The sequence below is a fragment of the Triplophysa dalaica genome, chromosome 2 (genome assembly GCF_015846415.1).
Source record: "Triplophysa dalaica isolate WHDGS20190420 chromosome 2, ASM1584641v1, whole genome shotgun sequence".
Classification (NCBI taxonomy): Eukaryota; Metazoa; Chordata; class Actinopteri; order Cypriniformes; family Nemacheilidae; genus Triplophysa; species Triplophysa dalaica.
The window spans coordinates 27,728,575-27,849,378 of NC_079543.1; the positions used below are offsets into that span (position 1 = coordinate 27,728,575).

The 120,804-nt window shown below is 39.0% G+C and overlaps 14 protein-coding genes across 22 annotated transcripts; 7 read left to right on the forward strand and 7 right to left on the reverse strand.

Moving 5' to 3' along the window:
- Nucleotides 1-8,208: 8,208 nt before the first annotated feature.
- On the reverse strand, nucleotides 8,209-11,674 carry rpl24 (ribosomal protein L24). Its single transcript, XM_056733925.1, has 6 exons — nucleotides 11,602-11,674; nucleotides 11,400-11,475; nucleotides 11,032-11,142; nucleotides 10,807-10,943; nucleotides 10,115-10,178; nucleotides 8,209-8,340 (listed from the first exon to the last, which is right to left on the reverse strand). Exons 1-6 carry the CDS (start codon nucleotides 11,604-11,606, stop codon nucleotides 8,260-8,262), a joined length of 474 nt encoding a protein of 157 aa, XP_056589903.1. The 5' UTR covers nucleotides 11,607-11,674; the 3' UTR covers nucleotides 8,209-8,259.
- A 112-nt stretch (nucleotides 11,675-11,786) lies between these two features.
- cep97 (centrosomal protein 97) lies at nucleotides 11,787-17,794 on the forward strand. Its single transcript, XM_056733913.1, has 11 exons — nucleotides 11,787-11,888; nucleotides 12,170-12,315; nucleotides 12,396-12,554; nucleotides 12,640-12,741; nucleotides 13,128-13,241; nucleotides 13,377-13,543; nucleotides 13,697-13,861; nucleotides 13,929-14,074; nucleotides 14,149-14,704; nucleotides 14,958-15,033; nucleotides 16,945-17,794. The coding sequence occupies exons 1-11, from the start codon at nucleotides 11,828-11,830 to the stop codon at nucleotides 17,338-17,340; spliced, it is 2,088 nt and encodes a 695-aa protein (XP_056589891.1). The 5' UTR covers nucleotides 11,787-11,827; the 3' UTR covers nucleotides 17,341-17,794.
- A 654-nt stretch (nucleotides 17,795-18,448) lies between these two features.
- Nucleotides 18,449-22,918, forward strand: nfkbiz (nuclear factor of kappa light polypeptide gene enhancer in B-cells inhibitor, zeta). Its single transcript, XM_056729492.1, has 12 exons — nucleotides 18,449-18,678; nucleotides 18,804-18,883; nucleotides 19,194-19,227; nucleotides 19,316-19,392; nucleotides 19,482-19,843; nucleotides 19,953-20,058; nucleotides 20,172-20,318; nucleotides 21,153-21,216; nucleotides 21,353-21,522; nucleotides 21,600-21,710; nucleotides 21,796-21,963; nucleotides 22,072-22,918. Exons 1-12 carry the CDS (start codon nucleotides 18,492-18,494, stop codon nucleotides 22,114-22,116), a joined length of 1,551 nt encoding a protein of 516 aa, XP_056585470.1. The 5' UTR covers nucleotides 18,449-18,491; the 3' UTR covers nucleotides 22,117-22,918.
- Nucleotides 22,919-26,257: 3,339 nt separating this feature from the next.
- Nucleotides 26,258-31,908, forward strand: eed (embryonic ectoderm development). Its single transcript, XM_056739702.1, has 12 exons — nucleotides 26,258-26,415; nucleotides 26,740-26,892; nucleotides 27,200-27,292; nucleotides 27,397-27,462; nucleotides 27,558-27,683; nucleotides 28,730-28,811; nucleotides 28,886-28,977; nucleotides 29,107-29,240; nucleotides 29,310-29,415; nucleotides 31,234-31,392; nucleotides 31,495-31,568; nucleotides 31,656-31,908. Exons 1-12 carry the CDS (start codon nucleotides 26,308-26,310, stop codon nucleotides 31,780-31,782), a joined length of 1,320 nt encoding a protein of 439 aa, XP_056595680.1. The 5' UTR covers nucleotides 26,258-26,307; the 3' UTR covers nucleotides 31,783-31,908.
- A 711-nt stretch (nucleotides 31,909-32,619) lies between these two features.
- hikeshi (heat shock protein nuclear import factor hikeshi) lies at nucleotides 32,620-35,242 on the forward strand. Its single transcript, XM_056732017.1, has 5 exons — nucleotides 32,620-32,739; nucleotides 32,916-33,153; nucleotides 33,234-33,385; nucleotides 34,781-34,899; nucleotides 34,988-35,242. The coding sequence occupies exons 1-5, from the start codon at nucleotides 32,710-32,712 to the stop codon at nucleotides 35,040-35,042; spliced, it is 594 nt and encodes a 197-aa protein (XP_056587995.1). The 5' UTR covers nucleotides 32,620-32,709; the 3' UTR covers nucleotides 35,043-35,242.
- Nucleotides 35,243-35,796: 554 nt separating this feature from the next.
- On the forward strand, nucleotides 35,797-41,443 carry LOC130410462 (coiled-coil domain-containing protein 81-like). The gene is made up of 12 exons (XM_056735154.1): nucleotides 35,797-35,959; nucleotides 36,041-36,102; nucleotides 37,448-37,571; nucleotides 37,957-38,213; nucleotides 38,283-38,433; nucleotides 38,518-38,593; nucleotides 39,809-39,914; nucleotides 40,018-40,167; nucleotides 40,256-40,357; nucleotides 40,427-40,629; nucleotides 40,719-40,847; nucleotides 40,926-41,443. Exons 1-12 carry the CDS (start codon nucleotides 35,902-35,904, stop codon nucleotides 41,062-41,064), a joined length of 1,557 nt encoding a protein of 518 aa, XP_056591132.1. The 5' UTR covers nucleotides 35,797-35,901; the 3' UTR covers nucleotides 41,065-41,443.
- Nucleotides 41,444-48,187: 6,744 nt separating this feature from the next.
- LOC130408575 (serine protease 23-like) lies at nucleotides 48,188-51,649 on the forward strand. Its single transcript, XM_056732140.1, has 2 exons — nucleotides 48,188-48,333; nucleotides 50,064-51,649. Exons 1-2 carry the CDS (start codon nucleotides 48,293-48,295, stop codon nucleotides 51,184-51,186), a joined length of 1,164 nt encoding a protein of 387 aa, XP_056588118.1. The 5' UTR covers nucleotides 48,188-48,292; the 3' UTR covers nucleotides 51,187-51,649.
- A 572-nt stretch (nucleotides 51,650-52,221) lies between these two features.
- On the reverse strand, nucleotides 52,222-58,346 carry tmem39a (transmembrane protein 39A). The gene is made up of 9 exons (XM_056732138.1): nucleotides 58,127-58,346; nucleotides 57,369-57,558; nucleotides 56,967-57,189; nucleotides 56,771-56,854; nucleotides 55,174-55,328; nucleotides 54,559-54,886; nucleotides 54,295-54,482; nucleotides 54,002-54,122; nucleotides 52,222-52,962 (listed from the first exon to the last, which is right to left on the reverse strand). Exons 2-9 carry the CDS (start codon nucleotides 57,482-57,484, stop codon nucleotides 52,723-52,725), a joined length of 1,455 nt encoding a protein of 484 aa, XP_056588116.1. The 5' UTR covers nucleotides 57,485-57,558; nucleotides 58,127-58,346; the 3' UTR covers nucleotides 52,222-52,722.
- A 1,914-nt stretch (nucleotides 58,347-60,260) lies between these two features.
- On the reverse strand, nucleotides 60,261-65,917 carry ildr1a (immunoglobulin-like domain containing receptor 1a). 2 transcript variants are annotated; one of them, XM_056730682.1, is made up of 8 exons: nucleotides 65,650-65,917; nucleotides 64,931-65,101; nucleotides 64,700-64,849; nucleotides 63,129-63,248; nucleotides 62,883-63,029; nucleotides 62,135-62,263; nucleotides 61,353-62,017; nucleotides 60,261-60,869 (listed from the first exon to the last, which is right to left on the reverse strand). In XM_056730682.1, the coding sequence occupies exons 1-8, from the start codon at nucleotides 65,696-65,698 to the stop codon at nucleotides 60,831-60,833; spliced, it is 1,470 nt and encodes a 489-aa protein (XP_056586660.1). In that variant the 5' UTR covers nucleotides 65,699-65,917; the 3' UTR covers nucleotides 60,261-60,830. The 2 variants fall into 2 exon arrangements, with proteins under 2 accessions (XP_056586660.1, XP_056586653.1); XM_056730675.1 differs by having other exon boundaries at nucleotides 61,347-62,017.
- A 369-nt stretch (nucleotides 65,918-66,286) lies between these two features.
- Nucleotides 66,287-79,882, reverse strand: LOC130411551 (immunoglobulin-like domain-containing receptor 2). 6 transcript variants are annotated; one of them, XM_056736258.1, is made up of 12 exons: nucleotides 79,789-79,882; nucleotides 79,485-79,686; nucleotides 77,864-78,196; nucleotides 75,468-75,587; nucleotides 73,281-73,337; nucleotides 72,189-72,335; nucleotides 71,948-72,103; nucleotides 71,727-71,852; nucleotides 71,363-71,570; nucleotides 70,612-71,227; nucleotides 69,920-70,023; nucleotides 68,369-68,703 (listed from the first exon to the last, which is right to left on the reverse strand). In XM_056736258.1, the coding sequence occupies exons 2-11, from the start codon at nucleotides 79,684-79,686 to the stop codon at nucleotides 69,931-69,933; spliced, it is 2,058 nt and encodes a 685-aa protein (XP_056592236.1). In that variant the 5' UTR covers nucleotides 79,789-79,882; the 3' UTR covers nucleotides 68,369-68,703; nucleotides 69,920-69,930. The 6 variants fall into 6 exon arrangements, with proteins under 6 accessions (XP_056592245.1, XP_056592236.1, XP_056592253.1 ...); XM_056736267.1 differs by lacking the exons at nucleotides 68,369-68,703; nucleotides 69,920-70,023 and adding an exon at nucleotides 66,287-67,645 and having other exon boundaries at nucleotides 79,485-79,843; XM_056736275.1 differs by lacking the exon at nucleotides 69,920-70,023 and having other exon boundaries at nucleotides 68,369-68,806; nucleotides 79,485-79,844.
- Nucleotides 79,883-81,791: 1,909 nt separating this feature from the next.
- gpa33a (glycoprotein A33 (transmembrane), paralog a) lies at nucleotides 81,792-85,797 on the reverse strand. The gene is made up of 7 exons (XM_056733676.1): nucleotides 85,438-85,797; nucleotides 84,446-84,609; nucleotides 84,050-84,275; nucleotides 83,694-83,858; nucleotides 83,494-83,610; nucleotides 83,280-83,406; nucleotides 81,792-82,978 (listed from the first exon to the last, which is right to left on the reverse strand). Exons 1-7 carry the CDS (start codon nucleotides 85,484-85,486, stop codon nucleotides 82,516-82,518), a joined length of 1,311 nt encoding a protein of 436 aa, XP_056589654.1. The 5' UTR covers nucleotides 85,487-85,797; the 3' UTR covers nucleotides 81,792-82,515.
- Nucleotides 85,798-92,841: 7,044 nt separating this feature from the next.
- Nucleotides 92,842-96,802, forward strand: LOC130410404 (GTPase IMAP family member 4-like). 2 transcript variants are annotated; one of them, XM_056735069.1, is made up of 3 exons: nucleotides 92,842-92,896; nucleotides 94,005-95,021; nucleotides 95,963-96,802. In XM_056735069.1, the coding sequence occupies exons 1-3, from the start codon at nucleotides 92,878-92,880 to the stop codon at nucleotides 96,565-96,567; spliced, it is 1,641 nt and encodes a 546-aa protein (XP_056591047.1). In that variant the 5' UTR covers nucleotides 92,842-92,877; the 3' UTR covers nucleotides 96,568-96,802. The 2 variants fall into 2 exon arrangements, with proteins under 2 accessions (XP_056591047.1, XP_056591038.1); XM_056735060.1 differs by lacking the exon at nucleotides 92,842-92,896 and having other exon boundaries at nucleotides 93,598-95,021.
- An 863-nt stretch (nucleotides 96,803-97,665) lies between these two features.
- On the reverse strand, nucleotides 97,666-105,677 carry LOC130409863 (GTPase IMAP family member 9-like). 2 transcript variants are annotated; one of them, XM_056734072.1, is made up of 3 exons: nucleotides 105,543-105,677; nucleotides 100,585-100,641; nucleotides 97,666-100,333 (listed from the first exon to the last, which is right to left on the reverse strand). In XM_056734072.1, exons 1-3 carry the CDS (start codon nucleotides 105,589-105,591, stop codon nucleotides 99,462-99,464), a joined length of 978 nt encoding a protein of 325 aa, XP_056590050.1. In that variant the 5' UTR covers nucleotides 105,592-105,677; the 3' UTR covers nucleotides 97,666-99,461. The 2 variants fall into 2 exon arrangements, with proteins under 2 accessions (XP_056590050.1, XP_056590051.1); XM_056734073.1 differs by lacking the exon at nucleotides 105,543-105,677 and adding an exon at nucleotides 102,858-102,977.
- Nucleotides 105,678-110,156: 4,479 nt separating this feature from the next.
- On the reverse strand, nucleotides 110,157-118,355 carry LOC130407434 (sialic acid-binding Ig-like lectin 11). The gene is made up of 12 exons (XM_056730257.1): nucleotides 118,304-118,355; nucleotides 117,746-118,090; nucleotides 117,423-117,665; nucleotides 117,094-117,345; nucleotides 116,806-117,014; nucleotides 116,657-116,711; nucleotides 111,765-112,016; nucleotides 111,422-111,685; nucleotides 111,253-111,337; nucleotides 111,130-111,175; nucleotides 110,421-110,644; nucleotides 110,157-110,211 (listed from the first exon to the last, which is right to left on the reverse strand). Exons 1-12 carry the CDS (start codon nucleotides 118,353-118,355, stop codon nucleotides 110,157-110,159), a joined length of 2,082 nt encoding a protein of 693 aa, XP_056586235.1.
- Between the last annotated feature and the right edge of the window lie 2,449 nt (nucleotides 118,356-120,804).

A 120,804-nucleotide genomic window follows, 5' to 3' on the forward strand; every position in this document is an offset into this window, starting at 1 on the left:
GATGGAAAGATGGAAGGAAGGAAAGAAAGATGGAAGGAAGGAAGGAATGAAAGATGGAAGGAAGGAAGGAAGGAAGAAAGGAATGAAAGATGGATGGAAAGAAAGAAAGAAAGAAAGACTTGTTGTTCAGGAGGAAGTGAATACTCCGACAGCAAATAATGATCATCCCAAAACAAACTCAACAAATGAAATCCCCTTCTACTGATCCTGAATCAGCTCTGAAGTGAAGTGGGTGAAAAGTATCTAATACTAAAATGTAATTAAATGCAGTGAAAAATGTCAAATACAGGTAAAACAACAGAATACGGAAAATTATTGTAGCCTATTTTTACTTTTGTGATTTATCCCTCACTTCATTTTTTTTCTAGTGCCTTCTGAATAAGAACTCTTTAGTGTTATAAGTTGGAGATGAGACTAACTTGCGATTAATATGCAAGAAAAATAACCAACACATTACCTCTGATGGCACCAGTGACCAGTCATTTAGCTCTGAAATTACCCTTAATGTGTTAATGAGTATTAATAACAGGCTGTTTAAATGCGTGATGAATGATTAACATTAAACGCTTTCTCTTTAACCATATTAGACATTTTAGATGAGTGCTTGACCGTTCACCAATTTTATCAGAAAATTCATTTTTGACTCCAATATTCTTCAAAGTTATATTTGTGGGGCTTTTATCTCTTTAATGATATAGATTAGAGAGAGGCATTGGGAGGAGACAGGGGAGCAGGGCCGGCAAAGGACCGCTGATAACGGGAATCGAACCCGGGTCACCGTGAACGCATAAGTGCCATAATACTACAGGGGGGGAAACAATCAAACCCCCTACGGTCGAATTGAACACCTTGGAGTCAAACCCTCATCACCCAAGCCCATCAATGACTTAAACACAGAGTTTCAGTCATTTTACAACATGAAAAAAATTCTCCTATATATCTTTAATATTTGTTTGGATTGCGATTACTGTAATCGATAAACCTGTTTATTAGAAGAGAGCGTCCCAATACTTTCGTCCATATAGTGCACCTTCTGTCTGCACAAAGAAATGCTTTTGAAACAGCTTAAACAGTTATAACTGGTTCTTCTGTTCTTTTAACGGTTACATAATAAACACACCGGAGCCGCGCTGATAGAGGAGCATTGGTACGGGTGATTCTGATTAAAGTGAAACATCAAAGAGAATGAATGCAAGATGTTGGGACGGTATCCGCCCCGGGCTTCATGAAGCATCTCTCATTTACCTTTTGATGTTCGCCACAGAGGCTCATGTCGACTCACAGAGTCGTGAAGAGATCCACGCGTGATCCAATCTGAGTCTGGACGTTGTTCTATCGCCTCAGTTTGTGACATCGAGACCTGAAACTCGAACGATTTGTGAGAATTCTGGAGAAATATTCGAGATGCGTGAGCCTTGAAAAATGTTTTAGCAGGTTTGACCACCTAAACTTCACACCACTTCCACATTCAGCATCTTGGGCTGAAGATTCCCTTAAATGTGAATGAGTCACCGATGCTCTCTCCACACGTTGAACATCACCAATCTGTCACAAGCCACTCATGCAGATCTACATTATAAGTCGCAGACATAAAGCAACGTTACGGATCTGTGATGGTTATGGTGAGCACAGAAGTCATTATTTGTTTGGTGAGAGAGCCGGAGGCGCAGCTACAAAAGGTCTGTTAAAAATGAGACTGTGGCTTTCTGGCCCATTTGCCTGAGGGAGAAGTTCTGCCCGTGGTCTTCCATTACTCTGGCATCTCTCTCCTCTCCGGAGGGATCGCTCCAGACTCACGGCCGTTCATCATCGCCCTACATGTAAGGAATCTCTTCCTGCAGGGTCAACGTGTTTTGTCGGGTACCGTTATGTTGGAGATTCTGGGAAGCTTTCGATTATTATATGTCTTTGACTGTGTGCTGGATTTAGCAGATCTACAGAGAGCGGAAGGCTTGTATTGATGCACAGTTTTAGCTTAACGACTTTCAGTTTCGTCCTAAAAATATTTCCAAATTGTATTATTTAGGGGTTCAGTCTCAGAACAAATCTGAGGTCATCTGGTACAAAACATAACGTGGATTTATTTACACTTGGGAAATTTTTATGAAAGATTTTTAAATTCATATTTATTCATGCTGAGAGTTCAGATTTGTTTTTATCTAAGCATGTTATTATCGATGTTACTTAATTATGATAAGACTTGTACCTAATGTTTCTTTTGATCTCCATTTCAGATTTTTTTCAATATTATATATAAATATAATGATGTGTATTTGTCGATATTAGTAAATGCATGAACTAACATGAACTATGATCAACTAAATTTATCTTTTTTTGCATTTGTTAACTTTTTTTAAGTAAGTAAGTTAAGTTAATATTTTTTTTCCAGTGTGTAAGGCTAAAGACAGAAATGCAATATCATAAACATAATATATGTTCAGAGTAGGGCTTGCATAGACTAGTTGAGAAGTCGAGTGGTCGACTACTTTAACCACTAGTCGGTGCTGTAGAAGACAATCGACTACTCGCCATTAACCAGAAATTAATTCATTGCCTTGTTTTTGTCGACTACTTTGATTATTGCAAAGACGCAAATATCGCAAAGAATTAATCACATTTTTTAAAACTGCAATACTAATTTCTTGCTAGAATTGCAATCAAAAGTTATTGAAAGAGAATGTACAACTATTAAAATTCAAAGACGCTCTTAGCTGCATAAAAAGACGCTGGCATTTAAAAAAAAGCGTTTTTTTGAAAACACGGTTTACTCCGTAGGATTATAATGTAAAACAGACGCTATCAGTATAAGTCAAGTGTGAACGCGGCCTTAAAATGAGCTATTTCTATCTACACACACAGCTGGTTTACATGTAAATTTGATTCACTGGACCTTTAAAAATCTTGATTTGATTAAAGAAATTTATACAACCTTATGTAATGTGTTAGCATAAGATTCAGTGTTTTTCTAGTATTGTTCAGCAAGCGTTCTAATATCAGGAGTTTGCCTTCCGTTTCGTTGGCTTCACTACATAAAGTGTAAAAGTTGAGTGTGAAATCCATCACAAACACCCACAAACCCAAACTTGCCCACCTCCGTCAGACACCTACGAAAACTGTGAGAAGCTGTCACTGTAAATCGCAGGTACAGTACAGTACACATCCACGATGAGTGTTATCAACTCAAAACAATGGAAGAGAAAGTAATCAAACCGAAAGGTTCCACGTCTGCTGGTTTAGATGCTCACATTTACATCCCAGATTGTGTGCATGATGATTTGCATATAAACGAGAGAGAAGTCGAAAACCGGTGCTTGCACAGTTCTGTGTCCAAATCTTTACAATCCCTCTAACCAGATCTAACAAGTTTGTGTTTAACAAATCTTTAACCAGTCCTTTCTTTTTTAACACACAGACAGTTTCAGATGGATGATATGACCTTTACCCTTCACACCCGATGCGGATGAACTCTTTCCCCCGGCTCCTGATCTTTCTCTCAGCGTGCATTTAAACCCACGAGAGAAACTGAGAGGTTCCCTCCTTTCTCCCTCCACGTGGCCCGGGGCTGGAGGGTGTCTCTGGGTTGCTGAAAATCTGCAAAATGTCAAGGGTTGACGTCTAAATTGGTACAGAGGTCCAATTCTGCAAGGGCTGGGAAATGTAGCGGAGAAAATGACATTTGAGGCACAAACTAGGAGGCAGTCAGCTGTGCCGACAGCATTCATGAGCTAATGGCCACCTGTCTTCTCGTCGAGAGATGGAGAGAGATAGAGAGAGAGAGAGAGAGAGAGAGAGAAAGAGAGAGAGAAAGAGAGAGAGAAAGAGAGAGAGAGAGAGAGAGAGAGACAGAGACAGAGACAGAGACAGAGACAGAGACAGAGAGAGAGAGAGAGAGAGATAGAGAGAGAGAGAGAGAGAGAGAGAGATGGAGAGAGATAGAGAGAGAGAGAGAGAGAGAGAGAGAGAGAGAGAGAAAGAGAGAGATGGAGAGAAAGAGAGAGAGAGAGAGAGAGAGAGAGAGAGAGAGAGAGAGAGAGAGAGAGAGAGAGATGGAGAGAGATAGAGAGAGAGAGAGAGAGAGATAGAGAGAGAGAGAGAGAGAGAGAGAGAGAGAGAGAGAGAGAGAGAGAGAGAGAGAGAGAGAGATGGAGAGAGATAGAGAGAGAGAGAGAGAGAGAGAGAGAGAGAGAGAGAGAGAGAGAGAGAGAGAGAGAAAGAGAGAGAGATGGAGAGAGATAGAGAGAGAGAGAGAGAGAGAGAGAGAGAGAGGGAGGCCGACCAATCACAACAGCCTGAGGAGCGGAACTCATTGATATGGTATGGGTGGGACATCTTTACACACTCTAAGCGGAGAACCAATCACGACAGACCTGGTCAGATTTACCAATCAGAGCGTTTCGGAAGGTGGCAATTTGAAGAAACCGGAAGAAAGAAGCCGTTTCGTGAGAAGAGAGACAGCGGTTGTCGATGGACTTGAAATATGTGAAATATAAAGTTAATAAACACCCAAAAAACACAATCAAAGCTTATAACACAGGGAAAAAACGGGGCATTTAAAATCTTTTGGGAAACGAAAGCATTTCAGAAATTCTTTGATATGTTCAGTTGAGACGTAGAAGTAAACGTTGTTGAAACAAGCCGAAAAAGAAAAAAGCTTTAATAACTAGAAATGTGTCTGTAGTTACATTCCATGTTCATCCTTATGTTCTGTGGTTCAACATCAGGTTTGTGAAACATGCACGTTTACTGTGGAAACATCTACATTGATGGTGCAACACTGACCACCAGTGTTCATTTGATGTATTACAGACATGTCACCTAAAGAGAAACCTTAAAGGAATAGTTCACCCAAATATAATAATCATGTCATCCCACATATCCAATATAATTTATTTCATCAAACAATCATTGATATTAATTTGCTGTCATGTTATTTTATATGGAGCTCAACATTGCAAAGCTCCACATGCGTTCATCAATAAATGCACATAAATGTCTTCTGTGAAGACATTTTAGAAAACAAGAATTTTAAGAATTTTTGAAAAAGACAGATCTTACCTTTTAAACAACGTTTTTGTTGTAATCTAATGTAATCGGATTTAGTTGTTTTATACAGTTGTGACTCAAATAAAACCACGTCGTGTTTATTCTCCATTTCCTTTGTAAAGCCCACATCACCTGGGGTCATTTGTAAAAGTAAATGCTGTACATTTCTATTTATATTGTAGTATATATTTTGTACATAAAGTAATATTTTAAATTGTACCTAAATGAATGATTTTAGCAACTGTTACTCTCTGCTCTACTCCTAATTGACAAAGACAATTACATTAAAGTCAATTGTTTTAACAACACCAACCCTGCCCAGTCAACAATTTGATTTCACAGTGATATCCTCATATATTAATCTGAAAGCTCATGGTGACGTCACAATGTAACCGCCCAGCAAACTCAATATGTGATCTTACTATTGTACTGTGAGCTTAGACGTATTTGGCTGGTTTGTCATTTTAAGTCTCCATTAGATTGATCAGTGTTTGCTTCAGATGGGCTCTTAACTTACACACAAATACATCAAGAATCAGTGTTTGTATCTCCATAATTAAATGTAAAGAATGAATGAATGAGTTTTATGATGTCACCCAATATGCATTACAGCACAAAGCTTTCATTTGTCACCCTTGTTGAGTTTAATATGCTGATTCTTGATGTCGGTGTGTTTCTCAACAATCTCTTTAAAACTTTATGGCATATAATGGTTTCCGTCAGACATCTCACCGCTCGCCTCAAACAATATAATGATGTAAAATGATAATCAGACTAAAAATACAACATGAGATCAGCTAAGTGACTCACTATCACCAGTTAACCAGCATTCTCAGGTCGGACTCACTTGAAGTTCTTTGCTATTACAATTGTGATTCATGAAGCAACAATGACCGCAGGCGAAGTAAAGCTAGCATTGAAAAGTTAAGGGCGAAGAGTCCAGCTAAAGCAAACACCCATTATGGTGACTCAAATAAAGTCACATTGAAGTCACATATTACTCACAGTCCCAGTTTGAGAACGGTGTGACATCACTGTGATCATTGCATGACCTCACGAGTTGACTGGGCGGCCACTTAGTGCATGATGTCTTAAAGATGCCAAAACTTAATGCACTCTCTATTAGCGCTTCCAACTCTTTCAGAGCGATAATCAATTGTTAAAGAAAGTGCTGCTTAAACCAATTGTACAATTAGTTTTTTTAGGTGAGAACTTAATCCGTTTAAGGCCAAAGAACTATATTCAATGGATCTCAATACCCTTAAAATGTAAGATATTACTAAGGTTCCATTGGAATTAGTCAGTTTTCACGCGGCTATGTATTTAGAATATACTTACTAATATGAATATATTAATTAGTATTAATATACTATACTTTTACTGAAGAAAATTTTCAGGTTCTCCCTCACATACAGCCATGTGAAAAAAGTAAGGACAGCCTAGAATTCAGTTCCTTGTAAATCCACTTTTAGCAGCAGTAACTTGAAGTAATTGTTTAATTACATTTTGTGAGGAATTTCGGTTGTGCTTTATTAAGCTTTCACCATTTTAACCATTGCTTGTCTAAGTTATGTGCTGATGTGTTTCCTGCTCGGCAATGAATTCATGCTGGACTAAAAGTGTAGTCCATAGTAAACTGCTTACATTAATAATAGGGCAATTCCAGCGTTATGGATGTGACAAAATCGCTCAGAGAATGAATTTTTTCTGAACATGTTTACCCATTCTGTTTATATTTTACCAGACCCTTGTTGATGGAGTCTAAACATAAAAAATGTCAGTCTATAAACTAATTTTCTATTTAAAAAAAGGGAAATAAACAAGAGGTATGGATGTGAGAAAAAGGACACATTTTTGGGAGACGACAAACTGTGGGATTTCTGTAAAATAAAATGCACAATTCTGAAGCAATAATGCCCAATGAATGGAGAAGGGATGCCGCTTTATAGAACGCTTTTCATGTTTACTTTTATGAGGACTATGTACAGTAATGTTATGGATGTGCCAATCCTGAAAATGGCACTTAGCTGACTAGAAAAAATCATGTACTGATCTCTCATAGGTATTATACCAAATTTTACTATCTGTGCTGTTACCATAGTAAAAACTGTTGGTAAAAACCTTATTTTTTCGTGGTAAGGTAGACATTTTCACAGAATTGTCCAATTCTAATTCCAAGCAAAGCTTTCCGTTTTCCGGTTATCAATATTTAGGTTAATGAGAGGACTTGAGAGGTTTGTCATTTGCAAGTAATGATGATTTATTGTGACAGGGGGGAATATTGGAGGTATGGGCGATTTGTCAGGGGTTTCAGCACTTTATATTGATGCTGTCAGGAGTGATGAGATGTTTGACCGTCTCGGTGATGAATGGCCGTAGGTCAATGACCTTAAACTGGATTTGGACATGTTATTCAAGAGTGTTGAGACTGGAAAAAATAAAGCTGATTGTCAGTCATATTTCTAAAAATCAAGGTCCAGTGTTGTCTACGGCCTTTCTTTTAATAAAAAGTCCCCCAGTAATCATGAGTCTCCATATTTTTTTGCATAATATTATATAAATGAACAATACTTGAGTCTATTTTATCTGTCAAAATACTTTAAATTTAGGTCAATAAAACAGCTTGTATATATATCAAATAATTCTGATACCATCACTATGATGGATAATACTTTCCATCACACCATACGATGCAATTAATAAATATGCAGCGCTTTGCAGACCGATCGGCAACATTAACCACTTGCAGTCGCAGGAGTTGAAAAAGGAGCAGTCAAATCGGACACCTGAAAAAAGTGAAAACACCTGCAGCTGGCCCTAGTGACGTTTGCCTCGTTTTTCCTTTTCAAAGTGCGAATTAGATAGTGGATTTGTCTACTTAACATTTTAATTAAAAAGTAGCAACCATAAACATGTAACATTGCGTATGTTATGTGTTGCTTAACACTGTGTGCCTAAAAACCATGCTAATCAAAAGGCATATATTATTAAATTACCTACGGAGTTGAATCATTATTCGTTTCATTTTTATTTTACCAAACCCAAAATAACATATGGTTATACGAATACGAGTTTAGCAGTTTTAAAAACATGAATTAAGTATTAGTTGAACAAAGCTAGCTGTTCATTTCATACACAAAAGGAACAATGTTTCATGGACACGTGTAGGTTGACTGTTAAACCTTTATTAATAAAGAAAACTGCAGAACATTATCCTCAACGCTTTCCCCCAACACGTGGAGCGTTGACCTTCATGGTCTTGGCGATTTTCTGTTTTGGTGCAGCCTTAGCAGGACCCTGAAACAACCACAGACATATTTGAGAAAAGCAGTATAAATATATGCAGAAAATAATACATATTTTGTTTGTGTAAGATTATTATTTAAAGAAAAAAATTGTCTATAAGGTTGTAATCAGACAGTTATATATAAGGGTGCTCCGATTGATCGGTCGCTGATCGTTATTGGCCGATAATCGCTCCAAATAGCTTGAGCGGATCTCTAAAACAGCCAATCAATGAGCAAATGACAAAACATGTAGACCGTAGGCGTGTTCAACTGGCGAGTGGTGCAGACCGAGCCACGTAGGTGGTCAAGACAGTTCAGCGCAGTTACTCACTCAGCTGTCGGTTGCACTCTGAAGTAAACTGACACGTATATACTGCAGATAAATTCTGTTTACCAGCGTGATAACGGCATTCTACTATCGAATTAACCCATCACCAAAAAAACATTTACTAAAACTATACACCGTGTGTACGAAACCGAACTCAACTTTGTGTTCATGACGGATCTAAACGACCATCATGTGTTTTAATCTGTAAGTGAGGTGCTAGAGAACAGCAGTGAAAGTCTTTCCGTCTCAAATTTGACACTAGGCTAACGCTAGCTCCTCTCAGGAGCCCTTCGTTATTATGTGTTGCCAGATCTTCATAGATTAAAATAGCAAACAAAGTCAAAGCCAAAACAAACCTTAAAAACACAATTACTTCATATGTTACAAGAGCCAAAAATCGCAACGCACAACTGACCATTTTAAAGTGTCAAGCTTTATAATCCAAGACCAAACGACAAACGTAGAAGTGCTTCAAAAATAAATCAACATGGCAACCCTGGAAAAAAGCGGTCTCTAATAAAACACAGCGCATCTGTCAGAGAAACTTCAGTGTAATAGTTATTTTTCGGAGATTTGCTTGTCAGACTGTTTCTATGGTTACTAGTGTGTCAATCATCGCAAATGCAGACACATGGAACTATCATTGTTTGACATATCAGTTAGTTTTACCCTTCATTTAAATGAATCATGTCATGAATCGAACATAAGCAGACGTTAAGTACGTGTTGTGTCTGTGTGTTTATGACAGACATTGCAAAAGAAAGAAGTTAACACAGAAACCACTTAATCATTGGATAGGATTGATTTTTGTTTATTAAGTGTGGTTTATGTCATGTGCACGTCAGAGAAGAAAAGGTTACCTGTTTCTTTAAACACAATTTACACCCAAATTAAGGTGCCATGTGCAAGATGGATTTGGTGTTCCGACCTTTTGTCATTGTGTCCGTTGCTATTGATTATTATGTGCGAGAGAGAGAGACGGTCTTCGACTTCTTTTGGCATTGCACAGATCGATCAGCATATGACATTACCCACTTTTCTCCGAGAGCGTTTTGTTATGAAGGCATTACTGCTTATGACTGCTTCGGCAGCGCCTGCACATCATATTCCTATCGGCCTACCCAACACCGAATGAACCTACACCCTGTTTGGAGACAGCGAGAGTGCACAGGCCCTCTGCGCACTCTTTCACAAGACATAACCGTGGCACCAAACGTACGTCCTCGCGTGATATCAAATTGCGATCGGTTTGTGAGCTCGACCAAGTTAGTGAGTACCGATCGAGTCATTAGATTAGATTATCGGCAGATTCCGATCTGTGGCCGATCAATCTGAGCATCCCTAGAATACACATTGCATTAAATCTAAAACAAACGATAATATCCATGTCATATCACCCCTGTAAAAAGAAAGTGCAACACAAAATTGACGATGATAATTCTTGTGTGTATCATACCTTAGAGCTCTGAGTGGAAACCTTCTTGGTCACTTGTTTGGCTTTTTTAGCCTCCTTAGCAGCCCTGAAAAAAAAACATCAAATGAATAACATAAGAAAAAGAACAAAAAAGCAGCTATTTTTTCTGGCATAGATAGAAAAACAATACAAGCACAATTCACATTAACTTAATGCACTTTAAGAGTAAAATCTTATTTTAAGAGCTGCTCTCAAGTTTTTCGAAGCAGTTCTACGAAGTTAAAGTGTGATGCGTAGTCAAACAGCACTTTGAGCACTTTGCAGATCCCCATTGCTTCCGGTCTGTCTCTACTGTCCTCAAAAAATAAACTCTATAATCATTAAATGTATATACACCCGAAACATGACGTAATCAGGTTTTTGCCAGCAGTTCTCTAGGACACCTGATTGTCCTGATATTTAAAAATATATATACATCTCCCATATTTCACTAGTCTGGTGAAACGCTTAAAGCACCCCACCAGAATCCCTAAATGTTTGGATCAGTGCATGACACAGTTCATCTTCTCAATCCACCTAACAGAGATGCTCTTTGATTTATTAATCATCATAAACACTCATGATCGTTTTAATATTACTACAACTAACTGCCCACCCTTCCTAAGGAAAGTGTAATCCAAGACTTTTCACAATTGACAGGCTCTGTGAATGAATACGGGTAGAAGGATGGATACCTGATGGCCTGCTCTCTCTGGGCTTTACGCACTTCAGGTTTCTGGTTCCTTTTGGCCAGGATCTCAGCCAGTGACGCTCCAGTGATGGCTCTCTGAAACTTCACAGCACGACGCGTGCGCTTCTTTGACACCTCTTCCTGTTAAAACAAATGACAGTATATTGTGTTGAGCATCGCCAGCATTAAGTTTAATAACAGTTGAAGCATTGCGATGCGAGAAACTCACAGACTGGCCCTTCTTGTGTTTGCGTCTGTAGAGAACAGTCCAGCTGATCTGCCGAGGATTTCTCTTTGACAGGAACGCAGACTCGCATTTGGCGTTCAGGAACTGGAAAACCTGCAGAACAAACTCATTTATACCCTTGAAAGACACGTGGACACGAAGCTTCGTGAATCACATCTCCACGGGTTTATCGCACAATGTACATTAAAGCCACAGATGTTAGCCGGGTGCTAAGCTAACTAACGTTGTACCGACATAGGAACGCTAGATATACATGTTTCGTTATGCCAAAAGATGAACGCTATATATACATGTGACTAACATCAAACGTGTAATGTTAAAATCAGCTTAATAAGAGCGTGTTAGTTCACCTTTCCGTCGATCCTGGCGTACCGCCGGCCGTGGCCGGGATATATTTTATATCCACTGAAACTGCACAACTCGACCCTGCGCAGTACAAATGACATCCATTAATGACACACGACATTTACTAAAAACATATTTACACGCTTAAAAGCGAATTAAACAACATTTGATTGAAGATGTTTGTGGATTAAGACAGAAACAACTCACTTCATGGCGGCGACACAGCTAGGGAAGAGGAAGGAGGATTGTGGGTAAGCTAGTTATAAAGGATTTCGTTGAATGAAAGTCAAATGTTTTTTACATTTCCATATATATTTGAAATCTAAATATGAACAGATAGCTTGAAAAAATATATAAAACTGTTTTAATTGCCTAATTAATTTGTCCAATCAAATTGACGATCGGTTGCTTGGCGGTGACACAAGCGGGAAGTATGGCGGCCACAGAGGGAGCGATGATCGTTGATCCCGCTCTTCAAATGTCAAATTACGAAGGTATGACAAACATTACAGACTTATAAGTAATATCGATTAAATAAAAATAAAACACTGCTTTTAATGGCTTACGGAGAGACGTCATGATTTCATGGTATATGCAGATTGAAGAGAAATGCTGTGTACGTAACAAACGCCAGTCTGGTTTTGTCATAACGTGTGCATGCGTCTAAAAACTGCTGTTTATCGTTTATTAATAATACCAAAACTAATCATAAGACTGGGTTTGTTTGAGATTTATTACAGATCGTCAGTGTTTATGTTTAATTGTTGTTATCAAGGTCCTGGAGTACTGGACCTTTCGAACCAGGGTCTTCACAAACTGGATTCAACGTTTCTCTGTCCAGCGGGGACACAAACTCTCATTCTGGACCAGAATCACATCATTAAACTGGAACACCTGGAGAGAAACGAAGATCTTCAGCAGGTGTGTTTATCTGCATTCAGATGAGATGGATGTTGATGTCTGTTCTGTCAAAGTCTGAAAAAACATCTGTCTGTTAACAGCTGTCTGTGGCCTGCAACCGTTTAGTGCGTATGATGGGCGTATCAAAGCTTACACACTTACAAGTGCTGAACCTGCCGAACAACAGCATCGGATATATTGAGGGCTTGAAGGACCTGGTTCATTTGGAATGGCTCAATCTCGCTGGAAACAATATAAAGGTGATTTTCTTGTTGCATTGTCATTTGGCAATAAATCAGATTTCACTTGCTCTTATTGGAGATGTGTGTGTGTGTGAGAGTTCAGGTCATCGAGCAGTTGAGCGGCTGTGTTTCTCTTCAACATCTCGATCTGTCAGACAACAATATTTCTCAAACTGGAGACCTCACAAAGCTTTCGACTTTGAAGGTATTGGACATTTTACTCATCCGCACATTTATTATATGTTACGTAATTAACATCCAGCCAGTTGTTGTCGCAAAATATATCCTGTCAGGATGAACAGGACCAGGTTGTATCCCACTAAAGTTTTTTTTTGTGTTGATAATTGTCTGGATGTTTATTATCCCAGTTTTTACACCAATACTCACCACATGATTGTGACAAACCTAGAACGAGTTAACATAAGTATTACTGATAACAACAGAATGTTATCAGTTTAAGCGGTTGTTTTAAGGAGAAAACAAACCTGGTGATGTCTCGTTGTTCAAGGATTTCTAACAGACATAATTATCTTTTATGAAGGACGTACGGCAAATTTGAACTGCTGTTGAAGTTTCTCTCATACGTTGTAGACACTTCTCCTGCATGGAAATATGATCACGACTCTGCGAACCGTTCCTGCTCATCTCCCGTCGAGTCTTACGGTCCTGTCTCTGGTTGAGAATGAGATTAGAGATCTCGCTGAGGTGAAAGACAACAGACACTTTCATACAACTTATCTCTGGGAATTCCAGCGTAAACCTTATTTAACTTGTTTTTTTTGCTCCACTATAATGTATTGCGCGTCATTTGTCGTGATCATTTGTTTCTTTGAATTCCAGATGTCATATTTAGCACCTCTACACAGCCTCGAGCAGCTGTCAGTCATGAGTAACCCTTGTGTGATGGCCACCCCGTCTGTGCCCGGCTGTGATTATCGGCCATACGTGGTGAGCTGGTGTCTGAATTTAAAGGTGCTGGATGGATATGTAGTGTCACAAAAAGAGGGGTAAGTGTGTCTGATCCTGAGAGTTTGGTTGAACAAACATATCAATCCCTTTTCATTAAAAACCTGTGCAGGACCAAGTCCAGTGTCCACTGTTGTGCATTTTCTAAAAGAAAGCGCTCGCTATTCTGATGGCAACATTTTCAAATTTTTCAGACTAAAAGCTGAATGGCTCTACAGTCAGGGGAAAGGTCGAATGTTTCGCCCTGGGCAGCACGCCCAGCTGGTTCAGTATCTGGCCTCCACATGTCCGCTGACGGCCACAGCTGCGCTACAATCTGCAGAGGACGCTAAACTTGAAAGAATTCTCAGCAAACAAAGGTAGCCACCAAAACGAGTGTGATTTAAAATGAGCTTGTGTCAGTGTGTAATGTGTTTTTGTCTGCAGACAGCATCAGCGACAGTTGCAACAAACATGGCGCTGCGCTTCCCCGAGCCCGTCTCGACCCACACATCTAGACGTGCAGCGGCAGAGGCATGTACACAAGACTGCAAACGCAGATGAGGTGGCTGATGATGTCATTGCTCAAGCAGGTAAGATCACTGATCAATGTTTTGAGTCTCAATGTGTTTTTTCTCCATAGTAAATCTCTCTGCGATGCTTGTAGATGCGGACGCAGGAATTCAGGTGAACATGTGGGTCGGTGCTGCGCATTCACCTGCGATCGCTGTCGCTCGCCCCCTGCCAGCAGCTGCAGAGGCTTTGGTTCTGCAGGACGTGTCAGAAGAGGAGAAGTTTCATGGCAATCCGCTCTCTTCTGAGTCTGCCTTTTTGCTCTTTAACGCTTCGGTTCAGCCTCCTTCAGCTCCTGACAGCGGCGAGGACGAGTTTGATGATTCTTTGGCTCCGGCCGTGGCGGTTCAGTCCCGCCCGTGTGAGACGGAATCTGGGAAAATGGTCGATACCTCAATCGCCAATCATTCAGATCGCCTCTCACATGCCAATATCCAACCTGACATTAACGGCGACGACATGTGTGAGAACCATACGCAGGAAGATGTGGATTTCAGCGGAAAACAGAAGGCGGCGGCAGTGAAGATTCAGTCGTGGTGGAGGGGAAACTGGACGCGCCACAATCACCCACATGCCAAAGAAGTGCGCGGCGAGATCCGCCTGCGCAGAATGCAGGACTACATCATCCATCTGAATGGAGAACTGGAGAGGTACAAACCTAGCCCTCTCACACACAACAGAAAAGATGGTTTCTAATAATCACCAAAGAGTGATTTCTGATTCTGCTACTTTTTCATCAAGTCCCAATTATAATATGACTCTATGTTTGATGTGAGCAACAAAAGGCTGTGCTGTTTCTGGAATAACTCATACCCACAGTGAGCAGCCATAAGTCATGATCTGGTTTTCGTTTGCGGTTATGTAAGTGGTTGAAATGGCTAACATAAGAAGTTTTGTTTGCAGACTGCGCAGACAACATGAAGAAGAACGACTGCAGAGACTTGTGCAAGAAGAAGCTGTTAAGTTCCTGTGGAAGCAGGTCAGATTTCAGATCTCTATAAGGGATTTGTTCTACATACGGCCTTTAGCAGTGACTGCTAACTTTTGCTTTAGTGGAACGCTCTATCCACACCTGTAGATGGCAGCACAACTCAAGTATTTATTATATATTTAGAGAATTTGTTAGGGTTTAACTTCAGGGCCTTGGGCTTCTCCAAACATCTCCTGCTTACATATAATATATATGGTTTGTATTATCTATTAAATGATGATCTTTCAGTTTAATCACAGAAAAATGAACTATGATTATATTACTAGACCCAACCAGAATATCTAGATTTCTGTCATGAATTACTCACCCTGAAGTCAGTCCCAATACGCATACTGTGACAGTACGTACTGAATTTAAAAATCTATTAGTCATTAAAACAGTACATTCTCTAAAGTGTGAGTGGGAGTAGGTGAAAAAAAACAGTAGGCGGATGGTCTACTACTTTCACAGAGATTCTTGAGTGTGAATCGGATGGACACTTATCTATCCCATGATGCCACTGAAGCCGCTTTAAGGCGGATGGCTGTTTTCAATGTAATTGCCAATAAATTATTTTCTCGTGACTAAATTAGGTTTTCACCAACGCTCACGTATAGGTTGTTGTTAATACGTCATAGGTCAAAGAGCATACGGGTCACATGAACATAAAACATGCCAGACGCAGTATGTCGGAAATGTGTTCATTCTACACCAACTCATATAGTATAGTATATAGAATGTACGTTTTTAATAGTTGATCGGTAGGTACTTATTCAAATTCAGTACGTAATGTCACAGTATGCCATTTTGGACAATCATGTTTTTTAACCAGTATGCACTTTGACGTATTAACAACAACCTATATGTGAGCAATTATAGAAACACAATTTAGTCACGTACAAATTCAATTATTGGCACTGGCATTAAAACCGGTCATCCGCCTTAAAGTTTTTTAAATTTGATATATTTCTAAATTTGACCGTTGCTCATCTCCCGTGGCATCATGGGATAGAGAATTGTCCATCCGATCCACACTCACGAATCTCCGCGGATACAGTAGACCATACGGTATTTCCCCCCTTCTGTTTTTTGCATACTAAGGTTTCAGACATACTATTCATGACTCGTACTCACTTTCGCCTACTACAGTATATTGTATGGAAGTATACGATTTCGGACGCGGCGTGGGTAATCTTCAGAACACAAATAAAGACGAACTCCCCCCCCGTAGAGTGAGATGAAACTTTCATTTAAAGCTCAGAATCTCAGTTACTGTACGTTGGGTGTCTATGGGCGGGAGACAGAAAGCTCCAGGAGATCGTCAAAACGATCTTAACATGCGTTCCAAAGATACACAGCTTTTCAAACGACTTGAAGCAGAATTTTCCTTTTTGGCCGAGTCATATAGAGGGTAAGCATGTATCGTCACTTTCCCACGTGAACACCACTGGAACACGCCCAATTGAGTGGCAAAATGAATGGTCACAATATCACAAAACGCAATTCCGCGCCACATTTGAGTGTCCAAGAACATCTGATTCCTTTGTAAGTCGTAAGGATATCTGTCGAGTCCAGCTGCGTGTGTTTTAGTCCCGGGTTTCTTTGTTTCTCCCATTGAAAGCAGTGTTTTACCACTCAAGGGAGCGTTTCCCGGGGCGTGTTCATGTGGGAAAGTGACGTCAATACATACCCTCTATAGAATAGGACAATTAGATGGAAAGAAATGACAAAAAGATAAGAAAACAAGAACTTAAATACTATACAAATGTACGTCGGTACTCTCGAGTCAGAAATTAGCCATCTTTTAAAAAATAAACACAAGTTGCTGTAAAGAAATTCAGATCCTACAATCTATCATGACTCACCTTGAGCATTGAGTTTGTTCTTTATTTTCACGAGTGTTACGTGTTTATCCATCAGCTCCAGGTCGTGCTGGAATGGCAAGCGACAGTCAACCAGCAGCTCAGCGTCGTGCAGAATTCTGCATTGCATCCCAGCGCTGCTCCTGAGAACTCCATCTCTGAGTCTGGGTTTCATTCGCCTGGTGAACGACAGGGGGCGCCGGAGAACAGCCTGAGCAGCACGGCAGGCTCTCCTGAGACAGTACGATCTCTCGTTCCTGTGACACCACCTGCTGGAGACAGTCTGTTGGAAGAGTATCTGTCATCCGTACAGAGACAGGAGGATGAAGAAGAGGCTAAAGGAGCGGTCGACAGGCCTTCTTCACCATGTGACCTCTCTCCTATCACACATAAAGAGCTCTTTTTCTTACCTGGCGTGGACAGACTCGAGGTAGCTGAGAGTCACCAGTCTTAACCTGTTCCAGAGCTTGGACCTTAACTTCTTTAGCCTTGTTTAATGTAACGTTTGCCGGGAGAGGTCATCACATGAACCTTTCTTTTCTTCAGCAGTGAATTAAATGAACACTTATGTTTACAGTCTTTCAAGTACACAGAATCTAGCCAGAGTGCCACTGTCTTCCAGCGCATTGCAAGTAGACATATTTCTTTATATAGATGTCGACTTCTCAGTCCAAAACACACAACCAAAAGTAGCCTTGAACTATAGAAGGCCGTGTAGATAAGCGTGAATTAATTTAATATCAAAGGAATGAGAATTTATTTGATGTAGTTAACCCAATGAGAGTAAAATATCCTTTACTGTAAATATTCAGTGTTAATTTATTTCACATTTTTATTCATTTGTTTTTCTATGTCAGACATTTTAAAAATGCCCTTTTCATAAATAAAGGTTAACTGTATTTAACCAATGACGGATTTTCCATAAGCATTTTATTTGATTCTGCTCACACTGGACAAACCGTTGATTTATTTCAACAATATATTTAAACTGACAATTCACCCAAAAGTCCAATTCTGTAATCATTTATTCATCCTCGTGTCACATAAAACCTGTTGGAGTTTCTTTCTTCGGCAGAACATCAAACGATATTTTGAGGAACGTTGATAACAAAACAACACTGAACCCCTTGACTTCCATTGTATGAACCCAAAACCGCCGAGACATTTCTCAAAATATCTTCTTTTGCGCTTCACTGATGAAAAAAGTCACATGACAACACATGATGACATTATTCACCCAAAAATAAAAGAATGCCATCTTAACTAAGTGTCATTCACTTCAAAGACGATAAGTAAAGTTTTAATGAAACGGAACATAATAGGCAGTGTAATGTACAACAGAGAAATGACTCTTGAAGAGTTAAAGTCGTCTTTTCTACTTTGACACAATCAGTTTTCATTCCCTTATCAAATAACACAGTTTTAATCCGAAAAATGTGCATTTTGTCCGTACAGTGATGCTGAATAATTCATGTTAATAATGATCGATGGACTGTAATGTAAATTTCGAGTGACGTCACGAGCGTATAAAGCAGCAGTGAGTGTTGCGTCGCGTCATTCAGATCAAGAGTTCACTCACTGAGTCTCGCGCTACAGCAGGGAAACATGATCATTGACGGTGTTTGTGAGGATTTTTATGGTTTCCTGGACCGGGACACTGACGTCTTGACGAGTCCGATTAATTTGGGTTCATTTTATAACTGCACGTCACCCACCGAACCGAATCTGACCGCTGGCTCTCCGATCTCTGGTTCGGACCAGAGCTGGAACAGCCCGCAGAACTGCGTCAATGGTACGAGAAACTCTTGAATAGTTACATGATTTATCTGAGCAGTTGTTTCAATATTGTTTAATGTTAGGGATAAATCATTTTATAGATTTTAGCGGATTATTAAAATAATGCATTTTTCTCTGTAGTGAAAGCAAGTCGATATCAAGGTGTGCGCGTGAAGAACACAGTAAAAGAACTCATCATGCAGAAACGTCACGACGTTCAGGTTAATTTAACATTATATTATACAATAATATTTTATATATACATTATATTATATTATCAAATAACGAATATGATAAACCACTCATTTTAAGTCAAACCACATAGGTTTAAAATCTGCGCAATTGTTTTGAAGAGGTTATTTAAAAAATATCATGTTTATTATTATGTTATCGTGTTTTTTATTGTGTTAGTTAGCTGTTTTTTTGCGTTATGGCAAAACAAACCAACTGCAGATCGATTAAATTGGAAGGCGCAATAAAAATAAATTTTTTTTTTTTTATTTAATAAACTCTTAATTTGCTTCTTCTCAGACTCAACAATATCACATGGAAACTGAATTCCCAGGTAAGTAAAATAAACTTGGCTGAATTTAACAAGTTATAACAGTTACAGGAAGTTGTTCGGAAAAAAAACAGGTTTTATTTCCTTGTAGCTGTGAGCCATAAGAGAAGTGCAGAGAATCTTTCTCACTATCCCGAGAAAAGACTCGCACCTGCAGACAGAAACATGGTATTACCTCACATTTATCACGCTATAATGTTTTTATCTAGCAAACGTCGTCATTTGAATCACTTTCTCATTTATCTGGTCTTTCCTAGTCTCCGTGCTCTCAAAGTGGGGAGATCTTTTATGAGTGGGAGATGTTGGACGATATCAGCGATGACTGGTCTAAAGAGCGCCTCTCCATTGAGTCGGTCGTAGTCAAAGGATGCCCGACACCGCATCAGTCACTTTATGCTGATGTAGAAACCCCCACTTACACGGCTTGCCATCTCCTACCACCAACGGAGAACGTGTATCCTCCCTCCATTCAAATCCAGAGCTCTCCGATGGCTCCCGGGCTCAGTATGACCAGCGCTCCGCCGGTTTCTTTTTTCGAATGGCAGATTCAACAGGAGGATGAGAAACTGGCAGGCTTGAGCCACGTGGAGCTGACCTCTAGAGATGAGGACGGAGACACGTGAGTACATTTTAACACAGATGTTTAGTGGATCGTTCATGAAATGGACTAAAGTGGTTAAAGACGGAGTAAAATAGTGACACGGATGGGTTTGCGGGTTGCTTTAAAGGTTCTTGCACATCGCAGTGGCGCAGGGCAGGAGAGCTTTGGCGTTTGTTCTCGCTAGAAAAATGGCCGCCATTAACATGCTGGACATGAAAGAACACAACAAGCAGGTAGAGCAAGAAACAAATCTCATGATGCAATCGTGTGAAACAGCGCCCTTGTGACACAGATATGAACACGCCCGGTTATTAAGAAAGACTAATTCCATTATTTCTCCTCCCAGAGCGCCTTTCAGGTGAGTGTCGCGGCAAACCAGCATCTGATTGCACAAGACCTGCTTTCACTGGGAGCTGAAATCGACACGCTGGACTACTGGGGCCGAACCCCATTACACGTGTGTGCTGAGAAGGGTCACACCTTAACCCTACAGGTGACACGTCATATTTACTCAATTCCTCTTATCTGACTTCTAGTTTTTGTTTATCAAAACATGTGTGTCATCTTAGCATAGTTACCTGAAATGATCACATTGCTAGGATCAGGATATCCTTGGAAAATTCCAAAACCTTCATAAACGACAATAAAATGGAGTCAAACAGAAACAAAACATTTGCCTGCATTTATTAGTCACGCTCTCCCTCTTATCTTCATCTCAACATGGAGTTGCGTGTTTGTTTAAGCAGACACCCACTCTAACTTCCTTATTACATTCTTGACTACAGCATTTCCTGAAAACAACAGCATACAAAGCAGGTAAAAAAATTCCCTGTCCTGCCGGTTTGGGCGCTCAACACAAGCCCTTTGATAAGACAAGCCTACGTTTCCATCGGTTGTTCGTAGATCGTGGCACGCACACTCTGTAGTAGTTATTAACCCTGTGAACTCTGTGTGCTTTTATCAGTCGTTCAACATTCTTGTTGACAGTGAAAGTCATGGAATGTTTATATTTTTTGTCGAAGTCATGGAATATCTGGCATTATTTAACACAATTTTGCGCATTATGGTTATCTTCAGCGCCGTTTTATTCCCTTCCCACTTGTCACCTGACAATCACTTGAGTCAAATGCAGTCACCTGTATCTCTTAACTAAGGCAAAATGCAGGAAAATGTACATTGGATTTGTTTTGGCTACACAACGACCACTTCAAAGACTGGGTTTTTATTCATTATAGGCCATGAAAGTTCAACTTGTTAGTCAATGGAAGTCAGGGAATTTGACATTTGGTTTTGAGTGGAAATCCTGACACTCTTTGTCTTCCCTCAGGCCATCCAGAAATCCATGCAGATCAACGGGAGACACCTCAACATGGAGGCCGTGAATTATGATGGTCAGTTCAAAATTTTATAATTCATGCCTTTGACAGACGTCATTACTATCTCCATTATCAAGATGTTTAAATGGAATCCATATTCTGAGTGTTGCTAGGACACACAACGATAAGTGTTTCATTTGCATGTTTGTAGGACTTGCGCCCCTCCATGTAGCAATTCTATCCCACAATGCAGTGGTGCAGGAGCTGGCTTGTCACAGGACGCCCCCCTCAGGTCACACTGTCGCTCTGCTGCAGAGGAGGAAACTACTGGGCGAATGTATAAACACACTGTTGCTCATGGGCGCTTCTATCGAAGCCAAGGTGATCATTGTTTCGTTGGAGCTTATGTGAAATGGCGTGTTATGTGCAGGACTGTAACTCGTGTCGCTTTCAAACAGGATCGCAAAAGCGGCCGCACCGCTCTGCACATGGCGGCCGAGGAGGCAAACATTGAACTTCTGAGGCTTTTTCTGGACCAGCCCAACTACTGCTCTGTCATAAACACAAAGGTAAGCAGCCGTATGGAGTCACAGGTGTCGTTGATGTGCTGTTCTTTCAGCGTCTGACCGTCGCCTGTTGTGACTTCGTTTACAGGCCTTTAACGGGAACACGGCACTTCATGTGGTCAGCGCGGTGCAGGGTCGCCAAGCTCAGCTGGATGCTGTTCGACTGCTGCTGAGACGTGGAGCCGATCCCGGCACTAAGAACCTTGAGAACGAGCAAGCGGCCCAACTCGTGCCCGAGGGTCCTATGGGAGACCAGGTACAAAAGCACTATGTGTTACTAACTATCTGCTATATGTATTTATGTGAGAGATAAAGAAACGGATTTCACGGAAAGTGACCCGTGTTTCTATTTATCCTTCTGCAGGTGCGTCGGACCCTGAAAGGGAAAATAGCCTTTTCTCGTCCGTGAGCACGGTCTTCCGAGGCTTCCTTCTAGAAACGCTGTCAGTTAGGCAGTCCGGTTTGTACAGATTCATTTGTCGCTATCAGGCAGATGTCGGTTGTTTCTGTGAAACAGCTTCATCATTGTTCACTACTGTGTAGTAGACGGTACAAGAATGTGAATGCAACACTTCAGAGAATCGGTCTTGACATTATGATAGAAAGATTTAAAGCGCGAGAAACAGCAAATGTGCGCTCACTTTGATTGGATGTTTAATCCAGATTCAGGTCTCAGAGTGAAGTGTGAATGTTCTGCAGCGACTCTGAATGTTGCATTTGATGTGTAAAGGTTTGTAAACGGTTTCTTGACTAGCCATGTTACTCTAGCTTTAGTAGTAGTAGGGTTAATATTTTGGGGAAATTGGTACGTGGTGATGGATGGTAACAAAACGGTAACAAACCACTTTGAGATTTTAATCTGTGAAACCTGTTGAGCAGGAATGTGTCTGCAAGTCACGTCTGTTCATGCTGTGTTCCTTTTCTTCTACTGCTAACAACAGATCTGAAAACTGATTCCCAACCTTTTTAAAGTGTTAGCATGAGTTTTGGAAAATCCCAGTGTGAGATTGTGTTATGATATTACTGATGTACTTATGTTTTTTGGGAAATGGGTAAAAGTTGTAATCTGTATATATTAAGTGCTAGAACATTGTTCATTGGGAAGTTTTTGGGTTGTTGGGAAGTTTTTCTCTTTATTGAATTAATTTGTTTGTCTGCATATTTGAACTGTAAAATGTAATCCAAAAGTAAATAAAGATGATCTTTTCTTGGATGGTTTCCTTGCCTCAGTTGATTCAAATCCCTGATAGCACACTTACATCTGGCAGACGTCTATTTGATGTCTGCATTTTATTTGCAAGACATCTGGCAGATGCTGTTTCCTCACCTGCCCTACACCTCCGACACGTCTTTGGTCAGATGTTAAATAGACCTCTAGAAGATGTGTATTTAGAATGGATATACAACAGCTCTTTCTAAGATGTTTTTACACCGCAGATGTTTTCCAGATCTTTAGCAGACCTGTGCTATCTGGCCATTTAAGAGGCACGTGTTAATCTGAAAACAAGTACGACTCTTAAAGAGATCACAAGAGTTCAGTTGCAACTGAAGTCAGAAGAGTTCTAATTTGAGTATGGCAGATTACTAGCCGACAAAGGGTACAATACAGCTACCCAATAGAGTAACCAAAAAGTCCAAATGTATTTTATATATTCATAATCTTTGTTTACACCAGGTTTTCCATGTATGTGGCATGAAAACGTGACATGAGAGTGTAATACTATGTGTCTCTTGTGTGTAAGTTGACCTGGTTTTTTTTCAAGATGAAAGCACAATTAATATCTGCTTATGTAACCTATATGGAGGATTTCCTTGTGCTATTCTGAGACGGATAAAACTTTCCGGAGTTTCTAGTCAAACGACCATCGGATTTTACTTCTGCAATTCTCTTTTATTTTGGTTTTGTCTGTAATCGTGAGGTTCGTAGGGTCTTGTGTCATTTTAAACATGAATTGGGATGTGAATTTGACCATATCTTTTGTCAAACGTAAGCACAATATTCTCACAGTTTGGAGAACATGAAGTTCCATTGACTAATGACTCAAGTCTTGCCTCATTCACAGAAAACAACAATTACATTTCATGTTGATAAATACAATGTGTGTTTGTGCTAAGTTATGTTTTGTAAGCAAAAAACCGTGTACAATATGTCTATAAAATATAATATAGAGGTTGTGCAGATTTAAAATCATATCCATCAATGCTCAGAAGCTAAGTTTCAACAACAGCTTCTTTAACATTAAGCTTCTTTATTTTGATTTTATTATGTATGAGTAATGTGTGTCTAAACTGCACAGCTGCCTTAAAAACTAGATAATATTCATGTGGTTGTTGTTGTGAGATTTTCAGGTTACCGCTCACCCTGGACAATTTAATACTGAGTTTCCTGTTACTTTAACTGTTGATTAACAAACACTGTGCTAATAATCAACTTATTTAACAGAATCAAATAAATAAGTAACTTCTAGTCTGTTCTGACAGGACAATAAAACATGGGAACCGTTTGAAAACACAAAAAAAGCTGAATTCCTTATCATTTTAATTAAGTAATGAATAAAACATTTTTAATTCACATTTATTTGTATGGCACGTGGTATCAAAGCCGCTTTGTTTTCACATTTCAAAACTGAGACAATAACTTTGGAAACAACAATGAAATTTATAAATCATATTGAGTAATATAGATGATAAAGATGACTGAATAGATAAACTGGGAAACTATTCCGTAATTTAGGAGCCAAATGTGAGAATGCTCGACCTTCTTTTGAGAAGTTTGAGATCCACAGACAAATGTCACTGATTCAGACTCAACTTTATGCTTTTAAAAGTTGGTAGTTTGGGGTCACAGTTTATGTTTAGTTGAAAATTCGTCAAAGTGAATATGTAAATAATAAGAGTCCACATCTAAACTCGTGTGCACTACTTCCTGTCTGCATTCCCAACACTAAAGTGTCAGAGAACCCAACTAGTGTTCTGCTTATATGTTGTTTGTCTAGAATAAAGCCTACATTGAGCATGAATTAATCGTTCGTTCAGTCTCAGCTCTCTTCTCAAGTGATTTCATACTGCTCAGTCATGTGGGAAAACAATTTTAAGAATGAAGTATGAAGGACCGGCTGAGCACACTGCCTTCAGACGTTCAGCATTCACTTCCGGTTTTATTTTGATACAGTGCATGAATAGACACATATTAAACTATTTTAATCTCACGTGGAACTTTGTGTGCGCTGGAATCTCCACTGGAGAGGACGAGCGAGTGACGTCACAGAACGATCGAAACTCGTGCAATTGAAAGAGGATTTACTGGCATTCCTGTAAAATTACAGTCTAGTGTCTACTGAAGTGTACGCTTGTGACGTAATCATATGGAATGTCGTTCTTACATGGACGCCAGCGTCGTTTTAGTGTAGCCGTCACAAATATATCAAAATTGATCAATTGAAAAATTGTTAAAATGTTTGTTTTTTTCGGACGACAAACAGAAATCTTATATTTAGGTGGTAAAAAACCTGAAGCAAGTCATGTGACCGTGTTTGATAAGGTGAGCTATTAAAAAAGAATAGACGTGCATTACGTGTGCATCAAAACATGTGAACGAAATTGTGTGAAATGTCTCCCTCTAGTGTTGCTCGGTGTTATAGCAGCAGTTAGCGTAGAGTTTTGCTGAGTTTGCTAAAAACGAAGGTCGGAGCTTCTGCAGATGGGCAGGTCAGCCGCAAGTTGGCTGTACAACCTCACGAGAATTTTGATTGGTTAATTTAAAGGGTAACTTCATCCAAAAATAAGAATTCTGTCATCATTTAATACTCACCCTCAGACTGTTCCAAGCATGTATAAATGTCTTTGTCCTCCCGAACACAGAGGAAGATATTTGGATGATTGTCAAATCTTACACCCTCCCCCATTGCCTCACATAGTATGTATTTCCTCTACTATGGCCGTAAAAGGTAGGTGAGATCTGACATTCTTCCAAATTTCTTCCTGTGGGTTCAGCAAAACAATTAAATGTATACAGATTTGGAAAAACTCGAAGGTGAGTAAATGATGAGAGAATTCTTGGGTGAAATATTCTTTTAAAATTACATTTTAATAGTGTTTTAATTACTTTCTCTAATCTCCTGCCACTACTCTCATAACTGCATTAACTCATCTACTGCACTGTAACTTTCATAACTGCATTAACTCATCTACTTCACTGTAACCTTAATAACTGCATTAACTCATCTACTGCACTGTAACTTTAATAACTGCACTAACTCACCTACTGCACTGTAACTCATCTATTGCATTATTGCATCTATCGCATAACAAACTGCATCTACTCATCTATTGCACTATAACTTCAATAACTGCATTAACTCATCTACTGCACTGTGACTGTATATCTGCATCTACTCATGTATTGCACCGTACCTTTAATAACCACATTAACTCATCTACTGCACTGTAACTTTAATAACTGCACTGCCAAAACATACTTTCGGCATAAGCTCCTCCCACTCGCTGTTGGTGGCGTAAACTCCTCCCACCTGCAGTTCTGCAGCCGGGTGTCGTGAGAAGCGCACGGTTTGCTTTCCGGCAGTGTGGCACACAGAGGAAGATGATGTCAGAATCTCATGCCGAGGCGGGAAACGAGATGCCGAATAATAAAAAACTGAAATTAAGCAGCGATGAAAATAGCAACCCGGATCTGTCTGGAGACGAAAACGTATGGTGACTTCGGGCGGAATGTGTTTAATATGTGTGTGTTTGCGTGGGTGCACGTGAATGAAGTTTTTCTTTGTCTTTTGGCGCATGTTTTTCTTTTTAAGATTGAAACAGATGTACTCTGGTAGATGGTTATAACTGTGATTGAACCGGCGTTTAATCATATTTCTGTTGGTAGAGATGGATTGATTTCCTGTCAGTTATTTCATATAATACATAATAATGCTGTAACGTCTGCAAGTGGATATAAGCGTTCGGCGTGACGTCATCACGAAACGTTTGCGTTCGGCCCGTGTGAACATGAATTATTGTATGCGTTTTTCAGGATGATGCTGTTAGCGTTGAGAGTGGCACCAATACTGACCGCCCGGATACCCCAACCAACACTGCTAATGCACCGGGCAGAAAGAGCTGGGGCAAGGGCAAGTGGAAGTCCAAGAAATGCAAATATTCCTTTAAATGTGTCAACAGTCTAAAGGTAAGCCGTGTCCGAAAGTTGTGTAGCCCAAAGTCGGTCCTGGGGGGCCGCCGTTGTCCTGCAGAATTTAGCTTCAACCCTCATTTCCACCCTTGAATATAATACACAGTATTTAGTTCAATTACATCAGAAGTAACTGCAATTATATTACAGAAAAATGAGGGCAATCCATTACTTTACTTTTTCAAGGGAAATGTAACTGAATTACAGAAACTAAGTAACTAGTTGCACCCAGGACTGACTTTGGGCACCCCTGATGGTACCTGTAAACAAAACGCGTGATAGTGACGTACAGTGTGACCCGCAGGAGGATCACGGTCAGCCTTTATTTGGCGTTCAGTTCAACTGGCACAGCAAGGAAGGCGATCCGCTTGTATTTGCAACCATCGGCAGCAACAGAGTGAGTCGTGACTCGTGAGAGGTCGGACAATCTGTTTAGTGTAAAGTGAATCTGGATGGCAGCAGAACACGTTCGTGTCTGATGGTTTTGTCTTGTTCTCACAGGTCACTTTATACGAGTGTCATTCTCAAGGAGAGGTTCGTCTCCTGCAGTCATACGTAGACGCAGACGTATCCTTTTCAGACACACGTTGCTGGCACTCGCATGATCCGTGGAACTTGTGAAGTAGCTCTTGTGTTATTCCCTTAATTATTGTGGTCCCTAGGCAGATGAGAATTTCTACACTTGTGCATGGACCTTTGACACGAGCACCAGTCACCCGCTGCTGGCCGTGGCCGGTTCCCGCGGCATCATCCGCATCATCAATCACATCACCATGCAGTGTATCAAAGTAAGTCATTGCCGTCATGATCTTCTTCACGTTGATGCTTTTGATAGACACTTTTGTCCAGAAAGCGTTCTGGCTGTACACTGATGTCACACAGCAAAATCGCCAGAGTTAAAAAGGTCAAATTATCACTTACGGTGTGTATATATACACTGTGAGAGTTCATCAAAAGGAGCCAGTCTTTGGTGGTTTTTGAGGCTTTGATTATGTTATTTGGGTGTTTAACAATGGATGTTCATGTTTCTAATTTAAATAAATGCTTTATATTTCACATATTTCAAAGTCTATTGTTCTGCTAGTGCATGTGCAAACTTCAATCTTTGTTAGAGATCGCAATTTTTTCCTACTATGGTGAGGGAAATGACACTGGACAGAATGGCGTCAGACCGGTTATATTAATTAACACTAATGACAGAAGCGTTAATTTTGGATTATAGTTGGATAATAAAACAAGCAGATTGACCAGGAGACATTTGCAATCAGGACTTCAAAGGACGTTTTATAGAAGTGTTTCAGAGGTATGCACACACACAATATCAGTGTATCACACAGAGCAGCATTCACACTCGATGTTAAAGTCATGGAAGCTGTTATTTGATCATTGGTTATCTTATAATGTGTGTAACTGAATTCTTATAACCAGGTGTAGGACTGTGATTAAAGTGAAAGTAGTTTAGCGCGTAGCTCAGTCAAATGTTTCCTCACCTTTTTTTGGCGTATTCCATTGGGCGGAGGCTATTTAAAGCACTCAGAATAGTGACATCACGTACCCTAGAAGTAGATGGTGAAGTCAGATTCCAGCCGTTCTCTGTTGTCCTTGAAAAGGAACTGAACTTTGAGCTTTATCATTTTGCAGGTATTGTTTATGCTCTAACAGCAACATTACACACTTAACTAAAGTTTGAGAAATGGGATCTTTTTTTGGCAACTTTTTTTAAAACTGGCGATTTTACTGTGCAGTAAAGGATTTTGCTCCAGATGTTAATCTACATGAAGAGCATTGAATTTGTGCAATCATGTGTCCGTTGTTGTTATTATCCTACTTGCAGCATTACGTCGGCCATGGTAACGCGATCAATGAACTCAAGTTTCATCCGAGGGATCCAAACCTTCTGCTGTCAGTTAGTAAAGGTATAATTCTTCTTATACGTTACACGTTTTCTTTTTTGGTGCTTGTTATGACATCTTCCGTTTAATTTTGTCAGATCACGCTCTGCGCCTGTGGAATGTCCAGACAGATACTCTGGTGGCTATTTTTGGGGGAGTTGAGGGTCACCGTGATGAGGTCTTGAGTGCTGTGAGTTCCCTGAAGAAGCATTGAAACTTTGATATTCAGTGGCCGTCGAATTCAGTGTCACAAATACAGTTCATGACATCAGGAAACACTAGACGATGCTGTTATTACATTCTTCTTTTGTATTTGTAGGATTTTGATCTACTTGGTGAGAAGATCATGTCATGTGGCATGGATCACTCACTGAAGCTGTGGAGGATCAGCTCTGAGCGGATGCTGAAAGCAATACGTGGTTCTTATGAGTATAACCCCAGCAAAACCAACAGGTGAGCCTGGATAACCGGCGACCTCCGCACCACCGTGAACAAATCATGAAGTGTTTTGTGTTTTTTCAGGCCTTTTGTGTCACAAAAGATTCACTTCCCAGACTTTTCCACAAGAGATATCCACAGAAACTATGTGGATTGTGTCCGCTGGCTCGGAGATTTGATTCTCTCAAAGGTAATCTCACTTGCGTTGCAAAAGCAAAGCGCTGTATCATCACTGTCCTTCATCAGATGTCAAAATTTAGTTTTTCAGAAAATGGAAGAAAATTTTGAAAGGGTTTTAAATACTTCGGCTTTGTCCAAATACTCACAGTTGCAGTCTTTCCCTTCGACCACTTGACTACTCACAATGATGTATTTCCTGTAATTGACCCAAGTGTTCTGGTGGGCGTGAAGATCCCAAGTAAGCGTTTAGTATTTCTAACCCGACAGTACACCTACAAAATGTGCAACAGTTTACATTTTACTATGAAATTATAGGATATGTCTAATTTTAAAGTCAAGTCAGATTTCGTAGTCGCTTAATTTGTATTATATCGTATCAGCTATTCAAAAAAAAGAAAAAGAAATGCACATGCTAGCCGAATATGGTATAAATAAATATCTATATCCTTTAAAAGTTGTATAACTTGCACTGGAAAGTTTTCTGTAACATCTTGCGAGATCCTGGCAAAAGGTCTCAAGATTTAAATCCAGAACGTGATGCATGATGGGATACACATGGCCTTGAATACCGCTCCAAAGCGGTATAGTTTGCATAGAGGATTCTGCACTTTTTACATGTTTAAGACAAGGGACAAAATGCGCCCTTACTTCCTGTCTCGTGCACATGCTCTTAAGTGGATACACAAGTGTCGCATGAAGTGGATACCAAGACCACAAGTGGGCGTATTTGAACAAAGCTCTAGCCTAGACTAATAACAATGACTTATGGCAAAAAATAAAAATCAAGAAGTATGGAGAAACAAGGTTTCGGAAGGACGGCAGCATTTGCACAACACAAGTTTAGTCCTGAATGTCTATAATTTCTACTAAAACATTTCTAAATTGACATAAATGTGACCCTGCCTGTGAAATCCAGACCAAAGTCTCATTATCCAATGATGTGAGAATCAGGGTTTAATTTCAAGCATGATTTCAGTCTTTGACATTGCATTACTCCAATATCTTTATAGAGATATTTTCACAATAAGTCACCTAAAAATGACTTTTCGGGGTTTTTTTACAGACTGGCTCACACATGATCTAGACTCCTATTTTTAATATATGGTTTGAATAAAGTGTCTGTGCCAACACAAATGTGTCCAGTCACGCTTGTCTAAAACCACAGTAGATACTGAATTACCTATCGAGTGTTAAAAAGTATGTTCTTCACCCCAGACCTGTGCCTGTGGACCCACTGCATTGCACATTTTAAATGTCTCCCTTAACTTCCACTTTTACTTCAGTTCATGGATCTCTCCCTTAATGAGTTGAGTCATGTGTGTTAAAAAACAGACATGAGTTGTGTCCCAAATGACATACTATGCACTTAAAATTTGCACTCAACCATCTAGTTTGGTATTCAATTTGGGATGATACTAAGACCATTTCTCAATATGCGTTCTTCAGCGTTCTCTACGTCATCAATTACCGTCCGGTTCCAATGCTCAACAACAGAGAACGCATGAAAGTACCCGGATGTGTTCTCGATATCAATGATTCATCGCGTACGGAATCTGCTTGAAGTCACTGCGTCCATCCAAGTTTGTTCTTCCAAGGCTGCATCGCAAGGCCTACAATTTTAGAATGAGTGTGTAGTTTAAGTGGATATCATATAGAACGTTATTTGGGACTCAGCTTTCCAGACAGGTGTGTTGTTGAGACACGTTGGAAATTAACTCTGCAGGATGACGGCCCTCCAGGACCGACTTTGGGCATTTTTTGTGTTCATATTTTCACCTAAGAAACTCATTATTAGCAATATATTTTAACAACTTTTCTCTTTGTATAGTCGTGTGAAAATGCGATCGTGTGTTGGAAGCCTGGAAAAATGGAGGATGACATCGACCACATCAAACCTAATGAGTCCAATGTGACCATTCTCGGCCGCTTTGATTACAGCCAGTGTGACATTTGGTACATGCGCTTCTCTATGGACTTCTGGCAAAAGGTATGAAGAAAGACTTGATTTAAAGATCACCTCATGTTGAAACAAGTGTGTGTTTATAGTTGTGTTGTGAGTTGTAGCTATAATCTGAGTGTGTTTTCACAGATGCTGGCTCTGGGAAATCAGGTTGGGAAGCTGTATGTTTGGGACCTGGAAGTGGAGGATCCTCATAAAGCCAAGTAGGTTATGTGTATCCAGAACTAGATTTAACGGTCAGGTGTGTTGAGCATTGTTTTAATGTTCCCGTCTGTTGTTTTCTACGTTAGATGTACTACGCTCACTCTTCCCAAATGCACGTCAGCCATCAGACAGACGAGTTTCAGCAGGGACAGCAGTATTCTCATCGCCGTGTGTGATGATGCTTCTATATGGCGCTGGGACAGACTCCGCTGATTCATTCGCAATATATAGTCAAGTCTTTGGCTTTGGAGTTAGTTCACCTCAAATGTGTCTCAGCTTTTGTTTTGTCTTTTACTAGATGTACTGTCTGACATGAATAAAATCTATTTTTCTATGCCATTTTTGGATTTCCTCTACAAATACATATTAAATGTTTATGTGGGTATTAAATTCACCACCACGCAGTTGTGATTACCGCGAGAGTGATTGGAAAGCAAACTTTTATGCTTTTTCGAATCGCTCTCGCGGTACTGTGATGTCATCCGCCTGTCCGATCTTGCGGTGCCGCATTAAGTCGAACAAGTCTTCTGTATTACCACGTGGGTTTTTAATCACGTGTTTTGAAAGGCGTGAATAAAATATCCCGCCAGACACGAGTAAAGTTTATTTTTTATTGTATAAATCTCAATACAAACATGTATGGCACAGCACACAACAAATATTACGCAATAAGTTTGATACGGCCTTTAAAAAAAGAAGGAACATAAAAGAAAAATTAAATACTTTAAAACAAACAATTGTAAATAAAAAAAGTTAAATAAAGATGATAGGATCTAAGTCTAACAACTAAAGCATATGCAAAATAGAAATAAAATTACAGGCACTTTTACTTTTCATAAAACTGAGTCTCCTTAAATCATTAAACCAGCCATAACAGGGTTTGTTTTACGCGTTTTCGACTGACGTGCGATCGGCGAATGAGCTTTGAATGCGATAGATATCAATGTTAAACCCTCTCGTGATATTTTGACGTCGATTATAATCGTTTTCTGCTCTAATTGAAACGAACAATCTGCTGTGTTTTGTTTCCGGGTTCAGAGGTTGCGGTGTTGTGTGTTTTGCTTCCGGGTTCAGAGGTCGAGCTGCCGTCAGAAGTTTCCAGCAGCTGCGGGTTTGCTGGTGTAGTATTTGTCTGTGACGATGTTCGGATGTCTCGTCGCTGGCAGATTGGTGAGGAAATTAAATGAATGAAAACTGTTTTTATAACTAAGCGTTCATTTTAAATTATATCGACTTTACAGTAGTTGCTTTGTATATGAATGTATATTATTCTTTTAAGCCGGACTGAATGTTTACGGTTGTATGTATGACATGTGCAGCGTTTTTAGCGTGACGTCATATTGCAGGTCCAAACAGACGCGCAGCAGATCACCAGCGATAAATTCGTCTTTACTCTGCCGGACTATGAGCACGTGAATCATGTGGTGGTCTTCATGCTGGGCACGAGCCCTTTCCCGGCCGGTATGGGGGGTGCTGTGTACCTCTGTTTACCAGATCCTTCTGCCGGTCAGGTTTGGCAGCTTTTAGGCTTCATAACGAACGAGAAACCCAGTGCCATATTCAAGATCTCTGGCCTGAACGCTGGTAATGAATTCTTGTTTCCAGGCGGGTTCGGTGTTTTAATGTAACCTGCCATACATGAAAATAAACGTGTTGTTTAACAGGTGAAGGTGGAGCTCATCCTTTTGGAATGATGGAAGCTCATCAAGTGTCATCTATGGCTCAGGTCGGAGTGTCTGTGGAGTCTTTGGATCTGCTGGCACAACAGACACCCGTGTCAAAAGCGCTTGTTTCCACAGTGGACTCGTTCACACTGGTAAAATCTCACACGTGCCCTGCAAATATTGTAACTGTTTGGGTGTAAAATGTCATGTTTGTAATTGTGCAGCAGCCTCTTTACACGTGCTGTAAACAGACAGGTGCTGCATTACACCCGACAACAAAAGGAGGATCATTTTCTTATTATCATGACTTCTTGAACCATTTACCGTGTAAGGCCGTGTTCACACTCAACTTATTTTATGAAGCCGCTAGCATCAGTTTCCATTATAATCATATGGAGTAAGCTGGCGATCCCATTTCATGTTCGAAAACGCGCTGCTCATTTGGTTGACTCTTTGAAAAGAGTTTTTAATATCGCTAGGTAACCACCGAAACGGCTGTCTTGTCAGTCGAGGATTATAGTGCGAGCTGTCATATTATCAGAAGCTATTAAAAGCTCAGAGGAGAGGGCGATTGCTCTGACCATGCTCGGGTTACACACGTCAGCCAACACAAGTTTCTCCTTCATCACTGCAGTCTCCGGACGTTTCAAGCAACTGTAAAGTTCCGTCACCAAATCATAAGGCCGTGTTCTCAAAATCGAAAGGCCCGCCTCTCCTTTCATTCCATTGGACGGTGGGAAAAAAGGCGCATGACGTCAAGCGCTTTTCTGCTCAGAGTTGAGGTTTTATTTACATTTATGCATTTGGCAGACGCTTTTATCCTAAGCGACTTACATTGCATTATTCTATACATTTATACATAGGTATGTGTAATCCCCTGCAATCGAACCCACAACCTTGCATTGTTAATGCAATGCTCTTACCACTGAGCTGATTTTACTTTTAAAAACACAAGGCGCAGCAGGCGGGAAGAACCAGAGGCTCCCTGCGAACAGAAAAACAATTCAAAAGAGGCAAAAATACACGTTCTGAAGGATAGACCCCGAAAAATAAGTCTTTTGTCGATAAAGAAGTCAAGTGTGAACACGGCCTAAAAGAGCATGATGAGGTCATTATTGAGTAAGATTCTACTTGATGTTTAGACATCTTTCACATCATCTGCATTTATAAGTGTATAAATTAATTAGCTGGATATGTTTTTAACATTTAGTCTTAAGATTTACTACCTCCCAAGGTTACATTTTAACTGTCTGTTAGGTTTTAATAGCAAAACACATGTCCGTGAAATTGTGCCACCAAGAGAAATCTCATCAGAGAACTGTATTTGAGATATAAAAAATGTGCAGACAGAGCTGTGGCTCCCAGAACCGCAGTTAACCACTGCTCGCTTTTAAGCTTCTTTGTCAAGTGTATTGTGTACTGTGCGGTGTTATTTGGTTATCTCTTCATCGCTGCTTTATAGATAAACCTAAACAAATTGATAGAGAAGTTGATAGCAGGTTGCACTGTCTCAACACGACACTGATAAAAGTCTTCAACGTTCACAGTTCACACAGAAGATGTTGGATAGTTTGTACAACTTCGCGTCTTCTTTTGCATTGACGCAAGCACAGATGACACCAAACCCTTCAGAGATGTATGTTCCTGCCAGCTCCATTCTCAAGTGGTGAGAGAGCAATTTCTTTGTGTCTCTACAATGTCTATCGGTCCGCATTATAAATACTAATGTTTTAGACAATTGTCTTTTTTCTCAGGTATGAAAACTTTCAAAGAAGGATGGTGCAGAATCCTAACTTTTGGAAGACGTAACAGTTTTTTGTTTGATTTTAGCAGTTTGACTTGTTACATCATGGAAGAATAATTCATATATTCATGTTTAATATTTGATTATTCATTTGATGCAGAATCAGATATTCAGGTTTTCCTTTGTTGAATATTCACTCTTTCTTTTTTACATACATAAACAAGACATTTTTATAAGCTGAAATAAATGAAAATATGTTGATACAGTGTGTGTGTGCTGTGTTGTTACATCCGTCAATGTTGCTGTTTTTATTTGATTTAAATGTGTTGAAGAGATGTTTTCATTGACATTCTAGTGTAAATAATTCTCATAAACTGACAATAGTGACCTCGGGTAAAATGGACTGTATAACACAGAGAAATGGACATGAACACAGAGAAAGCTATTTGGAAGAATGCTTATAACCAAAGAATTCTTAAATCCCATCGACTACCGTAGCAGGTAAAAAGACTTAATATTTATTTTGTTCTGTTGAACACAAAATAACACATTTTGAAGAAGCTTGTAAAGCAAACTGTTCATGGCCATTTTTTGCTGATATTTTTTCCCACTATGAAATTCAAGTGGGTCCACGAAGTTTGGTTACAAGCATTCTTCCAAATATCTTTCTCTGTGTTCAACCAAACAAAGACATGTATACATGTTTGGAGCAGCTAGAGAGTGAGTAATTCATGACAGAATTTTATTTTTGTGTGAACTATCCCTTTAAGATCATCGATTTGTTGACTTTAGTCAAGCTGATATCTTTGTGTTGGTGGGGGTGTTGTGTTTATAGCAACTGATTTATCACAACAGTGTGAAGCCACGAGCTTCTTCTCAGTATATGTAGAGTAATATGTGTAAATTTATGTGTAGTATGAAGTTATGATGATCATGAGTCGTGAGCACAATCTACCAACTCTCTCGCGCCTGACTGGTGACGGTAAGAGACTTTGAGCTCGTCAATGTGTGAATCAAATCAAACTTGACACGCTTATTAGGTTTTTATTTTCTTTGCACACAGATATTGATGATATTTGGGCAAGAGTGGCGTGTTTCATAGAGCGACAGATGATCACGAGGAAGGTAAAAGGTCCGATTAAAATCCAAAACAGTTACGTTGTGACGACGACGAACCTGGAACGGACCGTATTCGTTGCTACGACGTATAGTCGAACCGCTGGCACGTGATGAGCCTAACGACCTAACAATCACATTCTTTAATCTTTTTTATTCATTTAATTTAGACGATTATCATTCCTCACATGCAGGATTAAATTAATTTGTGATTTATTCTTTGTTAAAGATTAAATTGTATGCATAATTGGAGTAATTCTCTATTCAAATATGTATAAAGCACAGCAAAACGATTGTAAAACTCAACAAAGCACTGTACATCACAATCAGATATTTTAATTATACTGAAGTACATGACATAAATAATCCAATATTTTTTATTCACAGAGATGAATAAACATAATGTTTAAGCTTAATATTATATTCTTGTCTTACCACATACGTTTGTCCGTTTTTAGAAACAACAATCAAGAGCTTCTTAATCACACTCCTCTTATTTAAACGCCCCAGATCGATCAAAAAACACTAAAATATGTGTTTACTCTCACATCTGTAAGGTATAAAGTAAAGAGAGAATATGAATAAACCGCTAAATCAGGCTGTGAGGTAAAAATAAATGACCGTTAACGTTTAAATGATCCGAGCGCGCTAATTAAATAGAAATGTTGTTTTCGAATTAAACTCCTTTTATATATATGTCAGAAGTCGGATTTATAGCATTTGTCTTGACATTATAACAGATTTTACTCTGATCATAAATTGTCCATACAATAGAAATCAACCAGTCAATCTCTCACAACAACCGGTCACCACATCTCTCACAACATTCAAAAAACTACTTAAAACCTTCTGTGAATACCTGACAGACAAAAAGGTTTTTCTCTCAACAGGTAGTGGTCTAGCTTAAGTTGAAACCAGTAACTTTGTATTGGCACCTAATGTATTATGGCTCCTATATGACATATCGCTTGTTGCTCTAACTCTTTGTAAGTCGCTTTGGATAAAAGCATCCGCTAAATGACTAAATGTAATAATGTAATGTAGAAATGACCAGCGTCCATGTTATCTGAAGACCAGTAAATCACGTCGCTACAAAGTTTTCCATGAAATTAATTCACGACGTTATTTGAGGAAGTGGCTAGTTTCTGGAACGTTAGCAAAAATTCTAAGAAATGGAACGTTGCCAAGACGTTTTCAGAACGTTGTCACGCGATGACCAAATGAAGACGAACTAGCGACGTCGTCAGAACGTACTGTGTTAGCTGGGAAATGTCTACATTTTTATAAGAGCACACAGAGAGAATTAAAGTCTGTGCGACATTTCAGGCTTGGATCTGTTTTTGTTGTGTTTAAGGGCGTTTGTATCCGCGGTTTGGGAACATTTACGTTCTCCTTTGACAAATGTACACCGATATTTATCCTGACTGAGAAACTCTGCCGCACTTATGGATTCAAACAGAAGAAACGTCAATGTTCAGGTCAGAATCTTCGTACAAATGGGATTTTTTATCTCTGAATTTGTTTCTCATGATTCATTTCAAGGTTTGTACTTCAATGGTTCACATTTGTTTTGTTCGAGAAGACTTTATATTAACTTCACTATCATTTACCTGAGCACATAGAAAAATACATTTGGTCATGTCGTTGGGAGATGATGAACATTATGGAGTGTTTGGAGTTGTCGTCTGTATAAACGAAGTGTCCAAAATAAGGATTCAGGGTCATTGATTTTATAATCCCAAAGTATCATTTAAGGTTTTTATATCATTGGTAAAACGCATTCAAGGTTTCGATATTGTGTATGTAGGCTATGAATGTTTTCATCAGATCATTTGGTGATATTTCTGGTGTCTGATGTGTCAGAGGATGTTCCTGTGGCTTCACTCAACTTCTCGGCGTTGAGCGCTGACAGTCCGTATGAACGTGACTGTGTGGAGGGATGTGTACGTGAAACCATTCTCCTGCTTCTCCGTGCGGCTTCTGCACTTCAGTCTGTAGCTCGTACTTTCCCTCGAATCGGAGTTCTCACCTTCCGACAAACCCGAGTGAAGATGATCTTCTACCAGGACTTCATCTCGGCTTTAGAAGCCGCTGGGCAACTTTCATTAGCGTCAACCAGCGTGAGTTACATACTGACACTAGACGTGTGTTTGACATGAACTCTGTTACATCAGATGTTCAATGTGCAGAGAGTCGAATCTCATTCATCTGAGAGACAGAAGATCATCACGAGACCTGCGACCACCAATGCCAGAACGTCTGCTAAAGACCCTACGAGAAAAGATCAAAAGACCGAACCTTCTTCAGCTCAACGGCAGCCCGATAAAGAAGATGGACGAGGTGAGGTCAAAATCATCCTGCTGATAATGATGGTGGAGTTCTGTGTGATTCTAACAGTTATGAAAACTGCTGAACTTGTAACAGTTTATGAATCATTTGGATATACGCCAGCGTCTCGTGGTTCAGCAGATGGAGAGATTGAGACATCGAACACCGACAGGTGAAGTTAAACACAGATTTACTCTTGTGCAACATCAATCACAAACTGTTATGCAAAAACGCATGATATTCTGGACATAAATGAACAGACATAACTGATACTGTGTGAGGTTTTACTGAAGCTGTTCTGTTTCAGCACACAATAGAGGTTTTGTGTTACCACATCTATTCTTCAAACTGTCTGTGAGAGAGAAGACCTCCATCACAGATCAAACTTTCTGTATCATCCAAAAATGCAACATGATCTGAGATCAGTCGTCATTACTACCTTTGTCATCATTTACTCTCCTTCAAGTTGTTCCAAATCTGTTTAAATGTCTTTGTTCTGATGAACGCAGAGAAAGATATTTGGAAGAATGCTTAGAACCAGGCAGATCTTGCCCCCCATTGACTCCCATACAGTGTTGGCTAAGTTACTCTGAAAAAGTAATTAATTGCTAGTTACTAACAACATATTCAATAGTGTCGTTAGATTACTGAACAAATTACTCCACCCAAAAAGTATTTAATTACTTATTACTAAGTACTTTCTGTATCCTATATCAACCTTGATGAGTTAAGCGATTCAAGGATACATATGAAACCACTCTTAATTCATTCAAATAAATAATACAAATCTACATAAAGTACTCTTATTAACTGACTAAAGTATTACAAATAGAGGAAAGTTACAATTACGCATGCATTTAAAAGTTAGACTTTTTAATGTCAATTACAGTTGTAATTTAGTTCAATAACATCATAAGTAACTGTAATCCCTTACTTTACTTTTTCAAGGAAAGGTAATTTAATTACAGTATCTAATTACTAAGTTGAAACACTAAAGACGACATTTTGAAGAATGTAGAACAGCAAACAGTTCTGGGGCACTATTGACTATTTTTTCCTACTATGGAAGTCAATGTGGGTCAAACCTGTCTGTTTTTAAGCATTCTTCCAAATATCTGTGTTCCTCAGAACAATGAAAGTTTTACCGATTTGGAACTCGAAGGTGAGTAGATGATGACAGATTTTTGGGTGAAGTATCCCTTTAATGTGAATTTACAAAGTGACATTTAATAGCAACTCAAAGGTGATACTGTTTCTTATAATGATTGACGTATGATCTCAATCTCTCTGTCCTTTCATCTACTTCTTTAACAGTTAGGGTAAAAGAAGCCAACTTTCTAAAGTTGGCTTAGTTCAGCTCAGATGTTTGGCTTTGTTATGAACACAGAGTTGTGAAGCTGTCACAGCTGGCAGGAGACACGATGAGCGCGATGACCATAAAGAGTCATTCAGGTGTGAACGAGACGTGCGCTGATCACAGCCGAGCTGGACAGGTGACATTTCAACCACCCTTATGTCTTTTCTTCACATATTAACAGATGATTCGTCTCTGAACAGTACGACACGTCTATGATCTTTGCGTGTGATTTTGCGCAGGAGTTGTGTTATGTGTGCATGCAGCGGGCTCGACGAAACGTTCCCCTATATGTACCATATGATGAGAGAAAAAGAGCTGAGCAGGAACAAGAGCGAGTCTTAATGCTCCATCAACATCAGAGAGATCTCCAGTATTTCCAGAAACAAGAGGTGTTCAAACACAAACACACGGGCGCATTATAAAACACATGAAAGTTGTGAAGGAATTTGTGATGATGTGTGTTTGTGTCACTTACAGGCGGACAGAACGAAAAAGCGTGAAGACAGTCGACAGGTTGCGACGTTTAATCTGGCACTTGCTGAAGTTCAAAGACGCAGGAGGACATTAAACCAATCTCATGTGAGTCTACGTCTCTTTTCAGGTGCGTGTTTTTGAGTGAATTTGGTCACATGACGCGTGGGCTTTTAGGGTTCGTACATTTTTGTGAGTCATCTCTGCACTCCGGACCACCCGCTGCAGCAGAGACATCCTGAGACTTCAGCTGAGCAGAGACTTCCAGCACAGAAGATCTCAGAAGAGCTGAGGAACATCAGCAGAACAAGAGACCACCAGCTGAAATGCTTGAACGACCAGAAGAGAGAACGAGAAATCATTCAGAAAAACCACCAAGAGTGAGTGCCAACGAGAACATAAATGTGGTGCACACGACTTCACACGTGAATGGATGGATGTGTTATTGTGTCATTGTTGAAACTTGCAGAATGTTAGAAGAGCGAATCCGTCAGTATGAGAAGGTTCGAAACCTGCAGGTGGCTTGTGAGAAAAACTGGGAACACAGCATCTCCATGAGACGTCAACGAGACCGGGAGGAGCTCCAAGACTTCAGGAGGTACGAGACAAAGGATCCTTTTCTCATTTTATCCTTTTCGCAATAATGAAGAGAGACTGAAAAGATTTCTTCTTTAAGGTATGGATGTCAGAGTCTAACGGATCAACTTGAAAAATATGAGCGATGCAACCGATGCAAACGCAGCACTGCCAACCGCGGCCAGAGCAACCTTTTCAGAGACACAAATTATCTGTCTGGATCTCGCTTGATGCTATAGACCAAAATATTAAAGACACTGCTTGATTTTCAGTCTTAAAATGTGCTGAGAGGGCGTGTGGTGTTGAGTGAATACCCATCATGTGTAAATCGTGTATTATACAACACGTTGTAACCTTCTCTGTAGGACATTAGTGGAAAATAAACTTGTGTATAAGTGAGCTATACAGAACTTCCAAATACTCTCCTTATTTAAGTAATGATTATACCACGGGGCTGTTGAATGCTTCAATCTTATTGGTTGACAAACCTTCTATGGGTATGTATTAACTTTCAGTAAAATACATACCTATGAAGGTGTTCCAAGTCTGCCAACAACATCATAGTTCCAAATAACTTCGCCAAGTTTAAACAACAGAATGGTTATAGTGTAGCCTACAGGCCATTACCTCACACAACACCCTGCTCTTGATCTGACTTGTATAATGTCAAACTTCACTGCTAATGGGAACGTTGTATTCACTTTCCTTTCAATAAACAAAGCATTTCAACAATTGGAACTACATAACGTTATACTGAAATCGAATAAACAAAATAGCTAAATAGAAAAACAAAATGCATTAATAAACACTGATAGACTAGTTCGTTTTCCTCTTCATGCTGCTTATTACTAATAACAAATATATTTTGATAGACCTACTCTTTCAATAATTAGCGGGATGTTTTTACTTCTGAAGATAGAAACAATGTCTAGTGGTTGAGACACATCATCAGACACACTATCACAAGATGAATATACAAAATATTCCTAGAAATGTGTAAACATCTATACATGTTTTTAAAATGTATCGACATCTTTAGATTTATTTGGTTAGGATTATTTATTCAATCAAGATCACATATGTCGTTATTAAACTTGACATTTTTTGATGGAGATTATAATAATGTAAATCATTTTGTGCAGGTTTGAATACTATAGCGAAAAGCCCTTCACTGATCTGTGTGAACTGTTAGAGTTTACATTGTGTGTGAGTTTTTTATAACAACCAACAAAATGCATTGCGTGTGGTAATAATACACAAGTTCAAATAACTGTTGGATGGTGTTTTACTGTCAAGCACACAAAGGCCTCCTGGAGTCCAGAGAATGAGCCACGACAGAGTTCCAGTTCTCCATCATAGTATATTTACATCAAACGCCTCCCAACTTGTTGCACATTTCTATAAAAATACTGTGTGATAATCTGCAGCTGTGGTTTCAAAATGTAAATGCATACGTGTGTAGAACTACAACTAAACACTTTCCAGTGAATCTCAGCCATTATCTAGCACTGTTAACAACAGAAAACACAGTGAAAAACAAATATCTCTCGTTACGTCACTGGGAGTTTTCATAAACAGTCCATCAAGAGCAAATGTGAAGCGGCTTCGAGTATCAGTACAGCTGTTTCATTTTCCCATGACACCACATCAAATTAATATCCCACATTTATTGAGCAAAACTTCAGCCAGTATCGGTTCCTCTTTCCAGATGTTGAGAACTCACATACACAAAAGCGGCACAAAAACTTCATGCGGGAAACACTAACTGGTCAGTTTACTCATGTTAGGCACTTTTACTTTTTAGTGTTTGACATCTTGATTCAGATAATTAAAAACGTGTCTTTATTGCTGCCAATGTCCAGACACGAGAATGACACGACAACAGACTACTTTCATCTTTTTCGATGTCTTTTTTACGAACAAGTTTTGCATTAAAGACAATTTTAAAGGCTTCAGTTTCCCATAAGCTAAAACATACATAAGAAACAAATCATTCTGTTTGTATGAAAATGACGAGAGGGTTTTCTTGTCATCTGCTTTTACAATACAAACCACAGGAGACAAAGTGACTCATGATGTTCGACGAGGCTGATTAGAAAAACTTCTAATGTACTGTACACACCCATCAAAACCATCAGTCATCAAATCCAGCCAATCAAAAAACACAGTTTGATCGATTCTAGCCAATCAAAACATACAGTCCGATTGATTCTGGCCAATCAAAAAACATACAGCCAGGTTTAAAGGATAGATAGATAATACGTAATATGACAAAACTACATCATTTCTTTTAACAAGATAATCGCTTTTGCATCTTTCTCTGTTGTCAGGGTCATGCACTTCTGCTCATCTGAGGAAATATAAGATATTTTTGCTGTATGTGCTCTTGTGCAATTTCAAGATAATTTGATTAAAATAGATTTCACATCTGAAAACAGAAATGAAGGAAAAATCAAGTTTAGAATGGGTTCCACGCAACATTTCATAAATGAGGCCCCTGTGACGGCAGTGCTTCATTTCTTCAGTGGGTGATTGGTGAAATAGATTCATTCCGGTGGGAGTTTTTTGGCATCACTGTTGGAGTCCAATACGTTTCAAAATCACAGGCTACATCATTTCACTCGTCGTTGATGTAAGACGCATTTTTTTCTAAAAAGAAAAAGCGAGGGGCGTTCATTCTTTTAGTTCTCAGGGTTTGATGTTCTACAATGTTAACTCAAGTAAGAGCAGTCAGATAAAGAAAAAAAAGTGTATTTTGTTTCATACTTTCAGCAGGTTAAGATCATGTCATATAATTCAACCCTGTTTCTGGGGCTTAAAGGTGCATCTCCAGAGCTCACTGATGACCAAACAAAACAACAAATGTGTTTAACATCAGACACTGTCGACACCACACCTTTGGGCTTTCTCTTGTCGTCTCATCCATCAGCATCTTCAAACCCATCGCAGCTCAAATAAACCCTCAATCTGAAGAAATGACTAACATCTGCTTCAAACGTCACTCATAAGCGCTGGGCGCGTCTCACATGCACACAGTTCAGATCGTTCAAGACCCCACTCTGACATCATTGATGTGATCGAACACAGTTAAGTTTGACATGCAACAGGCAGATATCGTGTTTTATAAAGCATGTCGTTGTGCTCTGGGATTACGACTGGACGAAGCCGCGTTCGGCAATATAATACTGCACAGCAACAGTCATGCATAGATGGATGTCTGGAAAATATCTGGAAAAGTCCCGGCAGAACAGGAAGAGTCATGGACACAAACAGATCTCCTGCAGGAAACACTAAAAATCTCAACATCCTGCTCACATCACTTCCTGTTGCTGTGCCTGGTGGTTGTCATGGCAACCACCTGTAGCCTCACATCGTAACGTAATTCTCACAGGTCGAAAACAAAGACTCCTGGGAAATCCAGAAAAAACATCAGGAGAAACATCTCAATAGCTGAGATGAGTTTAATCGTTTCAACAACAGTGCGCTCGAAGAAAATCTCACGAAAACGCAAGACTCATCCCAATACGGAGCACTGACGCCTGCGGCCGCTGGACTCTTCATGCAGGGGAAGAGAATTAGGGAATTTCAGTGAGTCACACGGCCTGTGTGTTAACCTCCCATCCCGTCACACCCAACATTCCCTCAGACGGGAGCACGAGAACTCAGTGTGCGTCCAAAACAAACCCACAGCAGCACAAACAGAACGACGTGTGTGTGTGTGTGTGTGTTTGTGGTCGTAATTAACAGGAAAAGAATAAGCAGAAGTGCTGTAGTGGTGGAAACTGTGCAGCTGTTGGTGGATTTAATTCTCTTTTCAACAGTTCATTAATTCTCATTGTTTTACTCTTTTCGTCAGCAGCTTTTGAGAAACTCTGCTTAGTTTTGATTTTCTGTGCTTTAACGTCACTCTTTTGCACTTCATTATGAGAGCTGGCCATTTGTTCTCTTCTCACCATTAATCATCTTTATTCAGAAGGGCCTTTTACGTTTGACTCGATTGCAACGTTTTACACTGAGAGAAACTGAAGTCATGAAATAAAGACACAACCCCATCATAAGTTTCATCTTCACAAGCAGCTGTTCATATGCGATGAGAGTTGTTATTGTGTTTTTCTGCTGTTTAATGGCATTATCAGTATTGTAAACCGTGTAAGAGTGTTGACAAAAAATGTAAGGAGAACACAAACAGTTTCTTTGTCAGCTGAGTCAACAACCTAGTACTGAGCTAAAAGTCTAAAGTCATAAAAATACAGAACGCTTTTATGCACAGCATTGTATCGTTTGTTTGATATCTGTAGATCAGTGTTTTGTGTTTGTGTTTTACTTAAGTTGAATCATCAGCACCACACCCAAAAGCCTCTCAAAGCAGCGATTCAAACACATTTATCAGTCACACACTGAAGCTCACAATCTCTGTGTGTGTGTGTTTGCTCACGTGATAACGTAAGATCTCTTCAATGTGAGAATCATTCACGTGTGCAGGATGACTTTAATACTCAGGATAAATGTTTGTTCACATCACAATGGCGAAAGACAAAAAATGGCAAATGAAAAAACAATGCAACACACACAAACACACACTACTTAAGTACAAAAACGCCTGTGATAATAATCTGCGACAAATAACATGACGGTGGATTTGAAGACACAAGTATGAAAAATTAATAAATTACATTCATCAGCTTGATAGATTGAAATCAGGGCAAAACTTCCGTCTGGCTTTTGAGCAACAATGAAGAAGAGCAACGGAAGAGCTTTACAGATATTTGTGCATGAAATGAGAAAATAGGATCCAATATCTCTTTCAGGACAGAATTCCGATATAATATTATGTTGCGGTACAAATCTGCTGCCACATTCATTCGATCATTTTCAGCCTGAGCTGAAACGCAGCTGAAGATCCATGTGGACTTAGTCACACTTGACTCATGTGAGAACTTTAGATCTGACTCCTAGCTAACTCTCCAGAGTTTTTCCTTCGATTGTTGGCAAACATTAGGCATTCTTTACTTTACACGACACTCAAACACAGATGTTTGACCTCAACATATCAGCAGACATGAAACACAAGATCTGAAAATATTCCAGTAATCCACACAACACTCAAAAAGAGAATAACTGCTCTGTCCTTTCAGATGAAAATAAAAATGACACTCAATTGAGAAAACTTTCTAGTCATCACATTCTCAACGTTGCTCTAAACAGTGTTGAAAATGGTGATTGTGTAACACTTTCCAGATGCCTTTCCTTCTAAAACGGAATAAATGGATAAAAATGTTCATAAAGATTTGCCTTGTTCAGTTACAACCAAGAGAATGTTCAAGTTAACATGAAGGCAGAAATGTGAAACACACAAAAAACTTATGAACATCGGTTCATAAGACCTCAGGTGAGGGGCCAGGACACTCTCCCTTCAAACTAGTTCTGACTTTATCATTTGACCGGCACGCAGCCTTCATCACCCAATAAACTCAAATATTGTCAAACAGAACAAAATGAAAGTGAAGAAAGTTCTGGGATCAGATGAGAAAGGGCTGGAGGGTGACAATCGAGTCTTGGTGTCTTCAAACAGACAGCTCTTTCATATCATGATGGACTCACAACACCCACCACACAACTTCTTTTATGATGACACCATAGGAATCCAGTCTAGTGCACACTACACAGTCAATTATACTGAGTGCGGCATTTAATACCATTGACCATAACATTCTTCTTGAACGACTAGAATGTGTGGTAGGTGTCAAAGGCAACAAAATATTACAATGGTTTGCTTCTTACCTCAAGAACAGAACCTTTACTGTAAACCGGGAAACTTTTCATCATCTTGTGCACCTGTTTTGTGTGATGTATCCCAGGGATCCATTTTTGGACCTTTATTGTTTTCTCTTCATATGCTTCCCCTGCCATCATTATTCAGAAATACAACATTTCATATCACTGTTATGTAGACGATTCCCAATCCCAAATTCTTCCAGTGAGGTTTCCAATGATGTGTTGAAATGTGTAGCTGATATAAAGAGGTGGATGGCAAATTATTATTTGCTGCTAAATGACAATAAAACAGAGGTTTTATGTCAAGGTTGTCCTTCAAATTCTTCTCTTGCTATGAAGTCCAGGTTAGGTCCACTTTCAATGATGTACACAAACAAATCAAAAACCTTGGAGTGATCTTTGACTAACTATCATTTTTTGAATAGAGGAAGCTTTTTTCCATTTAAGGTCTATTCCAAAGTTGAGAAATCTTCTTTCAAGCAAAGATTTTGAAGTTGTGATTTATGCTTTTGTAACATCATGATTAGATTATTGCAACTCTCCTTATTTTGGTCTCCCTCGGTCTTCATTATCACAATTACAAGTTGTTCAAAATGCGGCCACAAGACATGGTCTAAAAAGAGGGACCACATCTCCCCTATTTTAGCAATCCTTCACTGATTTCCTTTTAAGTTTAGAGTCGAATTTAAAATCCTCATGTTTGTATATAAGGTGGTGTCTGGTCGTGCACTAAGGTATATAGTGATCTTTCTTGAGCCATATTGTCCTGCTGGGTAACTTAGATCTTCTACTCACTTGCTCTTAACTGTGCCTAGTGACGCTATAAATCAAAGGGTGATTGGGCCTTTCTGTGGATGGTCCCAAGCTTTGGAATAGTCTCCCTATCATGTGAGGTCTGCTTATTCATTGGACATTTTTAAATCTAATCCTAAATCATATTTTTATTTTTTAGTGTTTGGAAACCTGTAACGGTTATCATTCGCTAGTACATCCGTTTAGTACTCTGTGAAGCGCATTTGATCAATTTATATTGTGTTTAAACGTGCTTTATAAATAAATGTTGTCGTTTTTGTCATTGTAATACATGAAGCAAAATGTTGTATGCAACACTTAACATTTACGGTACACTGACTTCAAGCTTTCATTAATAATTTTATCAAACAATCATGTATCATCTTGTCCTGGAGGGTGTTGTTTAAAACACAAACGAGCACGCATGTGCATATGCTGATCTGGAACTGTTAATTAACAAATAAAAATACATTCCTCCAAAAAAAAGTAAAAAAATTCCTGATCTTAATTATATCTAATTACTTCCAGGCACATTAATACAAGAGTTTTCCATCTTTAACGATTGTGGATATTTTATCCAAACATTCAATATTCAAATCCAAAATTATCAACAGCCTCTATTATTATTAAAATAAATTAAAAGAAGTCTTAAATTCAACACGCGGGCAACATAAAAAAATAAAACATATTTGAGGATGTTTAATTTAGAGAAGAATCTCTGATCATTAAATGTTTTATTCCTCTGATCACGTGAAAAGCCTTCGCACCGTCGCGCGTGCACAGAGGCGCGTTCCCTCTATCAATCTGAGCGCGAGTGCGAGCTTTCTCCTGTCGGGATTCATGGACGCAGCGGCGGGAATCTCTTGACACCGTCTCGCGCACTTTATCATTAATGATCTGATGAAGAGCTTCATATCAGAATCACCTGCGCGCGTGAACAGGTAGGAGTGGATTTTATTTATAAAACACGAGCAATGCGCGTAACCGCTTCAGTTAGGGATGGAAATCTGGGAAATATTTGTTTTATTGTTTTATTATAACGCTTCGTTTGGTAAAATACTCGAGAGTATGTTTTCATCGTTGTCATGGAAATGAGTTATTTTCCAACACTCGACGAGTTCTTCCCCGGAGAATAACGAGATTTCACGAACCCACTTTAGTGTTTAAACGAGATTAATAAAGTAAAGGGGTTATATCTGATTTTACTGATTTTATTATTAAACATTCATAAAAACAGATCACACGTTTCATAAATGTTACGTTTACATCAGACAGTATTCAAACTTTCAAAGCTTTGTCTCTCTCTCTCTCTCTCTCTCTCTCTCTCTCTCTCTCTCTCTCTCTCTCTCTCTCTCTCTCTCTCTCTCTCTGTCTCTATGTCTCTCTCTCTCTCTCTCTCTCTCTCTCTCTCTCTCTCACTCTCTCTCTCTCTCTGTCTCTCTGTCTCTCTCTCTCTCTCTCTCTCTGTCTCTCTCTCTCTCTCTCTCTCTCTCTCTCTCTCTCTCTCTCTCTGTCTCTCTCTCTCTCTCTCTCTCTCTCTCTCTCTGTCTCTCTCTCTCTCTCTCTGTCTCTCTGTCTCTCTCTCTCTCTCTCTCTCTCTCTGTCTCTCTCTCTCTGTCTCTCTCTCTTTCTCTCTCTCTCTCTCTCCATCTCTCTCTGTTTCTCCTTCTCTCTCTCTCTCTCTCTCTCTCTCTCTCTCTCTCTCTCTGTGTCTCTCTATCTCTCCTTCTCCCTCTCAAGATTCTCTCTCTCTCTCTCTCTCTCTCTCTCTCTCTCTCTCTCTCTCTCTCTTTCTCTCTCTCCTTCTCCCTCTCTCTCTGTGTCTCTCTATCTCTCTCTCTCTTTCTCTCTCTATGTCTCTCTATCTCTCTCTCTCTCTCTCCATCTCTCTCTGTTTCTCCTTCTCTCTCTCTCTCTCTCTCTCTCTCTCTCTCTCTCTGTGTCTCTCTATCTCTCCTTCTCCCTCTCAAGATTCTCTCTCTCTCTCTCTCTCTCTCTCTCTCTCTCTCTCTATCTCTCCTTCTCCCTCTCAAGATTCTCTCTCTCTCTCTCTCTCTCTCTCTCTCTCTCTCTTTCTCTCTCTCCTTCTCCCTCTCTCTCTGTGTCTCTCTTTGTCTCTCTCTCTTTGTGCAGACAGACAAACCCTTTTTAAATTCATGGTTACTGTGGTTTTACTACATACAAAATAAAGCATTAAGGAGCGGTTTTCCAGACAGGGATTAAAAACAGTCCTAGATTAATATACATGTTAAAACTGTCCGAATTTAAAACAACTTGCACTGTGTTGTCTCAAAATGCCCACAAGTAATGCTTTATAAAACGACTTAAATGTCCTCATTTAAATAAAGCCTGGTCCTGGATAATCTAAACCTTGTCCGGGACACCGCCCCTGATGTTTAACTATTCGACAAGATGTTTACTCATTTAGATAAAAACGTCAGGCAAATGAATACATTTAAATGTTAAAGGTTAAAACTGAGGGTCATTTCTGTATTGTTTTGACTTTAGATATCTTCTCTTCAGTCCACACATGTCAAACTCAGCTCTTGGAGACTCAGTGTCCATCTTCAGTCACACCTGCCCTAAAGTGTCAAGTAATGGTGAAGATCTTGATCGGCTGATCTGAACTTACCCTCTCTCTCTCTCTCTCTCTTTTTTTCTTCCATCTCAGGTGCTTCACCTTCATGGCCTCTTCGGTTCAAGCGGTTCTGCTGTCTCTTCTTCTGGTTTCCCGCATAACGCCGGGTTCGTCTCAAAAGCCTCTGTGGCCGCAACAGCACGTGCCGGTGGTTTGGCCCCAGCAGACCGAGGAACTGGCGGCGCCTCACTTCCTTCACCCCGCTCAGCTTCAGGTGATGTCCTCCTGCGGTCCAGAGTGCCACCGACAAGCTCCGACACCCAGCTACAGGGACCTGCGGCATTTCTTATCCTACGAAACTCTGCATTCCAGCGGTCAGCTGACCGAGACCGCAGTGGACATTTACGGATTCGACTCGAACGCCTTCAAGACTCCTGCCGGTCGCTCCCGCACCAAACGTCAGATCTTCGGCCACGACAGTCGCTTCAGTATTGTCGGCCACGACTTTCTGTTGAACTATCCCTTCTCCGCAGCGGTTAAGCTGTCCACCGGCTGCTCCGGTACCTTAGTGGGTGATCGGCACGTCCTCACGGCGGCACACTGCGTTCACGACGGCAAGAATTACGTGAAAGGTGCCCAGAAGTTGAGAGTCGGATTTCTGAAAGCACAACAAAAAGACTCACTAGGGAGAAACAACACAAACGCAGCAAAGATGAAGTTTCAGTGGATTCGAGTAAAACGCACACACGTACCGAAGGGATGGATTAAGGGCAACGCCAACGACATCGGGATGGATTACGATTATTCTCTACTGGAACTGAAAAAGGCCCACAAACGCAGGCACATGAAACTTGGCATCAGCCCCTCGGCCAAGCAGCTCCCGGGAAAACGAGTGCAGTTCTCCGGCTTCGACAACGACCGTCCGGGTAACCTGGTTTACCGCTTCTGCCAGGCCGGAGACGAGACTTACGATCTGCTTTACCAGCGCTGCGACGCTCAGCCAGGCGCCAGCGGGTCTGGGGTTTACGCCCGCATGTGGAACCGCAGGCGACGCCGATGGGAGCGTAAGGTCATCGGTATCTTCTCCGGACACCAGTGGGTGGACATCGGAGGAGCTTCTCAAGAGTTTAACGTGGCAGTGCGCATCACTCCTCTTAAATACGCTCAGATCTGCTACTGGATCAAAGGAAACTATGTGGACTGCAGAGAAGGTTGACCAGTTTTCTACAGGCAGAAAGATTCCTTGAACTGTCCAACAGATACACTTCTCATCCACTAATCAAACTTTTACAAATACCTGTTTTATCTTTAAAAACTTATTTAGTCAAAACAATATATTTTACTAAAATATCAATGCTCTTCCAAACAAGAACCAGCTACACAAAATCTTTTTTTATGAAGGTTGAGCTGCACACACATCATCAGAAGATTCTGCAAATTGGCAGTGAGTTTTTGAGATGCTTTTATTTCAATGCACTAAAGTTTAAACTGAAACCTGTCAATCAAACTTCACTGTTGCGTGTGTGTGTGTCCCTCTAGTGGTCACATGTGATTTTACAGCCACATCAGATCAAGATTTTTGTGTGGATATGTAGACTGCAGGTATGTTCAGCTAATGCCAATAATAATTCACATACTGTGCTATACACAAAACAATAAAAGAAAAACAAACACTTTTATTATTGGGCTCGTAATAGTTTTCAGAAGCTCAAATGAGGACTTTATTGAGGGTATGTACAGAAATCATGGAGCCAAATTTAATACTTTTCAAGACCTTTTGTAAGATCTTTCCATACATTTTAAGACATCTTTTTCTCACCCAAGGTTTTTCAAACCTGTATAAATGTCTTTGCTCTGTTAAACACAAAGAACACATTTTTTAAGAAAGTCAGCAAATTTTGGGCATTTCAAACTTTGTAATACTTTTTAAGGCCCTTCATGTTCTCTACCTTTATTTATCAACTTTTAATACTTTTTAAGACCCCTCAGTTATTATTGACATTCTGTTAAAAATTTGTTATTAGACTGAAAATGCCAAATAAATGAAAGAGACCTGAAAATGCAATAAGAACAATGACATTATGTGCCAATCAAGATAACACCACCAATGCTTTTAAAAATAGACTTTTTTATACAAAACATGTAGATTGATATATGACCCGGACGTCTTCTAGATGGTATTTGTGAAATGATTTCTTCAGATAAAATGAAATGATAAACAGAACACTTCTAAAAGAGATGAGACCTGGGCTGATTTTCCTCATTTATTCAGGATGTCACTTACAAACAACAAAATACTGCAAGCTGGACAGCCCACAAGCCCCGCCCAGAGCCCATGTAGCCACAAGCACTCAGAAGAGATTTGGGATTATGCACAGACTCCACCTGACATCACTTCCTTATACACACACATGACATTATGAAGAGATAACACAGCCATCATGATGCACTGGATCAAGTCCCACGTCGTGATTGTTCAGTGGAGGCTTGTGGGATTGGCATTCTGGTTTCTTTTCTCATCTTTGGCAGAATTTGGACATCCCACAAAACACAAACCGTCTCCCTCATTAACAACGAGAGGGAAACTGATACAACGTTGCATCATAAGCTTAATGCCCGAGTTTTTGTTTTGTGTAACAGTATACAAAATAAAATATTTCATTAAATAGATACAAACGCAGCATGAAAACAGAACCGTATCAAAAGCAACAGAAGTTCGCAGTCTCTACCCGCGTCCCTTCTGATAAAGAGTTCACTGTGACTTGATTCCCAGGGTGCCGCCAGCGAGCGGGTACGAGTACGCCTTACCCAGCACGATCCGATCCCGCAAGAGTTTGAAAAGCACATAGTAGTTACAGATGAGAATGAGTCCCAGCGAGAGCGTGTGGTTCCAGCGCTCGGAGCGCAGCAATGAATACAGCTGATACAACACCACACTCGACTCGATGCCGATGAGAAGATTCAGGATCCGGAGCGGCTTGTGAAACAGAAACTAAACCGACAGACAGACAGACAGTAGTGTTCATGAACAAGATCACCATATCACCACACAAAACATTTAACTGACATAAACATCGCATCAATGAAAAGAGAGCACAGATAAATGTTCTGTTAAAATAAAGCAATGAACCCAGTGAAGCTGTGGCTTACAGTGATTTTATAACAGCTAACCGGTGCGTCTGTTAGACACGACATGAAGTGGAGTAAAATCACAACTTCACGGCTTTCTTCCTTTTTAACCAATCGTCAATCGATAAAGACCGAAAATTTTCTGGACGAGGGTCCCGTGAGGCGCTTGCCAGCCTGTGCACATGTGAAGTAGCTGAAGGGACTTTGGTTTGGTTAGCTTTTCAAAGTAATAAACACTCCATATCTGGTTTAAAGTGATACTTCGCACAAATATGAAAATTCTGTCATCATTTACTGACCTTCGAGTCGTTCCAAATCTGTATAAATGTCTTTGTTCTGATGAACACAGAGAAAGATATTTGGAAGAATGCTTATAACCAGACAGATTTTGCCCCCCATTGACTCCCATAGTAGGAAAAAATACAATAGTACTCAAATGTGCCCCAGAACTGTTTCCTGTCCTACATTCTTCAAAATATCTTCAGAAAAGACATAAAAACAATTATTAAGTAATTTTTTCAAAGTTGAAGAATCACTTTAATCATATATCAGAAATGTGCTATTTAATTGTGATTTTTGACAGCAATTTTAGAAACATCTGCCTTTCACCATTCAAGCAGATTACGACAGTTGTCTTGCTATAAATAGTCTCCCTGAGGACTTGCATGTTTTCTAACATTATAAGGCCAGGAATGTTTATTTTTGGAAAGAGCAACACCGTGTATACACCGAACCCAGTGCGAGGCTTCATGACAAAAAACGGCATTATAATTTCGTCCAAACTGGATGCGACTCGACAAACAATAAGCCATTTCGATCCCGGTGTAGACACGATGTAAGCGTTTCTCTTTTCACGAACAACATAACAGAAGGTTAAAGAGTAAATATTAAAAAATACTCACAAAAAATCTGGCATGCGAGATGTCTGAGGGTAACGCCACATTATACGGCCCGACGGCTTTATAAAGAGATCGGCTGTGTCGCACCAGAACTCCCTGCGGCCAGATGGTGCTTTCAGACCATCTAAACATGAATCAAAGAATGAATTAACATCAACGACATTTAACGTGTGTTCCCTTAAGTTGAGACACAACATGCGCAAGGTAAACAAAAGAGTCACCGCGATAACAATGAAGAATGAAAGAATTGTTGTGAAGCTGAAACTAATGAAAAGCATCCGACATGCACTACTCACATGTGCTGCGGGGCGTTGCTAAAGGAACCGTGTTCCAGCCTCTGCCAGCGGCCAAGATGTGCAGCCGAGCGATGCAGCAGGTCGCAGTAGCTGGGGGGAAGCAGCTGACACATCAGCATCACAAAGGCGTTGATCCACACCATGATGAGATGCTCGCACGACCAGCGCATGTCGTAGTACTGCGTGCTCTAGGTAACGAGAAGAGTATTCACTCACTGATTTATAACAAGCTCAATTGCTGCCATAAAACAGACACCGGCTCACCTTGACAAAACACAGCGGCAGAAAGGCCACGTAGTAAGCGCTGAAGAGCGAGTTGAAAAGCACTTCTTTGATTCGCCGGTTGAAGTCGGTCTTCAGCTCTTCTACCTCGGTGCGGATGAGCTCAGGAGAGTGAGGGCAGGTGTGGATGGGGGCGTTGGCGGGACTAGAGAACTGTTCTCTCAGGTTTTCCCGCATTAGCGTGAGGAAGTCTTTGGAGCGATGGAGAGGCGGATCTGCCCCGTCCTGCTCCGAGAAGCTGCAGTCGGTTGAGGTGGACTGAGCTCGACCCTCGTGGTGGAAGCAGCACAACGGCACGTACACTCCAAACCTGACGGAGCGAAACACAACCTGAGCCCGCCGTGCACACAATAAAGAAATAAATATGGCTGAGATTACAAAGTCCGAACGCAAGTGTTTCTATATAAAAGCAGGTAGACAGAAAAACCCTAATTAATAATAAAATATCCATCAACAAACACAGAGTTTATGTTTGATGACATCAAATCAACGCTGCACACACTCATAAGACAACAATGCTCTCTGGCCATTCTCCAAAAAAATCAGGCTGAACCATTCAATGAATGTTTTGATGTCTGTGGTTGAGAGGACACTCACGGATAGCCCAGGAAGAGCAGATTGAGAACGGAGTGATTCTTAAAGAGGTTCAGAAGAGTCCAGCACAAAACCCATCCACACAGCGTCAGCAGGATCAGACGGGCCGTTATCAGAATCACGTACCGCACTACAGATGATGGACTCGTCTGAGACGCCTTGAAACAGAAGACGCAAAAATAAATCAGAGACGCATTCCAGATAACATCACATGAAAGTGGATGTAAGCATTTCACATCAGTTTTTAATTGAACAGATTTTTTGTTTAACCTTAAAAGGCAGCACGTACATTTGTAGAACACCGAGATGTCATATAGGGCAGGAGTCACAGTTTTACAGAACTGATCAGTGCGTGTCAGCTCACAGTGAGTGACATTAATATGTAAACATGTCACTCATCTGATTTGACTAACTGACCACAAAATAACCCTTGCACAAACTTCCTCCTGTAAACGCACACACACACAGTCTGTGAAAAGGACACATGTAAATAATCTGCCAACAGACGACACGCACATAATTACTAGACACTTTGTCAAGATCAAAACATCATAAAAGTTATTTCGCCAAAACAAACACATTGTTCCTTTCACCCTTATCCGGTCATCGTTTGGGGTGTACACTCATGGTCTTTGGGGCCCCAGGCAACAAAATGTAATTTTGTAACAAAATAATTGTTTTCTGAAACAAATGTTTTTTTTCTCGGTTTATTAATGTTTTAATTTCACATGTGTGCATTTTTTGGAAGATTTCTAATATTTTCCAAATTTATATAAATAAATGAAAAACGTAATAGGATCAATTTTTGCTAGTAGATGGCTGAAGAGCTCCACGATTTGCTATGTGCTTTTAGACCAAGTTATTTCAGTTGGATTCATATTATAGATTAGATTCATATAATTCATACATATTATGAAAATCACAATTATAACAATAAAAATATTTTTTCAAACATGTTACATTATGATCAGAATCAAAAATGAACATTACAAAGAGAGGTTACAAACATTGTAACACGTTACAAAGAGAAAGTCTTAAATTAGAGTTTATCATTTATTTCAATCATCTGTTTTTCATATAATCCTAAAAATTGAATCTAAATATTAGTTTCTAACTGTAAGAGAACTGTGTGTCTGTGCTAATTTGTTTTGTCTCATCCTTTAATGTCTCTCTCTCTCTCTCTCTCTCTGTGTGTGCACACGATCATTTTGCATGGTAGATGTTTTTGCATTGTTGGAATTTTGTCCATTTTCTAAGCGGGGTCTCCGGTGACCTCGAATGCCCCAAGTGTGACTTTTTTCCTCATGAACATAAAATCAATTTATCATTCCATTTTCTTTTTTTAGTTGTAGATCAAAAGTAAGTCTTGACCGCCGTACGATGTCTCACGTCATTTGGACAAATATTTTAGTTTAGTTTTTTAGCAAACCTATTTTGCGACCGCATAAGGGTTAAACTAAGGGGATCAGAAGAATACCTGTATGTTTCACTAACAAACAGTTAAGCATGACACGCTCAGCAGATGTCATCTATTTCATTCACACGCAACCATAACTCTGAGGTTGTCACACAAAACAGTTTGTGGTGTGCATGTGGTCACCTCTGAGACGACGGTCCACACGAGTCTTCTGGCCAACATCACAGTGATGAAGATAGCCAGATGGTAGTCCATCAGGTGAAAGTTCTTCACACAGGAGAAAAACATGATTTCACATAGTTAGAACGTTCAGAGCTGCGTTCTGAATGAAACATGTCTGAAGACAGATGCTGATAATAGGTGAATGTGTTGGTGGTACCAGTGAGGTGGAGGCTGTGGGGTGGCTGTTGGAGGACCACCACACCGTCCTGTAGATGTTGATGTACTGAACAAACAGCGCCACTAGCAGATAGAGGAAGAGCAGACACTCAAACAGCAAGCTACTGTCCAGAGGAAGATCGGGGATGCGGGAATGACGGACGGGTTCCGGAGTGACAAGGGCCGTGAGGGGCGGAGCCGACAGACCCACTGAATTAATGCCCCTGTGTGATGACACAGATGTCAACGGTTCATTAAAGTGACATGACTCAATTATTTAGCGATTTCACATCATGATAGAAAGAGTCAGGCTTGTTTTTGTTCTGCTGCATCTGACCAATAGCAATGTGCTTTACTCAGTAAGAAGGCAGAGACAGGACTTCATGTGTGTGTGTCGTCTCACCTGCACCTGAGACCCGTCCCATTACTGAGGCCGCCGCCGCCCATCAGCGTCTGCAGGGACGGCAACGCAGAGCGGCTCAACTGCTGTCTACTTGGACCCCTGCGGCCGCCAGGCATGTCCAACACCGAACACAACACCGGCCGCTCGCAGACACCACGTCCTCACGTCTCGGCTAAATGCAGCCCGGACACTGCAACACAAACACAATTAACCAATGAGAAGAGCCGACACATCATCTCTAAACATCTGGATGAAACACATTCAAGAGAAATTCTGCTTGTGTTAAACACTACATGGACCTTAAGACGGATCATTACAAGTCTCAAATCTGTCAAAGAATGTCTTGTTTAATCTCACAGTCAGGTCAGAGGTCAATGTTGTCATCAATGAGCCGTTTCATTTAACGGCACTGAAAAGAGGAACTGTGTCAGACAAACACTCACAAACTGTAGCACAATATCACACTTAAAATGATGACGACAAACAATGCAACACTCCAGTTCTGAGCATCATTTAAGACTAATAACGACACACACTACCAACGCACTCACATTGAACAACACACAAGCTAACGTTACTGCGTTGAAGAGACTCATCATCACACATCACCCACGAACACGCACACTGACAAACAGACACACAACAAACGTGTAAAGCAGGAAATCAAATCGCTGTTTGTACGTGGAACTGAATAAACGTGAAGAAAATATTTTATTGTTTTTATGACGCTGAATATTAACGCGAATATTCATACTCACCGCGCATGAATCATGAGCGCGCACATCAGTCACTCAGACAACGACATCTGTTTCTCTTTCTTTCACACCACGAGACTGTGTTAAAAACGTCTGGAGTTTGTTTTAGTAGCGCGCGTGTGTGCGGTCGCGCGCTGCAACTTTTTAAAGGTTTAAAATGCAAAACAAAAAGTTACGAGAAGTTCCGCGTGCAGCCGTTACAGCGAACAGACCGACGTGGCAAACAGACGGCTGCGTCACGTGACGTCATCAGCTCGGCGACAACACAAGCCTAGTGCGGTTGTGGCTAGAAGGGATACAGCTACGGCAGGTGTTCTGTACAGTGTCAGGGGGTGCAACCTTTAAGGTCGCGGACTTAAAAACCAGGACTTGGTTTTGAAAGCACGCGGCCTCGTAAATCCAAGAAGCAAACTGAAGTGAGAGGGTCTAGCCCCGCAGGATTTCCTAATTGTGTGATTTGGTCACCTGCTGCGCCTGTTGCGTGGTGACAGCCGGACAAAACAGAGGCGTTTCTGACTTTTTTACGTGTCTGAAAATTATATTTTATTTTTGAGAATATGACACGTTTATGCAGATTAAAACAGCCCAACAGTATATTAAATTAACTAACCTTACAAAATAAAAAACACAATAATGTCAATTAACAACATCATTTAAAATATTAAAACACTGAAATTAACCGTTTTTGTGAATAACATGCTTTTATTTAACTCGAGTTTTAAAATATGTATTTTTTAATTTGAGATACATTCGTTCTATCCTTAAAACCTGCGGAAATAAAGTCGCTTTCTGCGGCTGCTTTTGAAGCACCCTTTGAATCTTCAGTCGCGCTTCAGTGACGCAATCGGTCTTAAAATGCAGCCTTCCAAGCACGCTCTTGGATTGGGACACAGCCGGCGCGTCGTATTTTAATACTTTACACCTTCAAAAGATATTACTAAAAATGCAATTACAGTAATAATTTAGTATTTTTTTGTCCTTTTTAAAACTCTACTCAACTTTATTTATGTAGCACTTTAAAAAAAATCGTTATTACAAAGGAGCTGTACATGAGACATATTCACTAAAACATTAAAAAGTTATAACTCTAAAAGCAAGAAAAAGGTGAAAACACAGAAGATAGATACACTTAAAAAAATGACCTCCTTGCTTAGACTTTATTTCTTGTTTTCAAGTTATGATGTCAAAACATTCTTGAATCAAGTAACATCAGGTCTGGACATGAACTGAATCCTGCTCGCTGTGGTAACCTCATAACAATGAGACAAGACTGACTGAGTGTTCTGCACTCTTTGATGCTACAAGTACATCAGTTGTTGTTGGAAGTGTTCCTGGTTCCGGTTGATCTCATGCAGCCTAGAACCCTTTAGAGGATTTATATAGTAAAAGTGTAGTGTCTATCTACCCGTATCGCACATGTCATCACATGGGTGTTCCGTTATGTAGATAGCACCCGCTAGAAAGTAGATCAATGTGATCGGTACCTGATATAATTAGGCTTTGTGTGCAAAATGGAGAACAGTAAGGTTATTCTGTATAAAACAGAGGAAGGTAACAGATTTGATTACCTCTTACGTTGCATAATGAGAACTGGCGACCTGTTGTATGACTGTAAGATTAATACATTATAAATATATACATTTTAAATATTATGTACATTATATATAATGTATGAATAACCAAAAGCTCATTTATGTTCATTTTTCTTAAATGGACAATGTAGGACTATCGTGATCGCTGTTCTCTATTATTAGGGTAAAAGTGAAGAGAAACTATCACCACCATGTTTATATATATATGTTTACATGCATGCTTGCCTACATATACATACTTACCTACATATAGGCTATATAACACTTAAATGAATTGCTGCTTTGTACAGTATGTGGTATTGGAGTGCGCATGCGTAGTAGAGGTAGCTGTATATCCTTTCTAACCATAGAGATTTTATGCAATCGCATAACCGAGATATCTTTTACCGTGTGTATGTGAATATGTATGAGGCAATTAAAATAATTCTGTCTTTTTATATAATTCATAAATAATACCGTCTGCAGTTATACTTTGGAAACGTACTTGCAAAACAAAAGTGGAGAATGTTAGAACGAAATATATATAATTGAACAGACCAGAAAGATTCACATGTTCACAAACTGTGTAATGTTAAATATAAAATCCAGTTTTGAAATTACAGAAATTCTTAAGAATACAGAAGAAAATACAATTTACAAAGAGGCAAGAAAGAGTTTTACACCACGATATATATACACACACAAGAGCCTTTACACACGGTCCTTCAGTTTTTCATCATGTACGGACAACAACATGAGATGCTACACAAACAAAATACTATTTTACTCTTCGTTCATATTTTAATCATCAATGGAAGAAAAAAAAAATCATCTCTACTGTTTTATTGCTCTGTACTGTAAAAAAATTAAATACAACAACATGTATTTACATACCTTCTTTTCAAAACCCCAACAACTTTCAAATAAGAAATATTTCATCAAGAAACCATTAAACTTAAGGTAGTCTTTCTCCAATGTTGATTCACATTTACTCAAAATGTACATTGTCTTGCAAAAAAAGGGGGAAAAAATCTTCATAAAAACGTTTCACTTCACTTTAAGAAAATGTTTTGCTTCTCTTCAGTCTGTGCACGTGAACACACACAAGTTTGTAATAAATGTGCAGTCGGTGGACATCAGATGACAATGCTGGTGCCACTGCGTGAACTTTTATCCTGCAGGAGAGAGAGAAAGTCAAGTTATATTACACATAACAAATAAAATATTAATACAATGTACTGTACATTACATCTGTGTTGTGCACATAGAACATACAGTCCAAAGTTCTGAGAACATTACAGAAGAGGCTTTTATTTTCTCTTATTTTTTATTCAGATTCAACACAAAATATAACTCCCCGATGCTTCCTGATGTTATCTCGGATGATCCTGCGTGACTGAATTCACTGAACATTAATATGATGATCAGAGTCTGAAATCTCACAACTTTTATATAACACAAAGTTTCTTTACCATTTCAAATGGAAAAACAACAAGGTGCTCTCTTCAGTTGTTCTCAGACATTTGGGGCTCACTTTATATTTGATCAGCATGAGATTTTGTTGTTTAGTTGTGTTAGCGTGACAACAACCGGATGCCCAAATAAAAATACATTCATTATTAGTAAAGAGTTAGTAAACTTGAAATGCAGACCCTTACGGAGAAGCGTTCCGGCCGCTTTGTTGGCTTCTTTCCTGGCTCATATTCACTGTAGTTCGGAGGATGATCTCCCCAACCTGCTCCATGCCGCCTGTCCTCTTCATTGGACGGTCTCCATGAACCCTGAGGTACAGGCGAATAATCATCTCGTCTAGGTGGTCCTCTGCCGTCGTCGGCCATTAGATCGTCCCTGGATCTGGATCGTGGAGGATACGCTCTGGATTGGCTACGGCGGTCCAGAACGTCTTCCTGACTGTAGCTCCGGGGAATACCTGGACGATGGCGCCGGTCGTCGCGTCGCGGGGCTCCGTAGGCAGAAGAACCGCTGGAGTGTGAGCGTGCTCCCAACGGGACCCTGTTCTTCCCACGTCTGTCGTCCAGGGCTGAGAGCATGCTGGGAGGGCCGGCGGAGAAGGGCACATGTTGAGGCATGAGTTGGGGAGGGGGAGGCATGTACTGCATCGGGATGGCGGGCTGCGGCTGCAGAAGCGGACTGTTGGCGTCCATACCCCTCACCTGACTCTCCAGATAGTTCAGCATGTGGTTGTTCCCGTGAACGCTGCCGTTGCCATGAACGCTAGGGGGCGCCATGTTCATGGGCATTGGTCCCATTTGAGGATGTGGGAGGGGAACCGGAGTCATACCACCCTTCCCCGATGCTGAGCCTTGTGGGAAACGAGATTCATGGAGAGACGCGTTATATTTATTAAGTCCTTGTGTGAGGATTGACAGCTTGACTACGATGGAAGTTTTGTTTGAAAGTATTTAAGGAGATGACTGACCTGGGTACAGCATAGGGTTCATCTGATAGGAGGAGCTGTGGTTGCTCATTGGTGCGTAGATCGGCTGGCCGTTCATCCAGGGAGTCATGGCTTTCCGAGCTTCTTTCATAAATCTGTGCTGCATAACCGCTGGAAATGTTACAAAAGTCAAAATATCAACCGGCATCACTAAAAGTTTCGACTACGTTCACAGTCAGCACCTGCGAATCTGTCCCAAGGTGTCGCTAGTTTCTTGCTGAGTTAGAAGGCGTTCCAAGCTTTGGCTGCTCTAGGATAATTTATAAACAAACCCTGCCGTAACTGACGAGTTCACATGTATGATGTGAACTCCTCTGCTTCACTCCTATTGGTAGTTGCTCTCGAAAGCCACTCATCATTTGCATAAAGTTATCAACTCTCAACTGCCGGCTCGCCATTGAGATGAATGACATCGCCGCGCTTTGTCGCCCATTTTGCCATTTCAAATTTCGTGACTAATACCGCACAGTAAACGCAAGCCGTGCCCTTTCTCTAATCAACTGACGCACAGTATGGTGCGATGCTCTGTAAAGTTTAACTATTTCCATCTTGCTGCAGCACCAGCCCGCCTACAAATATGTGCACGGCCTATGCGCATTGCGACTGGGTCGCTCCCTATTTGTGCGAGGATGCAGCGTGTCTACATTTAAAATTACAAACCTGCATGCACAAAATTTGCTGTGGTACTGTTAGAGACAGCAGTGACGTTATTTTGACAACGTGTTGGTACCTTTCTCAGGACAGCAGCAGGTCTGTGGGCAGCACGGGCAGCGGATGTAACAGCAACATTTCTGTGGACAGCACTGACAGCAACAGATACACAGCAGAAGGACAAGCATCAGAACTCCAAGGACGATCAGAAAAGCCGTCAGCCAATCTAACACAAACAACAACATCATCGCAGTCAAACATCGAATGAAATATTTATGACTTATGGTGATTTTTTTGTACAACATGTAATCATAATTACACTTACGATACACTATGAGCTTCATTTCCTTGTCAGGATCTCCAATTGTGTCTCCAGGTGCATTCACCGCGCAGAAATACATGCCGTTATCCCACCACATCACCTCATTGATGACCAGATCCGCCTCTTAACAAAACAACAACAACACAAAACATCACGACAGGTTGAGGTAGAAGGGCTGTCACCATTCACTACAACACATCATACCGGCTTCACAATAACACAGTATTTTAAAACAATCAAGACTTGAAATACAATAACAGATTTATTTCCCAAAAACATTTCTTTAACGTACAACACAACTCAAAATTAGAATAGAATTACAACATTTAAAGGGGTAGTTCACCCAAAAATTAAAAAAATTCTGTTGTCATTATTAAAATTTTTGATGAACACAAAGATATTAGAAGAATGCGAGACACCCAACAGATCTATACTAAGGGAGTCAATGGGGATGACAACTGTTCGGTTACCGACATACTTCCAAATATCTTCCTGTGTGTACAGCAGAATAAAGACATTTATAGAGGTTTGGAACAATCTGAGAGTGATGACAGAATTGTATTTATTTTTGGGTGAACTATCACTTTAAGGTTTCCCCGAATCTTCTGTTTGTAAATGAACTAAATCATTCTGTGACTATTAAGTAAGGCAGTGCGATATTGAGGAATAATGCGATAGCATGCTAAATAATACAATATTCGATATGCAATACTTTTTTCTAAAATCAATTTAAAATGTATTAAAATATATTAAAGAAATCATATTACTAACAAAATTTAAATAATAATTTTAGGAAAAAGAAAGCACCACTACAAGTTCTGAAAGTGAACAGCCATGTTTTACTGTTGCATTGCACAAATCTGACATTTTGTAAACAAACAAAAATAAATAAAACAAATTTCGCTTCGCGACACGGATTGTTGATTGACTTGCGTCAGAGCACGCACACATATCCCAATTAACATCTGCGTGCCAGACAGATACTGTACTATACGCATCGACCTTAAACTTTGACCATACAAAACTCTTGAAGAATTAAATAGCTCATTTATCGCAAACCATCGCGAAATACATATGCGATATGCGACATTTCGCACAGCCCTACTATTAATGTAAGAATTTTAAGATAAAAATGTAAGTGAAGAGAGGGGTTAAAACAGCACAAAAGTGAACAACCAAAACATTCAAACATCTTTTCGCATAACATGTCAATAGATACATATGGTATCGTACAAATCGAAAATCATGTTTTTTATTATGTTAACATGTTTTTATTGTGTTTTATTGTGTAAGTTAGCTGTATAGTTTTAGTAATTATGGCTCAACTCAAAACAAACCAACTGTAGTGTGATTTATATTAATTGGAATGCACAATTAAAAACAGGATTTTTGAGTTCTCATTTTGGAACCAAACACTTCAAATATAAGTCATCACCACAGCTCTACAAACACATATTTGTATATAATTTCTATAGAATGAACCAATTTGTATTGTGATGTACAGCTACACATCTGTAGTGTGATGCGTCTGATGTACAGTAACACAAAGTGGCAGTTTCAGGTGTCAAACTCACTGTTCTGAATGTAGACTTTTCTATCCCGGTACTCAGCGCCCAAAATCGCCTCACCAGAGCCCACTTTTTGAGCCACATTTCTGACGGTACGTTGTGAGTCTGGACAGTCATTGGCAGGGTCTTGACCCAACTGAAGGGCGGACTGATACGCTGTAGGATGACAACACACATATGACTGACAGACTCAACGCATGAAATTCTGCCTTTACCTCCGTGGATTTGAATTTTCACCTGTGGAGTAATACTCCAGAACCGGATCTTTACAGAAGGATTTGAATGTCCAGGTGACAATCACATTTTGCAGTGGAGCCGATGTCGAGAAATCACACCGTAAAGTGACCGAAGCAAAAAGAGTTGTGCGTCTCTCTGTCTCAGAGAGAGTCACCTGGAGAGACAGAATTCCTAAGAACAAAGAAAAAAGAGAGAGAGAGAGAGAGAGAGAGAGAGAGATGTAGTTAACACAAGGCAGTCAAACCTGTAAAACTGGAAATAACACAAAGAAGCGGAAACTCAATGACTGCATGCGAACAAATTCAGTATCAATGTACATAAGTGAAACTTTTCTAAACAAACATTCGAGGCAGAAAACGTGTAGTAGAAGCGTCGTTTTCATTGAGTTTTACCCTTAAAAAACGTTCAAGCAATCTCAACTGTGAGCTCGAGCTTTGCTCTGTATATTTTTAGTCATAACTTTATTTCTCCGATTTCCCGTCTGCTCTTATTGTTAACGGTAAGTGTCTTTTATTATAGAACAATTACACAGTATTTGTGTTCATTGTGTTATCTGTCAACAGTGATCAGAGTCACGTGATCGATACGGATGCGCTCAGGTGAGATTCACCCATGTTTGGTTTCGATTAAACTTACAATGTTGCCGTTATTATTATTTTATCTTAAGTAAAGAACTATGTGTAGGAAATGTGGGTGTGAAAATCAACGGTTTAAGTTACCTGAGCTGAAGAAACTGAGAAGCAACGCGACGATCATCCGCGGAGTCATGATGCTAAACCACCCGAAACTCCAGCGCGCGCGCGCGCGCGAGCAGAGACAAGACAGCCGATATGAAATCCGCTCAAAATAGCATTTTATCCGCTTAAATCGCTTTAGATTTCAGTTCTCTCGCTGGGAAACAGTTTACATGTCCTTGCTTTGCTCTCTCCCTTCAACTGTCTTCTGTTCCTCATCAACACCAGCATCAGACTCCACCCCCGGAACAACAGGTGCATCATTTGCCGCAGGTATCTACTCTTGGGTCACGTGATCAGCTTGACGAAGGGTGTGGTCGGCTTCTGAGGTGCGCAGATTGATCGACGTATGACAACAAAGTATCGCGAGAGCGGTTTAAAAGCACAAATTTAATAACACACACAATGTCTGCTGCTCTTTACAGACTTTACATCAAATGTGTGTGTGTATGTGATTACTCCAGATCCTGTCAGACAAATATAAAACACTATAGTTCCTGTGTTGTGGGTGATGTTTCTCGAGTCACCAGCGGGTGGCGCTAATGGCGTTCACAATGGCTTCTGAAGGGTCACCTCTGCTCTATAGATCATATATCAGAATCAGGCGAGAGAGAGAGAGCGGCTTAACCACATTCCTCGCCCGCATACCCGTAGGGCACACATCACGACTTTCATGGAAACCGTCAGCCTGTATGCGTGTGTGTGCAGTTTCTGTTTCAAAATGTAAGAGAAGTCATGTTGTCTCTTTTTATGAGAATTCTTTCAGCATTCAGACAATAGACAAAGAGCTTTATGACTCTCTCTCTCACACACACACACGGACATAAACAAAAAAGGCAAACAGAACACACAGACGATTAAAAAAACATTTTTACTTTAGGTTTTAGTGACATACTATACAAGATATGAGCCTGCTCAAACTAATATACATAAAACACAACAATAATAAAGCAAAAACTTAAAAAGAAACATGTAAACATGACAAAGATTCAGTCCTCATAGACTGTAAACTGTAATAATATGAATCATTCTGTCAAGTACTGGAATAAAACCATTATTAGTGCAACAACATCATTTAACGTTTAAGAAGAGTACAACGGAATACACAGGATCTGATCTCCTATAGAACCACAAACAAACAAACACTCTGCTGAACATGTGACGTGTAATGACATCATCATACAGTGATGTCACCGCTGTGTGTGACTGCTGGTGTCTTTCTTTCCCCCCCTTGATTCTCGTACACTTTTTTATCACCACAAATACAATACAACATGTGTTACATGACATTGCCAGACAGAAAAGAAAACCATCACTTTAAATAAAGATAAGTGCTTTTAAACAATTACATGTTTTCAGAGTTTTTTTTTACCTGTTTGTTCCAATGTCATTATATATATTTTAAAATCATTGACAAAATGTGAAAAATTTGGTGAATGTAAGGGCCACTTTGTTTTATATGTATATGATATTTACCTAATACAATAAATAACTGCATGTATTTTCTTTACTTAGAAAATTACTGTTTTCAAAATGCTGGTGTCTTTCTGATGATCTGTCCTGCTTTCACAATGATGTAATAAACTCCACAGTTTTACACTTTATTTAGTGTATTCAAAAATACTGTAATGTATTAACACTGACATTTTGTCTATAGGATGTCCACATAAAACATGGAAAAGAGAGTGTGTGTGCATGCACATGTATTACTGATGAAAATATTATACATAATGTGCAGTAACATTAAAACTATACACAAAAGTAACACAAAAGTCTGAAAAATACCACACAATACATAAAGACAGATCAGGAGTGTGTGTTCATGTCAAATATTCAGCTTCAATAGTATTTGACCTCTTTTCTCTTTTTGAAAGCGCCGTCTCTGTGTGTGTCTCTCTCTCTAAGAACGCTAGTTTGTTACATCATGTCGTGTTTTTCTGCATGTGGGGATCTCTCGGCCCCCGAAGAACTTCAATCTACCCTGTAGAATAATTAAGAGGGGAAAATGGTCAAACACACACACGCGCACACATGTCTTGTTTACTATCTCGGTGGGGACAGTCCATAGGCGTAATGTGTTTTATACTTTACAAACGGTATATTTTATCTCCTACCACTAACCCAAACCCTTAACCTAAAGATCATAGATAACGTTTTGCATTTTTAGATTAAAAAAAATTGTTCAGTACAATTTATAAGCTTTTTGGCCCATGGGGACCTCAATTTTAGTCCCCACAGTGACACAATGTTGGTGTGCATTTAGGTTTAGGTCCCCACTGGGATATAAAAACATGTCCACACATACTCAATCACACACACGCACACTACCACACATTTGTATGATATATTTTTGGCCAACAGGACAGCCCAGCGGGTGAAGCTGCTGTGCCAAAATATTTCTACTGTTATCTCTTAATGTGCGAGAATAAAATAAAGATTCCTCTAGGATACAGGAAGCAGATTCCTAAAGAATACATTTGGTTTAGGACATAAAGAAGTGTCAATACGTCAAGAAGAGTGTTATGCAGAGTTGTAAATAAATGGAGAATATCACGTAATTGTCACAGAATTCTTCTGTGTATAATGGACTTATTGTGGAGTCACGTCTACAATGAAATGACAGAAGAGTGTTGCTTTTACTGTACATTAATAAAGTCATAAAGTTTTCTTGAAACACAAAAGACGTTTCTGTTACGAGACTCAATCCTGTATGTTCTCTGTTATATTTGTGTTCCCAGTAATGACTGTAGAGAGAGTTCATACTGATATTCTCACTCCGAAAAACGACTCGTATGAAATAAATTAGAAGCAGTTAAAACATTTTCATATAAAAACCCCACAGTCGCTGTGTTTAGTCCCAACGTGGGTGTGAAACGACGGGGTGGAACCCCACACAGGGGCTTGTAATGCTTTAATGTTTCCACAGTTTTGTGAAAGGTTCTGGTGCTCCGCAGTTCATGAGTGAGGGCGAGCGTGGCAAAAGCGTGGTAAACTCTCAGATCATCACACTATAAGCGTGTCTCGGCCCAGAAGTGTGCTCTGTGTAAAGACAGAAGAGTTCAGATGAGTCCACAGATCCAAGCTGGTTTAGTCTAGATTAGTCTGGAGCAGCGGTGAGAGAAGCACAAACAGACGGCAGCTTCTGTAAGTGATTATTGTGTCATTATTATAAGATTATGAGCAGACCTGTGTAATATCCCGAATAATATCAAGCATTCTTCAAACTGCACTCAATAAGATTTCCTTCATTTTAAACATTTGTTTACCACTTCAGTTTCTCTCACAGCGGGTCACAAGAGAAAGTAAATGATATCTTAATTTAAACTAAACTCTTCTTACAGGATCTAAGTGTAATGGTTAAGAACCTGATCCAATAATGTCACATTTGTCCTGATGCTTGATCTTCAGACGTACGGCTGGACATTAGTTGTGTTAGAGTTTTATCCTGATGACTCAAACACATTTTGAGGGGAAGGAATTAAAGGGTCAACTCGCTTTAGAACGTGAATTCTGTCATTAATTACTCACCCTCAAGACCTCAAGACACAACACATGCATGTGGAGCAGACACAGGAGCTGTTTTTTTTCTCGCACAAAATGTAATCTCATCGCCTCATAAAATGAAGGCTGAACCACTGTAGGCAAATGGACTATTTTAATAATGTCTTTATTATAGAGTAATTATTATGTCCTTAAAATAACATTTCATGCCGTGTGTAATGTTGCTGTGTGTGAATGTAAGCAGTCTGCAAAGTAGTAACGCCGAAAGTGAACGAATAACAAAGTTCTTGGCTTCGGGTGGGATTTGCGTCACATATAATGGCCGCATGCGTTCCTTTTGCGACACTGCATGCGGTAGACCAGATCACAGCAGACTAGACCATCTGACCAATCAGATCAGAGAAGGCTGACAGAAAGGAGGGGATTAGACAGATGAATCGCCGAATGAATCATTTGAGAGTTAGTCAAGAAGTAAGGTTCCAATAACGGCCTATTATTAAAAAATGAAAGTGTTTTTACACCGTGTATGTACATAAATTTGTCGTTGGACACTCCATAAACCAAACTAGGACCTTAAAAAAACAAAATCACAAAATATTTACTCTTTAACGTCGCGCGCTCAAATGTTATGTTGCTGTCTATGAGGTGTCAGAAAGCTCTCAGACCGAGGGTGAGTAATTCATGACAAAAATTTCCCTCTAAAGTGAACTATACCTTCAAGCAAGCAGATTAAATTATGCTTTCCTAACGTTACCTGTGTACAAGTTATTTTCTGTTGTCAAATCGAGGTGCGAATCGAAGCGTGATTGAAAGACCTAGATCAGAATCAAACTGTGGAGTTTGTTCATCGAGAAAGGTCTATAAGAGATAAATATAAGGAATGATAAGCAGGAGATCTTATAGAGTGCATGATAGATTCTAATGTTTCACTTTCATGACACACAAGGTCTCCAAACATCACACCGGGCATCCATGGACACTTACCCCTTCAAAGACAGCATCGACTACCGATCAAAAGTCATTTAAACATTCTTTGTTTTTATTTTGAATAATAAACTCAACAAAACTTCTGAATCTTCAGTCTTTGTGTAGAATTTTCTCAATCAGTTTTTTGAGGTCTTACCCTGAGTTCACATCTATTCTGACCTTTTATTGACGGATTTGTATTCATTATTCAAGCCAAGACATTCATTCAAACACAATTTTTCTCATATATAGAATGTTATGAATCATGTCTATAAAGACCTTCAGATCACATGATCTTAAAGATCATACAGTGTGTTCAATGTAAACTTTTGACCGGCAGTGCCCTTCAAATACTTTACAGACGTTTTTATGGTCTTCTTTTGAAACTGCGTCATTTGGCAAAAATCTCACTGCTTTTCTTTCACGGCACGAATGCTTTAATTTCAGGCCAAAATAAAGTCAGTTTTACAGATAACTCACCACTTTACGAGGTCGGTTGTGTTCCTCCTGTCGGCCGTGACTGGAGCGCGCGTGGTTGAGTGGTTGTTGTGTGGACTCTGCTTCGCGGGAATGTTCTTTCTCCGTGTAGGGGGGTAAGGATTCCGTGTGCTCTGCCGTCTTATGGTAAGGTGACCGGTTGCTTGGTGACCTGCCATTCAGACGCTCATGACTCTTTTTGGAGCTGTTTTTAGAAGGCGAGTCTGAACCCTCCTCAGTCCTTCTCGTTTTATATGAACCTTTCTCTCCTGCTTTATCATTACACTCCATGTTGAGAAGAGCATCATCGTATTCTCGTGGATCAGGCTCTAGTTTGTTGTTTTCCCAAGGGCCGGGCCTTTGCCCAGGTAAGGGTGGAGGGCTTGGTGGGCGCTCCCTTGAAGAGTGACGTTTGGAACAATACATCGGATAACCATCGAGTTCCAGTTCTCGTTCTCGGTCCCGTGATCTGTAGTCATCCTTCCTGAATCCTGAGTCGCCGTGACGACGCCCTCGCTGCATACACGTCATTGCTAACTCCTCTAGCTCATCCAGCGATCCTGTGCGTCCACGTTCCAGGAAAGGTTTCCTCTTTAAGTGTTCTGAGCGTGGCTTCCACCTGTAAAACAAATCGAAAACCTGCGCGTCTGTGTGATGATGATAAACCTGATATATTACAGTTGATAGATCGTAGGATTTGAATTGTAAAATGCAACCTGTGTGTGTGTTTTCCGAGTACAGAAACTTCTGTTACCTGGGGTTGTCGTCCGTCTCACGGAGTCTGCGCTGAGGCTGGCGTGTGTATCGTTCCTCGTGAGAAGCTGATAAATCTGATGTCAGGAGGTCCGGCACGTCATCGAGGTCAGGGATGGCCGGTAGAGCTTTTTTTTGCACTTGTCTGTAGGTTTGACGGAAGTCTGTTTCTACGTCGTGTAATGAACTCAGTTCAGACAGACCGCACGCTGCAAACAGACAGAAAAACACACGGTGACAACATGTAGAACAGCAGTGACTGACCGCATCACATTTGGAGAGAGGAAGGGTCAGTGTGGAAAATAAACATGACAAACAGACAGGAGAAGGAAATGTGAGGGAGACGTCTGAAGTCTGGATCTTACTGTCTCTGCTGCTGCTACTACTGAGCGTCTGTGACGGGTTGAATTCAGCAAGCTGCTTTTCCACATACTGCAACACCTTCAGAGAGTTCTGATCTGATGCGGGCTGCAGATGAAAACCACTGCACACTACAGGAAACGCATCATATCTGAATATTGACGTTTAAACCCACTTCACATATGTAAATGAGAGAAAGTGCTGCTCTGTGACAACTGAAACTCACTTGTCGTGCCATTACTCTCCACTGAGCTCAGGTGAGGATCCACCAAGGAGGGGGGTGCGATAGGCATCATGGTTGGCATCCCAGGTATGTAGTATGTCGGGTACATGGCCACAGGCGTAGGTGGTGTCGTCTTTATCCCTTTTCCTGCTTCGTACACTGTTTTTTTGTTTCGTTTTTTAGTTTAGACAAACTCTGAACATCTATGTTCTGTATCTATGTATCGTGTGTGTGTTATACTCACAGTGTCGAGGGCAGCAGCAGCTATCCGGACAACAGCAACATCTCACGTAACAGCAACAGGAATGAGGACAACACTGACACCAACATAACCCCACCAACAGAATGACCACAATACTGCCTATGACAACAACACACACAAACACCCACTCTACACACAACACAACACAAATCATTAGTACAGTGCACACACAAACCACCAGAATGACCACACTATTGCCTATGACAACAACACACACAAACACACACACACACACACACAAACACCCACTCTACACACAGCACAACACAAATCATTACTACAGTACACACACATACACAGACCCACAGTGTTTCCTGTTAAGCCAAATGTCCTTACTATGTACAAAGATAGTAAAACCAGGTATTTTATTGATTTTGTTGGGATTTTTATTTGGTCCCTATGAGAAAAACAGCAGATGTCCCCAGCGCATATCGTGACGAGCTCAATGAACTCCAGAGATCAGAGCAGAACACACATCAGATAAACACAAGAGTGAAGGGGGTGTTCTCTGGAAGTAGATTTCATCTCACAAACACATTCACAGGAAAAATATGGCATACATTTTTTTAACCATTTTGTTAAAAAAGGTTATTGAATTGGGACACACACTTAACAAACTAGTAAGTTGTTTATAATGCAAAACAGCAGCAGGTAGAGATGTGTGACAGTATAAATATAGTGTATGATAAAACAGAAAAAAATGTGTGTAAGAATAACAGAAGCAGAACTGCAGCGGAACTGAATCACTCAGTTGCTCACTTCTGTGCTACTTCATGTGTTATCATAAGTGATCTCTCTCTCTTTGATGATGGACTTCCTATGGGCGAGTCAAACCCAAAGCACAAACATCTCATTGCACATCAAACCAACAACATGACAAACACCACCAGACCAGATCTACTGTAAGCTACCAGTGAACATTTAACACGCTAATAATGATACAAATAAATTATAAAAAATAACTTACAGTTTACAAAACATTTGTTAGTGAACGTTTGATTTTTTTAGGAAACGAGATGAAAGACGAAAGCATTAGACACAGGAAGCGATGCGGATGAAACAGGAAGCTCATACCTGGAATAATCTCCATATTAATGCCAGGTAGAAGATCATCGGTCATACGTGTCTGACCTGGAGACACAGACAGAGGTAAAGCAAAGAGCAAGAGAGAGCTGGTGATGCAAAAGAAAGTTCTGGAAGATTTCAGCTGAGGAAACTGAAGGTTTGTGTGAGGAAACACTGTGACATATGGTATATTTCTTATATAATTTGACTATATAATCTTATAGAAACTGGATTATGAAGAAAATGTAGATCTGTAGATTCCATTTGATTATAATTTAGATTTGATAATAAAGTGCATTTCTCTGCACAATGACAGAGAAAGGTTAGGGTTAGAATTGTGAATGGATAATAAAGTAGGTGTAGATGATCCATTCAATCAAGTCAACTTTAGCTGGACCTGAAGTTTAGAAGTTTAGTTCGTAACGGGGCACGGTTTGCATTAAAACTTGCTAATGTGTAAGATGTCAAGCGAACCTGGTTGCGCAACTGGCTAACGATCCCGAGACTACCTGAAAGAGGTGGTCGAGTTCGGTAGCTCTCAAACTGTGACGAGACACAGACCCGGGTGTACACTTGATCAGGAAGTAATCTAACCTGCGCATGCGTTTAACAGCCCTGTACAGTGCGTCACATACTACAAAAAAATCGGTCTGTGCTACGAATAAATTTAATAGTGTAGCACGCGTGCCATACAGTTTGGCAGACCCGCTTGTTTGTGTGAAGTGCAATGAGTTGAATCGTGGTATGAGTTGACTAAGACCGGCCAAATGTTTAAGCAAGTAAGGTGGGCGTACCTGACAGCACAATTGGTTTGGAACCTGATGTTCCAATTATGGTAAGAGGCGTTACATTTCAGTCACACGCTTGCAAAATTCGACAAATCACTACACACTGGTTAACTGGCCAATCATAGCACACCTCGCTTTTCAGAGCAATGAGCTTTGTAAAAATTCTGCAACATAATGTTACTTTGTGTGTAACGATCAGCTTTGTGAAGATAAAGTACGCAAGGGTGATTTGAAAGCATAATGAGCCTTTTATTTTCATATGACAATGATATCATGAAGCTGGTCGGTCTGTGCAGCACGCACCTGAAGTTAGACAAACCTAATAAGCCAAAAACTGAATATTACGATGGTTCCATTGTGCTGAGATTTTTACCTCAAAGCAGTCGCTTCCTATTTATGGAAGCCTGCTCGGATGGTAAAGTAAAGTGTTAGCACAGGCCAGTGGGAGAGTGGGCACAATTGCGCTAAGCGCGGTTGAGAGCAGCCGAGCTATCTATGAGTACGCCCTAATTGTGTCAATCCATTAAATCAACACAAAATGTGAAAGTTCTGAACATTTGGATTAAAGTCCCCATTGATTAAAGTAACCATGAAACGGAAGTTGCGATTGTTATCTTACAGTGACGTAAATCCAAGTGAAACTGCTTCTGAAATTAAAGAAAAAGTAGGGCGGGGCTTTATTTTGCCCTTCGATTGGTTTGATGTAGGTTGGACCTGGAGGGGAGGGCTAAAAATGTCTTCCCATTGGACAGTCATTATAATCCTACCTCTTTTCTGTTGCTTACGTCATGTGGTGAAGAGTTGTTGTTGAGAAGAGCTAAATCTTTTTGATTAAAGATTACAAATGTAAATGAATTAAAAAAATGGTGTGCACTGAAAAATCCTTTGAAATAATCACTGCAACACTGTGTAATACACTTTTATCAGAAAGGTTGTTCTGTTGTTGTCGCTATAGACAAATGAGTGGATGAAACTGATTGCTATATGAATTGTACTGTCCTCAGTGTCATTCAGATCTTTACGTCATGTTCACTGCTAGACACTTAAAGCTTTACTGTTGTCACAGAAACATGTGTAGTGTTGAATGATGCTCTTTGTGTGGCGAATTTGTATTGAACCTGTATCTTATCTTCTATTGTGTCCTATACATATCTCTGTGTTATCTCTCTGTGACAGTCAATGAAGATTTTTAAATGTTTTGATCAGAAGGAACTACCTTAACAGCTTGCAAACATATTTATCAGAGTGAATATGACAGAACATTAAACGCTCACAGACACAGACACCAGTCACAATACCACTGAGCTCTCTCACACAGAGAAGAGTGCAGATGCTTTATAAATGACGACACTTTCACAACATCATGTTCTGTGTGTGGAGTCTCTCAGAGTGAAGATTGTGAACTCACCCAACACAAGCAGCTCCACGTGAGCTTCATTCTGACCCTCCAGATCGTCTGAGATGACCACCTTACAGTAATACAGACCACTGTCACCCCACTGCAGCTCACCAATGCGCAGGTTAGCCTCTGACAAACACACAGAGAGAGAGAAATTATTAGGTGTAGAAATGTCACTACTGACAGAGAAACACTAATGCACAGAGCTGCAGATTCTCATGTCATTCATGTGTGCTTTCAATTTCGGTATAAAGTGAATGATTTTCAGGACAGACACAAATGAGTTGTAACACAAATGTTGCAAGTTTAACTCAATCAACAGCTACGTCATGGGTGGGGATAATATCATTCTTGTAGCTACTGAAGTGAGTAAACAAAATCAGTTACAGGAACAGGAAGCAGTTTGAACAATGAGTAGCCCTTCCTGTGACACACACACACATGCATATAAACTATCCCTGTGTCCCAATTCGCATACTATCCATCATCCTAAATTGCAATCCTAAAACTTAAATTGTATGGACACAAAATCACTGAGACATTTTTCAAAATATCTTCTTTTGTCTTCCAATGAAGAATGATATACAAAAAAAAGATGATTTACAAAAACGAGAAATAAAATGTTGACAGATCTTGTTTAGTTTTGGTTGAACCATCCTCCCATACTACTCTTCACTAAACACCATTCTAAAGAATAACGAGTGTGTGCCCTCGTATCCCAGAGACACAACACAATGTTCCCATGATGCCTTGGGACCTGAACTCTACATCACCAGAGACTTTAAGACATTAACAGCCCTGAGAGAAAGTGTGTGTGTATGCGTGTGTGTGCATCTCTTTTGTTGTAGTGTGTAAAGTTAAGCCCTTGTGTTCTGTCATGTTATTAATCGTCTCTCGCCTCTATACAAACTCTACACTGTAAATCACTGTAAGCTCAACTGTGTTTTAGTGTGTGTGAGTTGAAAAAGGGGGTTGCTCTAAGCAGGATTACACATTTTTCTTTCTCCCTACTAAACTTTCTGCTTTGTGCTCTCTGATCATAAGTCATGCAGCTGTTTTATTATCAATCTCAAGATAGAAAAAAATGCAAGAATCCGTTAAGGATAAAAATAAAAACAGTCTCATCATTCATCCACTTGTTTTTTGAACCTGTATGTGAGTCTTTCTTCAGCGGAACAGAAAAGATGTTTTGAGAAATGTCTCCGTGGTTTTGTGTTCTTTGAATATCAACATTCTTAAAAACAGTTTTGTGTTCTGAATAAGGAAAATACTTGACATGAGTTAATGATGACAAAATTCAATTTTTGGCTGACCTTAAAGATTAAATATTACAATGTCCTTAAAATGACATGTCTTGCAGTGTGTAATGTTGCTGAGTGTGAATGTAAGCAGCCTGCCAAGTTGTAAAGCGGAAAGTGAACAAATAACAAAGTTCTTGGCTTGGGAAAAAAGGAGTCGACTCTGAATCACGATTCTGAATCTGTCGTTTCAAAGTTCAGTTCTGGGTCAGATTTGCATCACTCCATGTAATGCCCGCCTACGTTCCATTTGCGACACTGCACATGGTAGACCAATCACAGCAAACTAGACCATCTGACCAATCAGATCAGAGTAGGTTTACAGAAATAAGGAAATTATATCATTTGAGAGTCGGTCAAGTAAGGTAACAATAACTGCCTATTATTAATGCAATATCGCTCGAGTAGGAGTGTATATAATGCTCTTATATCAGTATGGCTGTTATTAGGCCGGAGGCCGCAGGCCGAGTGCCGGAGTCAATCACAGCCGCTGATTTAAGAGCACTTTATACACGACTACAAGAGTGATTTGCATTTATACAACAGTTTGACACCACACGTGTGTTAAAAAATCAGAAACAACATTGGATTGTCTTTAAAACCCTCCGGATTTTAAAGGAACAGGTGAACTAGTTTCTTCCGCCTCGAATTCCAGCCCAGCATAACAGATAAACAAACCTCCGCTACTAATTCCAAACCGTCACTTCTTTTAAATGTGCGCCGTGCTGAGAGAGACTTTTAAAAGGCAACTCACAGAGAGTGTGTTTATCCCGTTTCTATTATCTTAAGCTCTAATCGAGACCCTGCGCTGTAATTTCCTAAACCACGAGTGCAGAGCGCTGTGAATATATTGCCTGTTAGTTTATGTACTATCTGCAAGCACTCATATTTTGTGTTAACATAATATTGATTCTTGGAAGATAAACTGTGATCGATATAAGATGATAATGAAAGAAAGTCCCATCGCATCACATGTACACCCATGTGCAGATTGCAGTACACATGTTTATATGTACGCTTCACCAAACAAATGAATGCACAGTTTGTAATTTCTTATCTTCTTTGTTGTTTGCCTTTTTTTTAAATGACAGATGTACAGAAACTTACTGTTAATGATGGAGATGTCTCGGCCCTTGTAGTACTCAGAGAGGGTGATGGAAGACCCCTGTCCAGACGCTACGATGCGGACCGTCCGCTCGCTGTCCCCGCAGTCGAGGTGAACTGATGAGCCCGACTCAGAGATCTGGACCGCCGGCGTGACAGGGAAGCGGAAGATGTCGCGCGTGCGATCGCGGCAGTACGACTTGTACCACCACTGGATCACCGGAGTCTGCGTGGAGACGGTGGTGTAGTGACAAGGCAAAACCACAGACTGAAACAGCATCGCAAAGCGCCGCTCGTCACGCACTGACACCTGCACGGCATCACACCTCGACACCCCTGAGACCAGATGAGAGACAGAAAGAGAAAACAGCTGAAAATTATGAACACAACAAGATATTTAAGGCATGTGATATGACATCTAAAACACATGAGCTACAGATTCAGCACAGCTCAGTGTGTGTGTGTCAAAACTGTTTAGCCAAAAACAGCTCAGTCAACAGAAAACTCAAAATGTGCAACAAGGGAAGAGACATCTCCATCATTAACAGTACATTTTCTGTTAAAAAATATATATAAAAATGATATTCACTCACATCCTCCTTTAGTGCAGTGATGTCAGAGTGTAAAACAAGTTATTTTTACCATTGAGAAATCAATGACAAGGGACAATTCCAGCATTATGGATGTGACATCTTCAAACTTAAAAAAATAAACTTTCAAAGAATGCATTACCAATATATTAAACCCTCTGCAGATAGTCTAGACGCCAGAAAAAGTTCAGTACAACAAGTTTTCAGTTAAAAAAAGAGGAAAAACGTCTTATGGACATGTGCCAATATGGATGTCACAATATATATATATATATATATATATATATATATATTTCTTTGAGATCTCATTTGTGTTTTACATCACCACATATTCGGACCTATCAGTATGTTACAAACAAGCACCCACACACGCAAACATGTGCACACTTCTGGGCTTATGTGCTCCTGAATGTCTGTTATCAATCCAGTGAGTCAACAGAAGAGCTTTTTTCACATAAAACATCTGGATCAAATCTGAGAGAGAGAGAGAAAGAAAGAGAGAGAGAGAGAGAGAGATAGAGAGAGAGAGAGAGAGAGAGAGAGAGAGAGAGAGACTGTCTGTCTGTGGTATGTTACATCGCTATTGTTACAGAGAAGAGTGTGAAGTGACTAACAGTGATGCGACAGTACATCACCTTTACTCTGGTTGCCATGGTAACAACTGAGGCGACTACACTGCGATGGCTGACCCCTCCGAGAAACATTATTTGATGTTAATAAATCATGAAAGTCACTCACTGACCGACATTAAACAAACAGATATTACGGTAAACGTAAATAAACAACTCATCGAGATCAAATCTACAAACACACAATCTTTACACGGTTACTGTCTCACGATAGTTGAATCGATTGCTGAGGTAAAAACTGACGTAAATAATCTCATAACAATGAAAACAAACTCAAAAACAGCGACAACACAACAACCTGCTGTTTAGTTTAAAGTGAACACTCCCGATAACTGTTACTTGAAGGAAAAGTTACTGAGGTATAAAGATACGCACAACACTCAAAAGTCTCTCAAACTGACACACCTGTAAACACCACGAGTGAAATGCAGCATTTGAAGAACGACACGACTCGAAATCCTCCACTTCTGTCGCGGTTTTCTCTTGTTTTTCGCGTCATGTTCGGTCGGTCGGTGCGCTGGTGGTCAGTCAGTCGGTGCGTGTGCGTGTGTGCGCGTGCGTGTAACGGGACTGAAGTACCGCCTTCAGCAGCTCGAGCAGCTAGCATCTGTGTGTGTGAGGTATGAAGAGTTTGTTTTATTTATTGTCCCGATGAATGAAGGCATTATTGAGACATCTGTATAAAAAAAACAATAAATCGATACATTACCTTTTAAAATAAACACAAAACCTATTAGTCTCAACAGGTTAAGGTTGTCTAGCATGGGGAGTGCTTACGAATACACTCTAAACGGGGTTTAAACGTTGAAATATCATCCGGTTTACATTATACATTATTTATAAAAAAACTTACATTAAAGTGTTTTCGCCCTCTAGTGTTCTAAGTTTAGGATAAATTTGCGCTAAGCCTGGTACTATAACAGTAAAGCTTAATTCGGTGTTCATCGCCATGGTAACTTACTCTGCATGGCTAACCAATCAGCGGCAAGCAAATTTACATATAAGTGCTAATATTTACGCAGCTAACTCAAAGTGCGCCTGACAATGCCTAGTTATTTTTAATAATGTTTATTAAAATAAAATAAAAATATAAAAAGATGTAAATATATATGTCAAATGTCAAATCAAATAATGGTTACTATATAGATAACATTTTATAGATCTTATCTATATAGTAACATCAGTTAGTCGCTTTGGATAAAAGCGTCTGCCAAATGCCTAAATATGTAATAAATAAAAATATGTATAGAGATAACATACGCTGGCCATCCCTTACACCTACATGAAATTAAATATATTTATATTTGATTCTTTTACTGTACAACATACAATTTGTATTTGTTTGCATTGCATTTTTGACATTCTTGTCTGTTGAGCAGAACATCTAGGAACACTTTCAGTTTCGCCGTGTTTGGTGAAACGTTTATCTTCTTTGTCCACTAAAGAAACCTTCTATTAAACAGCTTGAGTAAGATACATACAAAACAATACATGCAGATGACATCCCATACATTTTAACACTGCTATTTTAATCTTTTTTGATCAAGTTACACTTAGAATTCACCTAAATAATGTATCATACTGGAGGCCTACATTTTAAAATGTATAAGAAGTTTTTAATTCTTTTATTTAGTGCTTTAAGGAAGGTACAATAAATGGAGAACAGTACAAAACCCATTAAATTAATGAAATATGTGACTAAAAATCTAACTCAAAATCTTTTCTTTGTATTATGACAGGACTGTTTGAAAGCCTGTTGGTGGGAGACAGGGGTTCCTATGTATGCCAAAGGTTTTTGCTATACTGACCACAGAACCACTTCAACATGGCCCACAGTCAAACCAGAGTCAGGATTGAGATGACCATCAGATTTTTAAATGTACACTTCAACTGACTACTAAATTCACATACTGACTTTATTTCGCTTTTTTTTTTAGAATCAGCTTCTCTGGTATGTCTTGTTCACAGTTCTTCTGCAACCTGTGGAGACAGACACCAGTAATGTATAATATAATCCTCACATTCACACGTTTACCGTAATGAATAGTACAGAACTTTTTTCTCCAACTGTCAGCAGGTGGTTTCACTTCATGTGCTTCCTCATTAATAAAGTTAAACTAAATAACTAATATAAGCAATATATTTTCTTCCACTGTGGAGGCACACGCACATACATCATATAACATTACCGTAATATACTATAGTAAATGTGTTTAATATATAATCTTTTAACTTGAGCATTAACTCAATCAGCACGGTTTCTGAAACAATTCTGTCTTGCGTAGACAGCAGAAACTGTATTACACAGTGGCTGAAATACATTTTTGTGTTACTAATATTTGCATATTTATTTCCCAAGAAACATACGGAAGTCCCTCTATTCATGTTGAACGCGATTGGCTTTGCAAGGCCGACATCACTCGTTCATGTGTATGCACGCGCAAACTAATCTTAGCTTCAGGATCAAAGCTTGAGTTGACAAAGAAACTCCATGAGCTGCTTCATGGTGCCAACAAAGCTTGATCATGTTGGTTTGGTTTTGTCAACCCAAAACTAATCCGGAGTTTGTTCAGCAACATTCATGGTACAGGCCCTAGGGCATTTGTTTCAAACAACTGTTGTTCTTAAATTATTGTCAAGAAACAACAGACTCCCATTGTTACAACATGCCCCTCTAAAGGAGTTCAGCGTGTGAAATGAACTATCTTAAAATAAAATTCTGCAACATCATTTATTGGCAGTTGTATATGGTTTAAAAAAAAAAAATGACAAACAAGAGCAAAATAAAATGCATACATCAATCGATAGAAAAAACAAAAAACTAAGATATCAATACAGTTACTGTATGTTCACATGCACAGATCAATACAGTCACTTTCACATACAGTGATAAAAGAGCACCAAGAACCGCATACTGTACTCCAATTAAAAATAAAACCTTTAGTTGATTTCATTCAGTCATTATGATAAATTACAGGGAAAAGCTTTTAGCACATTTGATATGATGCATATTCTGCTTTATTACTTTTAACCAAAGTAGAGGTTTAAGCTAAGACTGAAGAAATCAACTCAAATCTTGTAACCTATACATATATGGCGCTGTGCTCTACATATGCATACAAACTAATATTAAAATAATAGAAGAAATTAGCTCAAGACAAATCAATTCCACTAGACCTAAATGAAGGATGCAACACTGAATCTGTCAATTAAAACTCTAAATAAGCAATACTACCTGAGAGAATTGTTTGCAACACATCATTGCTTCAATACAAGAATATTAGTACACATAGGCTTGCTTTTGTGTGCGTTTCATGTGGTTTGTTATTTGGTAGATTTTTGATATCCTAAATGATAAATTTTAGCAAAAAACAAGTTTTGTCCATTTTTCTCAAGAGCTGAATGCGTTTTTGGCAATGATTTGGTCAGGTTCCAGCTAAACTAAATTCCTTTGGTCTCTGGGTTTGTTTGGTGGGATGCTTGGTGGGACGCTTGGAGGTCTGTCGCGACTGTCGTATCGATCGGAGTAGCGATCACTATCGTACTGATCCCGGCGATCGTCGCGATCGTCGCGGCGGTCGTGCCGATCATCGTAGCGATCTCGCCGGTCTTCATAACGATCGCTTCGATCCTCATAACGATCTCGACGATCATCGTAACGGTCATCTCTTTCGTACCTCTCCCTGCGGTCACTTCTGTCATCTCGTCTGTCGGAGTACTGATCTCTCCTGTCATCGTAATCGCTACGGCGATCGTTGCTCTTCACGCTGCGGTCGTCTGGTAGATCGCGTCTGTCCGCATTTTGAACACGAGGTTCTTCCTCGAACTTGACGGGTGCGATTGGACTATCTGCTCGAGCTTTAGGATCCGTGTCCGTGTACTCACCGCCTTCAGGATTTCTGATAAAGAAAGAAAATGTTAACAGAGGTACACACAGAACTTTTCCCCCAAACAACAGCGTTCGGTTTGGTCATTTCCTGGGAATCATGCGTTAATGTTGCAGGAACCATCTTGCAACCGTAATGTTGCAGGTCTAAGTTCTTTAAGATGAAACCTAGAAACGCATACTGAACATTCCCTAATGGTTATCATTGCAGATAAAATTGCAAATACGAACTATCCTGACTAGCCAAAAGCAACCCCCAAGAAAAGAATGTTTTGGAAACAAATAACCAGCTGGGATGCAGTATGTCCACATACCCCATTTCGTATTCTTCAGGTTTGTTCTTTTTCCGACAGCAACAGAAAAAGATGATGATTCCCAAAATGATGACGGCAGCCGCAACGCCACCGAGTATCCCAAACGTGGAGGCCATATTCATGGATGCTGTTAGAGACATGAAGAGGAATTGATTTAGTTAACCGTGAGCTGATATTGGTGACAGGAGGGAGATCTCGTGTGGGATTTTCTTACGTAGCATGACAGCCAGGGTGATGTTACACTTTGCTGATCTGATTTCATTGGTGGACGTGCAGATGAAGTAACCAGACGTGTCTTTAGAAATGTTGTAGAGTGATAAAATCCCGTTCTCTAATGACAGATCAAGATGCGCAATGATTGGATTGGTCACAGTAAGGAATATCTTTAACGTTCAAACACACAACAGAACGTACGTTCAGTGGTCTTGGGTGGGTTTGGTCGAGGGATGTTGTTGACATCGAGGCTCGCCCATTTGTAGGTTGGTTTTGGCGTGCCCTCTTGAGAGAGACACGTGAGATTGATGTTCTGACCGTATTCTGCCACTCCAGCGATCTTGCAGTCGGGCGTCGATGGAGCCACTGTCACAGAGTTGAGAAATCACATTTCAACTGGACGTTAATGTCAATTATTTCAATGATCTTTTCCACAAGCACACAGAGTGTACTGTACAGTAATCTGCAGCCTGTCGTGAGGTTTCAATAACTTGTTTAACATCTTAAAAAAAGAACAGGATATAATTGTATAATTCATAAAAGAGAAGCATCTTTACCCAAAACCACAAGACTCGCTGTGTCAGACTGACTGCCGTCCTCATCGTCCGTATTCTGGACTTTGCACTCGTACATCCTCGTGTCAGTGCTGGTGACACCTCTGAGCTGAAGGTTTGCTACTCCTTGTTGGATATCATATTGCGGAGTCGCCTTGCCTTTATATCCCTTGGTTACAGTTGGTAGTTTTAGAGTTCCTTTAGTGTATAAATATGTGGTGATGGTCATCTTGAAAGGAGAGAAATGTAAATGTTGTAGAAGAATATTGATTTGTAGAAAATATTTTTGAGCTTTAGAAGTCTCAGATCTGGGCAGAAAGTTATTAAAAGGACACTCCTACCAGGTCTTTAAATAACAACAATGTACTTTGAGGAAGTTGAACTTGTCCGATTTGTTACCTCAGGCTGATCCGGCTGGTCTGAATCTGCAGACCATGTCACAACGATGTTCGGATCGCCCACTGGAGGTGTGAATTTGCAGGGTATTGTTACGTCATCACCCCGGGCGACCTTATATACTTTCTGTGGGATGTCTACAGTCATGGCAGAGCTTACATATTCTCCTGTTAACAGACACACACATACTAATGTAAACAAGAGTTTTTATGCTTTTAATCTTGCAGAAGGAACAGAATCTCTCGCTCTCATGTGTTCAAACATTCTGGCACTTTGAGGGAAAACAGTTTGCAGCCCGAGGCAAGACCAACCGCACTAAGATTTTGTAAGTCGTCACGGTTAGACCCATTTCAAATATCTCAAAAGTAAATGTTAATGCTCAGACTTTTCTCATTCATGGTTTGAGAGGATTATTGGATTAATAGCACTTTACTGTCTCCGAAGTCCTCAGGAGGGAAAAAGCAGATTTGAGTGGCGTTTCGAAACTAGAACAAGATCAACCAGCAGTTTGACGGAGAAGCCGATGAGAAATGCTCAAGTGAACTCCTATGAGAACAGTTTGAGAAACCGTTGAGATTTCTGGGTGTTTGTAGCAGGATATGGGATATTGGAAGCGTTTGGGGCGTTGGCCTGCAGGCAGAGTCATTCCCGCCGCTTCACTCACATCTAATTAACTTTAGTCATTTATTCTCATGCGATCCAGTCAAGTTATAACGGTCACTTCATTAGAAAGATTGTCTTTTTGCATTATTGATTATATTTGACTTTATTAATCAATGTTACCATTTAATTTAAGCAGTTCAAAACAAATGAAAGTTCACCGTGTGTCTATCTGTGTTTGGTGTTATAATGTAAGAGAGCACCCTTGTGTAGCAACACATACAGTCTAAAATCATTCGCTTTAGGTGTGGCTCTCTTCCTCCACAATTAAGAAAACATACACATTTATACATATATATATATATATACACACACACATTTATATTAAAACTTACCACAGAGAAGCAGCAAACACATCCCAAATATTCCCTTTACAGGCGTCATCCCTCTTATCTGCAGTCAGTATCCAAATGAAAAACGTATTAAAGTTTCACAGCTCAACTGCAGGTGTGCTTCCTGAAACTCAATGAGGTCGGAGAGGAGATCCACAGCAAAGATCCGCCCATACGGCAAGTCTCATCTTGTCCTCCTGCTCTCGGTTATCTCATAAAGTTCTCCTTTCAAAGCATCACAGATCTCATGTTTCTCTCAGCTGGTTCTTATTGGTGTTGATTTGTTTTTTTTATTGATCAGTTTCAATCATTGACGAGTGTTATCTGTTTGTAAAAACAGTGAATTTGAAGTTCAGTAGGAGAAAAACAAGACTTGAACTACAAATGGTGATTTGCATCAAAGATCCAGAGAGACAGGTTTGACAAGAACAACATGAGGAAGGAGTGCCAGAGTTCATACACACACATGCATGCAAACAAACTCTTCTGCTAAAGTCACCTTTAAGTTTATGAAAACACAGGAAGTGGTTGTGGTTTATGAGGACACAAATTTGAAAAGCAATATGGTTGGTATAAATACATATTCAAACTCAAATTTTGAAATCAGCTACAACCTGTGCGTTTGTAAGTACATTTGATCCTAGTATAGGTGAAGGTTTGACCTCCCCCCCAATACATGCACACACACATACACATGTGATGTACACAAAATGAACAAAAGCTCAAATGAACAGTTAGTGGTTATAGATAAATTATTATTCAAGGAATGATCCTCAAGGTGAACAATACATCTGTTCCATCTCATTGGCGCCCCTTGCTGACTAAACTGTGTATTGGATAATTTGCTCTAAGAACATCTTGTTCAGTCATCTTAGTTTTGAGCACTACAACCTATACATCTACAGTATATAAAGAGGTTACTTAAAATGCAACTAAATTAAGTAACCAGATGTTTTATTACACGGCTTGTTGGAATGCTTGATTCTGATTAGCCAGTAGCGACATTTAAAGGCTCTTTATTCCCAGATAACAAACTCTCAAATCCTTTTTGACAAATTAAATATATATATATATCTTTACATAACATATATGGCATTATATTTACAATTGATGGAACCAAAGTTTGCGACTGAACATTGTTTCTTACCTTAAAACCGAAAGTGAAGGATGTCATTGAAACAGCCCTAGAGGATTCGTGTCGAGCAAAAGGAACACATATATTCACACCTAATATAAAGTACTTACATAATTGTGAACACCTGTGTGAAACTCGTCTGCTCAACTCTTCAATCAGCAATCAGTCCTCATACATCCATAATAGATGCCACCACTGTGTTGTTACTTGTAAGGATGGATGAAAGAGGTCAAAGGTGCAGCGGGAGTGAGATTATTGGAGGGAATGGCCTTAGGGGCCAGAGTAAGAGGAGTTTGCATGCGTGGTGGAGGAGCTGCAGATAGAGGACAAACTACAGTTCAAGTTTCAAAAGAAATGAGCAACAATTACAGTAATGACTAAGCGTTCAGCCCATTCAGAGTCTGAACACTGTGGCATCTACTATCTGGCCGTTTGGAATGAGAACAGGTACAAACAGTTAGTGTATATCACTATTTCAGCTTTACTGTGTTGCCTTGTTATCGGCACACATGTAAAAAACAGATTGTTCTGCTGTTTTATCAATTCTATTTATGTGACTGCCATAATGTAAATTCACATCCTCTTTACTGTAACTGAAGATCTTTCCTCTGCCACCAGTGTGTGGATTCTACAGTGTTGAACAGGAGTCTTTCATTATAGATGTGGTTGTGGTAAACAATGCAATCAGACTTAAAAGGAAGCAGCTGTTCAAACTGTTTATAGTTCAAACTTGGTTTCATTTAAGGACTCGATCAATATTTGCAAGACTCGGTTACATTCAAAACAAGGAGAAATTAGCTTTTTCTTGGCAAATCATGGAGCTTGATGCTGAAGGGGTACATCACATATGTATTTATGAGGATGAAGCTGGTTTTAACCGCTGTAAAGTGTGGAGATGCGGGAGGTACATCATTGGGCAGAAAAGCCGCAGTTACAGTGCCAGGTCAGAGGGGCGCCAATATCACCATGTGTGCTGCCATCTCCATGAAGGTGTCCTCTGCCACATACCAACTGTGGGTCCATGCAATACATAACGCCTCATGACATTTCTTGATGCACTGAATAAAAGACTGGTTCTACCCAAAGACAGAGGGCTTTATGGCCTGGCATGACATTTCATCATTTGGGACAATGTTGCCTTCCACCACTCTCGTCTTGTGAATAAATGGTTTGCAGCACAGCCTCGTATGATAATGCAATTCCACCCTGCATAGGCTCATTTTTCTGAAGCCACTCAAGGAGTAATTCTCTGCTTGGAGCTGGAAGGTGTATGATCACCGGCCATATCAGCAGATGTCCCTCCTGGAGGGAACGAATGCTGGTTACATGGCAATGAGTGCAGAGGACTGCCAGGGATGGATACGCCATGCACAGAGGTACAGCATTTCCCTCACTGCATTGCAAGGGAAAACATTCAATGCGATGTTGATGAGAACCTGTGGCATAATCGTCAGGAACGAATGGCTTGAATTAGACGTTCTGATTACTGGATCTAAACACATTTTATTTGAGTTTTTCCCACCAATCATTTTTTTTTTCAGCACTTTAGTTTGAAAAGAATCAAACAAAGCAGTTCATGTTGATTGCTGGGATCTTGTATTTTGTTGTCTATTGTGTAACGACCGATTGAATAAATTAATTTGACAAAGTTGTGGTTTTTGATGGAAATCTTTGCTTTTTGCATGTTTGTAATGTTTGAGTGTTTGCGAGTAATTTTGGCCATTGAGCTTCAGTTTTGGCCTTTGACATCACATTTTTAAACATTTAACACCGAGTGGACAATTGTGTTTTAAGGCATCGAGAAAAACAGGAAATGGTTTGCGGTTTCAAAAATGGTCTCAAAAGTTTATCTCTCTGCATGAGCTTGTTACTGGATTGGTGTTCACATTTGCTTGCATTTAGAAATAAAATCTCCAAATTTGTTTCTATTTCATGATGCGTGTAACAGTATTGAGAATGTTTTTGTATCTAACAATTTTCCTAAACACCGCAACACAACTAAAAACACAGAACTGGTGTAAACCTAGACTACGGCTGTGACTTATATACAGTTGAAAGAAAAAGTATGTGAACCCTTTGGGCTTACTTGGATTTCTTCATAAATTGGTCATAAAAAGTGTTCTGATCATCATCTAAGTCACAACAATAGAGAAACACAGTCTGCTTAAACTAATACCGCACAAACATTATATGTTTTTATTGAACACAACAGGTAAACATTCTTAGTGCAGGGTGGAAAAAGTATGTGAAACCCTAGGCTAATGACTTCTCCAAGAGCTAATTGGAGCCAGGAGTCAGCCAACCTGGGGTCCAATCAATGTGATGAGATTGAATGTGTTGATTAAAGCTGGCCTGTCCAATAAAAAACACAAACCAGTTTTGAGTTTGCTGTTCTGAAGAAGCGTTGTCTAATCGGAACCATGCCTCGGACAAAAGAGCTCTCAGAAGACCTACGATCAAGAATTGTTGACTTACCTAAAGCTGGAAAGGGCTACAAAAGTATATCTAAAAGCCTTGATGTCCATGTGTCCACGGTAAGACAGATTGTCTACAAATGGAGAAAGTTCAGCAATGTTGCTACACTCCCTAGGCGTGGTCGTCCTGTAAAGATGACTGCAAGAGCACAGCGCAGAATGCTCAATGAGGTGAAGAAGTATCCTAGAGTGTCAGCTAAACACTTACAGAAATCTCTGGCACATGCTAACATTTTTGTTGACAAATCTACAATAAGGAAAACATTAAACAAGAATGGACTTCATTGGAGGACACCACGGAGGAAGCCACTGCTGTCCAAAAAAAACATTGCAGCGCGTTTGAAGTTTGCAAAAGAGCACCTGGATGTTCCACAGCACTACTGGCAAAACATTCTGTGGACAGATGAAACCAAAATTGAGTTGTTTGGAAAGAACACACAACGCTATGTGTGGAGAACAAAAGGCACAGCACACCAACATCAAAACCTCATCCCAACTGTGAAATATGGTGTAGGGGGCATCATGGTTTGGGGCTGCTTTGCTGCCTCAGGCCCTGGACGGATTACTGTCATCGATGGAAAAATGAATTCCAAAGTTTATCAAGACATTTTGCAGGAAAACTTAAGACCATCTGTCCGCCAACTGAAGCTTAACAGAGGATGGACGATGCAACAGGACAACAACCCAAAGCAGAGAAGTAAATCAACAACAGAATGGCTTCAACAGAAGAAAATACACCTTCTGGAGTGGCCCAGTCAGAGTCCTGACCTCAACCCGATTGAGATGCTGTGGCATGACCTCAAGAGAGCGATTCACACCAGACATCCCAAGAATATTGCTGAACTGAAACACTTTTGTAAAGAGGAATGGTCCAAAGTTTCTCCTGACCGTTGTGCAGGTCTGATCTGCAACTATAGAAAACGTTTGGTTGAGGTTATTGCTGCCAAAGGAGGGTCAACCAGTTATTAAACCCAAAGGTTCACATACTTTTTCCACCCTGCACTATGAATGTTTACATGTTGTGTTCAATAAAAACATTCCATTCCATTTTCTACCGCTTTATCCGAACTACCTCGGGTCACGGGGAGCCTGCGCCTATCTCAGGAGTCACCGGGCATCAAGGGAGGATACACCCTGGATGGAGTGTCAATAAAAACACGAAAACGTATAATGTTTGTGCTGTATTAGTTTAAGCAGACTGTGTTTCTCTATTGTTGTGACTTAGATGAAGATCAGAACACATTTTATGACCAATTTATGAAGAAATTCAAGTAAGCCCAAAGGGTTCACATACTTTTTCTTTCAACTGTATTTGCGTATCTTCAATTGTTTCTCAAAAGACTAAAATCCAGGTGATGTGTTAATTCCCAATATGAACTGCTGTTTACTTTGACTTTAAAGTCTAAGTTTATAGAAGGTTATAGGTTTAGGATGTGATGTTATCTGTTCTATCATACAGTGTGAAAGCATTTGTAAATTTGGCGGTAAAAAGTTGAAGCATTTTGAATTGTTAAATGTATGAATTTTGTGTCAAAGCAAAAATAAATGCTCATTGTATAGCCTACACAGTCAGCTGTTGAGAATTTAAGAGCTTAGGAAAGTTAAGTGAATTGTAAAAAGCTGTAATGTGTTCAATGATGAATCTGTACAGAAGCACACACTAAACACAAACATATGATGTGTAAATGAATGTTGTGGCTCCATCTAGAGGTGAATATTAGTAAGAGTTCTGACTGCTGCTGTCTGTGGTGTTGAACTCACAGATGACTGTTGGAGAGATTCACAACATTCACATCATCAACACGTGTGATCCAATGATCTGTGTAGCTTTAAGTTGTATAAAACATTTATTTTCTTGCAGCACATTAACTTTCAAAACTCAGTGGTGACCAAATCTTTATCAAAACACTTATTTTCAAATATATTTCATATTTTTTTAGAATGTATCATTTTGGCTATACACACAATGTTTCAAACATGCCAGTCATATTTTGTTGCCAAAAGCAATGTCAATGTTCTGATAGCACATCCCAGCTGAGTTACAAATATATTCCAATATAGTCAAAATGAACATATTTTTGTGTTTAATTTTTTATATTCAGTCAATCTAATAGAACATATTGAAACAAATTACTTTAATTTCAAAGCTTGATTGCCACCTGCAAATGTAGAAAGGCATCGACCTGCAAGCGCCATCTAGTGGACCGTTTGAACAATGTCACTCTAAAGATTCCTTAAACATTGTTTTTATGTGAATGATGTGTGTGATGATGTTTAGATGAACTGTACACCACTAAAAGTCTTTATCTTTCTTTAAGATTCGGGCTATATCATCAATACAATATAGCGCAGATTTTTTTGACAAGTATAAGTAGCAAAGTTCTTCTGGCTCACTTGTAGGCCAAAACATGTTAGTTTTTGGCTCCGTAGCCGTATAGTCCCCGGCCCAGATCTGACCCACACACTGATCATTCACTCAACTCTCAAGTCATCTGAACAGAATCATCTTGTTGATGTCAAGATCTCGCCAGAGGAGAATGAAACACAAACACTATTAACATCTTCACTTATTACAGACACCACTCTTACTTTATCTCAGGGTTTTGATCTAGTTTATATTTTTTTTGAAAAAAGTTGGTTTGATGTCACCAATTTGGTGATCAGTGTTTATCTCAGTAGGGCTCTTGACTTTCTTTAAATAACTTTAGAGTTTGATCATTTATGGTTTTGTTTGACTTAAAATATTTGTGCATCTGTGATAAAACAGTCCAATAAAAGGTTTTATTGAGATGAAAATGTCTTGTCACAGCTTTAAAAATTAACTTTGATAGACTAAAGATCTGAATTCATGTAATGTGAGTGTTGTGTCATAGACGCTACATATGAAAAAAGTTTGTTCAGTGATGATCCTGGCATTTGGTCATCTATTTTCTAGACCATAGTAACAAGTATTCAGATAGACTATTATAATGATCACTATAGAAAACAAATATCAAAGAGCAAAGTACTCCACTAAATGACACAATGATCACCTTAATGGTGACTTCAAGCTAAATATTTTTTCCATCCATCCATCCATTTTCTACCGCTTATCCGAACTACCTCGGGTCACGGGGAGCCTGCGCCTATCTCAGGAGTCATCGGGCATCAAGGCAGGATACACCCTGGATGGAGTGCCAACCCATCGCAGGGCACACACACTCACTCATTCACTCACGCACTCACACCCTACGGACAATTTTTCCAGAGATGCCAATCAACCTACCATGCATGTCTTTGGACCAGGGGAGGAAACCGGAGTACCAGGAGGAAACCCCCGAGGCACGGGAAGAACATGCAAACTCCACACACACACAAGTCAGAAGCGGGAATCGAACCCCCAACCTTGGAGGTGTGAGGCGAACGTGCTAACCACTAAGCCACTGTGCCCCCCTAAATATTTTTTATGAAATATAAATGTTATTCCTCAAGATATTTTGTAGGATTCATTGAATTACATTGATGTATTAAGAGCACAACTAAAGCAAACACTGTTCACAAGTGGTGCTATAATAAATCTTCAATATTATCTGCAGATGCAAATAAATGATTCAACACAACTATAGAGGTGATAATAGAGATCACCTGGACTTAAATAACAGACGTTCAGAAGACGTAATAAAAACATTCATTCTTGCTCCTCAGGATACTTCTTTCGAACTTATCAACGACATAGAAAAGATGTCTTTTTGAAGTCTTTTGTTTGCTGGGACTCAATTACTTTCACTTTCACTCATTCAGTAAACACTGCAGGCAGACACCCTCCTAGCAACAGCAGGAGTTTTTACTGCAGCGATGGAATCAATATATAAAGGTCTGTCAAACTTTCTTTACTCACAAGATATGAATACAGACTATGGTTTATTCTGATCAAGTGAGGAAATCTACCATCGTGAGTCTTTATAATCTTTTCTTCAACTACAAACAATGTTAGTAACATTATCATATTGTCATTAGAGTTGTGCTTAAGAACATTATGAGTAATCTTTGTTTCTAGTCAATAAAAATATTAGGTAAGACTAGAGGTAACAGGGAATAGCGAAGATCTCGTAACTACGCCATTACATGTTACAACCTATTGAAGCAAGTTAAGACTTCTCCCTAGCATTGTGTGAATAAAACTCCATGTCACTTGTATTAATGCATTGAACATGGTTATAAAAACTAAGTTTATTCAAAACATTTTGTTATGTAAAATACTCTGTTAAATTTTTTTAAAATACAATTTTTTTAGCCTTGCATGTAAATGATTATATTATCATACATAGGTAAGTAGATGTACTGCACATCATGCCGGTCAAATATCTGTTGTATAGAAAACAAATGCTTCAAAACAATACAAAATGACATAACTCCACCTGTTCTGTGGCCGTTTCATCTGAACCGGTTCTCCAGTTTCTGTGAGGATTGGCATTACACAACTTCACTGTCTTACACCACTTATGTAACAAATATAGCAAAATATCACAATCCTGTTTTAAAGGTGTTTCAATTATTGTTGTGTACATTATTAAGTTCCTCGACAACCTCAAATATGAAGTCAATGTTTTTTGCTTTAACATATAACATACGCATCCCAGATTACAACCAAACCAGCCAATTGTTGCGGCCCAAATCCGACCCACACTTTAAATCTGGCAAACAGGAGCGGACCGCAGAAGTGCCATCATTCCACACGGTGTGTGGGCCAGATGAGCTGGTATGGGGGAGTAAGGTTTGGGCCGGATTTTGGCCGGAAAAAATTGCTATTTGGGATTTAATTTAATTTTAACTTTATTTTCCGAAGATCAAGTCCTTCATGTAAAGAAATGTTTGCAATATGCAACAAAAAAGATAGATGCTGTTCAGTGATATCAAAAGCCTGTTAACTGTAAGGAATCATAGGCAAAGATTTGTTTTACATTTAATCTGCTTTATTACAGATGTTGATGAATCACCTGCTTTACAGAACTTGAGGATCGTGTTACTGGGAGTGTCTGGTGTTGGAAAGAGTACAACTGCGAATGCAATACTGGGCAGAGAAGCCTTTCAAGAGACAACAACCAGAGAGAGTGAAGTACAGAGAGGAAGAGTAGAAGATAGAAACATCTCAGTTATTGACACTCCAGGATTCTTCAACACTGAACTGACTGATGAAGATCTACAGAATGAAATGATGAAGAGTCTTTCTCTCTCTCATCCTGGTCCTCATGTCCTCCTGCTGATCATCAACCTGAAGACATTCAAAGAGGATGACAGAAACCTTGTAAAACTCACTGAAGAGACTTTTGGAGAAGAATCTTTGTCTTTTATCATGATTCTGTTCATCGGACGGGAAAACATGTCCAGAAGAGAATTCACTCAATTTATAGAAAGTGAAAGAATTGAACAAATGCTAAATAGATTTAACAGACGCTATCATGTGATGAACAGTAAACAAGAATGTAATACCACTCAGATTAAAAAGCTCTTGAAGAACATTGATGTTATGGTGAAGAACAATGGAGGAGAGCCCTACATCACTGAGATCTACTTAAATAGACTTAGAGAAGAGAGGGAGAGAAAAAAACAAGAACATTTAGAAGAAGAGCTGAAGAAGATAAAAGAGGAAGTGAAAGAAAAATATGCAATGGTCGAGAAAAAGAAGGAGGTGCTGACAATAAGAGAAGAGGAGGTGCTAGGACGGCAGGATAAGTTAAAGAAAACACACGAGGTGTTAAGGAGGCTGGAGGAGGTGCGGGAAAGACTTCTGGAGTTAAAAAACAGAAAAGAAGAGATGAAGGAAAGACATAACAATATGAAGATAAAACAAGAAGAGCTGACCAGAAGACAAGAGGAGGTGAAGAAAAGAAATGAGGAGGTGAAGAAAAGACACAAGGAGCTGAGACAAACATATGTAGATAGTAGGACACTGCTGCAAAAAAGTGTGAGATGGGAACAAAGACGCATTTTGAGACCAAGTAAGTTCAAAATATAGTTATGCTAGTCATATTTAAACACATTTCTCTCACCATCAATTATTTTGCATCTGACAGTGTCTGGTTCAGTTTTTGATCATAAGGAGATTATTGATTAGGATCAAAGATATTAATATTAACAAGATGTGTCACTACTATTGAAATGAATGATGGGGAATGCAACACTCAAAATGACCACCCTAGCAAATCTTTGCATAGTATCTAGAGCAACATAAACAATCATGTTTTTAAGTACAATTTGATCATAGGAGGCAAACGTTATGTGGCATTTTGAAACCTGTTTACAAAAGTTTGCGTTTGCAGTCCCCCAAAACGCAGTTTCCATCTAAACCAGGGATCTCCAACCCTGTTCCACGTGTACTACCATCCTCCAAACTGCAGGTCCAACCCTGCTTCAGCACTCCTGTCTGTGATTATCAAGCAACCCTACACATCTTGAGTAGATGGTCCAGGTGTGTTTGATTGGGGTTGGAGCTGAAATCTGCAGGACAGTAGTTCACCAGGAGCAAGATTGGAGATCCCTGGTCTAAATGAGTGGTTAATATGCAGAAAAAAATTGAATTTCAGTTATAAACTGTGCCGTGTATACCGCCTCTCAGTATTCCCATTCACGTCTTGTTTGAATTACGTAATAAATGCCCTTACTAACCGAGGGTTAGTAGCGAGGGCACGACTTCCCTATACGGACTAGTTATTATACATCATGTGGCTATATAGGCTAGAATAAAAGCTTCTTTAGAGCAGGAGTTTCCAACAGTTGTTTTGATATCTTACACATAAGATATTTTATTATTGAATTTAAACTATGTTTGTGGAATTTCAAAAATTAAACTAAGTGTTTCTGGATAATTATGAAGCGGTCTACAGTTTCTTGAAATTAACATTTCTGCTTTGAAATTTAACACTCTTTGTAATTTCTGCAGATCTGAGGATTGTGCTGTTGGGTACGGTTGGATCAGGAAAAAGTTCAACAGGAAACACTATACTGGGAAGAGATGTGTTTAAAGCATACCTTTCTCTAGAAAGTGTCACAAATGCATGTGAAAAACAAGAAGCAGTATTGGGTGGACGGATCATCTCAGTCATTGACACTCCAGGAATATGGGACACAACGTTTCCCCAACAAGTATATTCTGAAATAACAAAGGGCATGGAGATGTCTGCTCCTGGTCCTCATGTGTTTCTGCTGGTCATCAGACTGGATGTGAGATTCACAGAGGAGGGCAGGCACACACTAAAATGGATTCAGGAGAACTTTGGAGAAGACCTTGCACATTACACCATTCTTCTGTTCACTCACGCCGATAGATTGATGTGTAAACCAGATAAACTTATCCTGGAGTATTCAGAGCTACAGAAACTCATCAAGAGCTATAGTTGCATATATCACACATTCAATAATGTTGACAGGGCCAACCGCTCTCAGGTCACAGAACTGCTGGAGAAGATTGATGAAATGGTGGAGAGTAACAGAGAAGAGTATATTAAAGCCAAGAGACGAGTAACAGACATGTGTGAATTACAATAATTTTAAAGAATAAAATAGTTAATTATAATCTCATGAAACATTTCTTTCTAAAAGAAGCATTTTTTTCATATAAAATCTTTTATTAATATTAGTAGTATGTTTTCCATTGATAAAGATCAGGATCAACGGCATGAAGACAAAGTGATGATTTATAATGTGATAAGCCTTTCCATGTCTTTATTGCTGTTGTGTGTAAGTTGATTTTCATTCAGCATTTAAATATAGTTAAAGTAAATTTTCACACTCATACAATCTTTTTGACTTTTTCTGCTCGTTTCTTGCTCTTTCTTTCAGTGATTCTGCCTGATAAAATAAATACATCGATTCATTACCTGCCTCTGTGTTGCTTTCAAAGAATGGTTCTGCCAAAAATGGAAATTCTTATGTGGGACACAAACCCACATTTCATCACCCTTGTCATTCCATACCTTTAGGAGTTTCCTTCTTTTTCAGAACACAAAAATAGACATTTCCCAACAAAATATATTTTTGTTGATAGACTCACATACGTGTTCTGAATGACATGAATAAATAATAAAATATCAGAGAAAAATCCTTTAAATTTTTTAAAAATTGTCTTGAGCAAGACACTTTACTCCATGTTGCTCCAGGGGGATTGTCCCTGTAATAAGTGCACTGTAAGTCGCTTTGGATAAAAGCGTCTGCCAAATGACTAAATGTAAATGTAAATGTGTAACAGACATACACTCACACAAGCCAGAGCTGGGTCAAAAAGGACAAACCATGGTCCATAAATGAATGACTCAGGCTGGTTTTGCGGTTATGCTTTTCAAACATCCACACTGAAAAAATTAGTGAAAAATCTCAGTTGGATCAAGAAATTTATATTCCACTTGAAGTAATCAGACGTATTTAGATGAACTTTATTTACATAAGCAAAAATAAAAAATATCCAAATCAATCCAAATCAAAATAGAATTTCCAAGTTGCTACTGAAGTCTTTTACACTTTGAAGTCAAACATTTAACCACGCAGCAAAATCGCAAGTGTTAAAAAAGGTCAAATTAACTCTCAAAGTGTATATATAATCCACACTTCGATAGTGTTCATTTATCCTGTTTTAACAGCGACGAGTTTGCTGTGCATGTTTATTTTGTTCCACTTAAGATTTATAAACATTTGATGTTACTTTTGATTTACAACATTCATAACTCATATTCAATCCTGAAAACTGGTGATTGTTGGCAACTGTCAGTGTCAACCATTCAGAAACAATCTCATTTTTGGGCGGGTGGTTCTTCAATGCGATCTTTACTCATGTCTCCTGCAGAAAAATCCTGAGCCTCTACAAACACGTTCTCTGAGGAATACCCCTCAGCAAATTTGGAGCTGAGACAACGTATCAAAGAAGATAAAATGACATTTTTGAATACAATCTATTAAACATATTAGATTTATTCTCAACACCAGTGAGTTTTTGGCAAGTCTAGTTTTGTTAGATGAAGACAAGATTAATAAACATCTTATGAGAACAAGAAGAGTTCTTTTGTGAGAGAATTTGTGAAAGTTAAGAATAACATGACAAAATGTTCCTTAAAGCCCATAGTAAAACTGTCAATCCTGACTCAACTTTGTCACGGTGCTGTGACCATTTACTTTTTAAAATATGCTTTACAATGTGTCACTTTACAGCTTTCATCATAAATCATTTTCTAAATTTGCTTTGTCAACATAAAGGAATGCAACAGAACAAAATTCCAACTATGTTTACCCCTAAACGACATCCCTAATGCCTCAGAAAGGTTTAAAAGAAAACAAGCAGAACTCCAAAAGCACAACCTCAACATAACCTTCTGTACAGTACAAGGTAAAGAGCAAAAATCCCGGAGTAAAATTAACTCTGCTGGGAAAATATTTCAGTCCACATGTTACGAGAGTTAAAGTTAAGGAGATAATTAAGGTGATTAATGAAGTGATAATTATTATCAGCTGGTGTTAATCATCAATAAATCAATCACTGAAGAAAACATGAACAACAAGAAGTCAACCTAATAGTGTTTAGTATTTCCTTTAGTTAGTGTCTTATCTTTTCTTATTTTAAGATTAGCTGTTAAGAAGTATTTATGAAGCACATTAAAAACAGTCAAACAAAAGCAATATTATTATGAAACATATTGATGATAATTGGTACAGTTGTGACATTTTTACGTGCGTAGAGGTGTTTCATTAATATCAGTCTTAATTTTGCATTCGTGACTAACTCTGAGTGATCTTGTTTTAATGAAAGTATACTCTTAAGAAATTTAAAAGCAACAATTAATCATCACTTCATTAATCATCTTAATGTGACCCTGGATCACAAAACCAGTCTTAAGTAGCACAGGAACATTTTTAGTAAAAGACAAATATACATTGTATGGGTCAAATTAATCGATTTTTCTTTTATGCCAAAAATCTGATATTTTGCACATTTCCTACCTTAAATATATAAAAACTTTATTTTTGCGAGTGGATGGCCTGCTACAGCAACTTTGATTATCAACTTCTAAGGGGATTTTCTTAATATTTTGTTTTTTATTGCTCCCTCAGATTCAAGGGCATTTAAATGGTTGTATCTCCACCACATACAGTCTTATCCTAACAATCCATACATCCACAGAAAACTTAATTATTCTGTAGTTAAGTATTATATAACTAAATAATTATTAACTATTATATAAGACTAGTTTTGTTGTCCCAGGTCACATTTGCTTAAATTCGGCTTCACTGTTACTTTAACTCTTTAAAAATGTGGACTCAAATATGCTCCCAGCAGAGTATAAAGCACAGAAGACAAAAGATAAATCCATTGCTGTTCAGGTGTTATACAGGAACTATTTAGTTTTCAACAACAAAACCTGCATGTTTATTAATGGAATGAAATATCTATACGTTTAGCCTTCTTTCTCTTTTTTCTCTTTGACCTTGTTCACGACAAGTTTGACACCCAACCCCACCCCGGCTGCGCATCCGGCTGCTAAAACGACTGCAGGTAAAGCCACAGCCTCAGTCACACCCAACACAACACCTCCTGCTATAGCCGCTCCTGTTCCTATTGCTGATCCAACTCCTAAAGCAACATCTCCTGCTCTTTTCAAAGTTTTTTTTCTTTTAATCTTCTTCTGAGCTTCTTTGAACATGTCATTTGTGTAATACTCTTCTCCATTTTCCCTTATCATTTTCTCAATCATCTTCAGAAGATCTCTGACCTGAGTGTTGTTGGCCATGTTTTCATTGTTGAATGCGTGATATCTGCCTCCACAGCTGTCTGTAAGCATCTTCAGATGTTTGCTTTCTTCTACGTATTCTTTTAATGTTTTACGTCTCAGCTGTTCAGCGTGAGTGAACAGAACGATGGTGTATCTTACAGCATCTTTCCCAAAGTTCTCCTGGATCTGTTTTACGGCGGTTGCCTCCTCGGCTGTGTATCTCACACCCAGATTGAGCACCAGCAGAAAGACATGAGGACCAGGAACACTCAGTCTAACACATCTCTCCAAATGTGTCTTCAGTTTGCCTACTTTGTCAGTTGTTGCAGTGCTGCAAAATCCCGGCGTGTCAATGACACAGATTTTCTTCCCTTCTCTTGTGGCAGAACGTCTGCTGCACTCAGTCGTGACCTCCTCAGGTGAGGTGTCTGAATTGAAATCTTTCTGTCCCAGTAAAGTGTTTCCTGTGGCACTCTTTCCAGTTCCGGTTTTACCCACCAGAATAATCCTCAGATCACAATCTGCATTTGATTCTGAATCTGTATCTGAATCTGGATCTGAATCAATAACAAATAGACTTCAGATTGTATACCGACCACTTACTGACAAACGTTCCCCTATTTAGTAAATAATGCAACTGTATCTGCTAAAACTGTGGTTTCATATATTTAATAAATTAATTTGTATATTTGTCTTCTTTTGAGTAAATACAGTTATGTACCGTGTTCTGACATGTGAAACAATATAGGAGTTTTATAATCAACAGAAATTCAGAAAAACGCAAACAAGAATAATGTGAAATACTTACTGTATAATGAAGTCTGTGATGTATCTGACTCAGAGTCATAGAATCTGGAAAAATATTCTGTACAGAAAAATAAAAAACAAAATGTTTAAACTAACGTTATATTTGTTTATACATCACATAATATGTATACTATAACATAATAAGTAAATAAAAAAGGATTTGTTACTCATTTCGACAGCTACAGTGTTAAAAGCGAATATAATCCCCCTTCCACTCATTTATCTGAATCTGAAATGTTCGTCATACAATAAAGACACTTTATGTCTAACCAATTAAAACTTTGGGTGTTTCCATAAATGTGTGTGGGAGCGGATCCTGACCCTATTTAAGTCCATTACTTTCATTAAATACATTTATAATACTTAATAATTAACTGAGGTACACAGAAGTTTGACCTTGAAATTAAAATTTGAAATTTAAATAAATAATAATATAATATATTAGATACATTTTATATAGAAAATTGTTTAAACCAGTAATCATAATGAATTGAAGTTGAGCTTTATAATTGTTTTCTTGTTTTCACAGCTTTTCTTTAAAGCAAAAACACTAAATTGACCATTGCAACAGTAATGAACTTTAATCTTGACGTGAACTGAGGCACACAAGTTAACGTGTTTCCCGCAAACCAGGTCTCTTCCAGGATGATGTTTATCCTGCTGTGCCAGCATTCGTGGAATCATTGTTTACTTCCTCTTTTCATTAGAACTTACACATCTCAATCTTTTCAGAGCACTGACCTCTGTGCGTTCAGGTCAAATCAAATGTGATGAAATAAATTCAAACGCGCAAGAAAACATACTGCGGGCCAAACCCAGATAGCAACCAAACCAAACTTTTTGCGGCCCAAATCCGGCCCACACCTTACTCCCCATACCAGCTCATCTTGCCCACACACCGTGTGGAATAATGGCACTCGTGCGGTCCGCTCCTGTTTGCCAGATTTGGGCCGCAGCCATGCCAAAGCTATGGCACATGTCAAACATCAGAACAAATAAAGCAGAGCTGACCCAAATATAAACAACAGTTCAATTCTGGCCCATATTTATCCCAAAACCAACACCTTTCTGTTTGACAGAATTTGTATTGAGTTTCAGTATTATTATAGTGATGATTGAGTCATTAGTGATGAACATCTCCTGTTAACAAACAGCATCTCTGCAGAAAAGATCAACAAAACCAGAAAAAAAATAATTTACCAAAAGAAACACAACAACTACCACCCGGAATACAACCCAGCTAACAAAAGTTTGTTATCAGAACGTTCCTGAGAGGTTTTGCATGTATTTGAATATGTTTGAAAAATATATTGTGTTTGCATGAGTTTGAATGTTAACGTCGTGGTGATCAGTGTTTCCTTCTTGACCCTAAAAAATTGATTTGTTAGATCTGAGAAATATGCACTTATAATGGCAGAGCAAATGTAAATCTAAACAAATGTTATTGGTAGGAAACCATTGAAACCACTGTGATGTTGTAAATTGAGTCATTGCACTCGTGTGGTTTGAGTGCTATGCAGTTGATCCTGAAAGAACATAAGTTCAGGGTATTTGATTGTACTTAGATGTCTAGAAAGAAAATGTGATAGTGATAAATGAATTTATGAATTGTGTTTATTTGGTCACAGTAATTTTTCACTTGTTAACCAGAACACTTACATCAGTCATGAAAGATCGGATTCATTATTTTACCATCTTTATTACAGATTCATAATAAAAGTATCGTGCAGAGTGTCCCTGAAATTAATGTTAAAAACATGCTGACGTTTCATCAAATCTCCATTACTATAATGAGTGTTTGCTTTAGTTGACCTTTTGACTCTTATTGATTCAGTTCTAGCTCCTCTTTAAGTGCTTACAGTAGTGTTTCTGTGAGAACGTGTGCATTTATAAAGAAAGACATGCTAAGTAGAGCAGGAGCAAAGAACTTTTACTATGAACCTGTAAAAAAGAATGAGAACTCATACAATATTATCTTGAACCTTATTTTTCATGACTGATTGAAATGTTCTGGTTTACAAGTGAAAAATTACTGTGACCAAATATTTAATACTGACACGCTAAGACATCAACACTCTTCAAACAAATCTGAACAATGGTGACAATCCAATTAATTGAGACAAACAGATCAACAGCAATGCATGCTGGGAGTCATGAGTTTTGTAGGACTGAGTTTGGGCACCCTGAGTAAAATACTCAAGTACTGTACACCTCTGAAGTAAACTCACCAATTATTTCTAGGTGCAAATTATGTAAACATATAAATGTACTCACCTATGTCGCCACTCATTTTTCCTGTTACAACTGCAATTTACTGAATTCTGCTGAGAGAATAAATTATTTAGTCACCTCTTTCTATTATTATGTGTCTGTCTATGACTTCCTCTCTCTAAGATCTGCTTCAAGCTGAAGTGAAACCTTCATGCCAGGTGCTCAAATCTCTTTCAGGGAAATCGTATGACCAGAAGTAACACAAGCACCATAGCCAATCAAAACATGACAAACAGAGGAGGGAGCAAGTCAAGTCTTTTACCTCAAGGGTTATCATTCCTGTTCCACGGGAACCCCCTGACACAGCGGCAGGAAATTCCAGAGGGGCAGGGATGATTTTAAAATATTTTTTTACAGACGATTAAAATAAAGGTTAAAAAAAATTGTACAGCCCGAAACGGGACTGTTTTTTTTGCTTGCACAATTTCACTATGGTTACAATAATACTTATATTAATAATAATACATTTCAGCAATTGCCCACATAGCAGCATGAAGTTTTCATTTGGTGATTGTCACCATGGTTGAGATTCATACACTGATTCTTCATGTCTGTCTGTGTGTGTAGTGTAAATATTTGATGGTTTCTATTATAAAATAATCTTTCTAGACAGCAGAATGTAATCAAACTACAAGATCTTACAATGTTCTTGCTGGACTGACAGCACAGCAATCAGATGACAACTATCAATAGAATTTCAACATGATAGTAATCTCAATGAAAACTGCCATTGTTAGATCATATTATTATATGTTGCCACAACGCATTTTAAAAGCACACATTGGCAGTTTTAAGAAGCCGAGGGGTCAAGAGCCCAACTCGAGAAAATCATGATCTGATCACCATGATAGTGACTTTTGTCAGCTGGTCTTAATGGTGGGATGTCTGATTTCTCTTAGCCGTTGTTGATGTTCAAATCACCAAAACAGACACACCTCTACACCATCTTTTGCTTTCATCAGCGTTCGGCTCGAATAATGTCCGTGCTGTGCACTGTACACCTTCCTGCTGATATGCTACAAGGTTGTTTTGGTACTCGCCCAGACTTTGTCTAAACAAGCTTAATTCGGAAATCGGACACCCTGCCATTAAGACATAAAGCTGACATTTTGAATGTTTTAAAACATGAAAAACCTCTTGAGGAAAGTTCTTATAACAGAAATGAGTCAGCTGGGTTGTATTTCAGATTGTGGTTGTTGTGTTTCTCTGGGTAAATATACTTTTTTCTGTTTTTGTTGATCTTTTCTGCAGTGATGCTGTTTTTTAACAGCAGATGTTCATCACTCATAACTCAATCATGATTATAATAATAATGAAACTCAATACAAATTCTGTCAAACTGGAGCACAGAAAGGTGTTGGTTTTGGGATAAATCTGGGCCATAATTGAAATAACTGTGGCTTTTATTTTGGTCAGCTCTGCTTTATTTGTTTTGTTTTCGGCTGTCATGCGGCATTGCTTTGGTATGCCTGTGGCCCGAACCTGGCAAACAGAAGTGGACTGCCCAAGGGCCGTCGTTCAATGTGGTATGTGGTCCAAATATGGGGAGTAGGGAGTGGGCCGGATTTGGGCCGCAACAATTGGCTATCTGGGTGCCGGCATGACCATGAGATCAGAATTGGCCATTCAGTCATGCCATTCATCAGAGGGAGACTGGAGGGACAGTGCGAGATGAGCTAATCCTCTGTAAAAGCTAGATAATGGACCATAAAAAAAGGAAAAGCGGTGCAGAAAACGTTAGAGAAACCAAACGAAGGGCTCTAAAGTCCGACGCTGCCAAATGTGTAAAATGAATCGAACACTATTCAAAAGATTCAAATGTGTCTGCTGCACCGGAGGACAGCAGTGTCATGGAGGTAAAAAAACAGAGCTGGTTACTCTGGTTAAGCTTGAATTGCATTGCTGTTTTCAAAACAGACTGAGACTGCTGTAGGCTACTAGCGATATAGTAGCTCTGTCAAAACCTAGAATAAAAGCCATAGTACTGTGGACACTTACGGTGGAACATTTTTACACAGCATTTGAGGAATTCTGTCATTCACTTTTGAGATAATGTGATGTCATACAATGATTGGTGGTTGTAACCCTGTATTTAGTGGAACACATCAAATAACTCATGTGATTTCATGTCGATTCAGATAGTGAGTCATTCATGAGAATTATCTGCTGTTAAAAAACAAAATCGCTAAAGAAAACACCATCAATAAGAGTCTCCATAATAGTGTTTAGTGTTTCCTTTAGTTGGGCTCTTACCCATGATTTATTATGGTAAAAATTGTGTTGGTTGTAATAGTGTCTATCTGAAGCACATTTATAACAGTCAAGAGAAAACATCAAATAATGGTGTCATCTTGTATGACTTGTAAAACATTCTGAACATCAACACTCAAACTGGATTTGTAAAAGTATTCACACGTGACTCCATATAAAACACCTGATTCATCTCATCAGTCTACTGACAGAATGTTTGTAATGTCTCTAAAATGAACTAACTAAAACTCTGATGAGTTGATTTAGGTGTTTCACACACAATGAAAACTATGTAGAGTAGCATTTACTTTATTTAGGATAAACTCAATTTTTCATTTTATTTTGAAGGAGCTGTCATGTCTAAGATAAACAAAATTATCTGTTATATTAAATAAAAATTATCTGCTAAAGATAACGTTGATAATGCAAATAACTCACTTTTCATTCGTAACCCTGATAGAAAGGAACCACCATGAAAAAACACCATTCTGGTGATGAGTGTTTGATCAAGTTGTGCTCTTGATTCTTCCCTTTGATCATTCAAACAATGTCATAATGTACATTTAAAGATCCAAAGAACACACTCACCTGTAATGGGTTTCAGAGACTGCTGGGGTTTCGAAATGGAATTGTAATTATAAAGTTGTCACATGAGAAACTTTCTTAATGAGAGTCAAGAGAACAAATAAATGTCATATAAAGTAAATCCTCCACCACATTGTAATCAGTGTTTGTGAAACACAAGATTCAGCTCATCAGATTGTTAGTTAGATCACTATGGAGACATTTCAAACATTCTGTCATTAGACTGATGAGGTGAGTCAGGTGATTTATATGGAGACAAATGCAAAACACTCTGTCAGGAGGACCAGAGGACTGGAGTTGAAAACCTTTGGTCCAGAAAGTCTTGATCAGCTGCTTCAGGTGTGTTTGATGAGGGATGAGGAGCAGAGACTCCGCAGGACTAAAATGGCCATCTCTGCTAAACACTTCTGCAACAACGTGTTAAAATCAATAGTCCATTGTGGGTGACAACTCCATAATCATAATCGACACTCCGGGACTGTTGGATACATACCAGTAGTGTGATGTGATCAAGAAGTGCATGGAGATGTCTGCTCCCGGTCCTCATGTGTTTCTGCTGGTCATCAAACTGGATGTGAGAAAGACGATATATTGTAAATACATTTACGTAAGACTGCAATAAATTTAATTAAGTGGTGTGGTGTAGAGAAGTGTCTCCTTGTTTTGAACATTTCAATCATCAGTTGTGTGAATTCTTTATGCCACGAATCAGCCACTAGGGGGCGTGTTTGATTCATTGGTTTAGACTGACACTGTAAAATGACTTAAAGTGTGAACACCGTGTTTTCCAGTCAAGTGTGAAAAACCCCAATCACTGAGATGCCTGCTGTGTGATTCATGCTGCTTTCAATTCTGATCTTTATCATTTCCATACTTTCTTAAGACTTTCCCCATTTATCAGAAATGTCCCCCTTGTTCCCAACAACATGATTTTCATCTTCTCACAAACACAAAATGTATTGATTAATAGAAAAATTGGATGTTTAAGAAAAATAGCCTGAATTCAGACTTTTTTATTTCAATTTGATGGTCCAACCATACTCATTAAATAATACACTCTTAAAAGCTGGATTAATTTCAAATGGTTTCATCCCGTTCTGACACAGTGCTGGGTTAAAAATAATTTAGCGTCTTGTGAGAACGAAGTTCCACCAAAATAAAATGCATGTTATTATTAATTGTACTCCATTCCCAGATAGCAAATTTTAGCGGCCCAAATCTGGGCCACACCTTACTCGACATACCACCTCATCTGGCCCACACATCGCATGGAATGATGATTCTTAGGCAGTCCGCTCCTGTTTGCCAGATTTGGGCCACAGGCATGCCAAAGCTATGCCACACGTCAAACATCAAAACAAATAAAGTGGAGCTGAATCAAATATAAGCAACAGTTCATTTCAATTCTGGCCCAGATTTATCCCAAAAGCAATACCTTTCTGTGCTCCTGTTTGACAGAACTTGTATTCCATCCATCCATCCATTTTCTACCGCTTATCCGAACTACCTCGGGTCACGGGGAGCCTGCGCCTATCTCAGGAGTCATCGGGCATCAAGGCAGGATACACCCTGGATGGAGTGCCAACCCATTGCAGGGCAAGAACTTGTATTGAGTTTCATTATTATTATAGCAGCCATGTATAGTACTTGAGTATTTTACTCAGGGGTGCCCAAACTCAGTCCTCGAGGCCGGTGTGCTCCAGAGTTTCACTTCAATCCTAAGCAGCTACACACCTGTGCGTATCTTCCTGATAGTAGGAGAGCAGATGAAAATAATTGAATCAATGTTAAAAGATTTTGAAAGTTCCCAAGATGCATGTGCAGCATGTTCTATTCTGTGTTTTTCTATTAAAGATTAGTGTTTTAGTTCTTACTGGAAACATTTATGCTTTAATATCGTTGTAACTGTTTGTAATCTGTTGTGTTTAGAGTTTTTTTAATGAATGATGGTCATTGATTGTTACCATAATTGAGGTTTGTGTGTTCAATGTTAAGCTTTAAGTGCATGACCCAACTTCCGTTTAACATTTGACCTGTGGTTCTCTCTCCTTTATCTCAAATGTGTGTTTTTGTATGTGTGTGTATGCATTTTGTGTGTGTGGAGCATTTGTATTTCTGTCTTTTGTGTTTTCACCTTTTCCTTGTTCTTACAGGTCTACGACTTTAGTTGTTTTACTTGTCGTCAATATGTCATATGAACAGCTGCTTTGTAACAATGAAAATTGTAAAAAATGCTACATAAATTGATTTGAGTTGAGTTGAGAAAACAGTAATTTGCTCAAAATTTATATCAATTGGAGTCAAAATCAAAATATATTATTTAATTTCAGAGAACAAATTTGAATTATTTTTAATATATTCAGTCAATAACAAAACATGTGTGTTGTTCATTAGGTAAACTTGACCATGCTGTGACAACTAATGTTATAAAGCTAATTCTTTTGCACCTCTCAAGAAAAACGGATGTTCCCAAATAACCTCAAATAATTTTTTTGTCACTCCAATTAGTTATAAATCAATACAACTTCTATTCCAAAAAGTTGATTAAACAAGAAAAAGCAACGGGAAATTAGTACTAAAATGTATTTTATTGTGCATGTTTAATTTTGTTTTTACGGTGTACATGAGGGTCAATGATAAAACACTCCTCTCTCCAATCTAAAGAAAATTATTATATAGAAAGGTTAGATTAGGCCTGTGTTACTTGAACTAAGAAGATTTTCTGAAAATAATGTTAACCTGACTCATTTTTCACACCTTTCACTTTACTTCACTCATCTGTCTAAGCTCTTATTGGTAATAAACAGAAGTTTAGCTGTAGTAGTGCTTTCATTATGTTCTTAATCACCATTATGATGATCAGAGTTTGATCTAGTTGTGCACTACCAGATAGCAAATTTTTGCGGCCCACATCTGGCCCACACCTTACTGCCCATACTTTACTCATCTGGCCCACATACGGTGTGGAATGATGGCACTTGTGCGGTCCGCTCCTGTTTGCCAGATTTGGGCCACAGGCATGCCAAAGCTATGCCACATGTCAAACATCAGAACAAATAAAGCAGAGCTGACCCAAATATAAACAACAGTTCATTTCAATTCTGACACAGATTTATCCCAAAACCAACATCTTTCTGTGTTCCTGTTTGACAGAATTTATATTGAGTTTCATTATTATTAAAGTGATGATTGAGTTATTAGTGATGAACATCTGCTGTTAACAAACAACATCACTGCAGAAAAGTTATACAAAAACTACAAAAAAATTACCCAGAGAAACACAACAACTACAACCTGAAATACAACTCAGCTAATAAAAATGTGTTATAAGAACGTTCCTTAGAGGTTTTTCAGATGTTTGATGTTTTTAATGTCGAAGTTCTTTTTTTTCTAACAAATCTTTATAGTCTTAAATACGTAGTAAAATTCCCAGATGTTTTAATGTACATACATGTTCAGCAGCACAGCAATTTATTCAAATATAAACATGGCAGGTATCTCACTGACCATCAACCAACACCATTGATCAGAGCATCACTTCAATATCTATTACAAATGTACCTTAAAGGTACATATATGTGCAAGAGTAGTTGTCAAGGGTCACGAGCCCAACTCAAGGAAACACTGATCACCATGATGGTGATTTTGACAGCTGGGAATGATCTTAAAACATAAACAACTGACATTTTGAATATTTTAAAATGTAAAAAAAATCTAAGGAACGTTATAACAAACTTTTGTAAGCTGGGTTGTATTTCAGGTTGTAGTTGTTGTTTTTCTCTGTGTAAATATTTGTTTTATTTTAAAAAGCAGATGTTCATCACTAATAACTTAATCATCACTATAATAATAATGAAACTCAATACAAATTCTGTCAAACTGGAGTACAGAAAGATGTTGGTTTTGGGATAAATCTTGGTCGGAATTGAAATGAACTGTTGTTTATATTTGGGTCAGCTCTGCTTTATTTGTTCTGATGTTTGACATGTGGCATAGCTTTGGCATGCCTGTGGCCCAAATCTGGCAAACAGGAGCGGACCGCACAAGTGCCATCATTCCACGCCGTATGTGGGCCAGATGAGTAAAGTATGGGGAGTGAGGTGTGGGCCAGATGTGGGCCGCAAAAATTTGCTATCTGGGTAGGAAACACTTTGCGTAGAGCAGTTTGTCCATTAAGGGCTACTGTAGAAACAACATGCTGAATTCAATGTGAGGGAACTCAAGATGTATGTAGATAGAAATAACTCATTCTAAGATAATAAAAACACAAGGCTTCATTACGTAAGGTCTTTATAGACCTTTGAACACATAGTTATGTATATTAGATACAATTCTGTCAATAGATCCTCAAAAAACTCCACACTGGACCTTTAACTTATACAGTAACTAACATTTACTCCTGTAAAGAGGATAAAGAAGTTAATCTAGAATCCTGATCGTATCGATCCTGTAGACCTGAAGAATCGATCATCTGAGAGAACTGTAAATCACAGACTTATCTTCCATCATTTCCACAGTAGATCTACAGAGATAGAAACATTGAGAGAAATGTGTAAATGATTCTTTATGAATTAGTTAATGTAAATAACATGTCAACACAATAACACGCAATGCCTGATATGATTGAAAGAATGTAGTTCTCTATATGATATATAAGATATCTGAACGATAAAAGTCACTTTAAAAGAGTTGACATTGATATAATGACTGAACGTTACTGTATTTTCTCACCTCCCAGCAGCATCATGTTGGTGATTTGTATTGTTGTCATATTGGTTTTCAGTCTCTTCTGATCTTCTCATGTCTATGTTTCTGTGATGTTGGACAGTTGCGTATTGGACCTCCTCTGGATCTCTGGATTCAGGAGATGTTTGATTTTCTCTCAGATGTTTGGTAGTAACACTGGCGTACTGAACATCATCATATTGTGCTCCAGACGAGCAGCGGCGAGGAACCTGCACATTAAATCATTTTAAGGCAAAAACTAAACTAAAGATTCCTGTAACTGTACTCATGAAGGCTTAAATACTGAAGGGATGAGATGCTCTCAGTCTGTATCTTATGAAAGAAGAAAAACGCTGCACCTTGTAAGGACCCCGACGCCACTGACTTGCAGTTTGAAAGTAAATATCCAAAACTAGCTCAATATGCTCAAAACTTCACCTAATTCTCATTTGAAGGCGGGTGTCTCATTTCTGAATGACAAAGTCTGGCCCAGTACAAAAACAAACTTGTAGCCAATCAGCAGTAAGGTGTACAGTGCACAGGACGGACATTAGTCGAGCCGAACGCTGACGAAAGCAAAAGATGGTGTAGAGGTGTGATTGTTTTGGTCATTTGAACATCAACAACGGCTAAGAGAAATCAGACACCCGGCCTTTAATGAAAACCATTTCACACATTAATGAATTGACTTAACACGTGTCTGTGTTCAGCTCACCTTCTTCAGCCCGATGTTTGAAGTTCTATCATCACGGTTTCTCCTCCTGCAGAAAAGATTAAACAGTTTCATTAATAAACATTAATAAAATACAAATATTAATCAACTCTAATGGGATCTCACCTCATGAACACAATGAAAACACAAACAGGACACCCACATATGATGACAGCGAACAGGACCACAGAAAGCGTTCCTGAAGCTTGACCTTATAAAGTTTATTACAAGATTATGAAACACAAACTGCTCACAATTCTTAATGACGAATACATGTAGAGTAAGTTTTTATTACCTTTAACAGAGAGTGAAACATCATCTGATCTCTGAGATCCAACTTTATTCTGAGCCACACAGTAAAACCATCCACTGAGACTTGAATTAAAGTTACTGATGCTGAACGTCTGTCCAGATCCAACAGATGATGTTTGATTCTCTTTAAACCAGCTGTAGTTGTGAACAGGTGGATTTGATTCACTGCTGCAGGTCAGATTCACTGAATCACCCTCCACTATTACACCAGAAGAACTGATGGATGCTGAGACGTTCCTTGGAGGATCTGAAAAACATTTTTACTGTCATTGTTCAACATTCATTGATCTCAACCTGAACAGTTCTACACTGTTTCATGAACTCACATAAAACATTTAAAGTCACTGCTGAGTGTTTGTGTCCATGTTTATTTCTGGCCTTGCACTTGTATTCTCCACTGTGATCAGATCTGATGTTTGAGATTCTGAAGATGTTTCCAGATCCTACAGATGTTTCTTCTTTAAACCAGCTGATATTCGCAGGTGGATTTGATTCACTGCTGCAGGTCAGAGTCACTGAATCACCCTCCACTATTACACCAGAAGAACTGATGGAGATCACAGGATCATCTGGAGGATCTATTGAGGGATTATATTCAGTATATCAGTGATAAATCATCTTCAGTGAATTATGAAATACTTGTGTGTGAACTTACAGAAGACATTGAGACGTCGAGGAGGTGATGTGAGTTTGTGTCCCTGTACAGCACATCTATAGTCTCCTGCATTCTCTCTTCTAACTGACGGCAGGATGAGTTTCTTGTTTGTGTCATTTAATGTCTGTCTGTTTCTTAACCAGATGAATGTTGATATGTCAGTCAGACTGCATCTGCTTTTACATGTCAGAGTCACTGAATGTCCCTCCATCACTGTCTCACCTTCAGACTCCACCTGAAGATCTGAACACAACACAACACTGATCCTCATCATGTCATTCAACACATCACATTATTATCATCAAACACTCTTTCACTCTCACCTGTGACATCTAGAGTCACTCCAGGTTTACCAGTCCATTTCCCATCAGGTTTATCAGTGATGAATCTGAAATAGTACTTGTGTGAAACTGTGTGTCTCACATCAGTCAGTCTGACGCTGCAGTCGTGCTGTTTATCTCCCAGATACTGAATCCTCTCTCTGTATTTAGAGTCATTACACAGTTTTGGAGGATCAGGACTGTTACTCTTGGTCCAGAACACTTCTGTGATGTGATGTCCAGTAGGGTATTTATAAGTGCAGTTTATAGTCACTGTTGAGTTCTTTAGTGCACAGATGTGTGAAGAGCTGTAAGTCACACCCCAACCATCAGCAGCACTATAAACTCCTGAAACACACAAATCACAATGAATACATTAACAACAACTTCTGTAAATGCTCAACTGATTAACATATAAAGTGTGAAAACATATTTTTTAGCATTTTTATGTGGGGGCCTATACTAAAGATCATTTAACTGTTGAGACTGAAGTGTCTGAACAGAAACAACGAAATAATGAATCTTTAGTGAATTTAGTGTTTTAAAGAAAACAGAAATAAAGATTTGTTTGAATAATAAATGTACATTATGAGTGACTTACCGTGAATCATGAGGAGAAAGATCAGAGGGGGAGGAGTCATTATGATTGACATCACCATAGCCACACCTACATTCAACACATGATGAAGTGTTTCAGCTCAACTCTTTTCCTCATTTAGTTTGTTTGTTTCTCATAAAACATCACTGAAACATCTAAATATCTACATCTACATTCACATACACTCTTATGTTTGTCAGATGTTTCTCCTGGTTATCTTACACAGGGCTATCTACATTAATGTTAGAACTCTATATTCTTTACATACGTGAACAGTCATGTCATGTGTGTCTGAAAGTTTAGGAAAAGATTAGATGCTCTTGTTACGGTTTATAACAGACATGCACTTTTACAGAGAATGATAACATGAGAGAAAACATAGTGGTAGTTTAATAAATCTTCAACATTAACTGCAGATGCAAATTAATGATTCAACACAATTAAAGAGGTGATAATAGAGATCAGCTGGACTTCAATAACAGACGTTCAGAAGTCATAATAAATAGACGTCATTAACCAGGGTACGCCTTTCTAATGTCGTCAACGACACCTTTGTTTGCGGGGAACACTGTTCATAGTGATCACTCATAAATTTTTATTTTTTTACTAAAGACCTTTAAACAGCAGCTTTCCTGTAGCTCAGTGGTAAGAGGATTGTGTTAACAATGTAAGGTTGTGGGTTCGATCCCAGGGGATTGCACATACCTATGTATAAATGTATAGGATAATGCCAAAAGTTGCTTTGAATAAAAGCTTCTGCCAAATACTTAAATGTAAACAACCACAGCAATTCACGTTTTTTGTGTATTGGAAAAAAATCCTAAGAATACATAAAGTTAAGAAAGAAATAATTATTTTAAGAACATTTTACTGAAAGGTTGTTTGAAAAAATATATTTTATGGAATCTGCTAAAAACGCTGAAGAGTTCGTACATTTTCAAGAGTAATAATCTTGGAAAGAAAACAAAAGTAAGAGATATTTAAAACGCTGCTCTTACCTTCACAGTCATCAGTAGAAATGAAGGAGTTTGACGCATCACTGGGGTTTTCAGCGTCTTTTGTGGTTAAGACAATGTGTATTTTAAGATGAAGTGTTAATGGTTCCCGTCTTTTATTTGTAGCGACATATTCCCTCATATGAAATACGGAAGACATTTATAGGTGTGAAAAACAAAACCCAAGAGAGCAAATACAAGATCAGATAAGACCTGCAAGCCATCTTAGGCATTTAATATGTGTTTCGTTTTTTAGACAAGACACCACTTGTTAACTTTATTCAAATAAGCTCTTAAAATATTTACTGAAAGTAGTAATTTTTTCAATGACTTCATCATGATTGTTAAAAACACTATAAAACAGTTGGAAGGAAGTCACGCTTTGCTGGAGACACCGGCCTTAAACACGACCTCAAGCACCACAGAAAAAGCACCTTCACAAGCACCTTCACAAACACCACAGAACTAATGAACTATGACCAGTAAACCCAACTGATGAAGCTGAGATATCAAATCACAACACATTAAAACAAAGTGTTATTTTATTGTCTTTATTATGTTTTGTGTTGGGCAATATGCAGGTTATCCAGTAGATGGCACAGTAGTGCACATGATCAAAGGTCTCTGTGATGAGTGAACTTGATAAAACAGAGCCAGAACACATATGTGGAGTCACTTTGTGTGTTCCTTATGGGATATATCAGCGCTCCAAAGGACACTTCGGACTGAAAACAATCATGGCCGCCATATTGAAGGGTCGTGCTGTAAAAGACCAACCCACTGGCCCAACGACAGAATCCAATTGTGTGGTTGAAGGGATCTCGTGTTCTGCTGAATGTTCCTTATTTGAAAGTTTGATTTTGAAGCATCTGCTGAATGAATAAGATTAACATTGTTGTACATTGAAAACAAAATTTGGGACTGCCCTCTTGTGTTTGTAGCATATATTTCACAATTACTTCATGCAAATATTCCAGTGGTTTGGGAAGCAATCATTTTTTTTAAGATCAATAAATGCACAGATGAACAATATTGAATGCTATTACAATGCTTAAAACACACATGCACAACATCATAAACATGTACACACACACGGGATCTTTTCTTTAATAAAGCTTTGTTAATTTAAAACAGTGCTCAATGTATAACGCAAGATAAACATTTTCAGTTTAAATATATTTGTCTGGTGCTATTCACACCCAACATCATTTCAAAACAGCGTTAGAAACGTGTCTTTTAACCAAGTGTTTAACCTGTAATAAAAAAACTGTAAAAGAGCTTTAAGAGCAAAATGAAAAAGCTGTCGTGTTAGTAACACACTGCTATCCATCAAATCGTTTCCCCTTCCTTTTCTCTCTTCTTATGATGTAACTTTTTTTTCTGATTTTGATTGAACACAATAACGGTGAAAAATATAAATGAACCTGGTCACCCACAAATTTAAGCTTAACAAAAAGTAAAATGTTTGAAAGGTTTTAAGGCAAACGCATACACCAAATAAAAAATTAAAATGATCTCCTTAATTCTATGAATGAGTTTGTAATATGATGTTACCCAGCATGCATTGCAGCAAGAAGGTTTCTTTTGTTGACTGTCACTGTTGTTTAGATTCTCTGCTCGAGAAGCAGATCACTTTCATTTTCAACCTTTCATGTTTACACATGGTATTTTGTTACTACACATCACTTTTGTGGTTCCTCTGTTGTTTATATTTTACTTTCAATAATATTTCTTGGTAAGTTGTGACTAATGAAAACTTAAAAAAATAACATTATTGTAACACATTGTTATGACTGCTGTCAATCATCAGAGATCATGGGATTTATTTCTTCGTGCTCCGCCTCTTACTGCATCATCTTCCGGTTGGGCTGCACAAACATTAAGACAAATAAAGATGAATGATCAAGAATTAAACTAACTGTGTTTGTGTTCTTTATGAGTTGAATTGAATAACACTTACTGTGAGTGTGTCGTACAGGTCAGATGATCTTCTCTTGAGTTCAAGAGCTGTATATGTGTCATTACTGACATCATCATTCTACAGAGAAACATTTGTGAACACAAAACAAGTGACGGACAGTTCAGTCTTTCTAATGCATTTGTATGAAGAGAGTTTCATTGATGATCATCTCACCTTCAGTTTGCGTTCAGATGCTTTTCTTCTCAAACTCTTTCTTCTGCTGTCAAAAGAAAACTGAGATATTAACAAACTGTATCATTGTATGAATATGATTTTCATTCAGTAAAGCAACAGCTGCTGTGAAATGACATCTGATGTTACTGTTTTCTTTTTTCAACACTCCAGTGATGTCAAAAATGCTTTGAAAGAGTTGATTCTGGAGTTGGTATTCAATAATGTGACTCAGTGATTCAGACACACTAAACTGTATTCAGATGAAGAACCTCTGAGTCAATCTGTGATAGAAAAGTGCCATTTCTTACATGTAATTTCTTACCAAATATACATCACAATAAGCAGAGTTGCTGATGTTCCACAGACTCCAAGACAACATCCAACTCCTAAAGCTACAGAGAGAGAGACACATCTGACAGCTGAAAGAACAAGGAGAAAACGATTAGATTCAGTGCTGGAGACACAAAGAAAAAGGGTTTTAAGATTCAGTAGAACTACATCATTTGTAAAACTCACGCAAGACATTTAAAGTCACAGATTCAGAATATTTCTCTCCAAGTTCATTTTCAGCCTCTTAATGACAAATACATGTAGAGTACGTTTTTATTACCTTTAACAGAGAGTGAAACATCATCTGATCTCTGAGATCCAACTTTATTCTGAGCCACACAGTAAAACCATCCACTGAGACTTGAATTAAAGTTACTGATGCTGGACGTCTGTCCAGATCCAACAGATGATGTTTGATTCTCTTTAAACCAGCTGTAGTTGTGAACAGGTGGATTTGATTCACTGCTGCAGGTCAGAGTCACTGAATCACCCTCCACTATTACACCAGAAGAACTGATGGATGCTGAGACGTTCCTTGGAGGATCTGAAAAACATTTTTACTGTCATTGTTCAACATTCATTGATCTCAACCTGAACAGTTCTACACTGTTTCATGAACTCACGTAAAACATTTAAAGTCACTGCTGAGTATTTGTGTCCACGTTTATTTCTGGCCTTGCACTTGAATTCTCCACTGTGATCAGATCTAATGTTTGAGATTCTGAAGATGTTTCCAGATCCTACAGATGTTTCTTCTTTAAACCAGCTGATATTCGCAGGTGGATTTGATTCACTGCTGCAGGTCAGAGTCACTGAATCACCCTCCACTATTACACCAGAAGAACTGATGGAGATCACAGGATCATCTGGAGGATCTATTGAGGGATTATATTCAGTATATCAGTGATAAATCATCTTCAGTGAATTATGAAATACTTGTGTGTGAACTTACAGATGACATTGAGACGTCGAGGAGGTGATGTGAGTTTGTGTCCCTGTACAGCACATCTATAGTCTCCTGCATTCTCTCTTCTAACTGACGGCAGGATGAGTTTCTTGTTTGTGTCATTTAATGTTTGTGTGTTTCTAAACCAGATGAATGTTGATGTGTCAGTCAGACTACATCTGCTTTTACATGTCAGAGTCACTGAATGTCCCTCCATCACTGTCTCACCTTCAGACTCCACCTGAAGATCTGAACACAACACAACACTGATCCTCATCATGTCATTCAACACATCACATTATTATCATCAAACACTCATTCACTCTCACCTGTGACATTAACAGTCACTCCAGGATTACCGATCCATTTCCCATAAGGTTTATCAGTGATGAATCTGAAATAGTACTCGTGTGAATCTGTGTGTCTCACATCAGTCAGTCTGACGCTGCAGTCGTGCTGTTTATCTCCCAGATACTGAATCCTCTCTCTGTATTTAGAGTCATTACACAGTTTTGGAGGATCAGGACTGTTACTCTTGGTCCAGAACACTTCTGTGATGTGATGTCCAGTAGGGTATTTATAAGTGCAGTTTATAGTCACTGTTGAGTTCTTTAGTGCACAGATGTGTGAAGAGCTGTAAGTCACACTCCAATCATCATCAGCACTATAAACTCCTGAAACACACAAATCACAATGAATACATTAACAACAACTTCTGTAAATGCAAAACAGATAACCATGTGTGAAAATCTTTTTCTAGCATTTGTATGTGAAGAGTGTTTACGTTAAAGATCATTTAAAAGTTGAGAAAGAACTATAAGAGTCTGAACAAACAAAAAAAAATAAAGATTTGTTTGAATAATAAATGTACATTATCAGTGACTCACCGTGAACGATGAGGAGAAAGATCAGAGGGGGAGGAGTCATTATGATTGACATCACGATAGCCACACCTACATTCAACACATGATGAAATGTTTCAGCTCAAGTCTTTTCCTCATTTAGTTTGTTTGTTTCTCATAAAACATCAGTGAAACATCTCAATATCTACAGCTACATTCACATGCACTCTTATGTTTGTCAGATGTTTCTCCTGGTTATCTTACACAGGGCTATCTACATTAATGTTAGAACTCTACAATCTTTACATACATGAACAGTCATGTCATGCGTGTCTGTTGCCATAAGAAAGTTTAGTTAAAGTTCAGATGCTCTTGTTACGTTTATAACAGACATGCACTTTTACAGAGAATGTTAACATGAGAAAATCTGCTTTCTTTATGCCTGCGGCCTCTGAGACTCCAAACACAAGTAACATAACCCTTCAAACAAGACTTCAAAAGACTTCTTTTAAATGTCATTGATGACGTTGCATTGACGTCCCCTGTGGAGCCAGAGTGAAAGTTTTTACAAGTTCTTTTTATGACGTCTTCTGAACGTGTGCTATTGTTGTCCAGGTGATCTCTATAATTGTATTGAACTAATATCACTATTGCGCCTCTAATTAATGTTGAAATTGAATAATCCATCATTATTGTGATCAGTGTTTGCTTTAGTTGGGCACTTGTCTCTTAATGGTGTGGAGTACTTTGCCATTACAAATATGTCTTAACAACCTGTTTTAATGGTCAAGGAAAACTAAATTTCACTGAGATGTGAATATGCTCACAAATCATGAGTGTGATGTATTTCTAATGGATACTATGATTATGAAGCAATGAAATATCTGTGACATTTCTTTGCACTTTTTAAAATATATGTTGAAACAATTGAACAGAACGAGCACTGACAGAAACAAAGACACGATGAATTAGTTTATAAAACTCAACAACGGTGACAACCAACAGAATAATTCTTTGTGTTGCTGTTAGATATTATTTTCCCAATAGATTATTAATAAATGAATGAATAAGTGTGGCCTATGTGTGATTTTACTGCTCACAGGGTGGAAAGCTGCTCTCTGAGCGGACATCTGGCTAAATGTGGAGGAAGGGGATTTATTCTAAGCTAAACAGTCTTTGTCTGACGTGCTATGTTTTTTATACCTTATTTAGTATAACAGGTGTCTTATTGTGCACTATATAAGGATTTGTCTTCGCTGAAATAAATGAGTTCCAAAGCTTGATGTCTCTGTGTCTAGTTCTTCTTCTTCAAGATCTGCAGAAGAATTCTCTCACAACAACCTGTTTCTGATTTGATTTTAAGGGAAATCCAAAACACAGAAAGAAACTTTGTGTTGGAAAGGAACTTGAAGTTTAACAGTTGCAATTAATAATATATATATATATATATATATAACATACAAACCTCATTCATTATTCCCAAAATGCAATGCAATTTATCTACTTATAAGTTTATGTTAATTGTAACCATTGTTGAGGTTTGTATGATAAGTGTTCATGTCTCTGTGTGTCAAGGAAGATTTTTAGATCATTTTGAATCAATGCTTGTGCATTTGCTTATAACAGCACTAACATCAGTCATGTATGATCTAGTCTTGTGTAAGCAAATCTCATTTTCTTACAAATTGTGAATGTTATTACAGCACCTCTACCTTCTCTTCAGACATTTAGGCAAGAAATAAATAATTATTTTAAGAACATTTGACTGTAAGGCTGTTTGCAAAAATTTATTTTATGACATCTGCTAAAAAAACTAGTTTTTAAGAGTATAAATCTTGGAAACAAAACAAAATGAAGATATATTTAAAACGCTGCTCTTACCTTCACAGTCATCAGTAGAAATGAAGGAGTTTGAAGCATCACTGGGGTTTTCAGCGTCTTTTGTGGTTAAGACAATGTGTATTTTAAGATGAAGTTTTCATGTTGCCCATCTTTTATTTGTAGCGACATATTCCCTCATCTGAAATACGGAAGACATTTATAGGTGTGAAAAACAAAACCCAAGATAACAGCTGTAAGACCAGATAAGACCTGCAAGTGCAATATGATTTTTTTCAGCCAAGACACCACTTGTTAACTTTACATTTACATTTAAACTTAGTCATTTGGCAGACGCTTTTCTCCAAAGCTTACAGTGCACTTATTACAGGGACAATCCCCCTGGAGCAACATGGAGTAAAGTGTCTTGCTCAAGGACACACTGGTGGTGGCTGCTGGGATCGAACCAGCAACCTTTGATTTACCAGTTCAGTGGTTTAACCCACTAGACCACCATCTCCACTTTATTTAAATAAGCTCTTAAAATACTTCCTGAAATAAGTAAAATTTTAATCACCTCTTCATGATTGTTAAAAACACTATAAAACAGTTGGAGGGAAGTCACTCTTTGCTGGAGACACCGGCCTTAAACACGACCTCAAACACTTTTACAAACACCACAGAACTCATGAACTATGACCAGTAAACCCAACTGATGAAGCTGAGAT

What these genes read in the sequence shown, in the direction of transcription:
- ildr1a (XM_056730675.1), bottom strand. Translation starts at nt 65,698, where the DNA reads ATGACTCCGCGGATGATCGTCGCGTTGCTTCTCAGTTTCTTCAGCTCA. An exon ending in AAAAGTCTACATTCAGAACA is followed by an intron (nt 63,249 to 64,699) that starts GTGAGTTTGACA and finishes TGTTTTGTTAAG; the next exon opens with AGGCGGATCTGGTCATCAAT. An exon ending in CGGAACGCTTCTCCGTAAGG is followed by an intron (nt 60,870 to 61,346) that starts GTCTGCATTTCA and finishes TCTCTCCTGCAG; the next exon opens with GATAAAAGTTCACGCAGTGG.
- LOC130408575 (XM_056732140.1), top strand. Translation starts at nt 48,293, where the DNA reads ATGAAGAGCTTCATATCAGAATCACCTGCGCGCGTGAACAG. An exon ending in TCACCTGCGCGCGTGAACAG is followed by an intron (nt 48,334 to 50,063) that starts GTAGGAGTGGAT and finishes CTTCCATCTCAG; the next exon opens with GTGCTTCACCTTCATGGCCT.
- LOC130411551 (XM_056736258.1), bottom strand. Translation starts at nt 79,686, where the DNA reads ATGCTAGCTGCTCGAGCTGCTGAAGGCGGTACTTCAGTCCCGTTACAC. An exon ending in TAATATGGAGATTATTCCAG is followed by an intron (nt 72,336 to 73,280) that starts GTATGAGCTTCC and finishes TGTTGTGTGTAG; the next exon opens with AGTGGGTGTTTGTGTGTGTT. An exon ending in CTGCTGCTGCCCTCGACACT is followed by an intron (nt 72,104 to 72,188) that starts GTGAGTATAACA and finishes ACAAAAAAACAG; the next exon opens with TGTACGAAGCAGGAAAAGGG.
- nfkbiz (XM_056729492.1), top strand. Translation starts at nt 18,492, where the DNA reads ATGATCATTGACGGTGTTTGTGAGGATTTTTATGGTTTCCTGGACCGG. An exon ending in AGAAACGTCACGACGTTCAG is followed by an intron (nt 18,884 to 19,193) that starts GTTAATTTAACA and finishes GCTTCTTCTCAG; the next exon opens with ACTCAACAATATCACATGGA. An exon ending in CATGGAAACTGAATTCCCAG is followed by an intron (nt 19,228 to 19,315) that starts GTAAGTAAAATA and finishes ATTTCCTTGTAG; the next exon opens with CTGTGAGCCATAAGAGAAGT.
- LOC130409863 (XM_056734072.1), bottom strand. Translation starts at nt 105,591, where the DNA reads ATGGTGTTTTTTCATGGTGGTTCCTTTCTATCAGGGTTACGAATGAAA. An exon ending in ATCAGGGTTACGAATGAAAA is followed by an intron (nt 100,642 to 105,542) that starts GTGAGTTATTTG and finishes TTTTCTGTACAG; the next exon opens with AATATTTTTCCAGATTCTAT. An exon ending in ATCACAGACTTCATTATACA is followed by an intron (nt 100,334 to 100,584) that starts GTAAGTATTTCA and finishes TTATTGATTCAG; the next exon opens with ATCCAGATTCAGATACAGAT.
- cep97 (XM_056733913.1), top strand. Translation starts at nt 11,828, where the DNA reads ATGGCGGCCACAGAGGGAGCGATGATCGTTGATCCCGCTCTTCAAATG. An exon ending in CAAAGCTTTCGACTTTGAAG is followed by an intron (nt 12,742 to 13,127) that starts GTATTGGACATT and finishes CATACGTTGTAG; the next exon opens with ACACTTCTCCTGCATGGAAA. An exon ending in TGATGTCATTGCTCAAGCAG is followed by an intron (nt 14,075 to 14,148) that starts GTAAGATCACTG and finishes CGATGCTTGTAG; the next exon opens with ATGCGGACGCAGGAATTCAG.
- LOC130407434 (XM_056730257.1), bottom strand. Translation starts at nt 118,355, where the DNA reads ATGTCAATCATAATGACTCCTCCCCCTCTGATCTTTCTCCTCATCGTT. An exon ending in AGTGACTGTTAATGTCACAG is followed by an intron (nt 117,666 to 117,745) that starts GTGAGAGTGAAT and finishes TGTTGTGTTCAG; the next exon opens with ATCTTCAGGTGGAGTCTGAA. An exon ending in CAAACATCGGGCTGAAGAAG is followed by an intron (nt 110,645 to 111,129) that starts GTGAGCTGAACA and finishes TTTAATGTGCAG; the next exon opens with GTTCCTCGCCGCTGCTCGTC.
- LOC130410462 (XM_056735154.1), top strand. Translation starts at nt 35,902, where the DNA reads ATGATGATCATGAGTCGTGAGCACAATCTACCAACTCTCTCGCGCCTG. An exon ending in ATCACAGCCGAGCTGGACAG is followed by an intron (nt 39,915 to 40,017) that starts GTGACATTTCAA and finishes GATTTTGCGCAG; the next exon opens with GAGTTGTGTTATGTGTGCAT. An exon ending in GGACATTAAACCAATCTCAT is followed by an intron (nt 40,358 to 40,426) that starts GTGAGTCTACGT and finishes GTGGGCTTTTAG; the next exon opens with GGTTCGTACATTTTTGTGAG.
- hikeshi (XM_056732017.1), top strand. Translation starts at nt 32,710, where the DNA reads ATGTTCGGATGTCTCGTCGCTGGCAGATTG. An exon ending in GATCTCTGGCCTGAACGCTG is followed by an intron (nt 33,154 to 33,233) that starts GTAATGAATTCT and finishes GTTGTTTAACAG; the next exon opens with GTGAAGGTGGAGCTCATCCT. An exon ending in CAGTGGACTCGTTCACACTG is followed by an intron (nt 33,386 to 34,780) that starts GTAAAATCTCAC and finishes CAACGTTCACAG; the next exon opens with TTCACACAGAAGATGTTGGA.
- LOC130410404 (XM_056735060.1), top strand. Translation starts at nt 93,920, where the DNA reads ATGCTGTTCAGTGATATCAAAAGCCTGTTAACTGTAAGGAATCATAGG. An exon ending in AAGACGCATTTTGAGACCAA is followed by an intron (nt 95,022 to 95,962) that starts GTAAGTTCAAAA and finishes TAATTTCTGCAG; the next exon opens with ATCTGAGGATTGTGCTGTTG.
- tmem39a (XM_056732138.1), bottom strand. Translation starts at nt 57,484, where the DNA reads ATGCCTGGCGGCCGCAGGGGTCCAAGTAGACAGCAGTTGAGCCGCTCT. An exon ending in CCACAGCCTCCACCTCACTG is followed by an intron (nt 56,855 to 56,966) that starts GTACCACCAACA and finishes TCCTGTGTGAAG; the next exon opens with AACTTTCACCTGATGGACTA. An exon ending in AGCAACGCCCCGCAGCACAT is followed by an intron (nt 54,123 to 54,294) that starts GTGAGTAGTGCA and finishes ATTCATGTTTAG; the next exon opens with ATGGTCTGAAAGCACCATCT.
- eed (XM_056739702.1), top strand. Translation starts at nt 26,308, where the DNA reads ATGATGTCAGAATCTCATGCCGAGGCGGGAAACGAGATGCCGAATAAT. An exon ending in ATCTGTCTGGAGACGAAAAC is followed by an intron (nt 26,416 to 26,739) that starts GTATGGTGACTT and finishes TGCGTTTTTCAG; the next exon opens with GATGATGCTGTTAGCGTTGA. An exon ending in TCTGCTGTCAGTTAGTAAAG is followed by an intron (nt 28,812 to 28,885) that starts GTATAATTCTTC and finishes TAATTTTGTCAG; the next exon opens with ATCACGCTCTGCGCCTGTGG.
- rpl24 (XM_056733925.1), bottom strand. An exon ending in ACGCCAGGATCGACGGAAAG is followed by an intron (nt 11,143 to 11,399) that starts GTGAACTAACAC and finishes TTTGTTCTGCAG; the next exon opens with GTTTTCCAGTTCCTGAACGC. An exon ending in TTTCCACTCAGAGCTCTAAG is followed by an intron (nt 8,341 to 10,114) that starts GTATGATACACA and finishes TGGTTGTTTCAG; the next exon opens with GGTCCTGCTAAGGCTGCACC.
- gpa33a (XM_056733676.1), bottom strand. Translation starts at nt 85,486, where the DNA reads ATGACGCCTGTAAAGGGAATATTTGGGATGTGTTTGCTGCTTCTCTGT. An exon ending in GTGTTTGCTGCTTCTCTGTG is followed by an intron (nt 84,610 to 85,437) that starts GTAAGTTTTAAT and finishes GTCTGTTAACAG; the next exon opens with GAGAATATGTAAGCTCTGCC. An exon ending in CCCACCCAAGACCACTGAAC is followed by an intron (nt 83,611 to 83,693) that starts GTACGTTCTGTT and finishes ATCTGTCATTAG; the next exon opens with AGAACGGGATTTTATCACTC.